The following is a 144,179-nucleotide window of genomic DNA, read 5'->3' as shown; positions in this document are numbered from 1 at the left end:
CACCCCCGGCACCAGCCCTTACCGTCCAGCCACCCCGGGACAGCATCCCCAGCCAGACCGCAGGAACTGGGGGCTGCCTGCAGCGAACCGTCCTCTCTGCTCAAGAGGGCAAAGCGGTTCCCCAACGCCGTCAGTCACGGGGAGTTTTCCACGGCTGCCGCAGCGCAGAAACTCTCTGGGAAGGGGCTGCGACCCAAGGGGGCTGCTCAGAGGGGGAGCGGGCATCCCCCCGGCACCGGCTACAGCGGGCAGCACAAACCCTGACCCTTCCCTCATCCACACCGGGGCCCCAATGGCTCCTGAGCCCCCTCACCCTGCTGTTTATTTCTGTCCCTTTCCTAGGAACTTGATTTCAGACGTTTGAGAACAGCCCTCTGAGCACTAGTTTCCCTTCTGGTCTTTCCTTGCAATGCCTTATTGTGTTTGATTTTCAAACCAGATCACCATTTCCTTTTCAGCCTTTGTTTTAATACCCAGGCCCTGGACTCCCAGACACGAGACTGGCTCTGTTCAACTGCCCTGCCTTATCCCAGGCCAAATTTCACAGCGTCCGTGGTACCACATGCCAGCGAGAGAGAGAGCAAGATCCTGACAGACACCTTCCCTTCCCTCACCTCCTCAGCAAGCGGCTGCCTCCTGGAAACACCCAGTTGTCAGTGGATCCCATTAGCCCTGATGACTCAGAGCTGTGTCATCTGCAGCTGCAGACGGGCACTGCCTTTTTCGCCTCCACCGCGTGCAACTCTTCAAATGGCGTCAAGGTATTAAGCATCTCTGGCCTGATTTCTTAGCAGCCAGCAACATGGAGTCTGAGCCTACAAGGCTGGGGACTCTCCTTCAAAACGAGACATGCTTGATACCTCAACACCTTCTGCACGAGCCATAGGATGCTTTGAACTCTGTGTTTCAGAGAGGAGACAGGCTTTAAGGAGGCTTCCAGGTAGCCAGGCATTCCTCACGGTGCAATCAAGCCCCGCCACCGAAACTGGACCCTATGAAAGGACTCTCTTTTCAGCTACTCACTGAACATCCAACAAAAACTGAATTCCCTTATTCAGCCCCAGCTCTACACTCAGTAGGAGGTAAAACCTCATGAAAAAATTATATTTTATGGAACAGTTCCTGATCTTCCAACTTACCTACCACCTGAGGACTCCCACAAGGAGTCCCACAGGGACTGTATGAAGTTTGCAGATCCTACTGCATCAGCCAGTTTTGAAGGATCAGCCCTGAAAGAAAGCTGCTCTGAAGAACTAAGAAAAGATGCAGCTATTGCCATCAAAAATCTGTACTCTTCACAAACAGTTTGCAAACCACCACTTTCTTTTGCTATCCCCCTCGCCATGTTGCCTCACTGGAGGGCAGCTAATATTTGTGGAAGGTCTCCTTGCCTGCTATTCCCAAAGCATGGTGGAAGTGCATCGCGAATAAACCTAGGCCTGAACTGTGTGCTCCAAAAAAAGAAACTGTCCCCAGTCCATCTCTTGATCCACAGGCATTCAAATTTGCATGCAAATAAAAAACAAACAACAAAAAAAGTTGAGATTTTTTTTTTAACCATCTGACAGCTGTTCCTGGACTTGAATGCGAGGAGTCATTTGTCTCTGCGTAGCTCTTGATGGGTAGATCCACATGATCAAAACCACTTTCAAAAGTACAGTGTAGTCAGGCTGCTGGCAAGCTCAGAGGACAGAAGGGAAGAGAGACAGAAGGACTTTTCAGCTGCTTTTCCTGGTGGTCAGTTCAGCTGAGTGTCAAAGTACAGCGACAGTCTAAAGAAGAGATGCTGTCACTGGCGCATGCCAGCCTCGCCTGTAAATAAATAAAAGGCATCATTTTCCTCTGCTATGAATCTGGCACTTTTCACCAACACTAAATTGATTTAAAACCTTCCAAAGGAAAAGCCTCAACGTTTAATTTCTCTGGCTAGCCTTAGATTCTTGGCCCTACTTTTATTTTCCATAACATCCAGTTTCTTTTGACGCTTGTTATCCTTCAAAAATCCTATTGTAATTAGATCATGACACTCTACAACTATCTCCAAACTTAAATATTCCCTTTCATTTAAGACAGTTTATGTGTAAATTTCACAAGATTCTAACAATGTTATCTTGAAAGTACACAGTGTTCAGAGCCAGGTTGGAAGGAAAATAAACTCATAGAGAATAAAAAGCAATTTAAACTTCTGCCCCAAAACTCAAATTAAACTCTTTTCATCCTCCAGAAAAACTTACTTGATTTTATTTATTTTCCCATTCTTCTCTGCTTCCTCTGCAGAGGGAGGGAAATACTGAAATACCACGTGAAAAAAAATATTTTTTACTGTATTTTCAGCTCACTGAGGACTGGAAAATTAAAGAGCAAGCAGTGTGACCTGAAAGTAATCTCAGTTCATTCACCTCAGGAAAGTTGTCTGATTAAGGGCCATTATGTAACATATTATCTGAAATACGGATCTGTCCATTTCAAACTGGTGTGATGCCACGGACTCACCAAGGATCACTTGGTGCTATGGCCAGATTCATTGCTCCCCAAACTCCTTTGATTTCAGTCTCATATAGTTCACCATCAAATAGTTCTCCCTCCCCTATTTTTGCCAGAGTGGCTGTGGTCTAAAACCAGAAGTCTTTGCTTTCTTTTCACAATTCAATTCATCTGCTGAGGAAACCTCCCCAAAAGCAAGCAAACTAAATAGCAGCTGGCTTTTAAAGATGAAAGGTTAATGCTCAGCCTCTGTTCATGCCCAAGTACACGTGACTGCTTGGGAGTTTGTTGGCACCTCTCTAACTGCTGGCACCAGCCTTGAGGGTCCCTTTCCACACCAGCATCCATAACTTTCCCCCTGAGTTTCTGTATGGGCCAGAGACAGGTCCTGGCCTTAGCTTGGCAAAGCTGCATGACCAATCACATAAAAACACCTTCAAGGTGCTGAATATGAGAGCAAATTAATGCAGGGGGAGGAATCTCTGAGCTGCTCTCAAGCAAGGTCACAAGAAGAGCCAGAAAAAAAAACATGCAAGAAAAAATATCGGAACCAGCTCCAATAACGTTCCCACTGCCTTTGCATGCTAGTGGCACCAAATTTCTGCAAACCAGAGAATGATGTTATGGATAGGGTTATACAGAGGTCCCAAGGCAGCAAGAGAAGCGACCGAGTCCCAGAGGTGGTTCCTTTTACCACAGACATGTTATGGGGTCCAACCACCATCACCCACAGACTATCTGACCTACCCGACCCTGCTGCTACACAACAGCCCACTGTGCTGGACAGGACTCAGATTTTATGTTCATGTTCTGGGTATATAATCCCTACCTAACTTGCTCAAACTGCCACCCAAATCTGCCACAGGCTTGCCGTGTGGGCTTGATTTCCCTGAAGTTTCAGACTTTGCACTCAGGCTCCCAACTCTGCCATCCCCACATCTCAACAACCCCACCCCATAACAAGGCATCTAGAAGTCAGCATTGCTGGAGTCTAAAAGGAAACCAAGGACATTTCTTAACAGGCTAAGGAGAGATGAGACCTTTCTTTACCATTGGTGCACTCAGCTTTTAGGAGCCCAAACCAAGCTCCTGAGACTGTTAAAACTGCAGAAAGTTTAAGGCACTTGGCTTTAGAGCAATCACACAGAAAATTGTTGATTCGGTGATTTGTTTCATGTTGATTGGTAGGTTTCAAAGCAGACAAAGATAACTCTCCTTTTTGGCACATTTTGTAGGTGAAAAGCAGCTTTCTTGGGCCTGCCTGTGAAAATGTCCTTCCCCCTTCAAAGCAGACTGCCTTTAACAGCCAGTCACTGGGGTTCATTGCCCAAACCTTGAGCTGTGCCTCTGAAATCACTTCTTCTCCTTTGGTCTCTGTATTTTCCCAGTTCAACAGGCATGTTCTGGAGAGCAGCCCTGCAATGAAGAGGTAATGAAAGCCCAGGAGGACTCATGTGATCAGCTTGAACTCACCTCATCCCCACAGCCAAACACTTACAGAGTCCCTCTGCTCCACACAGTGATCTCCAGTGGTTCTCACACAACAGCATGAAGACCAACCAAGTCCATGCCTCGTTATCAGACACACTGCCTAGTGCTCATGTACTGCATTTCTTAAACCCATGGGAAATGTTGATTCAGCCTGTACCTAATGTAAAACTTCTTAGAGTAGGAAAAAAAAAAAAAAAAAAGGTTACCTAAACCTATGTTACCTCAAGTAAGTTACCTAAACATTAAGAAAAACAAGCAGTTCTGATTCAGGTTGCCCCAGGGCCAGTTGGCTTCAGAAAGGAAGGATCAGTTCAGGATCCTTAGGATAAAGCTGTCTCTGAAATCCACAGGCGTTTTACCTCAAGGGTCAAAGGGAGTGACCGTTACAAGGCTCTTCTGACGGTCTCCCCCTTTAAGCCCTCTTTGTCTTAGTCCAGTCTAGTCTCTGGGAGCAAACACATGGTAATAGCATTAATCCTGTTCTCTGTTGAACAGGTTTGTTTCCTTCCTCTGCTGATACCCAGTACAACTCCCAACATCAACACACCCCTAGCAAGAAAGGTTGTGAATGAGCAGTAGTGCCAGAGGCTCCATCTCTTCTCGCCTTTTAGGGCACTGGGGTACTCCTCAAAACATGGTGCCCCACCTCCCAGGTTGAGTACCCATCAGAGGGAATCCTAGCTCTTCTCTTACTTTTCCTTCTCTGGAAAAACCTGTTCATATGGGGAGGAAACTCATCCAGGCTTAACTCTCCAGTATAAATCTTCACAACACTTTTGGATGCTCTATGAGCAAGTCAGAGGGACTAACTAAATGGGTACCTTGTACTATTCAACTAAGTGCAATTCAAATTTTTAAAAAAAGCGTGAAAACAATAGAAGTGCAAAGTTCCCAGGAATGAAACTGGACTCTTCCTTCCACTGTTAGAGGAGTTAAAGGCGATGCTCTTTTCAATTAACTATGGTAATACACCCAGTATGTCCCAGGGCCAAAATGCTCCTTCAGTTCCCGCAAGTACAAGATGGAAAGAATTTCATGAGAATTATCAGAAAGAATTCACAGTGAGATAAACACTTACTTCTTCCATTTGTTTTCATTCAGACTTGACTTGTCACTAATAATTATGACAGAGGATGTGATAAATGTCCGCTCAACATTTGTAAGAACAATATGCTTTACCCAAACATGAGAACACACAGGAAAAAAAGGCTAATCATAAACTAATTATTTCTTTCACTAATCATTACTGTTCTGAGTCACTGTTTCTATGAATTGCCTCACTTTTTTTCCTTCAGGAGTGAAGCAAAGGAATACTTCAACTTTGGTTTGTTCCTTACCTTGCATCTTTTTCTTTTCATGTTCTTATGTATTTTATTTCTCCTTGTCAAGAGTATGTTGATGTTCCAACAACTAAGTTTGAATTTTCCAGCCTTTATAAATCTATTTAATGGCTAAGAGCAGTTAAAATACCAAAATGCTAAACCTGACTGTGTTTTCATTCACATAAAAAGTGGCTCCTAGGAAGTTACATTCTTTTTATGGAGTTGGATGGAGCTTGAATGACAATTTAGACCTGAGCTTTACTCCTCTTTCACCTGCCACCTTTCCAGGCAGTGGAAAAGCTCTTCGGCCACAGAGATAAGACTTGTTCTTATTTTGGGCCTCTGTTTTGCTTTCACCCTTCAGCGATGGGTGAAACATCTTGAGCAGACCACCTTCTTACCATTCCTGAATGAAAAATAAATATGATAGTTCCAAAATCTTGACACTCCCTCCTGCCAGGAAAAATGAAAGTCACACTAACAGCCCTGGAGAACAGGTACCACAGGTAGGAGAGAAAAGTGGTGAGGAAAATGACACAGGCTCTGTTGGAAGATTACAATTGTTGAACCAAATACATTTAGAAAAGTCAAGGTTTCACTGAGTCAAACATTTCCTTCATGAACTGTTGAGGTTCTTTCATCAACAGGACCATGTGAAACAGCAAAACTGAACAAACACTTCAGGGTGTTGTAATTACCAAGAGAGTTTCACAGACACAGAATACCTGTGCTGCTTCTGGGTACGTTCCGTAGAGCTATGTGGACTCTCAAACCCACCTCCATGCTGTCCAGAAATGGGACTGTGTATCATGCTGGACACCTTCAGTTTTTTGTGCTGGCAAGTAGGGTTTCTGCATATCTTAGGATTTCATCTTAAAAGACAAATTATAGATCCTGCAACTAACTGTATAACTCCTATGGTACTGAGTACTCTCACCTTCTCTTGGCTTTCTAAAAAGTGCAGGATTCTCAGTGCTTTACAGTAGGATCTCAGCAACCTGCTGGATTTAGCCCTTGATAGAAATGTACTGTTTCTTAGGTAGGAAACTCGTGTCTGTCATTTACTTAACATTCAAGAGATGTGAGAACTTCTGGATATTGCACGATCTCTGGGGAAAAGAAAAAAAAAAAACCCCAGCAACCACCAGCAAATGAGCAGGGGCAAAATCAACAAATTGCTCTTCAGAAGCTGCACAATCTGACAGTTACATAGCAATTTGGAGTTATTGTCAACAACCCTATCTCCTTGGAGACTGGCTGACGCTGCAGAGAAATATTAGATGGGAAATTAAGGTTAACAAAGGGTTTCCTACTGTTGTTCCTAGTAATATAAGCACTTTACACATCAGTTCTAATTCTGTTGAACTGAGAAAAAGGAAATGGGAGAAGAAAAGTTAAACAAACAGGGACCCTCATTCTACAGCAGAATTAGCTAGCAGAAACCCCCATTAAAATTAGAGTTATCCCATCCTCCATAGACTCATAGTGCAGCCTTACCTTACCTTGGCTGGCTTGTTCAGAGGCAATCCTATAATTGCTTTAAAGTTCCATGATTTTGCTATTAACCCAAGTTCAATAGCTGTTTTTCAGCAAGGTCTTGTTTCCAGTCAAGTAGAAACCTGACATGGTAATGCCCTTGAAGACAGGACAAAGTGTTTATCCAAAAGCTGTCTCAGGCCTGATGCTGAGAGGCAATGGGCAAGCCCGACACGCGGTGCCACTGATGAAATGCTTGCTCAGTACTACTCACCACCATGTACATCAAATGTTGCAACTGAATATGAACTCAAGTCTCTCGATAACAGCTGTGTTGTGTTCTGCTTTCCAGCAAGGCTCTGACATGAACCAAGTAAAAGACAAAAATTCTCATTTCTCTTACATAGAGGTATCAGCAGTAATGAAAATATTTCAAGAGGTCTAGGAATTCATTTCCAGTCAGAGCCTGCCTTTTCTGCTGTTTTCCCAAAGTACTGCAATATTGCCATCTTGCACTGAGAAACCCTCAGGTGTTCAGAGATCATACTGCCAAATCCACATTAGCGTGAGTGGTTATGGTTCTCCATGTTCTCACATGCTTGGAAACAAAGGTGGCTATTTTGAAGTAGAAGCAGCATAGCATGCCTGCTTAATGGATCTTTCATCAGGACCCTGAGAAGGAGCTAATATTTCCCAGGTCAGGCTCCTGTCTGAAGAGAAAAGGCTCTCACCCTTCTCCTTGTTCATGTGGGGAAGAACACATCCAACCTTGGACACTGAACGTTTCTATCGCATCAGGCCACATGGACCTCAAACATCATGTTTTAAGTTCTGCTCTGACTCAAAGACTCATGGCTGTCCTGTGAGTGCTCTTTGCTGCTTCCAGCTCTGCCTCACAGGGATAAACAGGTTTGCAGAAACTTAAGAGGGAGGAAAAAAAAAAGATATTTGCTTGTCTCTCTATGCATAGAAAACAGATTTGGCCTATGCAGCCCCTGCCATCATCATGTGTGTAGCCACTGCTGCCATGTACTTTCCTGATCCTTTTTTTATTGCATTAGCCTTTCACTTCATCTTGCTTTTGGACTGAAAGAAATTTGGAGATGGACTCATTTGTCTGTACAGTATAGCATATGCTGGGTAGAGAATTACACACCATGAGCTTTCAGATAATATCATCATCATAGAATTCAAGATATCAGAAGTCTGAAATTTTGCAGAACTTTTCTTCCTTTTGAACCACCTAAGCCTGGTTTAAAAGAACTGTGACAGAATGGAAACAATACAGACTGGACAGCACAGAAATGATCTGCCAGTAGCAAGAGAGCTGATAAAATTTAGGAATTCTGGATCTGAAGGGCAAGTATGAATATATTGGCCAATATTTCCTACAAACCCTTCCAAAATGCCTCTGTCCCCACCTATCTTCCTTACCCCTGGCTCAAGCTATGTCATGCTCATCTACCCAGTTCATGCCTCTGTATCCCAGTGGTCCTAGTCTATATTCCAGACCATCTCCCTCCCTTCACTGTTTCCAGTTTTCCTTGTTCAGTCAGTCCCAGCCTCCCCTTTTCTTCAGCCACATATCTGACCCCAGTTGCCTTCCCATCCACCTCCCTCTCTGCTAGTTCCTTCGTCCACCTAAACCAAACTTCCCCCCACTCAACCTCCCAACACTGTTTCTCTCCCCTCTTGTCACCTTTACACGCTGACGTCCTTATTTTATCCACCCCCCCGCCCCATATCTGGATAAGACAGCTTTCTCCTCCATATGAGTGGGGCATGAGGAAAAGATCACGGACAGGAGAGCTGTTCCCCATCCCGTCCTCACCTCCAGCAGCTGCCCCCAGCTCAGCCCACGGCAGCTGAAGGCACAGCCACAGGAGATGCTGCTCTCCAGCCCGCCAGAGACTCAGATGCTCTGCAGGGATGGAGCATGCACATGAGGACATTGCCAGGGCTGGAAGATGGTCATTGAGGAAGATATCTTCAGGAGATTTGAACTCTCAAAAGACCCACAAGTTTCTACCTCCAATTTGTGCAGAATCCAGATTTCACATGGCTTAGCAAGCCTGGAGAGATATTCAGAGGGGTGGAAAAGAGCCATCTTTCTTTGATAGAAAAGCAACCATTTCCTACTGTATTTTGAAACTCTGCTACAAAGCAGAGGGAAGCATGGAAATTACAGCATTAAAAAAAAAAAAAAAGAAAAATCACTAAAGTGTTAATAATTTTTTTAAAATTTTGACTTTATCTTGAACTCTTCTTTGAGGGGAAAAAAAAGCCATTCTGGCCTCATTTGCCTATTACCACACACCACATTGAAAATTTCAGCCTACATAGTTGAGCCTCGAGAACACGAGTAATAATTAAAAACAGAATACTGAGCTGCCAGGTATCACATGACTTTAATGATAATCAAAGCTACCAGCCCCATCTATAATCACATCTTTAAAAGAATAGAAATGAACCAGCCTTTTCTAACCTCTTTATATTCACTATTGCTACACCTTTTTTTTTTTTTCTTCCCATCCGCCACTCTTCTCCAGCTCCTCCCATCCCAGCCTGAGTACATTGTGGAAAGACCAGTCGCAGCCTGGGGGTTATGATTTTTTTCTAGGACATGTACACAGAAGATTTCACTACAGCTGGCAGTTTAATGCTACTGCACGTTGTACAATAACATAGTAATATTTTCAAGCAACTGTGTAATGCTCTGTTCTTTCTGAATCAGTTAGGAGTTTCATTATCTAAATCCGTGTGAGAACACAGGAAGCTCTGTTTCCCCAACTCCTGAAATATCTGCCTCAGGAAGGAAGGTATATTGTCTTTTTGATGCCTCTGTTTTGCTTGTGAGGTGGTTCTGTGTGCCTGTTTTGCAACAGCACTAGAAAAGCAAACCAATTCAAATCTCCTATGGAAATGACATGTTTGTTAGACACAGTTTGCATCCTTTTAACTCAAGGGTGACTGGATCTTGAGCATATCTTTAGCATTATCAAAACCTCTATGATCTGGGGAGCTGCAAAGTGCGATCTGTTTGAGCTGCAGTGGGAAATGAACAATATGAAAATGATTCCCTGCATTTCAATCACTTCATGTTTTTGTTTTGAGAAAGGGAAATATGCTTCCTGAAAGTCTTTTGCTAAGTCCAGGACAAAAAAAGAAAACCCGCTCTAATCTTTCCTTTTAGTGTGTGAAAAATAATATCTGCAGCAAGGGATGATTTTTATGACCTCTGAAGGCATGAAAGCAGAGCTGAAATAATAACGATTACCCAGACTTCAATCTTCCTCGTTCTTTGCCTACACAAATCCTACTCCAGGCACCAGGAATTTGATCTGACTAATAAAACCTAAAGATATAGAGATTCAGCACAGTTAGGAAAGTAATACTAAGCAAGTGCAAGTCGCTGACATGATAAATCTCAACCTGCAAGTGTAAATCATCAAAATATCTCTGTGAAGTTTAACTTCTTGGACTTAAAAAGAAGCTAGTTTTATAATGCTTCAAAATAGTTTCTGAAAATAATGCTCTTTCTTCTACTCTCTTGTTCCTCCCCTACCAACAGAAGACACAGTTCAGAGAAGCATTTACACATGCATGTACAATGAGCACACCATCAAGTCCCACTGGCATCAGCTGGGAAGTGAATTTCGATTCGCACCAACCTATACTACCCTTTTGACTGCTTCTCTCCCAGAGTCCCATCCTTACTGACCTGCAGGAACCTCCCTCTGCTACATCCGTGCCCAGTCCCTGACCCATCATGCCTGTGCTTCAGTTTAGCTGCAGGAATAGACCCACTGGCTCACAGGCTGCAGTAGGCTTTAGGTTAGACCTGGGAAGATTGCTACTAGAGATTACCACAAATGCAGGCAGAGACAAGAAAGCTTTGAGAGAGTTGTCAGAAAAGGCTGGTAGTCCCCTTCTGGGCACTGCTTCGGTCACTAAGGGAAGAGCAAGAGGGACAGACAAGTGCCCAAGGAGCAGGGCAGAGCAGGTAACTGAGTCCACTGAGGAGACATTCCCCGTGACTCTTTTCCAAAGAGGGATGTGATCAGGAAAAAAGTCGATAGTCAGAAACAGTCTTTATAGAAGGAAAAGGAGCACTGGGGGTCCTGAGCCATGCTGCAGCCTGCCATGCAGACTGGCATTTATTCTTGTGGTGAGAACACAAGGCAGCTGTAAGCAACAGCTCAGCCTTGTGCTCACCAGTAATTCAGGAAATTTTAGCCTCATCACATCTACTGTTCTCATGTTTATTGGTCTGAGAGAGTTGGCATGTTCTAGCAAGGCTAGTGAGAAAGGATAATACTTGAAAAAGGTGACAAAGGGGGTTTTCTTCTTGAGCTCATAAATGAATGTTTTTAGAATGGCAAGATGTTCCTTAAGTTTACAGGATACCTTCTCCCCCTACTACTCATTAGACTGGATAAACATTTCACAGCAACAAAATAAAGCCTAGAAATAGCCCCAGTAGGCTCTGGTAGTCCATACCACTTGTTATCTTCTCTCTCTCAGCTTACAGACAACTTGAATTTTTTTTTTTAATTTCACATAGCCATCTTTATACACAGTCAACATTGGCCTACTGGTATAAAACAGAAAAAAATTCTGAAAGGTTTAACATAGTGCTTTCGGGCCATGTATATTATCAGCTCAGAAATCTTCGCCACAACTCCCTATGGTAAGAAACAAAGAACAAAAAAATGCTCTTAAAAGGCTGCTGAATAAGGTAGATAGAACACTTGTTCAGGACTCCTTAATGTGTTTTTTATATTCTCCCATGGATACAGTTGTACTTTGTAATTCACTTTGTCCACTGTCCAATTATCTACAGACAATTTAGTCTTGGGTGGATTATAATAGGTTCTGCTTCAGTTCAGCCAAGGCAGAATCATGGATGGTTGGTACAAGGCCAGCAGCGAAGGAGTGGCAGATTGCTGAAGTATTTCCAGGGTCACTTCTTATTCTGAGCTTCCTACACTGTGTCCAAGCATATTGTAACCTTAGCTTTTTATGTTCAGCACATATCCAGGTCTGAGGTAGAAGTTTTTACTTCCCTGCTTATTTCAAACATCTTTGAGATATGAACAATTACCAGCTCACCTATTGTGCAGGGTCCTGAAATAGCCTACCTTCCCACTCTTCGTCCTCCTAACATCGCTGTTTCTCTCATTTTTTCAAGACCAGCAGCTAAAGACAATGCTTTCTACTGACCAACTTATCTGACGTACAATCAAGCATAAGAGCTTGGTTTTGATTGTTTTATTTTAACCTTTTCACTTAGGAGGACCAGAACTCAGGGAAAAAATTCTCTTTACGTGCTTTTTAAATGACAAGTCCACACTCCACAGTTCAAGCAGTGCGATACTGTATGTGCCTGGGAATATACTGAAAGAGGGATAAATTGAATGTGTTGAGAGCTCAGTTATTACAGTGCATTAATACCACAGACCTTAACTTCTCTGTAATTCTCACATGTAGCTTCCTGTAATATTATAAAGTCCCTATTGTCTTGTACGGAACAGAGTCTGGTACTTTCCTCCTTTTTAAATTATACTTGACATTTATAATACCATCAAAAGCTTTGAGGTTTTCTGACAAAAGCTCTCAAAGCCTTGCTTCCTGTTCTGATCTACAGGCAGACATAAAATTCACAGCAGAGCAGCATGTGCACCAGCAAGCCCTCAGTTTCTAAAGGGTTTGTGTGTTTTAGGGTTTTTTTCCGTTTTGCCTCTCCCGAGGTGCATTATTAGCTGCTACTCTGTTTGAAAACCAGCATCAAGGTGGCCTTAAACCCCTCTTTGAGTGAAGGTAGGCTTTCAAAGTATTACCTGCCAGACACCAACACGCTCTTCAAAGCAGATTCTTGGAGGCCCTGAATGACCCTTTCCGTTGTCTGGTTTGCTTTTTCCATCATCCCTCCACCAGAGCTAAAATCTGCTGCTTTGGGCTGTTGATATGGCAATCAACACTGTACGTCGTGAGGCAGAAGAGACCCAGGTGGTGCGAGTCCTTATCCCAAACCAGGCAGATCTCCCTGCTAGACCTTGATCTTTCTGCTGAACCATGGGAATGGTCCATCGGATTCACGCACACAACACAGGTCCAACTCCAGTGGCTGCCCTCCAGACTTGGAGTCCCCAGCTGGCGAGAGCACCCTGATGCGTAGGTGTTCAGGGTGACATGAGCGTTGGATCCTGCCAGCAGAGACATGCCTGGAGCCTCCCACAGAGAGCACCGAAGCTGTTCACAAACAACTATCCTGGAGAGCAACTATTCCATTCCCTCCACAGGTTTCTCGACATTTCTGAATTTCCTATTGTTCCCAGAGAAATAACTCCTGGGTTGTAAACCTGCTTGGTGGAGTACCTCTCCCTAGAGCTAGGAATATGTTGATTCTGTGAATAATGGAAGGACCTTGGCAATAGCTTCCACCGGATAATATCCATTTCCTGCCACTAAACACTCAATTTCCATCATAAAATATCCTTAGAAGGATATTTTTCATTTAGATAGTTGTGCTGCCTCCAAGATCAACCAGTCAGACAGGTCTATAGGTTTACTCCTTTGTCTCCAAAATCTTTTTAGCCTGATATAAACCAAAGGCACAACTAAAAAGCCAATATCCACAACATCATTAAATCATTTGCAAAGGATTTAACTTCAAGACAATAAACTAATGTAGCCAGTGGGCTAACATAAGCTCGGTTGGTTTTCACTATCTAGCTTCTGGCAGCGACTCTGCCAACTTTATTTGGACTGTTTACATTGCAGATGGCCTCTTAATTATGTCTCAAAAAATCTAGCAGTATATCTTGGTCCACACCCTTTTTTAACAGCAAACAGCAATGCCTTTCAGTGCCTCTAAGTGACTGTTCTGTGATAATTAGGCCTGTTTTGCAGAAGTCTCTGGGCTGCAAACAGCTAAGGACACTCCAGTCATTCCTCTCAAGAGCTCATCCCCAGGTCCTAGGACAACCACCAAGCAGCTCTTTCACACTCTTAGTTCCCTGTGTGTTTTTTCCCATGGACCATTTCAGAGCCATGAAGAGTGTAGTAGCAGAGCCCATCATATCTGGTGGTCTGAGAGGTATGTCAGAAAAGAAAGTAGTGTGCTGTGATCCTTTGCATGATGGGAGATTGGGTCACGGGGTGAAGGGTCAGTGTTCAAAGGGGCTGAGGAAGGTGGGCTACTCGCAGCATGCACATCAGCATCATAGCATTTTCCCCTTATAAGACAAGATATCACATCGCAGCTGGCAAATCTGATGTGCCAGTGAAATACAAAGGGTACTTACCATGGCCTCAGAGATCATCAGGATCCACAAACTACAATTTAGGAACCATTAACTTAGGTTTTAATAATATAGACAGTCCATACATGGCTTAAACTTTTGTCAAAACTATTCGCCTTTATGGATCTGCAGACAAACAACAACTTTTCTTGAAATCACTGCTTCCGTTCTAAAGCCTAGTTTCCAAGCTTCCCACTAAACATTTTCACGTTACCAGAGGATGAAAACCTTTAACACTACAACTCTTAAGCAACAATGATGTTTGTGGAGTAAGATAATCAACAGTCCAAATGCTTATATTTCTGACTCCTTCATGCTATGACTTCTTTGTGACTACACTCAGAATATTAGTGCTGTACTAGGCAAGGTACTAGGCAAGCTGAAGACAGAGGTGCATCAGGACTTCAAAACCCCTCAACACTCAAAGGCGAAAGAAAATTGGAAAAAGAGGAAGAGCATGGACAAATTGTGATGTAATATTAGTATCCCAGGCTAAAGGGTAAATAAATAGGTCAACCCCATTCTATCAGTCTGATACTGACCCTAGTAAAATAACAATGTGATTGACAAAAGGATTGGGAATGATGTAGAATTATATATCATTAATGATAATCAACATGGATTTATGAAAAATAAATCCTATCAAATTAAGTTGATGTCCTAACATGACGCAGTTTTTCATAGCAGTAATAGGAGTGGTAGAACTGCTTAACTATACATAAAGTATTTCGATGGGTACTAACATTTGGACCAGGAAGACAGAAGATGCAGAAATCAATAAAATGCAAGTTTAATCAAAACCGGTATTGTCAAAATGTCAATGGCAATAAACATCAAGCAACTGTCTTAAGGGATGGTCCATATGCAGAGAATCCCCTCAGGCATCCATGACTCTGACAGATCATGGGTCGTGATTTGATAGCAAACTTGCAGTGCTGCACTTTGGCCAAAACACAAATTCAATCTTTGAATGTTTGAACAGACCTGTACTAAAAACATGGTAAGAATCATATGACTACCGCTGGTTCAGCGTACCCAGCTCTGAGGTCAAGCAGGACACTGGAAATCAGAGGGGAACTCGAAGAATGACTAAAGGGTTTTAAAGGTGTGCCTTATGAAGATTCCAGCCAATCACTCCAATTTGTTCCTCAAAGGTCATTAAGAGAGAAAATGACAGCACTTTACAAGGGAGTAGAAATTCATCCACTCTATCAGAAAATATGAGGACAAGATTCAAAGGCTGAAGGCAGAGGTTAGGCAACTGGTGCAGCATCTTCAGCAGGGTTGGTTATTTCAGACTCCCTTTATAGTCAACAGACAAAAATAGGGTCTTACAGGATGCAGCTCATCTACGCCCATTTTAGATGTCTAACTTTGAATGCGAGACATCATAACACAATAGTGCCTATATCTCTTCACTGACCAGAGACAGAATCCGGGGTGGAGGGAAACAAGTTTGAATCTAGATACCCCTTTTGTAGAGATCTGAAGTTGGGAGGGGGCAAACCCACCTAGCCTAACTGGGAGTCAGATTCACTTTTGACAGCACTAGGACAACGTACCAAGAGGCTGAGTAGATCTTCCTTCAGCAATGGCATCTAAATCAGAGTGAGAAGGTGCATTGCTGTCGTGACAAGTCCCATGGCCTGCATTGTGCAGGCGGTCAGGCAGCACTGTTGCAGGGCTTCCTTCTGGCCTTCTATCAATCTACGCTTGGCTAAACTTCTTGCAAGGCAGCTTGAATTCTTCACATGAGCAATTCCATTTATTTACATGATCAGCCTTTGTTCACTGCCTATTGTCATGTGACAATGGCTATGCTATGCAGGGTTAAATAAACATTGTATGTGTGCTTGTGTATATATGTGTATAACAGGTGTGTATGTATACAAACAGAGTTTTCACATTTATGCCTGGATCTTGATCAGCAATGAGCAACCTAGAGATACCCGTTCATTCCAGTGCACTTGGATCTAGGCTGTTGGCGCCTTTCCTTGCCAAGGAGCCCCTTACTTTAGAACAGTAGCAGTTTCCATCTAGACACTTGCAGTGGTGGAGAGTCATTGGTTTGCGACATACAGTGTAAGAAAAAAAGGCAAGGTTTGTTGATACTGGTTTTTGATCCCCTGTGAAGCAGCGACCATTTTCCTCAACCCAGAAACCTATCAAACAACCCAGAAACATATCAAAAAAGACCATTTAAACTGTTTTGCAAGCACTGTCAGTTTAGGCTCAGTAACTAGACATAAGGTCTTGCCAGCATTTCTTCTTGGTTTGTCCATGCTCCTGGTAAAATCTGAGATTTTTAAAGATAGCTACAAAGGCCAGCCCAGCCTCTCTAATGACAACATTCACACCAGTTACTTGTTTTTCTGCTCTTCAGGTTCTGCCTTGGTGCGAAGCAGAGGCTGAATGAAAAGCAGGAGTTAGCTAGGCCAGTTCACATCTTGTGTTGCAACTTTGTGGGAGGGAACACTTGCTCTCGCTATTGTAAATTAGGAGGAATAATTCCCTCATCTCTGGCTGGGGTGGAGCTGCCACAGAATTGCACACCTTTGCTTTCTGAAACCCAGCCAAAGGCTATTACAGTTCCATGCATGACCAAGAAGCAAACAATCAGCTTAACCTGTCTGTGCTAGCTTGGGTCTGGGACTCTCGCTGTCCTGGCAGCCCTAGGAACAAAGATAATAAGGCAATGGGAAAAGAAATAGAAAGCGACATGGCTATTTTCAAACTATCAAGTACAGCACATCGGTCAGACTTGTTGGGTCACTGTTATACCAAATCAGAACAGCTGCCTAGCAAAAATCCAATCCACTGACAAATGGTCCGGCCGCCACAGGGAGAGAGGATAGTGTTACTAAGAAAAGTTGCTCAGAACAGAGGACGTCTGGTCGCTTTCCGTAGTACCAGGTGACCAAAAAAAATAGTTTATTGCAAGCTGAGGAGTTTTTCAGGCACTTTTTCCCCCCCGTTTTTGCTCTGAGCCCCAAACTCCAAGTTAGCTCAAACACCTGCTGCATTTATCAGCTCAGTTCCCTGGAAATATCAGGGAGTGGCCAAAGGGCTCCTTCACTTCTCCCGTGCAAGGCTCTTGTACACACAGAGCTCTTCTCTACTGTATGCATGAAGGTGAGACTGAAGTTCTAGCCTAAGTAAGCAGCCTATGTAGGAACAACATGTAGTCATATATATTTTCATCTGAAGAACTCAAAATATTTAGAAACTGTCATTAACTAAGCTCCTAAAATCTCCTGTGAAATAGGTATGTAGCCCCATGGCTTTGGGGACATGGTGTAGAAGCTCTGGAGTCATTTGTTCTTTTTTTTTTTTTTTTTTTTTTTTTTAACTTTTACCAGCCTATTTCAGCTGAGAGTGAGATGGCTGGAAGCTAAACGAATGCTGAACCTGAGACCTTAAAACTGGAACACATTTGTGGATTTAGCAGCTTAAATTTTCCAACAAATGCAGTTTTATAGCATGAAGTCTCCAAAGCTGAACATCTCAGACCTAAAGACATAGGGCTTAACCTATGCTTAAAGGTCCCTCAGCACCTGATAGACTTCACAGCTGCTGAGTTTTATTGCTAGCACCAGACAGTTCAAACTGAGGACATCAGCCAGTTTAATAAAAGCACAGCAAAATATCTCAACAGTGACCTATTCCAAGTATCATATGTTATGGGCATGCTCATGCCTTATCACAAAGTCATGTTTGAACAGATCATTAGACTGGAAACAGCAGCTTGCTACACCTGGTTGTGGAGCGCTTGACCATTGCAAGAAGAAACTGAACTCTCTGAAAGTGAAATCCACTGCACGCCAACCACAGGGTCCAAAAAAGTTACAACACTGCACAGACTAAAGACAGGATGGAGGAGGAATAGGAGGAGGAAAAAGCCTCAGCCTTCTCCTCGAAACAGACTTTTTTCTCCAAAAGAATTACGAGGAACTGGGAGTAAATTTGAGCATTGGACTATGTACAGCTAGTTGTATTTTGCACAGATCCATCCATGTCTAAAAGTAAAGGGCCTCCTAGAAATCCTTCTATACTGCAAAGTATGCATATGTTGGTTTCTACTAGCTTCTCTAGGGGGTTAAACTGTGGACCAGAGCTCCCAGAGGGTGGGAGAGCAGGTGGAGAGGGCATGTCAGTTGTCATGAATTCTCTCAAACAAATGGGAATGTGGTGGCTAGCACCATAAATGGGGCTAGACTTCTCACACCAGCATTGGAAGAACAGGCACTGGGGAGTTTCCATGCCAAAAGTAAGTTTAGATCCTGAGTCAGGCAGGGCTGACTGCATTCATTAGAAAATTTAAGCTGCTAAATCCACAACTGTGCTCCAGTTTTAAGGTTTCAGCTTCAGCATTTTTTTAGCTTCCAGCCAGCTCACTCTCAACTGAAACAGGTTAGTAAAAGGATAAAAAGAAGAAATTACTCCAAAGCTTCTAGACCAGGAGCACTGTTTGGAGTTCTCTTAATCAAATGGATCTGGCTTTGCAGAGGAAAAAAGTGTAGCTGGTATGGGTGAAGCAATATTTAAAGCATGGTCCTTCACAAAAGTGAAAGCTTCCTTGTCTGGCCAGTGCTTTCTGTCACTTGTGTTCACAAGCACAGTCCCTGGTGTAGGACTCGGCACCTGCCTTTTAGGCTGGATAGTAATGCCTGGGTTTCCCTGTGCCTTGCTTTGGAGGAAGTGCTGACCCAGCATAGCTCCATCTCTTAGCCACAGCTGCTATTCTCCAACTCTGTAATTCCCAAGACCTCTTTTCTGGCAAGTTATTTTTTGGCTGAACCAGCTCCCTGAGCGGCTACCCTGCGTGGTCAGCAAAAGGGCCAGGACAAGTAGCCGGAGTCTCTTAGGCTCTGGAGTCACTAACGTGTGGAGCCACAGTCGGCGTTGGGTTTGGCTGGAGCAGAAAGGTGTGTCTCGGCTGTTTGGGGTTGCAGGTGAGTGCCAGTTTGCACAGACCGCTAATAGCCCCATCCTGAAACTCAGCACTTGGCTACATGAATCCCATTTCCAGTTCCCCTAAAGACGGGCAGAAAACCAGCCCCACACATAGCCTTGACAAGAGGCCTCTGAGGTGTCTGTGCACCCACCGTTTTCTTGAGACTGTCTACCTAGACACCACAAATTCCTCTGCTTCACCCTGATCCTGCGAGCAAGTAGGTGATAGATTAGAAGCTGATACAGCAAGCAAAGATGTATTTAGCAAAATCTAAGAACAGATTCGATGTCTTAGAAACAAAACCCAAGATAAATCCTTGCTTGCAGCCCTAGAGATTCAGGCAATATTTTGTCTTTCAAGGACTGCTTTCAGTTCTGAATAATCTCCATTTTGATTGCCATCTGCCTCATTTCGATTCCACGGGTACTATGCTTGCACTGAGAATGTCTCTACCTGGTGTCACACTCTTCCAGCGATTGGCAGTATGTTCACTTTTTTGGTTCACACCTGATTGGCCACACAAATACCATTAATGACTCTTCCAGGAGCTGGGAGTCCACGCTCCCCAGCAGCCTGGTGGCCAAACACCCTCCATGTGTAGTCTAGACTATTCATTTTATATAGGACTGTTAATGCAGTCCGTAATATTATACAGTTATCCATTCAGCTATGAATACCTCTGTTAAGCTCATTGTTTTGGGTACTTTATCAGCTTTGGCACAAAGAGCATACACTGCCACATGGGACGTACTGGCTGAGAAGCTGCTTTGCCTGGACGTGTGACTGGGATCATCCTAGCCCAGCAATTTTTGCTGGCTTTCTGCACCACAGATCAGGGACATCTTGCTCAGCCACTGGTTTGAACGCCTGGTAACTCTCCCCAGCTCTCTCTGTTCTGCACTGACCAGCAACTGAGTCTGCTGTTCCCCATTTCTTTCTCCATCTGGCTCTTACCTCTCCTCCCAATCCCATTTCACTTACCTCCATTCCTTTCAGCAACTCAGGTCCTTTTGGTTTTTCTTTCCCCTTAGCTTCTCTCTTGCTAAACACATCAAAATCAAAGATGAAAAACTTAGATCATAACACTAGTTGCCAGCATGCTACTCAATCCATTTCTTTGTTTTCCCTTTTCCCACCCTGGTTTCCTTTTCACAACAAAGACCATAAAGGCTGCGAATCAGCGATGATTTCCTGGAGTAGGTTTTTCCAACACCCAGGCCAGTGGGGCCCATTCTGCCATATACAATGTTGATAAGTAGCAGTATAAATCTCTTCAAAGAGGGGAAGACTGTAGGAACATGGATAAAACCAGGTACCCAGAAGCCTACCACCCGTTGATTTCCATCATCTGTCAAGGACTATGTTTATTTCTGCACTCCACATTATTGAAGGATTTCTTTCGGACTGTGTCATACTAACAGCAAATCGACTATTTCTCCGCACATACCTAATAACTAAGATGTGCCTTGTTCAAATTCATAGCTAAAATGTGTTTCAGTATTGTCTGTAATCCAAAAGAGCATAAAGGAATACAGATTGGTTTTTTAAAATTTAAATTCACTGATCAGAGACATGTTTTTGTCTTGTCTTGAGAGAAATAAGTCAAAAATCCCCCCCTCCTTCTCATAAAACCTGTTCCTACCAATATATCAGAATCCATTCTCATCTGAGCCAGAAGCAAATAATTTCCAAATATGGCAAATGCATCTTGACCTTAAAAAATCACACTTTTAAAGTTTTAAAACCGCAGTCCCCTAAAAAATGAGAGTCTCCTGGAGAAGTGGGTCATTTTTTCAACAGATAGAGAGCATCCCAAGTAAACACAAGTTAGAGGCTGCTCTCGCCACTGCTGAGCATGATGTATTATTGTATCTGCAACACCAGCAACTCTATGCACCTGAACACACGGAATCAGGGACTATCCTACCTGCTGCCTTTGATGAGTGCTTCCCAACTGGGTAAACTAAATCCTTAAAAAGGAAACAGAAAATCGATGCCATCATGTGCTCTGCAAGGAGCGCTCCCTTCCTGCAGCTATCAGCAGGGAGGGCTCAGGGCTCTTCGTGGGCAGCTCCTGCGTTGGAGGAATGACTACCCTGAGCAGAGCAGCCTTCCGGAGCCGGGGCGGCCAAGGCTCTGGCAGTGGGATAGGCAAGCCTTCGTTTGCCAGGGTTCATGCCCTCCCCTTGCGCCGTGGGTAGGAGTCACATTCCAGCAATTAGCACGGCAGCACTAGAAACACAGAGCGAGCAGGGCTGCCTGACAGAGACCCCGCGCCGGCAGATCTGCCAGCTGGATTTCATCCCCTTGGCTGCCAGAAACAGCTTTGTATCATCACTCAGTTAACTAATGCGCAAAAGGCAACTGTAATGTTGGTATGCAATTGCCTCTTAAATTAGGGAATTATGAGGCCTTCCTCAGACAAATTATGAGGATGCACAGAAACGCGGTGAGTAAGGGAGCTGTCACAGTCAGCTGGGTCATGGGTTCCCTTTACATGGCCAAAGGTGCAAGAAGTCCTAACTTCTGTTTGACAGAAGCTACCACTTCTCCAAAGAGCTGCAGTAACTGGCTGTGTAAATACCACCAGGCATTGCACATGAGAAAAAAAAGAAAAAAGTTGATACAAACCACCTACAAATTAAGTTTATTCAGAGGGAGTAGACTCACATGTTTCACTTTGCATTTGCAATAGCCTCAGAGTATCTCTACAGCTTCTGGAGTGGGTGGCAGAGAGCTTCCTGAAGCTCTCAGAATGACCTCAACGCATCTTAATGTTGCTAATGGCTAATGCAGTCAAAACAGGGTTCAGGACAAACTAGGAAACTTTGGGGAAAGACATAGCAGCCTTCAAAACGAGTCATGCAAAACCATTGCTTACTACAAATTATCAGTTGCAAGTTTTTTCAGAAACAGGAATATCTTCATCATGTTTGGAAAGTGCTTCACACCTTGTGAACACTACTAATAAAAGCAAGCAAAAGAGAAGCTGCTAAATAATAACAGATGCCAATATAAACAGGAAGGAGCTCTGGATGCCCAGTCTCTGACATTGCACCCATGATTTGGGTGTCACTAAGCCACTGCCAAACCTATCGCCAAGGAGAAGGTGGGTGGGAAAAAGACAGGGAAGAGGGAATGGACCTGCTTGATAATAAAACCTAACCAGCTAGTTCTTTATTATTCATTTTGAAATACATTAAAAAGTCCAGGTTTCAGTCAGTTGAGGTGCTAAACATTAAGTTAATTTAAACAACTTACAGGTTGCATTTATGGAGGTTTAGATATCTCCATTTCCTTTTAATGGTGGAAATTTAGAGAAAATAACCACTCACTCTTGAAGGGGAACATACAGAGGTGACAGATTTCTTAAAAATTCTTTTTGAATGTTTTGAGAAGAGTCAGTGGTGATCAGACTTCACATTTCAAAGCTTCACAGAGGAAGCAGCTTTGGACACAGATCTAAGGAAAGCAAGCTACGTTTGCAATGCATATGGTAGTCCATTAGCATTATATTTTCAACACTTGAGCGAAGTCTGTGATTTCCTGCATGTTGACTGGTGAGCTACAGCATAAATTCACTCTCACCCAGCATTTATAGCTGCTGGCATTCAAGACTCAGTTGTGATGTCTCCTCAGTGTCTCTTCACATGAAGTCCTATAATGGGCTGTCTCAGCTACAGGCAGGATAATAAGCCTTACCTTTCCTTCATCTTTAGTCCAGCATTTCTCAATCCATTACGATGAGTTAACAAGCCTGGTGTCATTCTGTTAACATACAAAGGAAAGAGCTCAAACCACGGATCCGGCAAGAAAATGCTGTTCTGTCCTGCACTAAAACTCCATTCTACATCATTAAAATATTTAGAAAGAGATAAAACTGCATATTTCACACACATTTCTCTTCTGGCTGACCTCAGCTGTCAGCACGGGAGAAGCTGCTACCACTGACACACCATTACTTCTAGACCGGTTCTGCTAGGCTCACAGTCCAGTATCACTGTTGACTATCTTCGAAAGGCTTTCACATGCCCAAAGGAATGACTGTAATCCCTTACCTGCCAACAAAAGCAAAAACAGTAGTGCTTTAGTCATGCGTGTGGAAGGGAGGCTGGGATTGGTAACACTATCTTATCCCTGCCCTGAGCACAGCCTCCATAGAGCTGCTAGGGAAGAGCTGCTTGCAAAGAACAGAGATTTTGTTCCTCCTTGCTCTGTCTTCCTTGTGCACTTTTTTCTGCCCTAAAAACTTACAGATCTAACCAGGTATTTTGCATTTGTTACAACACAGCTTATTATGGTGAGAACATAACCTCAGTTGAGGCTTCCCAGTGAAAGGTAGCAAGACTCCCAACAGAGAGACAGCCGGTCCACAACCACTGACAGAGAACTGGAAAAGGACACACGGATGTTTGAAACCTCCTCACAGGAGGGTATTGGGCAGCTGTTTCTGGCTGTACCTATTCCCAGCACAACTAAGTATCTGAAGACACCCTTGTAAGGTCAGATCAAAGGTCCACTTATACCAGTGTCCGGTCCCTGATAGTGGCCAGCAGCGGATGCGCAGGAGAAAAGAGCGTAAGGAACAGGCCACAGACTGAGTAGTCCCTTCCCTGGTACATGCTCCAAGCTTCCAGCAACTGGCCATTTAGAGACTTCCTGAGATAGAGGCCACATCCGGACCATTGTATTTAACAGCCACTGATGGACCTATCTTCTATTAATTTATATAATCCTCTTTTGAATCCATTTATACTTCTGGCCTCCACAACATCCCGTGGCAATGAGTTCCAAATTTTAATTATGTACTGTGTGAAAAAGTACTACCTCTTGTTTGTTTTAAACCTGCTGCCTGATCATTTCATTGGGTGCCCTCAATTGTGTCAAGAGAAATACTGATTAATCATTTCCTATTCAACTTCTCCACAGCATCCACAATTTTACAAACCTCTATCACCTCACTCATCTGTACCCACCCTCGCTCATCCCTTCTTCTATTTAGTCTCTGCTCCTGGCTCTTTGTAGCCCTGCAATACCCTCTTTGAAAACCAAACAGCATGCAATCTTTATGATATAGGTGCATTTTGCATGTAAGCAGTAGCACAATAGAGGTTTCCCATTCTTTTCTCCTACTCTTATTTCTACTGTGTCTTTTTCTCCATAGGTAATTGTGAGCTGAGACTTGCAAGAAATCCTTCCGACAACTCCAAGATCTTTCTCATGGTGGTAGCACCTCATCCAGGGTTCATTAATGAACTAGACTCACTTTTCCCTTCTCCCCTGTGCATTATTTCACATTTATCAACACTTAATCACATCTGCTGGTTAATCAGCCTCTCACAGAATATCCTGAAACCCTTCCGCAGCTCTTGGCACAGCCTGACATTTCACTATCCTGTATAATGATGCACTCAGAGATTTAGGTCATCAAACACTTCTGCTGATCGTTGTTCAAACTCATTGAACAGCACAGGTCCTTGAGGGAAGGCAGTGGCAGCTTCCCTAGTTTGGAAAAGCCAAGTACTAGTCGCGCTCAGATGGCCAACCCTTCAAGGCAGCGTAGGCACTGAGAGGAGCTCCATTACATCCCAGTTGTCTCAGGAACTTCAGTGAGGAAAATTTCTGAAGCCACTGAAAATCCAAACAGGTTACACTGATCACCCGTGTCCCCATGCTTGCTGACTTAGCCACAGTGGTGAAGCACAGCTTCCTCCAGCAGGGACACAGCCACTGCTCGCCCCCATCACTCCACCCTGTTACGAGTCTCCGTTACACATTCTGTGAAGTCACCCCGCATGGAAGTCAAACCCAGCTCCTCCGATCATGCTGGGACCCCTTGCAAAGACCAGCATCACCTTTTTTTTTGACTTCATTTATCTGGCACTCAGTCCTATTTAAGCAATGGGTCTCCCAGCAGTTATATCGGAATCCAGCATATTCAATATAATTATACTGAATATTATTATTTAATGTTATTTTTGAAGTAAATACTGGCCCCATCCGTCTGGCACGCTGCTCAGTCACCAGCAGGCTCTTGGCTTGCTATACCTACCACACCAGGACCACTGAGATGAAGACAGCCAGCTGCTCAAGCAGTCTGTAGGCAGGAGGGCTGCACTTCTTATTTTATGCCAAAAACAAACTTCCAGACGCAGGGGCTTACACCAGCAGATTTTGCCTGCAGCAGGATGAGACATCTGGGCTGTGGAAACCCTGCTAAGAAACCCCTCCTGCGAAAGCCTTGCCTGGCAGACCAACAAGGCTCAGTGCAAGGCTTAGAGGACACCGAGGCAGGGTGGGAGAGGGCCAGTGGTGGAGCAGCTGCATGGCCCCAAGACAAGCCCCTTCCCCAGGACTTCCCCTGCCACCTCCAGGCTATTTTCAGTTTAGAAGCCCCCCAGCAGGAGAGCCACAGGCAAACAAAACTTCCCACCTCAAAGGGCTCCTGGAGTCATCCCCGAAGTGAATCAGCTTTGGCTTTGGGGCTCATCTGGGCGTTAATTTGAGAGGTCTGTTGTATGGGCTGAGGGAGGAGGAGGAGGCAAAGAACTTCCCTCAGCACAGCTCAGCCATCGCCGTTGGGGCTGAAAGAAGGACCCAGGGCCTTGCCTAGCCCAACTCCTCTGAGCAGGGTGGAAAGATATAAAAAAAAAAAAGTCCCCAAACAGTAACACTCCTCTCAAGTGCCGTAAATTGATGGGGTGAAGGGGGAACAAAAGGAGGAGCAGGAAGCGGCAAGTTATTGGGACTCCTGAAATGAAACTCCAGTTCTCACAGGGTTTAACAGCTCGTCGCTTTTTTCACCTGGTCAAAAAGACCCAAGCAACAAATCAGGCTAGGACGCTGTGCCATCTGTGGCTGCTACTGGACACAACTTCAAAGTCCAGCAGAAAGGAAGCTCTTTTTTTGCTACATTGAGCCCCTACCCCAGAGAAATCCAGCCTCCTTTGCCCTTCGAAACAACCGCTTGCCCTGCTTCGTCATCCCAGAAACAGCTCATTATACCTGCAGAATTTCTCATCCCCTCTCCCTTTCCAATGCCCATACATGCACTTCTATAATGGGCTTTTCCATGAACTCCTCTGACTTCAGCAAAATTGAAGTCGATTGAATATTTCAGAAACGATTTAGACATTCCTGCCGAACTCCACAGTTCCCTGGAAACCCAGCAAAGCTCTTGTGCAACCTCTGGGCAGTTGCCTGCTCAGGTAGTGTCACTCCAAGGCCCCGAGAAGGAAATGCAACCACTTGGAAAGGCCCCTTCATTTAAGGATGGCATGAGCAACTCTAGATGAGCACACAGCAAGGACATAAAATGTTGAGGTTCCAAGTTATGAACAAGCTCCTTGTCAGACTCTTCACCCCACAGCCCTGTTATACCCATCAGGAGCTTCCCGCAGTGCTCCTCCAGCTGTACTGCACAAACCCCTCATCCCTTTTCCCATCATCTCAGTGATAAACACCCACGCAAGAAGTTTACTCACAAAAAATACATGCAAAATTTCTGAATGCCCCAGGGTCCAACAGCAAGTAGAAAAACATAAAATAAAATAAGATGGGGCGCTGCCCCTGCCTCCTCATTTTAGCTATCATTTTGGCACATGCCAGAACATTACCCCAGGGAAAACATCACCTGGTAACAAACAGGGATTTGCATGCAATTCCAGCAGTGGGCATGACCACAGGCACTGCTCAGTGCAAGTTTTTCCTTCTCAGGGTCTTCACAAAACCCATCTTTGCATACCAGCTGCACGATAAATGGCTGCAACATCTAATGCTATTTGTACTTTTAATTGGATTATCAATTGACATGACATAATAGCTGATGTTTCTGTACAAAAACATGTTTATTGCATTGATGCAGAACTGACTCAGAGCACAAGGATGCTTTGAGGTTTCTGTGCTCAATCAGCAGATTCAAATCCCTTGTTGCCAGACTGGCATAAATTGCTAGCCGGTCCCTTCCCAAGAGACAAGCTTTGACTATCTCTCCTGACAGCAGTAACTAGTCATGTACCAATTAGATGCACATCCTTTCCAACAACGGCTTCACGAACACCCGAAGAGAGTATCTTTGGATCTTACAACCCTCCCATTCCAGAAGTCAGGCTTTACAAAACGTCAGTGAAGATATCCTCAGCTTCCCCCAATGCGCAAAACCCCTTCCAAAACATATGCTGAAGAAAAAAGGGCAAAGCTAAAATAAAGATGGAACTGCAAAGTACAAGGGGAAATTATTTTTTAAGTATCTTTAAATATTTCTATTTTTATGTGCCATGCATTCTTTCATGCTCTTTAGGTCTACCTCTGCTCACTTTAAGATCCAACTGGCATTTTTGCCAGCAATTCATTTAAAGCCTGCTCTCTGCCACCCCTCTCTCTCCCCACCTGCAGGCAAGCAGGGATCTGGGCCTCACAAGACTACTGTGGCGTGGGTGTTATTGGCTGCCTGTTTTGGCAGCCTCTCCTCCTTTCTTCCAGCTCTGTTTTGAAACACAATCTAAATTTAAAAAAAAAAAAAAATTAGACATTCCTGCTCTCTCTACTCACATCAGCGCTCCTGCTGCCACAGCATAAAGCACGGCTGTGAAAGGAGCAGCACCATGCAGATTGGCCTATATAGCCCAAATATTCGGCAAAGAAAAAACTCTTACTCCAAGAAAAGGTACGTACTTCAGGAAGGCAGGAGGGGCAGAGGAAGGCAAGAGGCGAAAACGAGGGAAAAGGCGGCCAAGAGGACTTTGTGAGCGGTCTCGCTTTAACAGGGGGAGCAGGGGGAAGAGAAAAATGTCTCTCCAGAGCTGGCTCTCTCCCACATTTAATAGCATTAGGATCTAACATGTAATTTGGACTAACAGACTAATTCTTTCCTGCAGTTTGATGGATGTTAGCGTCCCATTTTTTTTTCTTCTTTAACAATGTATTACATAACATTCTGATACACTAATTAACATCTCATGTCATAGCAATTTTATTAAGAGCTTATACTTACAAATACCCATTCTGAAAGGATTTCAGGACTTTTTTGTCATTTTCTCTGAACTAGGCTTGTTGAAGCACTGGCAACACGGTCTGATGCCGCCGAAATGCAGCTTCCAGTAACAAAGTGTCTCTACACGAAGATCTCCCGCAAGCCCTAAGAGTCAGGCATGGATTCTTCTTGCGTTTAGTCTCAAAGACTTGTAAACAAGTTACTTTTAGCACACTATGTCGTGATAAAACACTGGTAACACAGCCCTATTAGGTTCCTGTACCTGCTACAGCTCCAATTCCAGAAGCAATGCCAAGAGAGAGAAATTCCTTTATACCAAGTAATGGAAAATTTGTTAACTGTTCTGCAGTTAGTGTTTGCTCGTTAATATGGTATCATCTTGCCAGGCAAGACTTGGTACCATGAGGTATTTTTCCATATAAAATTGCTAATGCCATCAGGATTGTCCAAATGTGATCATCATCATTAAAAAGATTACGCGGTAAGGAAAGTGATTACGACAACGTCTGAGTAGAAGGATTGCTAATCACAAGTAGAATCCTGGTACAAATCTCATTCTCCGTATACAAGAAAGGACACAAAACCTTTTAAACATAATTTATATACATTTATGGCTTTATACAACAAACTGTCAGGGATTGTTCTCGTGTGTCTGTAGAAGTACATCAGGCACTTTTTCTGAAAATATCCACGTATGAATTTTAATTCTGCAATGTGACTAAGTCAGAGCAGTGAAGAGTTGAAGAGCTGTCACACCACTCGCAAGTAGAACTAGCAGTATGTACATGCCAATCTCTCACGATATTGCTGGTTTGTGGAACACCCTCAAAAGAGGCCAGTTTTAATGCCGAGTAATTTGCTTTTTGCTTGCATAAACCATGCTGCATTTTACATTATGACTACCAAAATAATAATAATAATAATAATAATAATAATAATAATAATAATGAGAATACCTTATTTAAGATCAGTCATAAATTAAGGATCCTAGCAATTTCATAATGAAAATAGGAATTTCAAATCAGTAAAAAAATAAAAAAGTACTAACATACATCCAGTGGTTTAACAAGTGCAAATTTTATACTGTTTTATAATTGGTCCAATTTTAACTTTTCTTAGGGATGCTCTGTTGACTTAAGCCAATAATAAGCAATATGACTTTTGCTTATAAGTGTAGGCAAATTGTCAGTTTATCAAAGCAGAGCTTTCCAATTAATGCATCTACTACCTAAACATATATCATATAGCTATATTATGGAAACAATACATCTTTATATTTAAAATATCTGAACAGCTCTATAATACAATAAACTTTTAATAACAGTACAAACCAGAGAAAAGTCAAAAACAAGGCTGCATAGGTAAGATCATCTGCACAATTCACAAACCAATCATTTACAACAATTCTGACAAACTAAGTTACTCCAGAAACTTGGTACTTTTACTGAAAAAGGATTTATTACTAGAGGTCACATAATGTTTGTTTTCAAGGCAGAAAACACACCCCTTCACCAGACTTCACAGTATTCCAGAATTAAAATTGCAAAATATTAGCATGGCACCACAAAAAAAAAAAAAAAAAAAAAATTTGACCACACAGCCCAAACCACTGATTATCTACAACTGCTTTCTCACAATAATTAAAAGGGGCTTCCTACAGACTGTTTTAATTAAGGAACGGCTACATTTATGTTATTCATAGTTATAAAAGGAAATGCAGAAAATATCTGTATACAGGAAGTTATACAGTAGCAGAAAATAATAAACAGGAGGTATATTGTTAAATGTAGCATGTTCAGCTGCAACCCCATGGAGTACAGCATTAAGTACTGCTTTCTTTGCATGCAGAGGTGTATTTTACAACTACTTTGGCCTATGCATATCAGTGCCCATTTGGGAGCAAACATTTTTGCACATGCAGCAGAAAGAAGGATCTTCAGAAACATGCATGTGAGCCCTTCGCTTGCTCCACTGCCAGGATTTACCATCACGCTTCAGAGACTACGAACCTGATGGTGAAGATGCTACTAGAGATATTTGCCTGTAAAAGCAGGCAGCTTCACTGAGGCTTCAGCACTAAGAACGTTTCATTTTGCTCAACAGAAGTTCAAAGACCAATTTCACGCTGGGAGAGATCCTGTATCACAGGACAGCTTATCATCGGCCTCTGGAACTGCTGACAACCATAATAGGATATCTAAAAAAGTAGGACCAGCTGTAATTAGTAGTGATTTAAGCCCAACAGGGAGCTAAATGCTAGCACATCAATAAATACATTGCAGAGCCTTAGGAAAGTCATAACAGGATCATTAAATGTATGGCTTGTTACTAAACTTCATTTTCTTGGAACATCCCATTTCTTTCTCTACCACATGCCATCACTACAGGGAAGATAAGTTTCAATTAGAACATTTTCCAGTTGTGGGCTACGTAGACAAAAGAAAAATCAGTGGAAAAATGTTTATTTCTCCCCTTCGCAACAGCCAGCCGTAGGACAAAAGCTGTTCATCCTGTCAGTGCATAAAAAAGCTCCAAGGATTTCTGTAACACAAATGATGTGTAGCAACCAGTGAAAAGACAGGTGAGGCCTGTTATCCACATATCCATGAAAACTGCATCATATGACAATGAAAAATCAGAAATCATTTATCCAAGACCCAATCCTGAAAATGCTCAGGTAGCTGTCAGTGTACGTACTCCAACATGAGCAAGCTTTTCCACAGGAACAAGGCCTCTGTCATTAATGCTCTCCCCTGCCCTAAACTTCATGTATTTGTATAACTTTGCCACTTACTTTATCTTTCTTAAAAAAAAGTAATGTTTTGTCCTGCAATAGGGCATCACACAAGTTTTTGCCTCCCACTCAAAAGTAGCACTTCTGCCTCTTCAAATGTACTGCATTACAACAGAAACACTGACAAACCCTAAAACTAGTGCTAATTAAGACAAACGACAATTTTGTCATTAATTTTACTAAAATAATTAATTTTCTCCAAAATGTCCTGCTCTTGAGTGCACAAACATTATGAGACCTCCATGAAATAAATATAAATGTGAAGCATTGTACAAGCATCTAACAATGAATAGTTAACACTTTGTGGTAGTCTGAGTTAAAATGATAGTAGAAGCAGATGACATTTCTAAAAATGCATATATAAAACTGATTAAATATTTCTTAAACATAAAAGTTGTCTATATTTATACATCACACAACAAAAAAAGGGACAGAAATGTTTTGTATTCAAGATCCTTATTAAGCTTTTCCTTTATTAGCACTCCCAAGTGCTAGGGAAATTTATAAAAACATGTACTTAATCCAGTTAAAATACTGTACAAAATGAAGAGGTTATGAATGCTGCCAGATCTCAGATTTATTATTTTTTTTTTAAGTTGCCTATGTAACAAAAGTACACTTTACTTATAAGAAAAATAGCTTGGAAAGTATTCCAAAAATTATCTTAAATCCCACAATAAAGTCATTAGTCTGACAATGAAATCCAGATATATTCTTGCATAAATTTACATGAATACAGGTAACTTATCAAATGGCATTTAACCTACTGTTTGCTTTGAATAATCAGTGAGTTTATTAGGATCATATTTAACAGGCTATTCTGTTCCCATATGAAATGTGTGGCAATTTTGAGTAAAATAATGCAGTTCATACTGCTGCAAGGGAAGTCCACAGTTATCTCAATTCATCAAAACACAGGTAACATCAACGAAGGTTAAACTTACTTAGGGCATGAGATCATCACAGTATTCTTACAAAAGTTTATAAACTTTTCTTGGACCAAAACAGATAGTCTTAAAAAACAATTCTTCTTCTACAGATCATTCTGTACAAAACTGAAAGCACAACATGATGTAAGTTAAGAGTCTTTGCTGTGATTATATGGTGTAGTGAATTTGGCACTTCAGAGTAATGAAATTTCCAATGGCACAGTTCTTATCTACAGCAGCACATAACCTGCAAACCTTGGGCAAACATCCTGTACAGGAAAATACTCTGTCTGCTGCCAACTCTGACGAAAGGAAGAAAAAAAAGAAAAAAAAAGACCCAAAAAAAAGCTAGTGCATGCACACAGCTTTGTCAAGAAAATTAAAAAGGAAGGTGAAGGACATCTTTGTACTGCTTTTCTCAGTTCCTGCTGTCAGACAAGTCTGGAGAATTTAACCGTAGCCTAGGAAGAAAAAAAAAAAACAACAAAAAGAACAAATTAACATTCACACCAAAAGATTAAATCTATTAAAATACGCTCAAACTAACTTTAAGATACCTTAAATAGAGGAAAAATATGTATTCATTAATTGCTAGTTACCAGCAAGTTTTTTGTTTAAAATATTAATGGCAAAACATCAGTGCTTCACATGAAGTAACAGACAGAAGTTAGTACACGGCAATCCTAATGCACCGGTGCAAACCTGATTTTCAAATAACAAAGGACTGGAAAGTGACTGACTGTAATAGAGGCACTTCACATGGCAACACAGAAGACCACCCAGTTTTTAAGCATTTTGACATCTCTTTTCCCTTTAGCTGTTTTTCAGATTTATTATAAAAAGCACAGCTTACCTCCTACTACATCCTAGCCTGACACCCAACTGTGTGTGGTTGTCTTTACGCTGTGCTGAAAACTTTGGTTAGGCAATACACTGTCAAAGTTAAAATCTAACGTTTCTCCATCCATAAGGTCATTACGGATAATCGACTCCATGTCACAGTCCAACCGTTCAATTAACATGTCATCTAAGTCACTGGGAAGCTTCTCCTGGTGGAGGGAAACAATTCCCACCCTTCCGTAGCCATTACAACTGTTAACAGGGGCATATGGGTTCATAGCATTCATCTGCATTGGGTGACTCATAGGCACTTGTAACGAAGTCTTCACTGTCGACAAGCGATTTAGACCTGATGTATGTGACATGGTGTTCACTGTGTGTGACAAGGCACGACCATTAACTGCAGGTGTTGGCTGATTATGTCCTTGGTGAGGGCGGGCGTTAGGGTTCATCATTTTGTTGTGGGGCGGTTGACTGCCATAAGTTGGCATCACCGAGTTAGCAACCATCAGCACACTTTGGCCCAGCGCCCTGCCACCAGCCTGGGAAACACCAGTGTCTACTGATGCCAGGATATCATTGTGCGGTGGAGAATCGGAAGTCAGTAACTCCTTCAGAAGTCCTGCGGGACAGTTATATTGGCTCATCGATCCATAGCTTGATTTACTGTCTTGAAGAGTCTGCATAGGAATCTGGGGCAAAGAGTTCATGCTAGCTTGAGCATACGTAAATTTCCTGTAGTCTGGATTTGGTGAACCTATACTTGTGGTCGAGGATGCGAATGAGTAACCTGGTGTTTGCTGCATCAGGGTAGCAGATGAAGACTGGGTTGACACAGTCATTGACGTATTAGGCGACAAGAGATTAAGGTTATCCAAAAGATTTTCCATGTTCTCAGAATTACTCATCTCTGAAAGGCTGGGTAGAGTAGAGGTCATTTTGGTGGCTGATGATGGGTATACCATGGAGTGCACATCCCCATCTCCAAGATCATCTTGCTCTGGCAAAATAGGAGAAAGTCTTCCACTAATCGTACTAGCGTTAGAGCTAGTTCTAGGTCGAAATGTACTCCAGTTATCAAAGTCATCGTTACTGTGAGAGCTGGGGCTTGCAGGCCACTTTGAGAACTGCGATCCGGGGCTGTCACCATTTCCCTCTTGACCAGACTGAAGGGATGCTTTTTTCTTGGCAGCTCTGCCTCTGCTTTTGGCAAACTTGCTGTTGTTATCCATGGATGCCGCTCGCCTCCTAGGAGATTTGCCACTCTTTCCTCCTTCAGGATTGAGCATCCACCAGGAACTCTTCCCTGTTCCTTCATTCTGCACTCTGATGAACTTGCTGTGCAGAGACAAGTTGTGACGGATTGAATTCTGAAAAACAAAATAAGGTGTAAGAAATGGAGAAAACATGCATCTTCTATGGCGTACTAATATTTGTCTTTGCAAACATGCTCTCATTTTGTTAGAAAATATAGGGGTAATCATGAAATGGGAAAACACGCCAGTCTGGAAACATCTTTTATCAGCTCACCACTCAGGAGTGGCCGCAACGAGCTTGCCAAGAGTTGCCACGTTAATTTGTCTGTCATGTTGCCTGATCACATCTGACGTTATAAAAAGTTAAATAAAGTACTGAAGGAGCTGTTTTGAAATACAAATACCTCATAAAGGAGACAAACTGTACTAGAAGACCAAGATGACGACTGAAGATCTCATTACCAGCTTCACTCTAGTACGTTGAACCTGACTGCATTTAGGGTGTTGGGGTTTTTTTTTTAATTAATTTACCCATAGTTCAGGAATGCTAGATCCTGTTCTAGGGTCCTTATAATGGGTTCTCATCCTGCACATCCCTAAACCCTGCAAACATGCCAGTCTGTGAGTATTGCCACTGAGCATTAGTGAGATTTATATTACTTGTGTTATGTGAGAAAACACATATAGAAAACCAGTTGAGGATTAAGTTCTAATTTTTATAAATAAACATCACAAATTGCCTAAGAAATCATTAGGGGAAAAGGAATGCAAACAGCATAGACAAAATTGCATTTAAAACCTCAGTCTTAAAACCATCTTGCTCTTTCAAAATCAACATTTTAATATGCGAAATTGACTCTTCTAATACTTGAGGGCATAAGTTATCTTGTGCCAAGACTGACCAGAGGTACTGAAGCTTTTCATTATCTCTTCGGCCATGAGTAAAGTTTCATGTTTTGCTCTTAAATACAAAAAAAAAAAAAATTAAAAAAAAAAAAATTCCCCAAATCCAAAATCCAAGCCCACAGGTTGACCTGTTAACAAGAGACTACCCTTTGCATCACCAAGCTGTAGATAAGCATTTTTTTTTCCTCATGTAATTTTCTGCTGAGCACATGTAAAGAACATTATATCAACAGAAAAGCTGTCCTATATTTTGACATAATTGCTAACAAAAGGCCACAAGTTCTAAGAGTGCTGAAGCAGGCAGCCACGGGAGTTGGCAGGAGGGTGGGACAGTAGCACAGTCTACATGGGGACCCAGGGTCTGCGCTAGGACTGCAGTTCGTGTAGAACAAGTAAGAGGGAACCACAAAACAACACATGAAATGGGTAAACTAGAAATTAGAGCTCAATGGCAGAGAAGTCAGTGATGCAGTAGCTGCCTTCCATTCATAGTCATTTTTAGCAAGTTGTCTAAAGAAAAATTTGGGGGAGCAAAAATGGAAAGACCGTTTCTAGAAAGCAGTAGTCAGGCTGATCTTGACCAGCAGGCCAGTAGTATCTCAAAACACTAAATGGTTACCAGACCTACAAAAACCTTGTTCTGTCTTTCCTGCTTTCCGACCTTTTTCCTCCCATCTATCTTAAGTTTTTAACATGACCCCCAAGACCCACTACAAGAGCAAACCATGAGGATGATACAGCTCAGGGAGCTTTGCGTGCCTCGTGAGGCACACCAGAGGAGGAGGGACACAGCCACCACTCTGCTCTCTGGCTGCTTTTGCTCTATTTCCCAACCCAGAGTGCTGCCTGTGACAGCAGCATCTCCAGAAATGTCCTCCCTCACCTTCTCTACTCTACCTGTCCTCCTGCGTACGCCCGCTTTCTCGAAGCTGCACCTCTTTCCCCGCTGCCCATACACCCAGCTGCCAGAAGAAAAGGAGCAAAGACCGCGAGGAGGCACGCCAGGTGAAAACGGCCACCTCGTAGGGCCTGGCTCAAATCAGAGACGAGAGGCTCAAACTCCCTGCGAGGGCCACGACACGCTGCGCACCACGAGAAGCCAGCCAGCCGAAGCGGGCCTGGCCGCCTGCAGAGCTCGCCAGGACTGGTCACACTCTGGGGTCCAAGAGGAGACCTTCAGCAAGACGAGGGCAGCAAGGAGGTGTGACAGTCCTCTAGCACCTGACAGGCAGCCATGTGCCGAGACCACTCCCCAGGAGGGCAGCCTCACCCCAAAGAGGGGCACGAGGCGCTCTTGGGCGGCAGAAGATGGCGGAACGTGGCCCCACGGCAGCTCACTCTTCAACCAGCACAGCAGGGCGTCAAACCGTGCGCCTCACCTCAGAAGCCTGTCCAACTTCTCCTTCCCTCCAAAGAACCACCTTTAACAAATTATCCCAGTTAAACAAACGCCAGCAACAATTTGAGCGTTCCCTTATGCAGTTTTGAAAGGAAGTCGTTCTCCTATTAACTAATTAACGCAGGGCTGTCTCTCTTCACTGCAGGTAACCCTGCAATCAAAGTCTCATCCTCGATCTAGCTACGGGGCATTAGGGACGGCCTTGGAATTTTATTTTCACCAGATGCAGCTGACACGTCGGGAGGGGAAGCCCGAGAACCCACCTCCGGGCTTGCCCGCGGCCCCAGGGGCTGACCGAGAAGCCTCGCGAGGCCGGCCTGGCGCAGCCCGTTGTTTTCACTCACGGGCCGCGGCCGAATCCCCGGCTGACACAAGTCCAGCTCTAGAAATGTCGCAAGAAAGTTGCTCTGCACGTCTGTTGATTAAAAAACCTCCTGCGCCAGTTCATTTTTTTACTGTATTTTGTAAACATACCCAGCTGGCTCAGGCTTACTGTTTACTATCAAAACAGGCATATCAAACACACAAAACATCAGGCAGAGAAAATACCGTGCTAAGGCTCAGCTCCCTCTTCTCTGCGACAAAAGCGTTAAATATTTAAGAAATTGCTGCTATTCCTTAGTCATCAAAAATGTTATAATCTGGTATTATTGTACTGAGGACATCTGAGGTCGCTCTTTGAGTAACAGAGCTGTCTCCTAACTCTGCCAGCAATGAAGAAAAAAATTTTTCCTAACAGGAAAAGGTTTGCGGCCCAGAGCTTGTTACATAAATTCCTGTTTTTCACGCAGCCAGCAGGACATTAAAGAAGCTATGATTTACTAACTTGGAAAAAGTGTTGAAGAGGTAAATCTTGTGAAAATATGCACTGCTGTTAATGATGTTGTGTCTACAAATCTTTGCCAGACACAAACATGACCTGATAAAAAAGTATAGTTTCAGCAGTGGATCTTGGCAGCCGGAGGAGCGGCGCGGCTGTCAGCGGCCGGCGTGCTCCGCAGCACCGCCGGCCCTGGCACGCCGTAAGACGCCTTCAGACCCAGCTTTCAGCGGGACTTGGAAGAAAAACCTCCCCAAACCTGGCCCGAATGACGCGAAAAGCACGCGGCCGCGTTTCGAGGCGGGTTTCCGCACAGGGGCGACGCACACCAGATCGCTCTGACAGCATCCGCGCTGGAATTTTATCAAAACCTCGTCAGGACAGCAGCAGGGCTGCTGCCACCTGTGGGGTGTTTCCTGGGATTGATTTTCCACCTTTGAGATAAAGCGCAGAGAGCCTCCACTCCCATTTGGTCTGTGAACCGACTTCATGCCGTACTTCAGCACGCGGACCAGGAACTGTGGATATGCTTATCGCTACTCGCTGATTTAAGAGCCAAAATATGCAAAACCAGTATCTGCTAAATGCAATGTGATGAGCACATACCAGCTAATAAAACTCGTGAAGCCAAGAAAACTATTCCTTTGAATCTACACATTTATATCATTCAGCTGCATTTCCAACATTTCCTACAGCCGAACCGCACTGCTGCGAGAATGCCCTGCTTGCCACTCTTCTAAACAACAAAAAACCTCAAACTCCTTTACGTTTTAAAACAATTAAAGAAATAAATGTCTCAGCCATTTAATCCCTGGGTGCAAGTAGCTCTGCTGATACCTAATACTGCATTTAAACCCAAGATATTCATACTAAAACTTAAGTTTAACCCGACTAATTGCTGAAAAAAACCACACCCCTGTTACAATTAAAGTTGAGGTATTTGATTATTTTTTCAGTAAGTTGTTTTGGTGTTTTACTGAAGAGAAACACCTGAAAACACAGTTGCTTTGTTAAACTTGACAACGTTGTAGGCCTGTACTTACTGCAGTGAGACCATACAGTCACGCTGGCCGTCTTTCCTCCACCCCAGCCCTTGGAGCATGCAAGGGAGAGGGAAGCAGAGCAGAGCTCGTGCTGCAGAGCTCCTGTTTAACACCACCACAAAGCTCTCCAAGCAGGATCTAACTGTGGATCTGTGAGTATGCGGGGAGCTGCAAGACCCAGACTTTGTAAAAGCATCTACGAGTGCCCATGGTCTCTCCCACGCTCACACCCTCACGCATGGGCACAGGCAGCACCCATTCAGGCACAGTGCTGCCAAAAGGGAGAGCAAGAAATGGATGCAACAGTCGATACACTTCATAAAAATGAGTGGATTTGCCACCAGAGTGGATATGCTGATGGTATTGCAATAAAGCACGCCATGGCATCTCAGAAAAGAGATTCACCAGTAACTAGTAACAAAGGCAGAAGGAGTTGGCCTCTAGAGGCAGAGGCCGCCATAACAAAGCCAGAGGCTGTAAGAGCAAGACTGCTTCCATAATACACAGGTCAAGCACTTCTATTAAAATTAAGTCTAATGACTGCCCATTCATTCAGAAGGCATCTCAGCAGTCCACTGCTTCCTACACCTCATCCAAAGGGACAGTCTACGTATGTTGCTGGTCAGCTTGCACTACCATCAGCTCAAATGGCTGCAAACACAGATTGGGGCACAGTATCTGACTGTACTTCTCAGATCTCTCCAAATAATATCTGAAACAGATTTGGAAGCTAGAGAGAAACTTTCAGGGAATACGACACTCAAGACTGCTTCTGCCATGACCCTCTAAGATAATCACAATTCAAAAAAAGAAAAAAAAATGGGGATTTTATTTATTTATTTTATTTTATTTTAACTGATAGTTGGAGAATATTGCAATAGGAATATGCTTGGCAAAAAAGTCAGGGTTGAGGACTGGTAGGAGAGAAGTTCAGAGACCCATCAGCTAACATCATCACTGTTGAGAGGTGACTGCTACAAGCAGTGGTGGCTGGCACATGAGCCAGCTGTGTTAGCGTGTCCTGTTACTGACAGCTTATAGCAGGATTCAGAACGGGCAGAATCTCTCTGTGGAGACAACACCAAAGCAAAAGCTCTGGAGCAGAGAAGGGAAGACCCCAGCATTTCCATATGCTGTTACAGAGGACATCAGTCCTGCCTCTCAAGGTCTGTGTATGGTGACTCTACAGCAGGTCCAGAAGTTCAAATCACCCTCCTCTTGGAGCCTCAGCGGCAAGCACCACTCTAAAAAGAAGTCATAAAAAAAACCTCCGAGGAAAGCATGCAAAGGACAGGAAGGTCACCAGCACACTCGCTTAGGGTTCCTTCAGCATTAACAGCTGGACAGCAGCAGCAGGGCCTAACCGTGACAAGTGGCACCACGCAGCATCTATCCAAGGCTAAGCTAGACCACGCCTCGTGAAACAGACAGGTCTCCTTGGAATGGTTACACTGCCGGCACCCTCTTTGCTGTGGTTTCCAACCATCCTGCTAAGTTTGCAGGGGCAGGGTGAGGAGGCTAAGGAGGAAAGAGAACATGGATAACTCCAGATGTACCAGAATTTCCTTTGGTACAACAGTCTGGTGTAAGGCAATCCCGTTTGTCTTATCTAATGACTATGAGATACAAGAAGTTCAGATGCAGATGCTGCACGTGGAGCTTTGGTTTGCCTCGGAGCTAGTGTTGGACACTCAAAAGCGTTTGGTCAACAGATAGCACGCTTGGCCATAAACAGCCTTGGCCCCATTTCTCTCATAAAAGGGTTCCTGGTACTACAGTGTTCACCAACACAACCGCACATCTGGGTGCAGTGTCAGAGGCTTCAAATGCTAACGAAATAGTTATCTTTGCCACCCAATTGTAGCATTCTTTGATTACAGCTCAGAAACCTTCTCCACTGTCAGGTAAGAGCATGGACAGAAAGCATGTCACTTAGCCTCAGGTCAAAGAGTCACATTTAGAAGATGCTGGCAATGTGCCACCTGCAGCTGCATGAAGGTGGAAGGACAGGATTTCCTCCCAAACAGGTCATGCTTTTTTGGGTCCTTTGTTCTTGGGGGGGGTGCTTTTGTTTGACTTCAGTTTTGTCCTGCACTGTTAATACAGTTAAGAAGTGTCAGCTGGAAAAAGCGCAGAAACACTTCAGTCTTACTAGAGGGACTTTGCACTGTTTCTCTGTGCTTCTGATTACAGATGGTGGCATAGCGAGAGCATTTCCCAGACCACGACCCATGAAACACCATCTCCAAACATGGAGATACTTTCATAGACTGTTTCTTTTTATAAGATTTCAGCAATGCATCCCTTGTTCCATGCATGAATGTACAAGAATGGGACAGACTGTATGTTATCACTATATGGTCTCTACAGGTCTCTCCTGCTGGGAGGGCGGTCTCCCATGACCACATATCAGTGGCTTTAATCTAAGTCCTGCACATTCTGCAGTTAAGTCTGCAGATTTATACTCTCCTAGGCTTCCTTCTCACAGCTGTAGAAGACTAAAAAACTTTGGACACCAAAGGGGCTTGGCCATCCTCCAGGCTGCATCCTGCTGCCACACGTGGCACCAAGGACTGGACGGGATTTCACAACCACCGGAGCTTTCTCCTCTGGAACATGGTATGTAGTAGCAGAAAATACATGCACAGCTCCAGACATTGATGTTTAAGGGACTTGGCTATGCATACTTACGTGTCAGAACTGGCAACTCTACTGACATGTATTTAAGCAATTCCAAATTGCTATCCCCAGATACCCTCCTCTTCATTCTAGGCAGACTCCTTTGAAGCACTTTTCCATAATGGCAGTTTGGACATTTCTAATGAGATGATAACACCTGCCTACTTTCCCTACACGGGCATTTAGAAAGAATGAGCGTAGAAACCATGAACAAGGTAAAGCATAGTATGAGCAGTATACGCACAGGGCAAGCGCACACCTGGATACTGTTCCACACCCCAACCAAAACTTCCATCCAAGAGAGAGACAGAGCCACAACTAGGTTAACTATCGCCTACATCAGTGCCAATACTCCATTTTATAACTACATTTATTCCTACAACCACAATACAGGCGTGATATAATATCAACACAGCATACACCAAATATATAAACATTTGCTAGCATTTCAAAGCCAAGGAAACTAAGTGACACTGATTAGGAAAAACAACAGACGAAGATGCATATGAAAATTGTGAGATTTTTAAAAGGGATTTGTCAAATGGAACTTCCTCCCTCTCTGGTAAAATTATCTGGGAAGCCAAGACAGCCAACAGGTTTGTCTAAAACCTACCTGTTTTCAGGGGTGAAAAAAAGGCAACAATAAGAAGGCAGCACAGTGTTATTTAAAAAAAAAAAAAAAAAAAAAAAAAAAAAAAAAAAGGCAAAATAGCCATCAGGATAAAACAAAAGTTGTCAAGTGTAGAAAATAAGGGAAGAAATAAATATCATATGAAAAAAATTCAAAGCTAGCAGGCATAACTACGTATTTGGTGATCCAGACAAATCCTAATACTGCCTTCACAAAACTGATGCTGTAAGCTTTCTATTCCAACAGATGTAAAACAAGTGTTTGACAAATATAAGGGTTCCATATTTGTAAATAAACATTCCTGTTTTCCAGAAATATGCAACACACATATATATACATATATATGCCTATGTACATATATAGCTTATGATGAAGAAGCATTTCCCAAGTTCACTAGTGATACAGGCCAACACTGAGGCCTCACTGAAGAAGAACATCTCAAAGTCAGGATGCCTTTATAACTGGAGCCTCTTCTCCTCCCTCTTTAAGCACCCTCAGACCTCTGGCCTTTGCAAGCAGCCTGTGCTGCAATTAACATCAGTAATGCAAAGCAGGAGGACACATGCATAACCTGGGTGCCCTGACATCAGTCCCAGGTGCTATCATAGAAAAGCTGGTAAAGGAATCAATTAATAAACCATCAGAGGTCAGGGATACAATTAATGTCTTTCAAAAGAGTCCCACAGAATATAGGCCACCACATGCACAAGAAAAATATATCTTTTGTTCAAGAAAGGTAAGCGAGAGAACACCTGCAGATATGCCAATGCCATACCAAATGACAGTGCAGTCAAGATTAACACCATGCACCACTGCTAATGTGTGCTCATCAAAGGGATTACAACCATTAAAATTATCTGTAGTGCAATAAGCCGTGAGGAAGGCTGCTGCGATTCATGACGGGCAGGTAGCCCTCTTACAATTACTCAGTGCAGGCTCTAACGCGCCAACCAGGAATGCAACTGTACAGAGGACACAGGCACCACAGCAGCGGTAACGCTTTGATGCAAGGCTGTCCTTGAATGCAGAGCACAAGCAGGTTATTGCAGGGAAAATGTGAATCACAATTGTAAGCAAAGTCTTTTTTAAATAAATAAATAAAAATTTGGAGTCATAAAGTAGCAGTTCATCCATACAATGCCAGAATGACTAATAGCTTTAAATTTTATTCTGCGACTATAGTAAAGAGAGACTAAGGGGTGTTTATTTTTTTTCAGCCAGTTGGAATAATTATGATCAGTAGGACAAAAAATGTTAATCACTCGTTTCCTGTTTAACAGACAGCCTGTTTCACCTCTGCCACTCTCCACGGTTACACCCAATTCATCACAAAGACTACAGCACTGTTTATAGAAAGCTTCCCCCTTTTTTTTCTTTCTAAAACTAAGCTGCCTTTTATTGACATTCATTAGCTCTAGTGAAGAGGTACAAATGTGTATGCATGCTAAATATATCAATACTAATTAGACCAGCAGATCATCTTAAAAGGAGCACTAGAAACATGTTCTCACCAATAAGAATCAATAAGGTGAGAAATAGGCCAAAGTCTCAGTGTAAACCAGAGAGGCAAGAAATATCATAGGCCGAAAATAGGGTTAATTTTTTTGCATTGGCCTTCATGGACATGCAGAGAACTCCCAAAAATTAAAAAAAAAAAAAAAAAAAAAAAAGAGAGAGAAAACCACATATGATTACTCCAAAAACATTAATAGGATAAGTGAAACAATTGGAAAGATCTCTGCCTGAGAAGTCACATAAGCTTTATATGCTAAAAGCCCTGCATAATGACCAAAGCAGTCATTGGCCACTTGCCTAGGTAAAGGCACAAGCAGACTTAACCCTAAATGTTTGGCTTCAGTTGGATGCTTTAGTAGGGAGCCACACAACTCCTCTTCATCTTCATGGATCAAGATTATTTGCTTTCACAAAATCACTGACAATCTAAGGGGTTGGAATGATTGTCATGACCTGATGAATTTACAAGCAATGGGCTACCAGCAACAGTGGAAAATAAGTTTAAAACCAAGGCTGGTAAAGCCTGGTAAAGCTGGTAAAGCAAAGCAGGATGCACTGGAGACATGGGCTAAGCCCATGACACTTGCCCCATTCGCTGTGCTGCCCATAGGCTAGCCGGGGCTGGAAAGGCTTGAGGATTTACTTCACTGCAACAACGCCCACTGCCTGACCGCAGACCTCTCCTTAGGGACATAGAGAAGGAGCAGCTGCAAGTTTGCAGCCGTGGATCCACAGACGGAGCCAAGCACACCTGCAGCACTGCGCCCACAACTCCTACAACATCTGACATGGGCAGCAGAGATGTCTGCTTGTTTGCAGGAAAGGCACCAAGCCTGTGTGTATTTCTTACCTTGGGAAGCAACATACCAAGGGGGATGTACAGATGCAATAATATAAAAAGTTGGGTTGACTGAGTCTTTGTGTAGATTGGGGAAAAAAAATACGAACGAAATACATCTCCTTATTACACTTGTACTAGCATAGCAGAGGGAGCCTTTTCCTTTAGCAAGCAAAGGACCCAAATTCTCCGGACACGGGTGTCACTGAATACTAGTTTTTCAGAAACAAACAGTCAATGAAAGCAGCAAGCTTCCTTTGCAGCAGGGTTAGCTGTGCCCCACAGGAAATCCCTGGCTGAAGGAAACTGCAAGTCTTGTAAAAAGAAGGGCAAAGCCTTCCATTTACAGGTTGAACAATATCTTACGCTACATCTCACTATGCATTTGATCTTTATTTTGACTACAGCAAGTGCAAGAATAGGCTAGCAAAACTTTAGTATAGTCCCCAAAACTACAAAAACAAAAAGCCAGAGTTGAGTGGGATTTTTTGTTTAGTTTAGTGCATCCTTAGAGACTCTTTACTGCATCTAGTGGTAAAGATGCTGAAGGTTCCACATTTGTAAGGGACAGTGTCAGCTTAAAAATAACAACCACCCTCTGGATTTCACCTAATGTTGTAAATATCTGATGTTGCTGTCGTCTTTCCTCGGTTTCTCTTGGTTACAACAGGGACATTTCTCTTTCCTCTAGTTTCTTTTGTACGTCCAGTGTATAAAGCCACCGCTTTTACTATTCTACCTCTAGCCAATTCTCCCTTTATCTGTCTCACACATAAAAAGAAAATACCTTGTTAACAAAATATTAGCAGAATATTTTATTAAAATAGCTTAAACAGGATCAGATTTAAGTTCTCTTTAAACTGCTGCATCATCTGCAAATATGTAGATAAAGGATATTGCCTTATGCAGCCAATATTTGTTCATTTGTCTTTCTGTTCTGTTTTTCATACTTGTTCTTTACTCCAAAGTTACAAGAAGCAAGTACCGATTTCCAGTTACTCTTTTTTGTACATTCTAAAGAGGCAGCACGTATACTAGGTATTGTGTTTCTACTCAGCTTCTTTAAACACAGTTTGCCTTCGTACTTTTTTCCCCCAACACAGAAGCATGCCAGACCACCAGCACACTCTCTTTGGGAGAGCTTTTCCAATTCAAGCTTGCTCCCACAGCCTAGTAGATTTTATATAACATGATTTACTACTACAATGCCCACAAAAAACCCTCATCCAAATTTCCTTAAAGCCTTAAGCTATATTCCAGTACGCATTACCCCTCTTCACTCTCTGGCCAGTTGCAGCCACCCTCTTTCACATAAGGTGTGGTTTATACTTAAAGGGTTTTTAGTTTATTTTCTCACAAGAGGGTCTCAGGACTCGGAGGACTTGTGACGGGTGGTTGCACTGTTCATGCCAGCGTCTTCCTCTCGAACGCTGCTTTCTGTGACGTTCTCCAGGCTGCAGTTTGAAGAAACGCTGGCACTCATCATTGGTTTTTATGACATCTGTTCAGCATTATAAAGCCACAGTCGCCCAATCTTGCAAAATGTGTAGCACCAACTCTGAACCAAGTTGCCCCCAGACATGCTCAGAACTTTCAGTAGGCTACAGGAGGCAGAGTACTATTTCTCAGAGCAAGCTGGGCACACAGAGGAGGGAAATCTAAAGGGTAATTTCTTCCCTCACACCCATTTTGGAAGCATTCCTATTCCCTCACTACTGTAGGCTGTGCTCTGTACTTAACAGACCCTTATTAAATCAAAGTACTATTTACAATCTGCATACTGGCAAGTCCACATTCCCATAGAATGTCATCTGGCAACAGTGACTTAAACCATCAGCTCTGTATTTACTTGCTTTCCTCCTTCCCAAACAAGAAAAGTAAAAAGGACAAGAAAAAGCCATGTTTTTAATGACAAGAATGGAACTAACAGGGTAAAGCCCAAGAGCTCTGGTGCATCAGCATTCATCACAATACCCAAACATCCATTTTTTTTAAAACAGTAAAATATTACAATGAGGACAATAAAAAGGCAAATAAGCTATAGCATTGTGGCTTGGGACCTTTTACATACACACCTGCTGCTAGAAACGTGCAGGACCATGCTGGACACAAACTAAGATAGCTCCCAGAGTGGGATGCTGTTACACAAAAACGAGCTTTGTTAGGCTTTTTGGGTGCTATTTTTCTCCTGCTAACTAGGACTAATTAAGCTCCCCTCATTACTATTTCTCTCCATTTGATATACACAAGGATACTGGCCTCACCACGGCTGCTCAGAGCAGACCTCACCCATTCTCCCATTGCCCTGGACAGAGCCTGACACAAGGAGGCTCCGGGCACACTGGGCACTGCCAGGTGCAACAGGAGGTGACCCAGGAAGGACACTGCCATCACCCTCATCAGTTCAGAGAAGAAAACACTGTTTTTGAACAGCCTCCCACCCCCCTTCACTAACACCACAAACTCACAAAAGCTCTTATCAACTTTCAGATTAGGCTCCCTCCTCCTGGAGGTCACAGTCTTCACTTGGTGCAAACTTCACCATCATCGCTCCCATCCACCCTCAGTGAAAAGCCCATGGGTAACTGGGAAGCCTGAGCCTGCCTGGCTAGTTATTCAGATTTAAGGACTGCAACATCCAGCTTTGCAATCCCAAAGGCTGCCATGGGCCTCCCATCCCTCCCGTGCCTTTGCCCAAAGATGAGGAAGGTTTGGGAGCTTTCCTCCAGCTTTCTCCGGACGTGCACTGAAGCACTATGGCAAAAGCACTGCCGAGATGGGGAGCTAAAATGCCCTCATCAATTCAAAGGGCTGCAACAAGGAACTCTTAAGACACACCACAGGGACTTGCTCACTATTTGTCTCCTTCTGACAGCTTTTGCTTCTTTCAAGTACCACAGCTTAGTTTCCCTCTTGCAGATGTTCAGAGAAAGAAGCAACACAGCCCCCTGTGCAGCTCCAAAGATGTGCAAGCTCTTTCTTGACCTAATGGGCTTGCTAGGTCACAATGGGGCACTTGTTGCAAAAAATAAATTAAAAAAAAAAATTACAGGACACAAACTTACATCAGATTAAAAATAGCAGGAATGTCAGCAGTAGGAGCTGTCATTTGCAATAGCTATCAAGACACAGGAAGTTAAGTTATTCTGTGGATCACATAAGGGCCTCTTTAAAAACAAGGATGAAGCAGAAAAAAAAGTGTTTACTGAGGCATGTTTTCCAATATTATTTATCTAGCCAAGTTTGTTTATAAAGTTTTATAATAATTTGTCATTGATACGCCGATGGGTTTACGTCCACAGATTCGTTAAACTGCTGCCAAACTCCAGCAGACACTGCAGCCCTTGCTGCTCTTGTTTAATTTTTGGATTATTTTCAGTTTTGAAGATATTACAGGGAATGTTTCCACATTTTCATTTTGTTTTAAAAGAAATTAAAGTTTTCCCCCGGAAAGTCAGGTGTTTTCAAGTATTTTGTTTGTTGATTATTCATGTAGTCATAAATTACGCAGAGTATTTGGCAGGCCATGCCTTTCTCTGTTAAAACGTTTGTTTTTACTTTTTCAGTTATTGTTTAGATCCTGGTCATAACATGCTTCAGGTTGTTTTGAACAGCAAAGAGGAAATAAGCAATATTTTAACTTATATCACACTGTAACAACATTAAGTGCCTACGCAGCAATATGCTGCCTATTCAGTATTTTCAACTTTCTTCCTGTCCACCGCTGACTTACAACAGCAAGAAGATAATTCATAATTTCACACAGCTTTGCAACCTGTAAACACAGCTAGGATTTGGCTCACAAGCATGCTCAGAACAAAACACAAACAAAAAGCAGCAAGAAACTGGACGTAAAAAAAAGAGCAGAACATAAAGTAACCGTATTTGCTGAAGGTTGGTTTTGAAATCATAGGAAAACCAACAAAGCTCTTTTGGAGTCAGCTCACACGCACCCAGGCATTGCAGGTAACACCGCTGGAAGAGGCAGAGCCCCAGCAAGGCACTGTTTGCCTACATTCACCCTGACACTAAGGCAGAGAGCTAGAAAAGAGACTTTGAACTACATGCCATCCCCGCTGCTCATCAGGATCACAGTCTGCTGTGGACATGAATACTAACCCTTTGTGACTCCTAAGAATATGCCCTCTGGATTAGAAAAAAGAGAGACACCATTCCAAAAGTCACAGAATTCATACAAAACAGCCTATGCACCAAAGCAGAAATTACAGAACTGCATTTCAGGAATTTCTCAAGGGTTTTTTCTATAGGGTTAAGTTGGACATTATCTTTCAAGCATTCAATTCTCATGCAGCAAGATTTCTGCCTCTCCTCCACTAGAGAAGTCTTAGGAATCCCAATAAATAAGAGGGAAGAAACATGACTGTTTCACTACGTGTTTTCCTTTGGCCATCTTTGTGAAAAATATTTCTTCAAAATTTAAGAGTTTGAGTTTTGACATAACATCATATTCATGCCTCAAGTCCTCCAAGCACACAGGCTCAAGAAACCAACACTTTCTGTTCTCGAAAGGCAGCATGAATGACCCCACCTAAAACCACCTTATTTTGGATCCCCCTAACATGAACTTTGAAAGATCTCATTTTCTAGGAAAATACAGACTACTGACTCAAAAATAAAGGTGCTTTGCAAGCTAACTCCCTCTCCCCACAGACACCTGCAGTCTACCCAAGTAAACCTCTGTGCGCTACAGCCATCCAAAAATATCCTTCTTTTGAAGGTGGAACACATTTACCAACTTACCTGCAGAACAATTCTGGCAAACCAGCAACAACAGAAGAACTCCTTCTCCCATCCCCGAATTTCAAGTGTGTAACTAAAGTACAAGGAGACATGCAAGAAAGAGCAGATCTGCTTGTCTGTAAATCAGAAGAGCTCATGGACCTTTTTGAGCTGTAAACTTCCAAAGCTGCTGTCAGCCCCTGAAACATAGCAACTGGGGATTGAGCTGAGCCAAATTATAGCCAACTAGGCAATAATAGTTGGGGCAAAGATAGTTTTCCTAAAGATAAGACTACGTGCATCAATTAATTTTTCTTCTCTTTCTCTCCCATCACTAGATGTAGGTATGCCAGGCTTGACACCAGGCATCACCATTCTCTACTTTTCTTTTAAATTAAATTGAAGTATGCCAGCTTGATAAAGTTACAAAGGAGCCTCTCCAACAGAGCAATATTGTACTGGCACCTCTCTCTGACAAAGTTGGTATCCGAAGCTTCAAAAAAGCAGTGGTAGAAGTTGAGAATAAACGTAAATAATTGCGGTTTATCTGCTTTTACACTTGAGCAATATCGAATGTATCTACTTCACAGTGCTTGGCCTTAAATAATAATAGGAAAGCTTACTTACCCTACCCCTTTCTCTGTCCTTTCCTCTTCCCTTACTCCCTACTTCCCCTCTGGAGTAAAAGTAATAAAATCAAAGATAACAACAGCATAATTATCTGCTCACAGGGCAGAGTCTTGACCTCAACATTTACAACCTAGTTGTTTGCCGCAAGATCAAGTTTGTATCTCTTAAAAGGACTACAACTAACAACTGCTCTGATTTAACTACATGTTCCCTATTTACCCAGGAAGGGGAGGGAGCTGAAGGAAAGAAGAATATTTCTTCAAAGACTGGCTTTGTAAAAAAGGTACTTTCAAAACTCAGCTTTGGAGCAATGACTGAAGGATCTGGACCTAGTACCTAGGCACCAATTACTATTTTAACAAAGTCTAGTACCCCCTTAGACACTCCTTTTAATGAAATGCTCAAGGCATCAGCTGAGTTCAGGACCTACCACTCAAAAACACATTGCACACGTCAAGCTCAAATAATGGAAACTGGCAAAATGGCCATAGCCTCAATCCTCCTTTCCTCCTCCATCAATTATTCAAGGACCCCTCCCTCATTCACTCCTCCACTGCTGCCTACTTCCTTCAATGCCAGGCATCTCTGGGGCATCTGATAAGGAAGCTCAGAGTTATCTTGCTCAAAGTTTGTCTAACAGCAGCAGCCATCTCACACACACATACACATTCAATACATTTGACTGATTTTCCAAGGAGAGTAGCAGCTGAGTAATTTTGACAACAAAAATACAAATCTCTGGGCTCTACAGCTCTTTAAAAAAAATTAAGTGATATTTTAAACAGAAAAGATGGAATTTTTAGCAATTCTCACCTATTTCCGTCTATTTTCATGTTAAGTATTTAAATGTGAAAACATTCAAGATCAAGCGTGATCAAGCAAAGCATTAAGATACACATTCACCCGTAAGGAGAATTGTAGAGAACTCTGTGATTCGTACAAATCCCCCAGCTCCAGCGACTTCTATGCAGTATGGCTAGCTAATAAAAGCCACAGCAACACGTTTCAAGCAGGCTTAAAGGCCTTTTACCCTAAGAAAGAACTTGCCAGAGAGCAGCAGTGACAAGGCGCTTGCTTCCTGGCACAGCTAAGGGCACACTGCAACTTTTGCATCTGCTTGCATGACTCCTCCTCATTGCCACAGAGACTGCCCACTTCTCAAATAGCCTTAACTATACAGATTTTTAATTTTTTTCATCAAGTCTGTTGGCAAATTCACATCCTTTCTACTGTAGCTGTTCTCAGCTTGAAGCCCACAGACTCTTAGGGCCTCCAAAATACTTTTAAAATCCTTCAGAAGGCAGCTCGAGGAGATAGTGGCAGTCAAATGTCCTCTCTCTGATTGCACTGGCTTTCCTGTAATCCTGGCTTAAATACACCTTCACCACGGGAAGAAAATAGACAATTTTAAGTTGCTGACTCTAGAAAAAGAGCAAGAACTACCTAAGATTAAACCCAGCCCCCAGACTTTGTCAGAAGGCTGATTTAAAGGATAAGGCCAAAGGAGATTAACACAAGTACAATGTCAAAGTACACTGAAACGGCAACAGCTTCTTGACAAACACTGAGGGGTCGTAAAAACCAGAACATTTAAGAAACCAATACTGCAGAGGAGAATTCATAACCCTGCAGCCTGTGCACAAAGGAAAGCTCTCCCGGACCAGGTTCTGGCACCTGGTAAACTCCAGCAAATGGTTTTGGTTGTACTGATGCAGCACAACAACTCACTGAGCCTGTAACCAGAAATGAAGACAACCCAGATGACTTCAGAGTAAGAACCCCCCCCCCCCGAGAGACATATTGTCCAATGGAGAAGGCGACATTGCCATTCTTCCATGCACTTTGGGACCTGGTGGTTCTCATTCCAGCTGCTAGGAGCCAGGGAGAGATGCAGTAGCAGACAAGTGCACAGTTTAGAAGGGGACATCCACAAACCCATGAGCAATGTTAGCAAGGGGCAGAAAAAGAGGTGGTCTCATCAGCTGCCTCCTCTCATTCCTGCTATGAGGGGCAAGGGGCTTTGGGGATCATTCCTACGGAAAGGCCTGTCAGCCCCTCACATGCAGGGAACAAACAAGAGCAGGTTCCAGGCTAGGAAGCTCTGCCAGTTTGTGGTCGTCTTCCCACAAGAGTGAAAAGACATGGGGGGAATAACCCCCACTAACAGCATTAACAGAGAAGGATTTAAAGACAGTGACTCATATTGTACAGCAGTTTCATCATAGCTGCTCAACGAGCCATAGCAGATACCAGTCGCTTGGCGATGCCGAGGGAAGGAGTGTTGGCCGCTGAACCAGGAAACGCTTCCCTGAACACTTTGGGTTGTCCGGCTCCTCCGAAGCAGTGGTGGGCTTCTGGGGTCGTAGCACCAAAACCACTCAAATTAAGCTGTTTCTGCTTCTGATGAAATCAGGAACCTGCAGCCTCAGCAGCAGCTTCAAAATAGAAAGGCTGCTGCTTCAATTAGACACCCAGAGAGAGCATCTCTACGAGAGCTTCAGCCGAACGCAATCCTGATTCCCAAGCACTGCTCGCTAAGAAATGGGGCCAATGCAGCAAGAGTTTCCCCATACAGAAGATACTCCTCCACACCTCAGCTGCCATCCCCTGAACCTGCATGTTAGCAGACTCAGTCCCGTCGCTTACCAAAATTTTCCTCCTCCTCTTTCTCCTCCTGCCTACACCAAGTTTATTTCTACCAGAATGATGACATCTCCAACACCAGGACTGAACACTGGCACTTTCCCCAATGAAGAAACCAATTCCCACACACCAATTCCCAGCAGCAAAAGCTGCCAGTAACAGGTTCCAACAATTCAATATATGGACAAAACTGAAGTCAACAGAAACTTACCATCCACTTCTCTACATCCAACACCCATTTTCTATTGAGGGCATTAAAATACTACAGTTAGTGTTGCTAGTTGTACCATATGAAGATCTGCTCTGCTATGGTGCTATTTTTCCTTTGCCTACATGTCAATACAATATGCTTGAATATTTTTGTTTCCTTTTTTCTTGGAAGATGAGTTCATTATCCATCCTAGGTGCCCCAAGATAAGAGAAAAGGCAGTATAGGCAGTATAAAGAGTACTTGTGAACATTAAAGACTATAATGACGATCACAGGTCACACACAGAGGAGGCTGACACCCTCGCTGGTATTTTGGTTGTTGACTGCCTTAACCACTTTGCAAAAGTCTAACTGAGCAGCAACAAATGGCTGTGAAGAGTAACTTTCTCTCCCAGATGCTCTCCCCGATGATTCGAGACACAAAAACCTGCAACATGCAGTAAGCTGCCCTCCCTTATCTACAGCACCACTGCTAACAGGCACTCCTGCCAGCCTGGCACCTACTCCCCTGTGGAAAGGCTGAGGGAGACGAAAAGGTGCCTGGCACCCTTGTCAGATGTTCGGAAAACACCATTTTCTCTAGTGCAGAGAAGGAAGCAAACAGCAAGCACTGCAAGCACCATCCCTCAGCCGTGGCAGCACGCACGCACATGTACACGCATTTCCTCCAGCTTCACGAAAACAATGAAGTGTGGGGAGGCCGTCTCTTATACGAAGTACATACCAGCTATATATAAAATTAGGAAAGCAGCTGCTTCAAAAGCTCAGTCACCCTTTTATCATCAACAGGGCTTTAATTAGTACCCATCTGCTTCCTGTTTTATACTACAAAACTAACTTTCACCTGTTTCAGCAAAACACCCCTTCCCCCAAATGCAAGTGTCTGCATACACACGAACACACGCAAAAAGTTAACAAACACCGTTACGCTTAAGTAATTAACATCGGAGCTCCTTGTTCCGAGTATCTGGGCTATTTATTTGTTATTTAAAAACCTAAGCTTTGCCAGAGTTACCAAATTTCACAGCCTACACCTTTAAATCATGCACATTATATGCTTCGTCGTTAAGATTAATTCCTTGGCACTCGGGCACCCCAAAGGAGGACTGGAGCCCTGTTGTACTGGCACTGTACTACAGAGAGCCTGCCCAGAGGACTCACAATGGAAGTGTGGGTTTTTCCTGAGGTCCGTCACACACATGAAAGGATTTAAGAATAAACAATGGCAAGGCTGATAGTTAAGAATGGATTCAAACTCACCCCATTGTTTGAAGAGAAGAAACAACATGCAGAAGAAAAATATTACTGAGGGAGGAAATAGCTTCACCTTTGAATTTCCTGACATTTTTCCTCCCACGCTTTTCCCCTTCACGCGTCAATTATTTATTTATTTTGCAGGGAGAAGACAAGTGAAAGTTAGGTACACCAGCAAAGCTACGTGCTGTCAGACCTGCCCACCTCTCCTGCACGGAGGAGCTACCAGAGCTTGAAAGCCTGCCAGGCACGTGGTATCCAGAGAGCAAAACAAGGGCGAGCGAAGCACCAGGAGGAAGAATTGCTTGGCAATGGCCAAGCAAGGAGCACTGCTTGCCTGCTCCTAGGCCCAGCTATAGGAATGGGGAGAGGGGCAAGTGCCAAAAGGAACAGTATTCGTAAGGACTCTACGTGAATTTTGGGGGTATGCGAAGCTTTCTCAAACTTAAAGCCACTCATTGCGGAAAGGAGCTTTTCTTAGCACACCTTTAGCATCAGCCACCACCTCCAACGCTTCTTCTGCCAAAATAAACCTGGCAACCACTCGACTCATGCTCCAGTTTTGGAGCGGGAGGAGATCCTTCTCTCTTTACAGTTAGAAACCTCATCTGCAACAGCTTTCCCAAACACACAAAGCTGACCTAACCCCTAATTAGAGTTTTCTTCCATAGCATCTCGGAGATGCTTCCCGAAGTCTTGGACCTGCCCATCTGCAGGTTCCATGAGATTCACCTCCAGAAGGCTATTTTGGAAGACTGAGACTTTTTTCCCATTCATTTCAAACCTTAAACCATTTGCTAGTTTGGGGATTTAACTTTTCAGAGACTGCCAATTAAATAGGAGAGCCATGAGAACAGGTAAACACATACACCCTCCAGTATCAACCATTGCAAGTGCATTTATTCCCCTTTCTTTCCCACTCGGTGACAAAAAACAGTTCTCCTGACATCCTCCTTATTAGGGGACTTTTCCATTTCATTCTCTGGGGTTGGAAGAAAAAGAGAAGGATAATACAAACATCTGAAGACTGAAAAGTAAAAAAAAAATTTAAAAAAAACCAATCATCCCAGTAAACAGAATTTCAGCAGTTACCCCTTGATGTAGCTACCCATGGTGTTACCATGAGCAACCAGCCTACAATATCTTCCTGTGCCCCCTACATGATCACCCAAGGGGAGATCACATTGTTGGCAACACCAGAAGGGTCAATGCTAACAACCCAACATTGTTGGCTGTAAGACTCAGAGTATTCAGACTAGGTTCCCAAACAGATTTATTTGCAGCATACTGCCATTTGTTATTGAAACAACACGCCAAAGTACCATCTATCTCTGTACACATATATACTGGGGGGAAATGGAGAAATTTGTCCAGCATCACACGAGTCTGATAAAGAATAAGCATTGTCATTCAAAAGTAAAGATTGAGCCTTGTTTTTAAACCTCCAACTTCTAAAAGTTCTCACCAACTCTTCTGCTGTATCGCTGTCTAGCAAAGGCAGGATTTTGTACATACACTAAGGGAGGCACTAGTGAAGGGAATAAGCTCTGTCTCTAGAGGAAAAGATCAAATTAAAACAAATAGGCTTCCAGGCACAATGAATGCTCTGAGCATGTGAAATCAGTGAGAAAGGATGGAGCAAAATGAGCACCAAATGTGAGAACTCCAAATATTCCTTGGAAAAGAAAAGGTGGCTCACTTCTAACTCTACTGCTGCAATCAAATATGGAAAGAATAGGTGCACTAGAGTCTTGGGGTTTTTTTACAAAAAAGATTCTATAGGTTTTGTTCATTGATAAAACCAAATAATCAATTTTCTACTAAAAAAATTTATAACCTTGTGTTTTCACCTAGAAGATTACACCACCACTTAGATATTTTTCCATGATATCTCAAGCAACATATTACAAAACTTCATCCAGGACTGAAACAACAGATTGTCTCAAGAGCAAATGACAAAATATTTGTACCAGAAATCCTGGCAACGTTGCGTGCAGATGGGTTTCTGAAAAATGGGGTTCCAAGAATAAGTCACCCATGGTTCCAAAAATAAGAGTTAAATTCAAACAAAAACTGGATGTTCACTTAGCAGGGCACTGCAGTCCCTCCCCAGGGTCCCACCCTCGCCACACACACGAGACACTTGCTAACCACAAGCCTCTGAAGTCTGAGCTTCAGCTAAATACACAAGACTGGGGGAATGCAACCAAGCCCAACATCCTGGCCGCGTAACCCAGAAAACGGCACGCTACGGGGTGGCCAGCCATTTTACTGCCCATGGACTCGAACCTGAGCATCGGGGCAGCCCCAAAATTGCATGGCCACCATCTACAGGGGCTCTGAGCTGCAGCAGGAGAGGGACCACCCCACCAAACACGGTCAGGAACATCTCTGCCTGCGGCTGGAGATGCGGGGACGCTGGTTGGGTCTCTCAGCCTGGCGAGGCACAGCTGGGACCACCTCCAAAACACTCACCCTCCCCAAAGCCAAAGCACCGGGGCAGGCGCCGTGTGAACTGAGGCACAGAGACGTGCCACGCTTTGGTGGGGCGAGCACCGGTGCATGACTGCACCACAACTGAAACAGATGTCTGCTGAGACTACTCTTATAAACAGGGATGGAGGAATTTAAGACCTGCAGGTTATTTCTCCTCCTCCTCTTTTTTAAGGGGAATCAGAAGCAAAGTTCATTGGACGGTACTGACCTTTTTTTGAATGATTCCTGGGGTTTGGGACACACTGCTTTCAAGGCTCTGTTTGGTTTCGGGAATGTTACTTAGCCAGACAACCATGGTTACTGTATTTTTTTTGTTGTTACTGTCAATAGCTACTGAACTGACAGGGAATTCCAGGATATATTGAAACAAGAGTAAAAAAAAAAAAAAATGGATCCTTGTTTTAAAAGGCATATTCAGTCAATATATTTCAGATCCCTAGAATCTAGAGCCTTCAACAAATTTTTCACCGTTAGCTTGTCTTCCTTGGCAATGGCCAACTTCAAATATATATAAATACTGTTCATAAAGGCTATGCAAAGCTAGTAATGTTTGGTAGGAGACAGGCACACATTAACAGTTCTAGCCTGAGATGAAAAAGCTAATACAATTTTTTTTGAAATTCAGCACTCAACCGAGACCAAACTTTTCCGTTAAGATGATTAAATAACTGGCTTGACGTATTTTGCATAAAAGTCTTAAAAATGCAATAGGGATATGGGGGAAGGAGAAGTGAAACAAGAATGGGATAATGGCATTTCATGATAACAGAGCATTACAATCTGGTGCACATAAGCAAACAGTGCCCTCCCTTTCCTTTCTTCCCCTCCACGTTTCCCTCTGTATATGAAGTTAATGAAACTTTTGGGTTTTTTTTTTTTTAAGCTTAAGAGATGACATAAAAATCAGGGCTTAAACTAAAAGCTTGGTCATACTCAACAGAGCCCAAAGGAATGTGATAAGAGGAACAGAAAACAAACTCAGCACCTTATAACATCAGCAGATACAGTACACACCTATACTTTTGGTTGTAATAATTACAAAGCCACACACTGAAGTTTATTCATTCTCTGACATAGTGCAAGCTTCCAACTTATAAACCTAAATTTTCAAGGAAAAGCAAAGCTGTTGGTGTTACCACAACAGTTGTCTAAAGTATATGCTATTCTCAACATATAATTAGTTCAAATGACAATTGGACCAAACCTTAGTTTCTGCCCCCCAAAACATCAACAATAATGCGTCAAGCTGATGACTTTAGAAACTCAACCGCTTTCCAGCATTTTACTGGCTCTCCATCATATTCTTTACTTTGACCAACATTTATTCGCATTGGATAGTTACATGCAATTTTTGTTGCTTCAACACATTTAAGGCTTATTTAAGCGGCACTGCAATTTTATCTTAAAAAAGACACACACACAAGAAGGCTTGAATTAATGCTCATCCAATATAACTTTGTTTTGAGCAGGTCAAATCACTGGACAGAATCTGCAGATGACAGTACAGATTACTGCTGCCAAGAGATATGCCTGAATTCAGAGGCAAGGCTCTCTGCCATACTTACTGTATCTAAATAAGTGTTCATTGGATCTATTAAACAACCTGCTTACTCAGGACAAGCAGTATTACATGCCAAATTTTCTACCAGAGTTAAAAAAAAATTTCTTTAAAGATCTTCTCTTTTCTTTCTTGAAAAATTAGGCTAAATAAGAAAAACAAAACATGCAGCTTTGCACAGTTCAAATAAGGAATAAGGAAACTACCTACATGAGCACAAGAAAACCTGCAGGGACTCAAAGGCCAGTGATAAATAGCCTGATCCCACCTCATATTTTTTTTCTTTAGAAGAGAAGCTTGGGAAGGGTCATTCAGTGACAAACGAAAATCAAATTACAAGTCTGCAGTCCTGCTGGACCCCACGGACACGCAAACTTTGCTTCAGAAGCTCTGGATTTCAAGGGAAGTGGGAAGAAGGTTCCCTGCTAAAGAGGAGAGATGGCAACATGATCAAGTAAGACCTTATTGCATACTGCTCCCTTCCTATCTCACTGGGGGCCAAAGTTCAGCAAAACTGGATGAGGTTAAAAACCAGTAAACTGAAGATGACTTCCTTTGGTACAGGGGAAGGCAGAAGACAGACCCCTGAAGCATGCACGTGCATGCAAATACCAGCTGTAGGAGGACACGGGCAGCTTCACACTCATCCTGAGACCTCCTGTCCACAGAGCAGCTGAAGACAAGCAAGTGAGCTCCTATATGCTTAACTTCTAACAGCAAAAGAATCACCTTCTACCACCTTTCTTAATTTTGCATCTGGGCATTGCAGTAAGAACAAAAAATAGCAAGAAATATATTTCTTAGAAATTCCAACCTTTTAGAAATACTAAGTACATTAAAACTAGCATTTTAGAGCCATCGGTGTAAAAGTAATCTTAATGATAAATCACTACTAACCCTCAGTTCAGTCAGAAGTTATTTCATAATGGAGAGCAACCCTTAAAAAAGAGCTCAGATACTCAAAGCCAACATTTAACTGTTGCTGTGTCTGTATGACTACTAACATATCCCGAAGTTTGATTTACTACTAGTAAAACTCATAAGCACAGTTGTGATGAGACATCTTTCTGCATCCAACTATAAAGGTGACTTTACTTTTAAATTGATTCATTTAACTTCAGTGTCATTTACTTCTGTAGTACCTCAATCATGGCAAGAACATACTTCTGCTTTAGGCCACAGATAGATGATACATTGTAAGAAGGTAGAAAGAAAAATTCATTTTCTGTATTAACGCAACAAGATGACTCACTTTCTCTATATAGCGATGTTACCTATATTACACCTCTCAAAAGAGGGAAAAAAACATCTTCTAGAAAAATTTATTACAGCAGTAACTGTACTCACAGCCACCTAATCTTGCCAACTTGTGGGTACTTTGCACTACAAACACAACCACAGACAAGACAGGGTAACACCAATGGTCCCCAAATTCAGCTGGTCATGACACCACAGCCAACAGGACCACATCAACCCCTCAGCAACTTCATTACTTTTCCCTGCCTCCAGCCCAACCACAGGCAGCTTCTTGCCACCACAAGCACAAGGATGATTTGGACAGCGTATTGCCCAAAAGCCAGGGATGGAGTACACTGGAGTACACATGGAGTTATGCCAAAATTCCCAGCAACCAACCTTGCTCTGTTTTGTTTTCTGTGGGCTTCATCTGGCTGATCTTCCTCGATAATCCTGCCCAAACTGTTGCAGAGCATCTTTGCAGAGATCAAATCACCCCACAACTGTTCCCTTCCCACCCAAACCAAGGCCAGGCTGTAGCATTTTTAAGAGTTCAGACATCTTCACCTAACAGAGGTCACCTTCCAAGACTACTTAAGATTTTTCTGTTGTCCCCTTTTATATGTTTTCACTTCTAACCCTTAAACCTGGCTCTGTACCCTTTGGACCACAGGGCTCTCCACACAAGGGAGCTGTTCGTCCAAGTTCACCTAGGTAACAAATCAGGTCTCTACATCATAGATCTACCATCATTTTCTTGTGTTATGGATTATCCCGTCAACGTAGGGATTGCGTCCTATTGTACTGGGCCTTCTGCAGAGGGAGAGAAACAGTGGCCTCTCAGGCCAGGGGTTTCAACCTGAGACAGGAGAGTACAGCAACAGACAAGCCATGGTATGGGAGCAGCGTAACGTTGAACAATGAGGGAACGTGCATCTGCAAGGGAGTAGTAGGAGCACACCAGAAACCCAGCCTGTTACCAAGGTCTTTAAAACACTACAAAGACTTGAAATAGGCTTTTGAATGAGGATAATGAAGCAGTTTTGTGGAAGGTTTCTCTCCAACAAGAGACCACCAAAACAGGTTTTGTACAGATGCCTCAAGTAGGCAATGGAGACAGATACTGCAGGCAAACTAGAGGCTGGCATGAACATCACAGGAGTGAGTAAAAGTGGAAGGGAAAATAACAGTGGGTTAAATGAGGCCCTGAAAGTGAAGACGAGACACTCAGATCTGACGAGACAGACGGAGGAGCGGGGAGGAGGTGGTTAGGCAGGATGAGGCATGGCCCAGTAAGGGATATGGGGTGCCATCTGTGCAACCACACTGTGAATGGACACAAGCATGGTGCTTTTCTCATGGTTAGGGACACAGTGCAAACACAGAGCAGCTTCTGGCTTCTCAACAGTGATCTCGTATTTGTTTGAAATGTGCTTCAGACCCTTTAGCAAAATTGAAAGTGGTCATTTGCTTTCATCAGGTCCCTGGCACTATCTCCCCATTTCCCTAGGGGATCACCATTTCCCTGTTTTAAGAAAAAACACCTTTATTGTGACAGTGGTCAAACAGTGGCAAAAGTTGCCCAGAGAGGCTGCAGAGTCTTTACCCTTGGAGACATTCAAAACCCAACTGGACCTGGTCCTGAGCACAGCCCCAGCAGATCCAGCTGTGAGCTGGACTGTGGGGGCTGGACTAGACAATCTCCCAGAGGTACCCTCCTGTCTCAACTACCCTGTGATTCTGTGATCTCTCCCTTAGCTTATCTCCACTGACGGTCATCTTATATACCCTGGAGACTCTTAGCACTGCCACGGGAGGGATGGCCACATACCCTGTCTTAAACAGCAGTTTGATCCACGGTGCCTCTGTCCTCTTTTGACAACTTGGCCCACAGCAATTCCAAAGGAATTGCACTCTCTGTGTTTTATGAAAAGCATGAAAGACTTTCAAATACTTAAATGGAAAATTACATGGGGCCTCATGTTCCCAAACCATCTTGGACACTGAGTCATCACTGTCCGAGCCTTCCAAAACCATGTCACTGCAGCTCAAACGTACTCGATCCACCCCTTGAAACAGAGCTGGCCCAGCACAGCTTTGGTTTACGCTGCTCTAGAGCAGGTTGCGGTGAGACGATGGACTTTCCCTGCAGACTGTAGTCATCAAATGATGACTTCTTCACAGAGCACAGGACGGATTGAAGAGCAGATGGGTTGAGATGTTACTGTCTCTCTACTTAGGAAAACAGCATTCAGACGCAGTCACTGCAAGCTGTACTTGAGATACTCTATGGGTAAAGTTTACATCACCCTCAATAGGCCCAGACAGCTATGAGCATGCATCTGAGGAGCTCTGAACACCAGCAAGCCTCTCCTCGCTCCCTCTACATCCCCAGGGACGTCCATCAGCCACAAGGCTCCTCCGAGAGGCTCCGGGCTGCGCTGTCCATGGGGGTGTCCAGCTCTTCCAGCTTCAGCCTGCGAGGAAGGTGTTAGGAGGCACCGGCGGGCTGGGTGAGACATTGCTCCTGGTACTCTGGAGCTGCAGGGCAGCTTTATGGTCACAGGCCCTGAAGTAATACACAGGTCGAAAAGATAATGAAGACGTTGGCATGCAATTAGTGCTTCGAGTAAGGGAAGTTCACCTAAAACAGCGTCAAAGATTGCAAGTATTTACGTTCTTGATGGTTATAAACTTTTTTTTTGCATGTGATCTCTCTCCCGAAGAAATCAGAGGCAGAAAAAGCAGAATTATTACAAAGTAATATCCATCAATAAAGACAGATCAACAATGTCCTTCAAATTAATTTACATTAAGCATTCTGAAAGCTTTTCTTTTTCTCAAGAAAACATTCAGTATAAATTCTAATTCATTTTCAGCTCATTACCTCCCGATGCATTCAAATGCCATCAACAAATAAAGACAAGAAAGAAAAATCATCATCTCCCTCTTCTCTCATTTTATCATTATGGAAGTTTGATACAAAGTCTATCCTTAAAAAAGAAAAAGAAAAAAAGGAAGGGGAATCAAATCCCACGAGCTGTAGCAGGCACCCAGAACAGAATACAGTTCTTAATGAAAGGAATGCAAATAGCTGTCATAGCAGATAGCTTTCACAATGGACTAATTTATTAATTTATTTTTAAAGCAAGACCATAGGGGAGAAAAAAAAAAATCTTCAACACTGAAATGAATCAAAATATCATTTTGATTAACCACAGCTAAGACCATGCAGTATTACTACAGATTTCTGAAAGAAAATTCCAAGCATGTTCACAAAAATCAGACTATTTTGATTTTTTGCCAGACAGGCTACCTTCCAAGAATAAAAGTGTGGGAAAAAATGCTAGTACAGTGACAGAACAACATCCCCACTTCTCACTCCTAAAAGAGACAAACTGAAGATAAAATGAAAGAGTTGACAATTACTTGGTGGATCTTAAAGCTCATGTATTCCAAGAACCAAGGTGCGATAATAAGTGATGTCATCTGGAGAAAGCGGATGAAAAGATGAACAGAGTGTCTAAAAAAGCACCAGGATTTTCCTGAGCATTTATCAATGGCAAGTACGAGAAGAAATTAAATTTATGGAGGAAGGCATTTTTCTATTAATTACTCTGAAAGAAAAAATACTAATAAACTTTAAACCATACTTTCATTGCCAAGGGTGGTTTTTTTTGTGGGGAGGGTCTGATAAATTTGCTTCTCCTGTTTCTTCTTCATGGGCAATGCAGAGACATCTTTAACAGGCAAACTATGTAGGTTCCACCAATCTACACTTAATGTTTTAAGTGTAATCAAATTAACATTGTCTCAAGCGTATCGAGTCCATAAATTTTTAAGCTGCTATAAAGCAAGAGTCACTTAATGCCGGTTTTTGTTTGTAAGGAACCAGGCAGTACTCGATGGTGTAAACACGGCCACCTGTCTCTCTCCGCGTCTTCACGTATTGCGCGAGAGCCAGCGTGAACATTTGTTCACCTAAAATGCTCGGCATATGGTTGGACTGACAATTTAATAATATCTCGATAAGGATGTTGCCAGATTTTTGGCGGGAGATAAGCATGTTTTATCATTAAATATTTGTACTACAGTAGCACCCAGAGACCTTGAGCAGAAAGGGGCCTCGCTGTGCCAGGTACAGTAGCTTACCAAGTCAGCGACCCAAAGAGCTGACAGCCCAGGACAACTAGGCCATGAAAAGAGACCGAGGAGGGTATGTACCACATGTCCTACACTGGAAACAAGTCTTCCTCCCAAATACACCTACACACCTACCCATTAAGGCTTCTTCTGCAAGTCATAATTGACCTGGAGACAGAAATTGGAAGGATCTACTCTGCACTGACCTCCCACCATGCTGAGAAACCACAGTGACTTTCATGGGGGAGAGGACTGGTTTACCTTCAAGATGTTTTCTTCTTTATGCATCAGAAAACCACACTTCAAAGGCAAAATCAAAGTGGGCATTCGACATAACAGCTAGTGGCTTCATTAATAGCACCACACACTGAAGCTTTGTTTCCTACAAAGTTTCCTTTAAAACGCTGCACGTGAACATTGCTCTGGCACTGCAGATCGTTCTACCTGCAAAATTTATAGCGTATTCCTATTTATGGCCCATGATCCAGTGAAAATCCCCCCTCCTCCCTCCAATTCCATGAATATGATTTCTTTGTTTCTAGAACATCTTCTATCCTTAACAACCAAAAAGTGAAAAGCGAATAGAGGAAATTGATTAAGCACAAAATTGGGTCTTGGGATACCTTTGTTCCATTCACACTGCTAAAGCCCAGTTGGTTACGTAGACATTACTGAAAGTAGTTCTCCTAGGCTGTGCATTAAATCTAGTGGCAACCCCATAAGCACAGAAAACAACCCCCTGTACAGCACAGCTGTCTAAGTCTTGCCCTTCAAACAGTGTTTCCTACTCAGTGACTTCCTATGAAAATGGGCTTTGTTAAACCATGGACCAGGAGATTGATAATAACTATGACCCATGGTACAGAGAAAAGATGAGAGCAACAAAAGTTTCTATTCAAAAAGAAACTGTATGTGTGGAAACTTAGCAGTAAGACTACAAAAATGAAAGACCTCATCACCAGTAGAAATGTCTCAAGTCTGATTCACCTCAATCTTTAGACAATGACCCAACGCATTGGCTCCACTGTTATATCCACAACATGAAAATAACCGCTGCAGAAACAGGATTTTAGCATATAGATGTTACATGTCTCCTAAAGGCCGCATGCAATTAAAGCATCTGCCTTTCCAGCACCACCATTATTTGTGTATTGGCCATTCTACATGGTTTTGATTTGGTTTTTTTAAATGTAAATACATCATACACAAATTAGCAATGAGACACTAATATTTTATATATATTATATAGAGATATATAATATTTTTATATATATATCTATCTTCATATATGTGTGTGTGTACGTATTTTTAGATGCTTAGATGAGGCATCCTCCAGGCCTACATTGCACAACAGCTGGTAACACCTCCTTTTCCCCTTCTCCACTCCCAAAGGAATAAGCAGGGGCAGGCTCAAATAACTTACTTTCATCTAAGGTTCATACCAACACACAAATTCTAGAATATTTTTGCCTGCCATGTGTTTTCAATTGCTTTTTGTGTATCACATTTGTTCCGACTTCATATTTAACCGAAGGTTTAACTTAAGTAACCCGTAGTATTTTAATTTGCCTTTACAAGCCCTGTTCACAGCTGACGAGTGAACTCTGTCCTTATTGCTATTTGCAGACATGTCTGCACATGCAAGTCAGCCTTATTCTGCCTTCTCGCTTCTGGGACTTGAGGAAGTATACACAAGACATCATTTCTAAGAAAGTTGTAATGGTTTAGTGAAAGTTATTCTAAAAGACCAGAGACCCTTACTGCATTTTTTTTTAAGATAGCCAATGGGATTCACTTTTTTTATTTAGTATTTTTGTGATTTCTTCCTCTTAACAAGAAATATGACTGAACGCTTCAACAGCAGCAAGTACCTTCCTGATGAAGATTCTCAGCTTGTAAGATTTAGCAAGCATTTTATGCACACCAATGACAGTAATACAACATTGTATTTTAGGAGCCCAATGTCACACCATTAGCATTATTTGCTATTCATTTAATCTAACATGACAAATTAAGAAAATGAAAATATAATATTTATGAAGATACATGTGTAACTTGAAAATTCAGTGTGTTCCAGCTATCCAGCTACTTTAAGTTATAATTACATGCTTTCCACAAAATAAATTCAAAGACCTTTCTTGAAGTGAAGGTTTTTCACTGGACAGATGCATGCCTGGATCTTGAACTCTAAATGTAATAGGTCCCAGGCAGAGAAAAGACTGGAGTAGAACGATCTTTGGCCTAATCCAATAAAGGCCATTCTTGTATTCTGAAATTCACTTTTAAAACATCCTTTGGCTGCGGTCAGGTAGCGAATGGAGCCTGCAGGCAGACACTGATAAGTGCACTCGGATGAATTGGTTTCAATCCTGACATTAAGCCCGATGGGTCGAACATCTCCCGTTCTCCCAGCTCCGTCTCACGGACCCCCTGCCAGGGGGTCCTGCCTGCCTCCCCCGGCGGGTGAGGAAGCCAGGCACAGCTTCTTCCCCCCGGACAGACAGCAATACCAGGGGGGGAAATCCTTTTACGACTGGAGCTCCTCCCCGCTTCTTCCTCCCTGCGTTCGCTATCATTGTGCTGTAAAACAAACTGGAGGGGAGATGTCGGGATAACAATCACAGGAAGAGAGCTTGTGACAGCCTGGCCGCAGAGTTATGGTGCCCCGAGACGGGAGGGCAGAGGTTCACGCGGGAAATGATGCCGAGACCAGGACCCTGCCCTGGCTGGCAACCGGCCTCTCAGGGCTACGAGTTTCGGGGGGCGGAGGGAAGAGGAGGAGGAGGAGGAAACGTATTTTGCTCTTTACCTTTTCAAAGGAATCAAAGTACACAGTGGTGTAGAGCCACTGTACAGCACAGGCTGCAGGATGTTTGCACTGACAGAAGACCTGAAGGATTCACACTTAGAAAAGTCCGCTTCGCTCGGCGCCGTGCTGCTGCAAAGCCAATAGCAGGCTCTGCTCCGCAGCCGTTTAGCACCATGCGAGGAATTCAAGCGTCTCTCTCGCTTGAGTTGGGAAAAAGTTCAGCACCATCTCCCATAGAGGAAGGACTTCTCTGGCTCCCTAGATGACTTCCAAGAGTGGCAACAAGTGAGTCCTTTAAAGAAAACCATCTGCCAAACCAAAACACAGACTTGCGTCTTCCAAGGGACTAGGGTGCATTTGAGAGCTGCTGCAGTCTCCAACACCATTAAACATTGACTACAACAGAAATCGTGCAATAAGGAATGAACTAAAAAGGATCTTTGAAAAATAAATACATTTATTTTAGATGATTCAGAGTACTGTGTGCTCTAAATTAAAAAAAATTCTTGTGAGATGATTTCAGATTATGCTAAAGCAAGTTATGCTCACTCCTTTCTGGTGACTGTGCTCTCTCTCCCCTCACCTTCTGCTGGAGGAGAAACAACAACATCACATGCTGCGCTGCAGGTCTGGGACGGGACAGATGTTCATAAACACTTGGTCATGTGTCTATCCTGTTTTCCACATTTCTAACTTCATGCCAGTTATTGATACGTTTTGAAATTCCAATACAAACATGAGTTTAAAATCCTCTAAAAGCTGCCCCTTCTTGCAATAGCAGAGTTTCTGATTTGTTTACCTGTATATACTCCAATACAAATACAACTTTCACTTGTGTTTCTCTACCCCATTTCAGTCGAAACTCCCATTTGCCCAGGCCATTCACAGCAGAAACACTGGGCTTTGGAAGTGCATGTTCTCATCTTCTGGTAACAGCTTCCTTTAAATTTTACAGCCTCTCTAGCATGTTACTGCAGCCAGCGACTCCAAGGGTGGTTTTGAACTTGGTCTCCCCACAAACGCCTCTTTGAGAAGCTCTAGCCTGGCACCACTTTCATGCTGCTGCATGTGATAGAGGCCAAAGTCTCAAAGCTATAAAACCCAGCAAGTTCAATCACCCGCAGGAGTGGGAGGCACAGTGCTCTGCCCACACATTGCTGTAGAAAAAAGCCTACCCAGACTTCCTGATCCGATTAGCAATTCTGGCATCAAACCCTCACCCAGACAAAGTACGTGTGACTGATACTTGCCTAGGACCAGCTCAAGGTTTCTCAAGAGCGTAGGCAAAATTGAATCTGGTGGCATTACCAGGTTGGTAAGTGGGAAGCTGAGAACAGCCCCAAAAAGGTGTTTTCCATTCCCTGCAGCACGACATCCTCCATCCATCTATCTCATACACATTCCCACTACAGCATGCCCATCCTCTGTCTTCTCAAACCCAGACTCAACTAACCACATTTGTCCAAGCCTCATTCTTTCTACAAAAGCTATTCATCCTCCACCTTGCCCTGCTGCAACCCTTAATCATGGTAAGGCAACTTTCAGGCTGCTGCGGCAGGGAAGGAAGCACCAGGCTGAGATCTTTGCCTTGGGGAAAAGAGGCAGTGGGACGGGGCAAAAGCACCAGGACTGGGAGTCGGGCTTTCTTCTTTTACCGCAGTCTTACAAAGCTGGAGTGATGACTGATGCTGCTGAAGAGGGCTTTCCTCCCACAAAAACGCAGGCTGGTCCTCCCAGTGTGGCAGAGGGCTGTGTGGAGGAGAAGTAAAATAAGCCATCTGGGCACCAGGCCGGTCCTCGCAGCCTCTGGTTCAAACAACGCTGGCAGCTGTCAACCTGCCAGCTTCACCCAGGCCATAGCATGCCCCGACATCCCCACAGGACTTGCACAAGGGCTGGTGTAGGACGCAGGGAGCTGTTTTCGCCCCAGCTCTATAGAAACCATCATTAGAAGGTCCATTTCCCAACAGGTGTAAAAAAAAAAAAAAGTTGCTAGCTGCAATGCAGAACCTCTTTCTGGGCGCAGCTTTTTCAAGGTGTGCATTTTATAACAGATGGAAGGTAACAGGAATGCTGTAGCAAGGCAGAACAAGCCATTTTTAATTTTTTTTTTTTAAAAAGGGATGGGGCACAGTTGCATAAAGCAATGGAGTTCTCCATCCCAAGAAAAGCACTGTATGCAGGCAATACTTTAAAAAAAAAAAAAGGATTATTTCCAGATCCCAGAAAGAAAGAAGACTCAAAACCACACCTAAATACTTCCTACAATGTGACTGCTTAAGAATTCTTTGCTGCCTTCTCTAATTTTCCATGGATATCACCTTGGGGGGCAGAGGCTTGTCAGCTAGATATTTAGTGGTGGGCTCACAGAGCAAGCAATGGCTCAAAGAAATGAGGTGAGTGGAGACCCAGGGGCAGTAAGGATCACACCACGCTTTCTGACATGCTACAGTTTGGGTTTTCTCTGCACTCTGAGCTCAGTGCTCTCACTGTAGTCTTTTTCATGAAATAATATGCTTCCTAGGAACACCCTTCCTATTAAATATTTGGGATAACTACCACAAATAGGCTCTAGCAAAATACTGCTCACAGAGTTTTTTTGGTCTCTATATAGGACAAATCCAGAAGTGGACCAATTATAAATACTTGTTCTTAGAGGAAAAATTCAAATTTTTATTAAGGAATACTCCCAAGTTTTCCCCAGAAATATAGGGTAAAATATGCATACATATTCAGCTACAGTTTCTCAACAAGAATTCTTATTGTAAAGCAAATGGCTTGAGAGAGGCCCACATACTTGAGCTTAATACAAATCTAGATTGATAAATTGATGGGAATGTGGGGTTGGTAGGATTTAATTCATTCTTAGCCTCAAACCAGTCTTTCATAGTAAGTCTGAAGCTAATAATATCAAATAACTGTAGTAGAAAGATGCTTGGCACGTGTAAAGTAGAGTTAATCATCAGTACATTCCTGCTTTATGATTGTAAAGCTGCTCATTATCCAGCACCATGCATCTAAGAGAAGATGTAACTAGCCTGGATTTAAGTACCTAGAATTTAGTCCTGCAACTCTCATTTTTATCTCAACACTTCTTCCAAAACACATGCAATAACGTCTTTGCTATTTCATAAATAATTATTTGCATGGGTCTTTTGAAGTTTAAAGAAAAGTGTGGAGCAGAAAACTCTCCTGGCTGGGTAAGTGGCTTGCCTAGGGAAGGACTTGTAACAAACATGCAATGCAGTGCTACAGCCAGACTAAGTAACAGCAGCAGAGAAAACACGAAGTATTTTGACAACACAACAACCTTAGTAAAAAAACACCTTGTAACTCACAAGGAACACCTACTCACACATTCTTTGTTGATACACATACAAGGGTAATTTCTTACTCTAAATTTAAACCAGACAGCTCTTCCTACTTACAGATCCCCATGACCCCACGGAAAGCACCTACCGACTACAGCTCTATCTCCAAACCTGCTACCTGTCTCTCACACAGGAGCTCCAGTGCCATTCGCTTGTTAATCCTGTTCTGGGAGAAGCTCTCTGGTTCTCCAAAGAACACAGTCAAAGCCTGTTCAAGACCTGTGCCTTCTAGTTTTCCCTTCAACACAAGTTCAGGCCAAAAAAAAAAAAAAAAAAAAAAATCATTCATTAAAGTAAATGACAGATTACCAACGTGCTTCATATGATAAATAAAGGGTTCATAACATAAATGCTCCCTTGGGCCCACACTGCCTTTCAACTTGCGTATTTTGTATAACCTCTTCCCATACTGTGATTTTTCAGATTAGATATGCCAGTATTGTAGCCTAGAATCCAGTATTTCCTCTTCATCTTGGAAGATCTGTGCAGACCCATGGCACTGGGAGCTGACAAGCCGACAGAAAACCACGTAAGATTCTGGATCCTTGGACAGTTTAAGGAGAACTGCACTGCTTGCATACTTTAGTTTCTTCTGTGTGCAAATATGCACAGATTATGCATTTATGAAGAAGCAGCTTAAAAGACAGACTTCATACAAAGGGCTGCTCTGCCTCCAAAAAAAAAGAAAAGAAGGAAAGCAAGGAGACAAGTAACTTTGCTTGCCTCTTTTATCACACGATAAGTTATGAAGCCTGGCATTAATATTTACTTATTAAGAAAACTGCATGTTCACCATCAGATTTTTTTCTCAGCAAGTCTATGCCTTCAGCTGTCGTACATTCTTACACACACTAGAGCTTCAACACAGCTAGTGAAAGTTCCTGGGCTACTATGATCAACTGCTTGTACCTCCAATCTTGCCATTTCCAAGGAGCCTCAAGCTATCAGACTCTCTCTGCTAAGTTTTAATCCATATGCTTTCTTGCATCCTGATTTTGACAACACGATAAGTACCACATACTCCCTAAAGATGAATTAAAAATGAACCACCAAGCAGAATTTGCTGTGGAAACCTACCAAGCAGTCTTTTTGATGCCTTGCTCAAATTACCCTGCACAGCTAAGTGGGCAACCTGCATTGGTTAAGCAACCAATTATTTTGACTCCCGTCAAACATCCTATATTGCATATATCCAATACTGAGAGATAGAAATGCTGCAACACTAGCGTACTTTCTGAGCACCCAGGGAGGGAAGAGACAAAAGAGTAAAATATGTGTTGAATAGAGGATTTGATGGTTAACTACAGAATACTGCTAAGTAGCAGGCTTCAAGAAGACATGGGTAGTCTCCTTATCAAGAAGAGACGGGATGAAGCAATTAAAGGGCAGTTTAAGAGTGGATCATGCAAAGCCTAACTTCTTCAGGATAATAAGTGGCAAAAAGGTAGCTCCTATATGCATAGGAAGTCTCACTGAACCTTGATTTAGTATTTGTACTCAAACATGTGCTCAGTATCTGGCAAGCAAAAGATTATACAGTCTCTGCCAGACGAACTCAACAGCAAATCTCAGCATAAGCTTAACTCTGAGGTTAATCTCTCCATCTTCCTCATAAGAAAGAAATTCAAGCTCTTGCGCCCATGAGCCCACACACAAAATCAAGGGGCCAAGATCTTCAGCTATGTCAACCAGTTCTTCTACCTGCAGTTTGGCTCTTGCAAGTAACTCTTGCATGTGTTAAATGTGTAAGGGCACATCTGAATCACACTCCGTTTGTCACTCACTGACAAAAACCAAGTCGACATGAGAGTCTTTCAGCTATGCAGCTCAGGGAACACATTAGCCAGATACCAGATTAAACCAACTGACCAGCGAAAACTAGTCTACTGAATCAGCGGCCACCTCTTCTCTCAGAAGCGCCAGACCTCAAGTCTCTGCTGTTAGAGGAGAGTAATGAAACACTGGCAGAGTCCCCATATGTGGAAGGGGGTACAGTACCCACCTGCATGCAGGACTAGTCAGTCCCTCCCATGGAGCAAGCCAGCTTTCCTCCCAGCATGGTGGGATGCGGTTGTCTGAACACCAAGGCCCAGAGCAGAGCACTGGCTACACTCTTACTTTTGAAGACACTCCCAAAGTAGACATGACTTTCTGACCTGCCTTCCTACTCCTCTGATTCACTATATACGTGGAGCTGTGGGTTTGAGTAGACTAGAGATATCCTGTCACAGTTTGCCCACTGTGATGCTTATCAAAGAGCAAGAGACCACCTGCTGTGCTTAAATAGCTACGTGGAAGAGTCTTAGCTCATCCACTGATGAGGATCTCAATATTCCTTTCCCAGTCACCTTTCAAAATTTGGCTATCAAAAGGCCATGAACTTCACAGATGCCCTCATTCATCAGTAAATGCAATAGTATTCACAGGCTGTTTCTGAAAAAGTAGAGTACAAGATGATGTGACACATTTCATAGTAAAAGGAGCATTTTAGGAGTTGGCTTGGCCAGTCAGACACTCAAGTTCTGGTTATTTTTATTCCCAGGCCATATATCTTGAAGTTATTTATACAAGCACCAAACATGACGGGACAGATGCTTTCACGAATGCAAAGAATGAAAGCCAGGACTTATCACCCAAAAATGTACCAGAGCATTTCTCGGGCTATACACAAGTGCGAGGATAAAGTCACTCACCCGACGTCAAAATACAGTTACCTCCAAGGTGTGATGAAGCAGCCACTCCGCTTGAACGCTACGTGACTGTATATAAGAAGGGCAACAAAGCTCAACCTCTCCAGCTGAAGCTGCAGAGGAATTCGAGGCAGGCAGCAAGTAATTATTCAGCTGGAGTTTGGCCAGGACACTGGAGTTAGCGCTGCTGTTCTTGCAGACTGTGTCGGGGGACTATGCAATGACCACCAGCGCTGTCTACTGAGTCATCAGCACCGCTTCCCGCAGAACCCGGGTTCTCCTTGGAAATCTCCCATTTCTGGATGGAGTAAACCCAGCCCCGGTCAGTTTGGGAACAACGTAGGACAAGGAGGAAGGGCGAGAAGTATAACTATTAGTGTCACTTTCAAGAGCAGTAAAATTTACATGGATTAAAGGGATGAAATCTTTATATATAGTAAAAGGGATAATTATAATGAAGGCATCTGTCTAGCTGGCACCACCTACAGCAAGACCTGCAAGCAGTAATTGTACAATAACAACGTGGTGTTTAGTGTGAGGTTTAGGACATTCTGCCAGAAAACCTAAAGCATCCAGGTTGTAAAACACTGTAATAAGTAGGTAATCCCCAGCCTGGCGTCCAAGTTACTGCCCTAACCTGTTCCTTATGATTATAAAATGTCTCAGTGTCAGCAGGTTCACTGTGAGTCAGAGCTGAAATAATAAATGGCTTATTTTCCATCCTGATGGAGGAAATACATCACGGCTCATTGTGGCTCACTTACTGAGGCTTTTTTTTTTTTTTTTTAAACAGGAAAATGTAAAAATAACCAAGTCATTCTGCCTTATTGCACTTATTTTTGATTAACAAAGCCCTTATTACAATCAAATTAGAAAAGAAAAAGAAGCATGTTTTCAATATGGTCTGCAAAAACAATACCTTAGGAAAAAATACAGAAGAAAAAATACTGCACAAACAGCCAAAGAATATGAAATTTGTGACAAATAGCCTCTTTGCCAAAGTGATTCCACCACTACGCTCCTGTAAACAATGGGTTGCTTCAGCTGAGGTAAAGGTCTAAGCTCTAACCTCGCCTGTACTTTTGCTCCCAGGAAGCTGTCTTTAATCAAGTCCCAGTGCTCACAACATGCTCACAACTGCTCTGTTGTGTGTTTGCACACTCAGAACCTCTGGCTGTAAGCTCCAGAAGAAAGGTGCTATCTCTTGCTTGGTGCATTGCTAGCAAGCAATAGTACCCTACTTCTGGCAGGTCTGCCCAAACACTACATACAAACCACACAAATTGTCCAACTGCAAAGTGTTAAGAGACAGATGAAACACCAGCATCCCCAAAACACTCATCCTTTATCTAACACAGAAATATGTAACAGCAGGAGTATTGCCAGCAAGGTGCAATCAGTACTTATACCATTAGCAAACTAAAAGAACTGTAACAAGTAAGAGAAAATAAGCATCATTATTTTATGGACTTAAGACAAAAAGCACAGACATATTAAGATGGCTATTTCAAGCTCAAATTTGGAGCACATATATTTTTACACACACATGCACAAACACAGAGTGGCCTACATACACAGAACGCGTAAAACCACAGAATAATGTAGAAAAAATAGAATAGAACAATATAGAAAAATCTATAAGCAAATGATATATAAAAGTCTTAAGTGGCATCCATTTTTAAAAAAGAAAGAAAAATACCTAAAATAGTAGAAAACACAAACAGACCACTATTTGCAGAAACTGTAAAAGGAAAAAATCTGGGGTGGATATCACAAAGACAGCCCTGATTGTTTCCAGGCAAAATACCTGTCTCAAAGAATTGCAAGCTCTGTGACTCTGCATATTTGAAATACACAGTAATTGATATTAGACATACAAAGAATGCAAAATTCTTTGAATTAAAACAACATGGACTGAGAATATAAAATTTCTCCAATATTTCATTGTAGGGAAAAAAAACTGACATTTTTCTGCATTATATGTAGAATAACAAACTGTAAACCAATGCTTTAGACTGGAGTATGAAAAGCAAATGATAATTCCTGGGGCGCTACTGCTAGTAAACTGGCAATCAATAACTACTAAGGTATTTGTCACCAAAAGTCTAATACTGTACCAAAATTGCAGATAAAAGTACAAAGTTGCTTTTAAAGTGCTGTCTCCTGACTGGGAGTTTTTTAAAAGTACAGTTTAAATGCACAATTTAGATGAACAATTTTCATTTCTTGCATATCCTTCCTGCAGCTTCTTATGCATGCTTCAGTAACTCAAATTTTTCATGACCTTTAAAACCTCAAGACCCTTCGGCTCACAGCAGTCAGGACTCCGAGCTAGACTTGCAGCAGGCCAGACTCTTTCTTCCCATGCACGTTTTACTGTGCCAGAGTTTGCCCGAGAGACACACTGCAGCGTTGGTTTCCACCCCATGCTGCTTTCTAGCTGAAAACCCCGAATAATTCGAGTTCTGTTCTGGCACTATCCACCAGCCCTAATTCTTGGCAGCCCTTAAGGCAGCTACTTAAAAGGACTAATGGTCTTGCAATGGAGTCATGGGACTTTGACTCACGGTCCCAGATTCAGCTCCAGGTCCCACCACCAGCCTCAGGCAGCCCCAGCCCTCTCCTCTGCCCCGTGCTCCTCCCCAGCTGCCCGCCGCCAGCAGCGAGGACGCCGAAACCCCTCTCCTCCTGAGCCTCCCTAGGCTTTAGACTATTTCCTGGAGGTTTCTGATACATTCAGGGTTGCCTTGGCTTGCAGTTGCTCCTCTCAGCCATCCTCAGTACAAATACATGTCAAAATAAGTGAAAATACCGTCATGTGAAAGGTTGACATGCTAAAGCTACGCAAGCACAACAAGCCGTGCCATGGTTTCCTGCAGATTTACACCCCCCTCCCACTGCCGTGTCCCACACGGCTTCCCACGGGCATAACCTCAACCCCACGATCTGCACCCCCTTTCCAACTTAGCTACTGTCACTCCTTTACATCGGCAGCCCTCAAGTACTGCAAGCCCCCAGTACACGGCCCCCAAACTCCACAGCACCCTTCGGCCCCTCCTCAACGACGGCCCTTGGGGGTCCATCGGGGCCACGACAGAGCTTGGACTGGCCAGCAAGCTGCTAGCCACCAGGAGCAAAACAGGAGATCCCAAGCAAGGCTACTTAACTCTTGAACTGAACCTTCTTTTTTTTTTTTTTGGTGATGTTTTATGACAGTTAGCTGTAATGACGAATATTACAGTGATGAGCACAGAAGCTGGATTCACTACTGCCTTGTGAGTCATTAAAGGTTTTTTCTAAACTGAGTAAAGTTTCCATAATTTTTGGGCCACATTTCACATCAGAGCTACACTTCAAAAAGCGTTACAAATCAAAACAATTTCGATGACAACGCTACAGGGAAGCACAAGCACCCAGCATTTGGAATGGCAAGAAATTAGGATTTATAAACATCCCACAGATACCTTTAGAATTTTTTAATCCCTTTCGTACTTTGGATTTCAACCCTTAAAAATGCAGGAAGAATGGTTCGTTTTAAGCTTCTGGATTTTTTTTTTTTTTTTTTTTTTTTTCGTTTTGGCTTGTGATGTGAACAGATCCATTCAATGACATTACGCAGCACTGCTTCTGAAAGCAAAAGTCTGCTCTTTTCTATCCTACACCAGTAAGAGCAAAAAAATTCTCTTCCTTCCGACCCAAAGATCATGGAAAAGAATACATATGTCTAAAGACAAGACTTGCAGACAGACGTCATACCTTGTACTGGACAACAAAGTTGGAAAAAGGAGACAAGCTTTGAACTACACAAGCTCTTCCTTTGACTCTTTTTATTATTTTAATTTTCTGCATGGGAATAGCCATTTTCTTAAAAACAATTCATAGCAAGTTACCTTCCTTATTAATTGCAGCTTGTTTATAACATTCATTTAATGCTGCATCTTTTTCTTTTCTTCTCATCTGTGTTTACAATGTTATTGAAGAGGTCATGCTTCCAGGTAAAGATTGTTTTTTTGAACTAATGGGAAATCCTATAAGGCCTTACTGTTGCAGTTTTTCTCCATAACAAGCCCTTCCGTTACATAGCAGATGACATACCTTTAAGATACTCCTTTTCTTTGTGACACACATCGTCTTCTCTTTAGAAAGTAAAACTTTACTTACTAAGCCTCAGCAAGAGAAAGCAGGATTTTACAATGCAAAAAACGAGAAAAACACAACAACTCATGGCAGTCATGATTTAACTCACATTTCAAAGCCTTCTCATTTCCTCTCTTGCCTTTTCTTATAAACACCGCAACCAAAACACATTTGTTCGCTTTGATTTTCAAAACTCTACTACTCCCAAATATGAGGAAATTTCTTTGCAACCCACTGAGGTTACCGGCACATTATAGCCTTTGTCCCCATATCGAAACCATCCAGCCTTTGCAGACTTTCTAGGAAGCACACAACAACTTGCAGTTCAGATATTTCTGACGTCTGTCCTGGGAGTGGGCAAGCCTGCGACTGACGGACGTCCTGGCTGTCTCCGGCTCCGAGAGCCTATTTCATCACACGCAACCGGGACGGACAGCGTACTGCTCTGTATGCCTGGTCCTGCTTTCAAAACAGAAAAGGGGGAGAACCCTCTCGGACTGCACATGCATGGAAGTTACGCTCTTTCTCTGAAAAAACACATCTGTGCTCTGTGTGAATTGTGTGGTTGTGCTCAGTCGTTAAGGGACCAGAGCAAAGACCTCCCAGCGTGGGCAAGCAGGGAGTCAGGCGCTGGTTAAACCCCATGTAAGACTCTCACCTTTCCACCTCCTTGGAGGAGCAGACTGCTGCTACTGCATGTGACACCCGTGACTTCTCTACTGACTCAGAGATTCTTGCTTTGTTAATCCTTCTTAGAGAACCTTCTTCCCAGTCCTTTAGCGACCACTGTGGTATGGACAGGAAGATGCCCTTCCTCTTCAGGAAGAGCTTCATTTCCAAATCAGTTTGCCAAAATATAGCCAGTACAGAGAAAGCCAGAGGTTCCTAAACTCTCAACGTCTGCACAAACTGGGCCAGTCCCTCAAGGAGCCAAAATACCTCAAGGAGCCAAAATACAAAGTCCTCACATCAGCTGGAAACAACATGGTCCGAGGTGCTATCTTAGTCCCACACACTCAGGACTACTGGCTTGAATTTGATGAGGTTATTTCGTAAACACTTGAAACTGTCCCTTGGCCTTTTCCCTAAACTGATGGTGTCTCATTGTTTGAGCCCAAAAGGACCTCTGAGGATGTTCACAAGGGCTGCCTCCTTTCTGGGGAGTTACTCACCATGCCTGATGAAGTTTCTCCTTGTGAACAGTTAGAGCAGGAACCTATTCTCCTTCACCAACTACTGATCCCAAAGAGACCAGCCTCCTAAGCTAAAAGCAGCCTACGCAACCCTGTTCACATCTAGCTGTCTTCTTTCTCTTCTGCTGTTACCCAAGGGCTTTCCTTGCAACACCAAGAGGTACTTTGAATCACAAAAGCCAACAGATGCAAAGGAACCACTACGCTTAACTGAAGGCAACTACAAGGCTTTCTGACTTCAGGCAACCTCACGTGGAGTTCAGCAGAGGACTGGGGTCTACACATCAGCTAACTGGTCAGGGACAGGGAAGAAACCTCTGTTTCCTACTCGGAAGCTTCAATGCTGCAGAGGAACCTCAGAACCCCATCGGACTCTCATGCAACCAGTTCCCACCAGCAGTTACACACATGATCTTTAGGCTGCCAGTACAAGATGAAAGGTCAAATCTTAAATGGTAAGCGAGATCTACTTTTCCTACTGGCGCTACCTATGTGAACATTAATGCAAGACTTACATGGCAGAGGAAAAAAGGTGTTAACAGGGAGGGGGAATATTCAGGTCAGTACAGATACATTTTGCTACTCTATTTCTGTTCCTCATGTAATAAAATGCAGTGTATGTGGTACTTTAGCAAATCAGCAGCAGAAGCAATAAACCCGGTCAGAAGTTTCTGACAATAAAAGCATATTCTGCCCTCTGATTATTTTTTTTTTTTGCCTTAAATTTGGAAAGAAGTTTCACATTTCAGTATAATTCAGACCACGTTAAAGACATTTCTAGGAAAAGGCACGTTTCCTACAGCAAAGCTCATTTAACAGTCACTTAACAGCAACAAACTTAAAGCCTTGGTTGGCAATTTCAATTTCTCCTCTGCATGATTCATTTATCCCTGGGATAGGCTTGAGCAAGGGATTCTCCCAGCAAAAGACAGACCAATCAAATTATTTCAAGTCAGTCAGGTATTCACTTTATGCTATCCGGCCCCGATGGCAAAATCTCTTGTGATAGCAGATCTCCCAACGTTAAAAGAAAAAAATATTTGCGGGCTAAACACTGGCTCAATCAGAGCCAAGAGGCAAAGCTCCTACAGTCAGAAAGACATCAAGTGTTACCACGGTCTCATTCTCGTTCCTAATCTTTCACGCTGCGTTGGAAAGTGGCTTATATACATACAGATACACGCACCCCATTTCAGACACGCGCTTGACAGAGCACAAAATGACCCCCACGTGCAAGGCGCCATCGGTACGTTGCGTCCCAGCGGCTGGCAGGGAGAGGACAGATTTTTGCGAGTTGCTGAAAGATCCCGGCACGGCGGCCAGCACCGAGCAACAACCTGAGAAGGCTGGAGGCTCTCCACCCCCCTGTCTGAGCCGAAGGGCCTTCCGCGTCCGTCCCAACGCACACGGTCCGGGAGAGCAAAATTCTCCTTTCCCGCTTCCTTGGCCTCCAGCGAGGAAGGGAGATGGCACCCGAGTCAGTCAGGCCCAGGCTCCCAGCAGCCGGCGCAGCAACGGCCCCCGCCGGGCCCGCGTCCCCAGCCTCGCGCGCCGCCATCGGGCCGGGACGCCGGCCCGCCGCAGGGAGGCCGCCCCGAGAGCCGGCTCGCGAAAAGCCAACGCCGCCCCGGGCTGCGGCGGCCAACGCAGCCGGTGCCTTACTAAACCCTGGGGTTCAGCCCAACAGCTGGAGCCGTTCGGAGACTGGTACCTCGGGAGAAATCCCGGCAGCCACGGCGCTGCCCAGGGCCACGGACGGGCTAACGGAGAAGGCCTGAAGACCGTGGCCTGAGTCGTAGTTTATGCACGCGTCGTTTGCTGCCACTTTTACACGACGTGCCTAGCGAAAGACGCCTGACCTGGTAAGTGATTTTTGGCGTAAACATTTCTTACCTCTGTCTCAACCTGGACTGTAACTTGAAAAATTGGGGCGCCTGGTGCGCTCTCACTTTAGCCTGGTTTCCAAAGGACTGGCTGCAGCATCGGTTCGGCCGCCGGGTACCTGCGCTGCAGCTGGCTGGTGGTGAAAGAACACGGCAAATGCCAGCTCTTGCCCCGGGAGTAGATAGGAAGCATGGGGAAAAGATCAAGCAGTGATGCCGATAACTATGGTGGGTTATTCTCCTCCTCCCTTCCCACCGAGCTCTCCAACAGCTTCCAGCTCGCCCTCCTTTGGGAGAACCACGCAGCCGTCCAACTCCCCCGGTGCCCCTTCTCTACACCTGCCAACGACGCTCTTGCTCTGATCATCTTTGAAAACGAAAATATTTCTTCTCAGCTGTATAGTTTTCAAGTTGACAGCTTTTATTTCACAGGCGGAGAACCTCCTGCAGACCGGAGCGCCTGCCAGCCTTTCCCCCACAGCACCCTGGGCTCTAAGAAAAGGCACTGCCTCCCTTAAGAGCATCGTGACGCCGCCACCGCTATTTCCTACGTTCTCAAATCCAATGCAGAGGGCAGTCACATGCTCCTGTTTATACATCCCATAATACAAGGCCCCTATTTATCAATAAATGCTTTGAGGTGCAGAGCAAAGCCCAAGCTAATAAAAATCTGCTAGGATTATCTGCTGGTGTTTCACATCAGCAACAGCAGTGGCCAGGGGAAAGTGAAGGGAAATGAGGATGCAGCAGAGAGAGTCCAAAGAGTAAAGAGCAAAAGGAAGGGGCTGCTACAGGTATTTGAAGAGTTGGGGAATGAAGAGAGAGGACAAGGCAACAGAAGTAGGAGCCCAACTCTTTTTTTTTTTTCCTTTTTTTTTTTTTTTAAACTCTAATTCAAGGCATTAAAGAATGACTCAAAAAAATACACAGACAAACAGACAACTGCTATGTTTTGCTGAGTAAATAACTAACCATTGGAACCCAAGGCTGCAGGATAACTACTGGAAAATAACTTGCAGTGATTAAAAAGGGATTAAATGGGTTTTATAAACAACAGTATCTGTTGTTAAACATGCTAAAATAAAATTACAAGGGTTAATAACCCATTTGCTTCAGGGCATAAACTAATCCTCATCTAAGGGTAGCAGAGATCTGCCTGCATGTCAGCTCAATATCTGGTGCAACAACTCCTCTCTATAGGCAAGCAATCCTTGCTTTTAATTCCTGGCATTTAGAAATTGTCTTTCTTGCCTGAAAAAGAGAGCATGCTATTGTTCAGGCCTTCAACTGACCTCACATAATTAATTCTGGAGTTTACCAGATATATCATTCCCTTGAGGGGTGGGGGTGAAATGCATGAAAAGGGAGGAAAACAGTTTAATTGCTCTGCACTTCGATATTTTGCTCTCGATTTCTTCAAGTATGGTTTGTCGGGGCACTAAAACCAAGCACGGGAGATAAAATTCTCGTAAAAAGCTTAAAGACAGGAACAAAGCACAAAATCTATGAGTACTTTTCGGTGCAACAGTTCACCAGCCAAATCAGTTTATGAGAAAATTAGATCTTTAGGACAGGCAGCAAGGAAAGATTTTTAATATATTAGAACAGAAGAATTTACTCTGCCTGGTAATAATTAAAGCATTATCTAGTATCATAGCCTGTTCTCAGAGATGGGATAGGGTTGAAGTACAAACTCCTCGAGATTACGATTCCAGCCCTCTCCAAACCCAAATCCAAACCCAGGAGCCTTACTAACAGATTGGCTAGTGTCCCAAATAATTGCTTCTGGACAAAACACGAGATGGGACACGACATATCCAATGCTCCACTGTGGTTATGAAGTTTTGCTTTCAAACGCCAGCTTGCTCCTTCCCACAGGTAAGACGGCTGCGCGCTGGGGACGCTCCTCCCCTGGCTCAGGAGAGCTCCTGGAAGAACAAGTCTTGAACATCAGCCCTACAGAACTCAGTCCACAAGTGACCTTTCCCTCCATATTGCCAGGCTACTCGCTCCAGTTTCATTTGTCTACAATTTTTTTTTTTTTTTTTTTTTTTTTAGGGGGTTGCAGGTTACAGCTGGCTCAGTCTGGCTATCCCAAGGGTCAATATTTGAACTGTGTTTTCAGAAAAGGACTTTGCAATGGTCCACTTCAACTCACTAGCAGGCCAGATCAAGCGTGCCCTGTGCCTTACGAGTCTCTGCAAAGTTTGGCACTGACCACCCAACAGAGCAATATCAGTGCTGGAGCCACACATTAAACCGATAACCAAAGCAAAAAATATAAAATGCCTGCTAGGGAAAAAAAAAAAAAGCTCTGAAACTTAAATTAGTTTTACAGTGAATGCAAACACACTGTTTCAGACCACTGTACGTACACATTCCCTCTCCTCCCCTACTGCTGAAACAGCAAAGCATGCATGGCAGATGGCATGATTCATCTGAAAATTACTCTAGCAGCACTCTATTAGCCTCTAAGGAGTAAACTAGGATAAAAATATTCTGAATGTTAACTTAAACTAGGCAGTTGTCATGAGGAGTCGTCAGGTCAGTCTACTTGCTTAGTCTGCAGAATTTTTCTTTCAATCAGCAATAAGCATTACATACGAAGATACCATCATTTATTTGTTCTACCAACCAGGAATGAATACAGAAGCAAGAAGGGAAGCAACTGTGGGACAAAAAGGTTTATTTCTCCACACATACATAAAAAAGTACCAGCCAGAGTCAGGTCGAGAGCCACAGCACATCACATTAACAGCAGCACCAGCCATTTCTGGCACGATGGGATAGACACAGCTTCAGGAGACTGCACATCTTAGCTGGGAGAACAACTTCCCCCCCAGCAGCCGAGTATAAACCTGCTCAGCTGAAGACATGGAAGGGACCTCAATTACGTCCAGGACATTCGCAAGAAGCTGCTTGGTAATAACACCCACCCTGGGAGGACCCCCAGCCCCAGTCCCCAGCTCGCTCCCAGCCCCGCAGAGGACACGGGTGGCCGGCAGCCACCCCCGAGGGGGTGAGTGAACGCAGCGAGGGGCTGATCACGCCTCTGCTCGGCTGCGGTCCCGCTCCGGGCTCCGCGGGCAGCACTGCTCACCAGCCCGCATGACACGCTGGGTAACTCGCCAGAGAGGTGACAAAACCAAAGCCTGCATCACTCGCGTTCGGTGTCAAGGCAGTCTTACCCGTCAGCCTGCCCCAAAAACGCAGTTGGAGCACCCGGGGCATCGGTCCCTCTCCTTTACACAAAAGGCAGGGGTCAGCGGTGCTGCACATCTTCTTCCAGAGAAATTAAAAACCATAGGAAGTAAGGAGTTGGGTTCCCAGCTGCAAGGAACGCTGAGCACTCGCTCGCGGACATGTTGGACTGGCAGGCGATGCCTCCAACTGAAACTCCATCGCTCATTTGAAAACAAGAAACAAAACAGACACTCAGGTGGTTCAGAGTATGCTGACAGTACAAAAACTGACTACAGTGCAGGATACTGCCCCAGGACTGACTACGGTAACGTTAATTGCCCGGACTCTGGGCCGCAAGCTAAAAAACTCCTTCCCAAATAAACAGTCCACAAGAACCAATTTATTTTTTTGCTCCATCAACAATAACCCTCACTCAACAGAAGCTGAATATTCGGTGTGCTCTAACAGGCAGGTTAACCAACCAGGGGGTGAAGCCAGTAACGCAGTTGCCCTCATCTTTGGGGAGAAGGTGGTGAAACTGTGTTTAATGTCATCTCTTCAAAAAGGCGTTTTCTACACATGTATACGCTACCACGTCAGCCTCGTTGCATAACCGGGTTGTGCAATCATTGCAAATTCATTTACATCTTCATTTTTGCTCCAGAGCTCCAGAAGGGGGAAGGAGGGATCGCTCTCAAAGGGTAGGGTGGACTTTGCAGAACTGGCCTCCTCGGCCGCAGGAGGATGGTCTGAAGAGGGGTTGGAGGCAGCGGGAGGGCACCAGGACTCCCCCACTACTGCCACTACCACTCACCCACAGCAGACACTTCGAGCAAAGTCTTTGTTAGAAACCTCAAAGCAAAGGATGACTTCATAGCATCAGGGAATGACTAGCGCTGGCTTGGACTGCAAGCAGAGAAGATTATGGTTTCTCCTTTTAATACTTACTACTATGTCATTGCCACAGAACTGTAAAGAAGAAATAGGCAAGAGTGTGGTATCAGGTTTTCATAGACTGAACAAACTGGATTATTCAAGAGTGACTCAAGTTTCCTAACAAGCATGGAAAAGTCTGCATTAAGATAGCATCTCTTTATTTTCCCAAAATCGGTTGCAACAGAATGCGTTTTAAAATACTGCTTTAAACTCCCGTCCTCGTTTTTATTTCGAGAAGGCATTTACTAGATTTACTACATTTATGGATAAGGGTGCAACGCACCAACAGCACCAGGGACCAGACCCTAGGCCAGCATTAATACCCCACCGGCTAGAACATACACTCACACAATGTTAGGAGAGACGCTCAGCTCTTGCAGCGAAGGCAAACCCTCAGCCGTAAAGATCTGACACCATAGTTTTACTCGCAGGCTGTCTATATTCATCAAGGAAGAAGGCGAAATAAGGCAAAAAAAAAATTAATCCCCCAACTTGAGCTGGAAGAGAAAGGTCCTGGTTTAGCCCTCTCCGTCATTCTCCCAGGTTTCCGAGCACCGTGCCACCTGCGTTTCTAACGCAGAAGTGCCTTCCAGCTCTGCCTGATGCCATCCCAGGAATGGCAGGACCAAGATACCATAACAGCTACAAAAAAGTGAAGCTGCTCTGAGTTAAACATGCAGTCACACTCTGGGCTTTCACATCTAAAAAAAAAAACTACCCCTTTTTTTGGTATTGCTTCCTTCACTATAGATTTCTAGATATTAATCAAGATCTAAATACATCTAGCTAGATAAAAACCCATAGTGCATTTTTATTTCTGTTTGAATTACATAACACCATTCGATCAGCTCACACGTGAATTCACCCTGAATTTCAAATAGCTTCTGGTTTGAGCTGCAGATCCGTCAGCTAAGCAGAGCTCAGCCCAAAGAGGCAGGGCTGAAGTAGGACGAGCGTAGCAGTGGCAACAGGCAAACGGCAACTGCAAATACCTGAGCCAGATCTGGCTCTGGCAACTTAACCTTCCTTGACGTCACCACAAAGCTCATTTAAAAAAAAAAAAAAAAAATTAGTAGTAACACTAATGAATCTAATCAATAAACATTTATCTTGGAGCAGCACTTCCATCATGAATCTTTCACGTTAGTACAAGTGTTGCTTCCTCACCTGAACCTCCGGAGACACTGGAAGGTCTCACTGAGGAATAAAGGCAGCAGCCCGGTATCCTGCGGGGAGGCCAAGGGATGTACCTTAACCGCTTTAATTTGGAGGGAACCCATGGGGTGGATGACAGCAAACTTCTCCCCGCAACTGCTCAGAGGGGATGCGACTCCCTTCCCTGACCTCCTCGTCGCGCCTGAGCAGCGAGCGCAGGGGTACCCACAGCCAAGCCCAATGGACGGTGGCGTTTCGGCAGGACCCCCCCGCCACCGGGCTCGGCTCCGGTATGGAGCAGCCGCCGGGTCACAGCTCCGATGCCCAGAGGAACCCGGGCAGCAGCACCCTGCCAGCACCGGGGCAGAAGGCAGGCTTTCCCAAAAAGCCCCCTGCTCACACCTCCCCACCTCCTGATGCCGTCCCATGCTTCCATCCAGAGGATGCTGCCGGGGGCGGCCGGGAGCAGCCCCCCGCCCCAGCCACCCAGCGCTCCGATGCTGGAGCCTCGCAGGGCACTGCTGCGGGCGAAGGGGGCGAAAAGGAAAGAAGAGGGAGACTAACCAAACAGTTACAAATTACACCTGCTAATTATGCCTTTCCAGAGGGGAGACAACAGCAGGAATAATCCCTCTTCCCTCAGCACGCTGCCATGGTGCCTTCAGAGCCAGGTTTTCTGGGAGAAGGGGTTGTGGGGGTTGCAAATAATTACATTTAATTTGAAGGTTCACATTTGAAGAGAGTATTTTTGGAAAGAGAAATCAACACGTTAACAGCGAGCAGGAGCACAGAGCGCATAATCCTTTCACATCCTGACAGGGGAGAACTGCGGAGGCCTGCTATGAAGCATCTCTGAATAACAGCATCTTCATTTTTTGAATATCTAATTAGGAGTTTCTATATATTGCAAAGCATCGCTATAAGATATAATTTAGTTGGCAAACACTAAAGATCTCTCAGTCTGTAAGTATGCTTTTGGCAATCAAAATTTAAATCTGGATATGTATCCGAGATATGTACGGCACAGGTACTTTTTTTTTTTTTTTTTTTATTCTAACAATCACATCCAAATTAGCAGATTAACTCGAATCAGTTTTAAGCAAATGCAAGCTACAAGCAAATCAGCCTCCACCACCACCACCACAGTATATTTTTGGATTTTTAGTACCCTTATTCCCGTTAGCGGCTACAAATACATTTAACATATATTAAAGGGCAGCAGACAAAGTGAAACAAGTTTTGTCTAAACCTGAGAAGGCTACAGATGCCAGAGCTTAGCACCGACTCGGACTTGAAACTCACACATGCCAAAAAAACATTTGCAATTGAGCTAATTCCCACTGTGGGAACTAAAAGGCAGCTTCATATAACACAACGGGCAACACATCCATTCCTTTAATTTCAGTCGCCAAATTTTAATTAATTTCCATCCAGGCAAACATTAAGCGTTTCTGCTGATCTTGCGGGATGCAAGCTCATTTGCACAATAAATGCGGTCTAACAAGTCACCACATTTATAGCACGTTGCCTCAGTCTTATCTAACTGCGTAGTTTGAGAAGCCAGTGATGGGTAAGTGAAACTCCACCCACGTCGCAGTTTCTGGAGTTAAGCATAAGAAAACTGAAGAAGTTGCTACCTTCGCACTGCAAGCGAGACTGCCAACAGTATTTGGACGATTGGAGCCCATATTCTCAACTACACATACAGCCCTTGTTTAGGAAGGGGCGGGGGGGGGGAGGAAGCATGCAATTTTCACTTCAATTTTCTTCTACAAAATGAATGTCTGTATCCCAAAGCTCCAGAGCTCCCCTTCCCAAAAAAAAGCAAAGTCAAAGACCCTCTACTGCCCGCTCACGGTAACTGCCAAAATGACAAAAGGGGGGGGGGGGGGGGGGGGGAAGGAAAACAAATCAAACTCGAATCAAAGTGTATAAATTTAAATAGGTCAGCATATAAACAAACCAGTCACAAGTTCTGCCCATGCCAGGAGGCACAAACCACTGCAGCGTCAAAGCAGGGACCCTCGGCAAGAACAGGGATTCCCCAAAGGAGGATCTGCAGCAGAAAGGGCAGCGGGGCAGCCAGGGCATCAGCCCGCACACAGGTAGCGGCTCCAGCCCGGCGATTTAAGAGCAGCTCCAGGTGAAGAGCAGCGGCGCAGGGCCCTCCCAGATGCAGCACTTTTGCTCACTTGCTACCCTCCTCCTCTGCAACACCGACAGCGGAGCAGGAGAGCGGTGCCCGGCACCGAGCTGCGGGTCCGCCTCACCGGCAAGCGGCTGCCCTCGGCATCTCCTCTCTTTACGAACCTTCAACTCTTCCCAGAACTGCAGCTGCCGTGCGGCACACAGAGGCTGCTTACACGTACAATTCCTTCATGTGTGCACGCCGCTCACTTTGTAAAAAAAGTTATTAATTTCCCAATTTCTGCGCATGATGAAGATTTCATTCCGGTGCTGACTAAATGGAAAGGGGAGAGGGTGTCTCCAACGCTTCTAGAGGGAGACGCCAACACCCAAGAAGCAGAGAGCAGCCCACTTCACCCTTCACATCCTGACACAGGAGAAGCATGGAGGCCTGGCACGAAGCGGCCTCTGAACAGTAAGATATTCCAAAAAAATGAAGATGCTAAGTAAATAAGAGCTCTTACGTATTACAAAGCATAGCTAGGAGATATAATTTAGCCGGCAAACACTATGGGTTAAGGGCACCTCTGCTTGCAAGCACTTTGTTGGCAATCAATCCAAATTTAAGTCTGAATACGTACTATTTTAGAGAGCGTGTCCCACACATACACAGCACGTTCTCTCAAGTACGCACATGCCAGGCCCCAGAACTTACACACCCCTTAGACCCAGGCAACAAAACCAGCCTTGACAAAACGCAAACGGAGCCCCACGTGCTCCCACCAACGTGAGCCTGGGCCGCAGCTAACACACCAGCAAAGCACTGGGGGAAACACGGGCTGCTTAGAAATGCAGTCGCAGCCATCCCTGGCACGCTGGCTTGAAGCAGCAACGGGACTGAACGCACTTCCAGCTGCATGGATTCCTAGCATTCCCAAAAATTAGGTTTCTAAGGCTAGAACAAGAGAAGACTTGTACCTTTAAGTTTAATTAACTCTAGAATAAGACGTATTTTCAAACAGAACTATAACATCATTGATACTGTGCAGTGGTGCAAGATGCCTTTAACAACAGTAAGCTGTCTGAGCAAATCGAGTGTGCTCTCCGCTCCTCCAGCAAATTTCTAATCTCCTGTCTCACGCGGCAGCCATCAAGAGTCCCAGGAGGTTTTCAGTGACTACATTTTTAAACCTAGCCACTTCTGGTCCCATCCACGTACCACAAAGCAAAGCATTGCTAAACCTTCACCATTTACTGCAGAAGTGCTTCAAAACTAAATACGTTTGCCTCCTTGGGTATTATTTTAAGTCATCTGGTAAAGATCGGTATCCACTATCAAAATCTAGCACAAGCATGAGGCCTAATGAAGTTCTTAGCAGATAATCATCAATCCAGTAAAAGCAGCTGACTTTGTTCATTTTATTCCTCCACCTCATCCGTTCGGAATGGAGACCTACCAAGAAACTGTGAAACAGCTGCTGCGCTGCTAACGTAAGATGTCTGCATATCACAAACTACAGTACAGGAATGAAGCACCTTTGCTTGACGAACGCACATGAATAACATTTACTATGTATATTTAGAAATAATACCTAAATGTGAATAGCGCTTGTCCTCAGAGATCAATTTAATTCATGCTGAACCTCTCTGTGGAGCAGCAGAGATGCTGTTCTTCAAAATGTGACTCCTCCTTGGGCGCGCTTTACTTCTGAAGTGCAGCCTATCATCGCGAAGAACAGTGTTTCCCCAGTATTTAAAACCCATTTTGGCAACCAGACTTACAAACAAAACACTACAAAATTCATTAAAATATTAGTATGCACTGCCATATGCTTAACTATGACTAGCTGCAGCCAGCATCAGTGAATTTGAAATTTCTTCTTCATACGAGTTGACAATAAAGTAAATATATCCATCTTTTACATACTTCTGGAAGAGGAAAACAATAAACTATTTACCAGGTATCTTCACTGTGTCTTACTTCAGCATTCATTACTCAAGTTTGTAAACTCATTTCCATTAGAAAACCTTGTTTCATATACAAACTTTCTCCCAAAACAGAAGGGGCTGAAGGATGAATCTCTGTAGCCACAGCCCTACATATTTCACAAATCTGTGGCTGCAAAATGTATCAGCATTTTTGTTCCAAAAGCCAAGCACTCATTTTACAAAATATTCACCAGTTGTGTAAACAGAGGAGCACATATTTAGGAAGTATTATGCTTTGGAAACTGAAAAAAGTCTGAACAGACATCTCAAGACTACGTCATTTCTGGAGTCTTATAAAAAACCTAAAGCGCCAAAAAAATTGCCTATTTTATTGTTGATCAGTGTATTTTAAAAAAAAAAAAAAAAAGCCTCACATAGCCTACCTAAACATCATTATCCCCTTGTACCACACTGCTTCCCCTTTCCATCCCAGGCAGCAAAAGCCCCAGTTCCCTGAACCACCAACTTCACCGACAACTTGTGAAATCATCTAAGTGATACAAAAATAATCATACTAAGGAAGCAGCTGAGTGTGTCGTAAGGAGTACGGTGGCAAAGGGAGCAGTTACCTCATTTTTGTATTGAAGTTCTTTAAAGTCAGGCAATTCAGGAAAATTTAGTTAATTACATCAGTACACAAAGCCACTCGGGCATTCCGTTTTGGTGTTTCATCTTACCTATAATCATACAAGTAACTGAACAGACATCACAGCAGATAGAAAACGGGCAAAGAAAACGAAGAGTATTTCCAACGCGTCATTCCAGGCCCTGACGGGAAGCCCAAAACCACCGATGAAGGCTGGGACGCATCGCACCGGCCCCGCCGGCAGCGGGCGCATCTCCAGCATCCCAGCTGCTGCGAGGCGGCTCGGTCCCTCCCGGAGGCGACCTGCCTGCGGGACCGGGCCAGGGAAGCCCGCACGCCGCCCCAAAAACAGGGCTGCCACATACAGGTTTGAGGTCAGAATGGGCTTTGTCCTTCAAGCAAGGGCTGAGGTCCAAAGGGCAAACGCAAAAGGAGAAACAGTTACGTTTAAAAGCAACAGACAGTTAAGGGCCGGCACTGCCACTCAGCTTCGCCATGAGTTATTTGTGCGCGGGCGAGGAGAGCACCTTGCACCTCCAAAGATTAAGCTGAGCTTTCATACCTGAAGCGAAGTGACACGCAAGCTGGTGACTCGCAGACAATGACAGCTGCCTCGGAGGACCTTTTTTTAGGGGCAGCGAGCAGCTATGCCAGCCACTAAAGAGTAAAACTCCCAACGGGGTGGGCAGAGGCTGGAACTGGTCTGGCCGTTGCTCCGAGCTGCCCCAGCTGAGATCAGGCATCAGGGCAGAGCAGATGCAACTCCAGCTTCCAGCTGTTGAGGTTACTACTGGTGCCACGTGTGAAAAAGTGTGACTGTCATAGTGTTCAGCCTGGCAGAACCCAGAAAGAGAAAACCAACCATACACACTGGTATATGCATGCGTGTGTGCTGTACGTACGTATAATACAACGCATGATGCTAGGGGGTCCCCAAATCACCCAGGGAAGCATCTAAAGGCACAGAGGTAAATGCCCACAAGGTATGCAACCAGGACTGAGGGAATACACAGCAATTCTTCAAGGCAATCTTCAATTGTGATATTTCCATGCAGAAAAAAAAAAAAAGTGTGATAAAAACCTCACAAAGATATACTCATTTCACTTTTAATAAATTGTACAAATTTCCGCGATTTAAATTGTTCACTCATCTAGAATCAAAAGCTTTGGACAACTTCTGTGAAGATTATTCTTGATTTCTCAAAGTCCTTCAAACACTTCACGCTACGTGTGGCTTTCGAATCAAATACACCACTACTCAGAATTTACTGTGCACGGAGACCGATTCACTACAGAACAGAGTCATGACCACCGAGCACTCCTACAGTAGGGCCACCCAAAGCACCCATCCCATACCTGTTTTGTCCTTGGGCTTTCAGGCTTACACCCATTCATCCTTCTGCAGCTAGGTATCAGCTACTCTCATTCCTTTGGCAATGGCAACAAATAAATTTAGGCGATCAAGTTTCCTTGGGACTAGAAGTGGAGGAGGTGTAAATGCCCACGTGATCTTAACACCTGCCACTGCGAAAAAATTAACAACACATCCACCTCCAGGTGAGTGCCACCAAAACTCTGTGTTTTCTGTTGAAGAAAAATTACAGCTTTTGATTTGAACCCATTTTCAAACGCAGGCTAAAAGGACGAGACCGTTCAAGGAAGCTTAACTGCGATAGCTCCTTTACGATAAATCTCAACCATCTTGCCATAAAGCAAAGACATCAAGAAATACGCTCATCCCAGAGACGTTTTATATTTTACGTATGATGATTAGCCCAAAGACTATCAGATTGGAGTAAAGGAAGAGTTACCTACAGCTGCAGTGAAGTTCTTAGAGGACTCTAGACTGTCTTAAGCCCGGTGCCTCCCGCTAGCACAGGTAAGAGAAAAGGTTGCTTTCACTTGACTACGACTAGGAGAGAAGTTTTGTTCTTCCATACAACTTTCACAACAATTTCTTTTGTTATCTCTGAAACAGATCTCGTTCTTGCTTCAGCCTTCTCTGAGCAACGCCGGTCGCTATCAGCACTCGTTCACAACCAACAATACAGCGGGTCTGGCAGAGCACATCTCAAGTGCTTCCTTCTGACAAGGTAGCCACTGTGCAGGGGTCCTGCGGACTTTGCTCCCCGAGAGTTCAACGGGGGGTTTGTTCATAAAGCAGAGTTTCTGCTAGGAAAGTCTGGAATAAACTGCTTTGTACATATAACTGAGAACAACTTTAACTACCCTAATAAGCTGCTACTGATAATTTCATGTTACTACCTATGGCTTCTCCCCTTATTTAAAAAGCTGTTTTTATTCAGAAGAACTTGGATGCTATTTTGAGCTCCTAACAGATAATGTTGACACCGTTCAGCTTCTTTATTCAGTGAAAAATGAAAAAGCAGCTTAGCATCAGATATTAAATCAGGGCAGTACATGTTCACAAGCATTGGAGCAGTTAGCCCTCATCTTCTGGGCGAGAAACACAGCCTTAGTACTATGCAGAAAGTGCACATTCTTTTTAAGTTCCTGTGTGTTTCATAGGTTTTGTGTATAATTTGAAAGGTGCCTTGTTGCGCTTACAAACATGCAAACTCCTACAAGATGAAGTGCCTCTAAGCTTTATTTAAGGGCGGTGGAGAAAAAAAAACCAAAAAAACAAAAAACAACCCACCCTCTCTTTCTCAGACTGCGAAACACCGGCACAGAACGCACTCCCGGCCCCAACGCGAACCCGCGCTCCCAGTCAGCAGAGAAGTCGGCCACTACCGATCCGTGCTCCTCGCCGAGCGATGCTCCTCCTCTGCCAGGGCCCTCGGCTGAGTCCGGCTTCGCTCCCAGCCCCGCGCCAGCACCAACGGCGGGTCCCCGGCCCCCAGAGCACCGGCACACCGGCAGCTCCCAACCGGAAAAATAAAAATAATCCTCACTCAAGCTGAGCCGGAGATAAACGGTGAGAAACAAGGCAAACGGGCTGCACGCCTCGACCAGAGCAGTTACGGCATTGACACCCAGTGGCTGCCAGCAACTAAACTTGAAAATGCGTTTAAGAAATGTTGCACTTATCTGGCCGAAGTGGTAAAAGCTGCAGGCGTGTAGCTTTCTGAGCAGCCTGGCAGTGACGCGGCCAAAGGAAGGGATTAGGGCAACGTGTGTCCAGTGCAGAACAGGGTAACCACCCAATTACGGCAGGAGAGCGCACGTGTATTTACCCGCTAGCCGTGGCAGGGCAGCTACTGCACCCTACCAGAGGGTACCACAGCCAAAAAACATACCGGCAACAGCTCTCCCTCTCTCGGAGGGGCACGGGGGCAGAGGAAGAGCTCCGTCAGAGGGAGGGGTGCATGACTTCTTACTCGCTGAAGCACCACAGGAAGAGCAGCAGTAAAATAGGAAGCACCTAACAAGTTACACAGCTAGCAGAGTTTCTTACTTGCTCGCTTGAATTTGGGAGTTCTTTGCTTTGATTTTGTTTTGGTTTGTTTGGTTTTCAGTTCTCTTCTACTTATTCTAAAATTGATGCATCTTGCTTTTTTCAAAGGAGACTGAAATACCACTGGAAAAAAACCCCAGCATTTTCAAGTGACAAGTTACCTTATTTAAAAGTTGTCAGCTATCAATCATTTCACTCCTGTTAAGGGTTTTCAGGAAAGATGTCTTTAGACAATTATCCTTTAAATTTTTCAGTCAAACACATCGACAGAAACTAACAAATTACTATTAAAAGCCTTAAAAGTCTTCAGCTAAAAATGAGTTTTAAGATTAACCTGCGTTTCCTTAGCAGGGTGTTGCTTACCTCCAAAAAAAAAAATTTTTTTTACAAAAATCTGATGCAACAAACGTTCCTAGCTGTGCAATTAAAAATACATAAACACACTTTCTTTTTTAAAAAAGGCACATAATACCGATACTAGGAAGCAAAGCAAAGAGTTTGGCTGGCCCCAGCTGGACCGAAGCGATGAACGCACCGGGACGCGCTGACGCCGCGCCAGGTGCGTGCACCTCACACGTTTATTGCCATCACTTAATCCCTGGCGGGGCGGCGGAGGCTCTGCCTTGATGCACACAGCGGAGGCTTCCTCGGACCACGCTCCCACGCAACAGGGCCACGACACGAGGCGCTCGGCCGCCGCCGCGAGCGGGGACACGGGTGGGTGACACTTTCTCGAGGGAGGAGGCCTCGGAGGACGGAAGGATTCGTTCGCAGCCTTCGCCACCCGCGGGGGATGGATGCGGAGCCGGACGGGACCACGGGCCCGGCGCGGCCACCGCGGCCGCAGAGCCCCACGCGATACTCGATGCCCAGCCCAGGGCCACCTCGCCTGGGGTGACCGCGGGCCCCGGGGGCCAGCAGCCCCTCCGGCAGCTGGCCGTACGGCCTGGCTCCGAGCAGCACCGGCCGCCGACCGTCCCACTGCCTAAGAGGAGAAAGACGCTCCCGCGACCCAAGTTTAACGAAGCCATCAGGACAAATACAGCGGCTTACTCATTAAACACACGGTATTTTTGCAACCCTTGTCCTGCCTCCGCTCTTTCCCCATCCGTGTTTGCTTCTGTGCCCCCCCCCCCCCCCCGGTGCCCGACGGCAATCCCGGGACCGGGCAGCCCCAGGGGACGTGGCGGAGCCTCCGCAGGGCCCCACGGCCGCCCCCCCACCCCCCGACACGGGTGTTGAACGCCGGTACCGGCAGCATCCCCGTCCCCCCCGGGGGAGCGGGAGGCGGCAGCGTTCCCGCCGGGTTTGCCCGGGGACGGCGCCGTGACACGGCGTGAACTTTTGCTTTCGGCGGGGCGGGGGGGGGGGGAGGCGGAGAGCGGAGGAGCAGGGGGGCGGCCCCGGCCCCTCCTGCGCCTCAGCGGGGGGAGGGCAAACCCGCTTTTTTTCCCCCTCAGGACTAAGGGTGAAGAAAAAGTAAAATTTTAAGAAAATAAAACAGTAGGAATAATAATCCAAAAAAAAAACAACAAAAAAAAAAAAGGCGTGGAGCCGGAGCGGTGCGAACGGCGCGGCGGGCGGCGCGGGGGAGGGCAGCGGGCCCAGCCGCTGGCAGCGCCGCGGTTCCCTGCCCGGGCGGCAGCGTGTGCAGCGCCGAGCACGGACCCCAACTCCGACGGGGCGGGGGGGGTGTCCCGTCCCGTCCCGTCCCCGTCCCCCCCACCTCCGCCCCTCACCTTCCAGCCGGCCGAGCTGTTGCTGTCGCCCTTATCCTTGAAGTAGGGGACGCTCTTGACCATCCACTCGTAGATCTGGGAGAGGGTGAGCCGCTTCTCGGGGGAGCTCTCGATGGCCTTAGTGATGAGGTCCGCGTAGGACAGGTTGCCCCAGGCGTTGCGGCGCGACGAGCTGCTCTTGCGGGGCTGCCCGGCCACGGGGCCCGGCGAGAGACCGGCCACGGGCGGCGGCACCGGCGGCACCGGCGGCGGTCCCGGCGGGTGGAGGCGGCAGCCGGCCTCGGGCGCCGGGAAGTCCCCGCAGCGGCAGGCGGCTGCCTCCGGGGGGGCGGCGGCGGGGGGCAGCGGCGCGAAGTCCTCGCTCTCCTCCAGCAGGCTGAGGTTGCTGATGAAGTCGGCGCTGAGCGCTCCCGAGGCGGCGGCCCCGGCCCCGGTCCCGGCCGCGGCCCCGGCCGCCCCCTCGGGCTGCCCGCCGCACGACGGCGCCGGGCTGGAGGTGGCCGAGCTGGGGGGGTTGAACTCCGGCCGCGGCAGGGGCCAGGTGCAGGAGCGGGGCCGCGGCAGCGGCTCGAAGTCGGGGTCGATGTCCACCAGCTGCGGTGCCTCGGCCATGGCGGGGCCGGGGCGGGAGCGCGGCGGCGGCGGCAGGAGCGGGGCGGCCGGGCTCAGCGCCGCCGCCCCATGCAGGCTCCGGGCGCGGACCGGCGCGGCCCCGACGGCGCGGCCGCCAACTCCCCTCACGGCTCCGGCCCCGCCGCCCTGCCCCTGCCCGGCTCCGGGCTCCCTGCCCTCCCTCCCTCCGTCCGCGGCGGCAGCAACAGCAGCGACCCGGCCGCCCGGCGCGCACCGACTGGAGCGACCGCCCCGCACGGGCCCGCCTCCAGCCTTCCTCCTCCTCCTCCTCCTCCTCCTCCCGGCGGGGAGGGACGGCCCGCTCCGCGCCAATGGCAGCGCCGCGCCGCCCGCCCGCCTCCCGCCGCGGGGCCGGTTTGGCAGGAGGGTGCCGGTGCCCCCCGTGCCGTTTCTGGGTGGGTTTTGTTTTCCGGCAGGGGGGGTGAGAAGCGCCGTGCCCCCCGCCGTGTCCCCCGCAGCCCCGGGCTCGGGTGCCGGGGCTCCCCCGCCCCGCCGGGCCCTCGGCGCCCTTCGGACGACGCGTCCCCCGGCTGCAGCGGGGGGGTTGGGGGGGGGGGGTCCGGGCGGCTGTGGGGTCCGACCCGCCGCGGCTGCCGCCCGTCCCGCGGGGGCCCTGGCAGCCCCCGCGCCGGGGGGGGGACACGGGACCGGGGGGGACACGGGGCTGCGGCAGCTGCCCACCCCCTACCCGCCCCCCCCCCGGGTCGGTCCCCGGCAGAAAGCGTCCGCGCCTCCCGGAGCCGTACACCTCCCCCGGGGCGGAGGGGGTCTTCGTACCGGGAGCTGGTGCCCGACGCCGTGGGCAGGCTCGGCAGCGCGGGGCGATTTCCGTCTTCGGTCAACTCTGAAACGGGCTTGGTGCGCTTCCCGGCAAACCCCGAGGGCCCCCAGCTGAGAGAGGCTTGTGCCCCCCCCCCTCCCCGCAGAGGCAGCGGGTAGAGGAGCCACCACCTCTGCCCGCCGAGCCCCGGAGGTGCGTGCTCAAGGCAACACAGAAGTGCTGTTCTGACTAAAACTAGATGGAAGACGTTTGCTCAAGCTAGGGAAGCGATCCCAGGGACGAGGCACGACTCAACGCCTCGTTCAAACTGGCAAACCCTACTTTTTAGAAAATCTGCTTCGCGTTCGGTGGCAGGAGCGCTTTCAAAAGACGTTCCTCAGGCGCGGCTTAGGAAGTCACAAAATTCGCAACCAGCCGTGGCGTCTGACGGTGCCTGCCAGAGAACCAGCGCAGGGGGGGAACTGTCACCGCTGGGCCGGCAAACCTGTTACTCTTCCCTCCGCTCTGCATGAAGGCAGAGAGCGTTAGTGTCATCTAAATGCGGTTCATTGTTCCCATAAAAATATTTTCTGAAAATGAGTAACAATAATGAAGGAGAGAGAGTCTAAGACTGGATCTAGGCCCACAGCGTTTAATTTGGTGACGGATCATGCATCTACATACACATGCTGCCTATTATGAAAACACTTTCTAAGACACACAATGACACCTAACTACATAGTTAGCACGACATATGCATAAGTGCATAGTAACTGGTCGAATTTTAAGGCAGTGTTTTTGTCACGTTTCTTTTCCCAAATGCCAAAGGTGATTATACCTTATTTTAGGTTGGCTGCTCGTCAAATTTCAGAGTTGCTTTGCCTTTAAGTCATTTCTGTGTTTTACAAACCCTTTAAGGGATTCAACCCACAAATTTATACTGTTTAGCCCACGGAATTTAGACACCCCCCCCCCTTTTTTTTTCAGTTAAAAAAAAAAAAAAGGCAACATAGTCCCAGTTCAAGCTAATAACTTGCATGCCACGTTTCAGCTTGGAACAGCTTTATCCGGCAGCGTTACAAAACTCGGCCACAGTAGTTGCCCTGCAATAAGGGAGAGCACCCTGCCTTGGAGAAGCAGAGATTATATAATGGTGAGAAGCAGCCAGGGACGCGCGGCGACTGGACGTGCTTAAATGGGAGCCAAAACAAAAGAAGTGCCTGAGAACACTGAAACTTTTTCTTTTTCTTTCCTTGGTGTCTGAGAAAAAAAAAAAAAAACCTGAGAGCCAGACTGGCACCCATCCTGCTAGAGGAAATGGATTTATTACCCAGGCTTTCTTCTAAGGATTTTTTTAAAAATCTTGCACTCCTTCCTTTTTCACTTTGTCAAAAGTAGGGATGTTATTCCCTGGCCTCTATTGGTATACGCAGATGTTGAAAAAAAAAATAGCTTTCCTCTGTCAGGTGCCAGCTGTGAAAACTGGGAAGAAAGCTACTGCTGGGGGATTTTCGGAAGCCCTGGTGTGTTTGCGGTTCAGCCCAGCTCGCTCTGCAGGGGAGGGGTTGTGTGGCCCTTTCTTAGCCCTGCATGGCGTTGCCGTCGCCCGCCTCACCGTCTTGGCAGGGCTCTGCCACCACATTTGTGCCCCACGTCGCTGCTGGTCTTGCAGCTCAGAACTGGGCAGTGGATACAGACAGCAGTTTGTGGCGAAGGGTGAGGGACGTGGAGGTAGAGAGCGATAGAACTAGAGCCTTCAAAATGCTGCGTTTGCCCGGCAAGCGGGGCCCCATGACTCACAGCGCAACAGGCAGGGCTTAGCCCTGCTGCGGGGATTTTGCCTATTGCATGCGATCGGCTGGGCCCAGGTCTGCTGGGGGCTGGAGGAGGGATGAAGGCCGACGAGACGATGCTGCTCGCTTTCCTGGGATGAGTAATCCAGGCAGTCTGCCCTGACTTCGGCGGAACCGCCTGGGTGAGTGAGTCCTTCCGAAAGGAAGGAATCCTTCCACGTCAACCAAATTTAGAGTCGAAGCAACGAAGTGACACGCACGCCACGCACAACACGAGGGTCACGCCAGCTGCGTGCCCTAACCCCGCCGGCACCGCTCGCCCGCGGCACCCCAACGCCTTTGACCACCCTCAGGACACGTTGCCGTGAACAAAACAGCCCGTTCGGCAGCTGAAGGGGGCCTTCCTCCTCCTAAAACAGCTCAGCACAGCGACGGCTCGGTACAAGAAATGTTACCGCATCTACAAATGACAGCGTTAAGTTTATCTTATCTCCCACAATGCCGAAATGCTGATGGATGCACCACAATTCATTTTCTACTCCCACGGCCCTCCTCCTACACTCCACCTTTTCATTTCTCTACTCCTACTCCTGCTCCTGTTTTCCACTCCTCTACAGTACAATATCTCCTATCATCCTTAGCATCGACTGGTATTTTTTTCAAATTAAAGACCTGAAGATTGCCTTTTATCATCACTGGAATAAAGCGGAGCCTTCTATTCATATTCTGGGTTCGAGGCAGCCAAAATAAAGGATCTGTACTGTCTTTTTACTGCTGCCTGTATAATTCACTTTCTGAGGTTTTGATCAAATTCAGCAGGAGACTACATGAAGTTGAAAGCACTCGTACTCTGCGTACAGCTCTTTTTTCTACATATATGTGCGCGGCGAGAGAGTACAAACCTTCTAACAGAACAAAAAGCAACCATGAAACACCAGTTTGCGCCTGGTACCGTAAGAGCTGGGAGAAAGGTTATTTTCTGAGGGAGGCTGGGGGAGTCCAGCACCTCCAGTTTACTCCCACGTCTCTCAGAAGGGATCGACTTCAGTTCGCAGTCCGCGTTTCCGAGGAGCCAGGCTATGGGAAGGGTGGCGTGGCACCTCGATCACCTCCCTGCCGGGCCCAGGGTGAGTGAGGGCCCCCCCACAGCCGGATTTGGAGACGTCCCAGGTGGACGGGTCATTCGCACTGCCCAGCTAAGGGAGTCGAAGGTGTCTGAAGCTCTCCCAGCAGGGCTGGAGCTCCTTACACAGCCACCGGAGAGAGGCAGTCCCTCCGCAGCGCGTTTCGGAGCAGGCGCTTAACGTCACCGCTGCAAGTTACCTCCCGGGACTGCGCGTCTCTCCCACTCGAACCACAGAGGGAGTTTAAGGATTTGCTAATCCCTTGCCACAATTTGGCGGTGCTAATGCCCCCACTCCCTTTCCATCCTGCCCGTCGCCTCCCGCTTCGCGCAGCAGCACCCGCTGCCGGTCGGAGTCCGGCTGGCCCGGGGAGAGGCGGGTGTCACATTCAGGGTCACTCCGTGGCCGATGGAGGGAAACACGTCCCCCCCCCCGCGGGTGATTCACCACCCCAGGTGGCAGAGCTGACCGGCCGCGGGGATGCCAGGCTCTCGCTCCGAGCAGTTCGCGCTCGCTTCCAGCCAGCTGCCTTCAGGCCAGCAAATCCCACCCATCCCGTTTTATAGCACGTGGGAAACACCTCATCTCCTATTCCCTTGCCATCGCATCCCCGGGATTTTCAGGGCTCCAGAAGTGTCCGGTGGCCCAGTGCAAGCCAGAACTGATGGGCAGGACGATGCTGATCTTAAGGGACCGCTTGTTTGAGCAAAACAAGCGGCACGCAGCCTTGCCTGGCACAAACTTTGACTTTTTTTTCTCATTATCCAATGTACACTAGCACCTAGACCCCCCAGGAGGGCTGCAGCCCTCCTGAGCTCCACAGTAAGAAAAAGGCCGTGCTGCACAGCGTTGGGCTAACAGGCTAACCAGGCACTGCGGAGAGACGGCAAAATGATCAGTCCTACTTTGCGGGGGGGGAACCAGGCCACCGTGAACTCACATGATGTGCAGAGGTCCTCACAGAGGACGCATGGGCAGAGACAGACTTTGAAGCCAGGTCTACCAAGACCCAGTCCTTAGGCTTAAAAAAATTCATATCACCAAGGAGTTGTCAGGGTACTTGCTGGTGAGGGGCTTGACGTTACCTTGTCTCAGGTCCATCTCCAGCTACACACAGAGGAAAATCCTGAATGCTCCCCACAGAGCCAGCAAGGTCCTCCTGGACTGACATCTGTACGGCTGAAATTATGGCCACGCGCCGGCTGCCCGCCTCACTGGACATATTTCGGAGTCGAGAACGGCCAGGTCCTCGCAGTGTGGTGCAGCTCCAGCCTCCAGAAAGCCTCCAGGCAGCCCACCCCTTGTTCTCAGAGGAGGTGGGGAGCCGTGGCTGATGATGGGAGAGCTGCCCAAAGAGCCGAACGCCTTCTCCTTCACCTCCTCACCACCTGCCGCAGGGAGCGGGGCTGCTGCGACCGGGGCTCTTGCAGCAGCTGCTGCATCCTCCTCCTCTTCTTCCTCCTCCTCCTCCTCTTCTTCACTGCCAGCAATCAACAGCGAGTCTCCAAACCGGACAGCGACAACCCCCAGCAAACCCCCTCCCCCTTCCCCAATTTCTCTACAGCAGCTTCGGCGGCGGGGAGCGGCCGCAGGGCTCGGGGGGCACTGCTGCCGGGAGGAAGGGCGAAAGGGAGCCGTCAAGAGGGGTGAAGGTGGGGTTCTGCTCCCCAGACTGGGAGATGGAGCTGCTGGGGGGGGGTGGGCTCCCAAAACCTTGGTGCAGCCCTAGTGGCTCCTGCGGTTGGACCACCCTGGCTTAAAAGAAATGCCGCAATAAGTATTTAGTTAAATAAATTTAAAAATTATTTAGTAAAAAAAAAGATTTTTTTAATTAAAAATAGCTAATAAAAATATTTACTATGTATTTTTGGACAATTTCCTTTGATGTTGTTCATACCTCATTTGTCCTCGGCATCTGCAAAAATGTAAACAATTAAGATTTGAGGGTGAGGTTTCATGGAAAACATTTCTAAGTTGCACTATTTGAAGGAGTCGGAATTTAATTTTAAATTTCCTTGTGCAAGAGCTCATGTCAGAAACGCTCGTATGTTTTTCCAGTCAAAGAAAAGAAACAATAATATGACTTTACTGGTTGGTACAATTAATGCAGCTCAAATTCCTAGTAAGTGTGGCTATTACTTAGCATTTGGACAAAACCATATTCACTGAATGAGCTCAAACGAGGCACACATTGCTGAGAACCACAGTCTGCTCCCACGTTTCCTAAACAGAAGAAGGTAAACTAAAGAACACATTTGACACAAACCCATCTCTCGACTCTCACAATCCAGGCTCGAGACCTCCCATTTGAACATACATCCTCTCTCACCCACGAATACACATCCGTAAGTGAAAGACTGAAGCACAAATACGCCCAAGAAATGATCCTTACCAGGATTGATGTGATAAACACCAAAGGTAGTGTCTATGTAGCGATAATCTGTTTTTAATGTGTCACGTGCAATCACTGGCTGTGATGTAAAAACAGAAGGCAAGAGTTTATTAGGTTTCAGATTCAGCTGAATCACCCGGCCCACCCCTATGCGAAGGCCAATGCGCCTGGAAGTAAACACAGTTCAAGTGGTGTGTATGTTTTCCAGGGTGTTGAGTTTCTGTTTTGTCGTAAATATGATCTATTACAAATATTCTCCCACATCCTACGGTCAATGTTTCAACATTTTCAGGTGCGTTTCTCATGTCTTGTTTTCCTTGATATATTGCTGGAGGAAAAACTGACTGGCTTCGCATGATAGCTTTTGTATATTAAATAATTTTATTGTGTTTGAGCAACAAACTAAAAACAGGACGCTTGACAGTTACGGTATAATTCAGTGGTTTCTCTTCAGCCTGTAGGAAGGAAAATTCATGGCATGGTACAATGCAATGCTTGACAACTATTTCATCTTCTTTTCCTTTGTTTCACTGGAAAACTGATAGCTACCTGTCATCAAGGAGAAAAATAATTTTTAGCCAGAATCAGCATGGAGGCTGTGGCATAATAAAGGCTTACTTTTAAAAACAAATGTTTTTTTTCCATTGTTGAATTCATGCTTGAAAAGCGTATTTATATATGTATACAACAGTATTTGCATACAAATGAGTGCATTATGTATACGCTACACAAATGCATATGCATGGTATCATTATATACATTTTATGCTAGATTTATATAGATGCAAACATGGCTAGACAATAATAGTAAGACGGTATTTTGACATATATGCATATATTCCTACGCTGCTGGTGACTAACACATTACAGAAGGCAGTGTTTGGGCAGGATGCTCAATAGGTAAAGTTTGTAGCGTACAAATACTGTCCACGGCGTAAATGTCCGCAGCAGAAGGATGACAACGCCAGGCAGCTACACTCCTTTTCTTCTCGTGAAACACAGTAACTGTGCTTTTTTTTTTTTTTACCCTCCCTGTAAAATGGGTATAAAAAATGTCTGCCCATTGCAACCCGGTTAGTTAACAGTTTAACTGCTTTCAGATCTGGTGCTGCAAACGCAAACCTTGCTTACGCCTGGCCTGCGAGGAGCACGTACCAATGAAACTGAAACCAGCAAGGTCCCAGCAGCAGGTTGTGCCTAAAGGCAGAGGCGCACCACGTACCGGCCCGGAAAGAGATAAGAAGAGCAACCAGTAGTTTCGATTTTACATTTGCATCTTCCAAGCCCCGAAGAGTGAACCTCGACCAGGATCAGACGAGCTCGTGCCATGTGGTCAGTAATAGGAAGGCACATGGCGGGTGGCAGCTTGGTGGCTTCTCTTTTTATCCGAGAAGGAGAAGGGCATCTCCGATCAGGTTTAGGAGGGGGCTCGAGGCGGAGAAAAGCATCGGGTGCAAAGGGCTAAACGGTGGGGCTGCTCAGATGCGTCCTCCCACACGTTACAGAAATGCTGCTGCAGCTGCAAAGAAATCAGCAGTGGCTCCCCGAAAGCCACCCACTTTCACTCTGCTCCAGCTGTGGGTACCAACTTCGCTGGCTGATGAAGCAGCTCGCAACAAAAACTCCAAAACCCCCAAAGCAAACGAAAAACGAAGTAGAGTCTCAGACAGCAGCTGGACTCTCCGGTATCCCCTCTTTGCTGGGGTGGGGATCGGTTCGCTGAGGCACAGACTCACGGGGATGCCTCGTCCTCTCCAATGGGTGCCAGAGCCGCCAGAGAATGGGAAATGCAGTGAAGGGGCAGAAGGGAAAGGGCGAGCGGAGACAAAAAAGAGAAGAAGGAAAGGGTGGCGGGAGATAAGGAAGTCACAACAAGGGAAAAACCAGCAAGGAAGGAAAGGAAAAAAATAGAAAGGAGGAAAACGAGCACGAAACAAGGAGAGAAATGAGACTTGGGCAGCGTATGAAGAAAGAGGATGTGTATCAAAGCGCTCCAAATTGGAGCTTTTGCAAAACAAAGCACCCACAAGAATACTTAACAGGCACGGAAGGACTGCCATCCCAGAGCTGTGCCTCCAAGGGGCAACCTCCGCAGGTGCCCAGGGCAGGGCTGCGTGCCTGTCTCCCAGGGAGCTCGCCCCGGACACACGCACGTCCCCACCACAGCGTGCCTTGCGGAGGCTTCAAGGGCGAACGGATCCAGAGCTCCTGCCCCTGGTGCAGTCGGACATAATTTTGCATCTCCAAGGTCTACGCCGCAGTGAGGTTCACCCGGGCGAGCGCGCACTGCAAAGCTGGCCCTGCGACTCGCTTTCTGCTGCCGTGCGCCAGCCAGTCAGGATTTCCTTTCCCTTTAATCCTGGGCCACGGCTGACGTTGCCCTGCAGCACCCACGGGTCCAGAAGAAGCACCCCCGGGCTGCGCTTCCCCGCGATGTTTCCAGCAAAGCCTGGCGGTGCTGCAAAAAGACGCAAGGTTTGGAGTTGGCCGAGGAGCCCTCGCCCGGCAGTGCTCCGTCCCGACCGGCCAGGCACAGCGCATCGACTGACGGGCTCAGGGGTGCCAGGGACTACAGCTCCTGATGAAGTGGTACATCAGAGCAGCCAGCTGCTCTCTCCTTGACCCACCTGAATAAATGCCACGGCACCCTCAGCATTTCTTGCTAGCGTTCCGCCAAGGAGGACCCAGCAGTGATGGCCACTGTTTGGATACACACTTAAAGAAGGACTCGGGAGTCAAAATAAAATGGACAAGAGACAAAAATTAATTTTAAAAAATTCCTTAATGTATGTTGGTTTGTTAAAAACTTGAGCCTTGTATAGTTTTGTTGCAAAACTGCATTTTTACATTACAGGAAATTCAGTTACTTTTCCAGATCTGCCAGATGTGTCTTCCCTTCAGCTGGTATCTTCCTACAACTTTTTTTAGTGAAACCTTTTCTTACAGCTGTTTTTCTTCTCTTCTACATATACACCTAATCACACTCTTTGTAAAATCGCCGTGGTGTGGTTGAAAAGTTGCTTTGCAAACAAGCAAGGAGCACACTTTTCTCACAAGACTCAAAAAGCATTACCCTCTCCGCACATGAAACTTCACAAAATAAGACTTCTGCCATGAGAGACAAGAAATGCAATTCTAGATGCTGGAAGTGTTGTGTTAAGGCTTTGACACCACCAGGCAGAGCTGCCTTCTCCGTCGTTCCTGAACAAGGCTTTCCAGCCACTCGTGATGTCAGGAGGCACCATTCAGACAAATAACAGCAACCCACATCTCTGTGGATTCTCCTCAGCCTCCATAAATAGGCACTTTCTTTGCTGCTCCATCATGTGAACCTAATGAGGGGCTTTTTTAGTATTGGAACTGAATCAGGAGTGCAAACACAGGCACCGCTCTGACGCTGTCTAGACCCTTCCTGCCCCCCCGTCAGCAGAGGGGCACTTTGGGTGTGAAGCAGATGTACAGCCTTCTCCAGAGCAACACTCGAAATCCAGTGCAGCAGCGTGTAACCCGTCCAAAGTCGGTCCCCCAAACCAGGCGGGCTCCATGCCTCAGCCTGCCAAAAAGCACAGAGGCGAGGAAAGGACTTGCCCTCCCCAGAGCCCCAAGGCTGTGGAGATGGCTTGGTTTGTCACCAAGAGTCTCCAGCTTTGTCACCCTGGAGACTGACCAACGGACAATAACTGCATTGTACACTTCTTATTTTACAGTGTTGGCACCTACATCATTCAGACCCCTCCCGGGCACCAACTTGAACCAGGGCTGAACAACCAGCAGCCTGAAGAGAGGGAGAAAGAGTGAAGGCGGCAATGTTCAGTCATCCTCTGTGAAGGGTGCGAAGGTAGCTCAAGAATGGGCCTAACTGCTGAGATAAGAAAAGGAGAAGACAAGAGAGAGAGAGGACAAGGGTGAAGGAGCCCAAAAAGATGTCACCATGTTCCTACAAAGCTATCAGTATCTGGTAGCTGAGAGGGGAGATGAGCGTAAAACTCACCGTTGAGTACGTTGAATTTCTCAGTAGCTGACTGGTTAGCAAAGGTTGTAGTTTGCAGACAATGATGGCCAAATATTTCTGACTCACCAGAACAGCTCTCATTTTTGTTTGCTTTTCTGACAGATCTTCAGGAATAGGTCTTTGCCCTACTGCAGTTTTGCAGCGTTATGGGTTTGCATTATAATCTTTCTCCTTGATTCCTCTTTTTCCAGGGTCAAGCCTAACTCAGCCCAGAGGAAAGTCCCTGCAGAAGCAGTTGCCCAGAGCACCTTCGTCCACTCCTTGGTTTTCAGCTTGATCCAGCCGCAGGTGAGAAAGGAGACTCCGTGGTTGCTGGTGCTGTGAAAACAGCAGCCAGAGTAGCTCAGCGGCCAGATGGATGGTTTGCAAAACATCAGCTGTGGAGCACTGGCACACCGATTACACAACTCTTCATCCCAAGCACTGCTGTTACAGCATGGGTAGCGACTCCTCCTCCATCATCAAACCCAGGATTTTCTTATGGTGATCAGAAGAACCATCTATTTGAGTAACGTCTGTGAAGTCGTGCAAACGGGTCTTCAAAAACACCTACGTCAATGGATTCTTTCTTTGATATTTTAATCAAATTCATGTGCCAATGTCAGATGAAATCAGCACATCCCTTCCTCAGTGGGGTTACTGACTAGCTGACAGATTGCTGCATGTGCAGCAATGTCTGAGCCAGCCAACGAGATCTGCAGCTCAGCAAGGAAGTGGGTAAATGCCATGGAGGTAAACACAAGGTCAAGAAAATGGCTATAGCGAGTGCAAAGGTAAATGCTAAGCAGAGCAGTGACAGGCATCCAGAAGGGATTTTTCACAAGCATGCTGGCATGCTGTGTTGCACAGCTTGCTCTGCTCCTGTAGATTTCGAGCAAAAGCAGTCTGTGACAAATATTTTGAGAGTGCTTTGCAGGAATAGAAGCTGTGAGATGTTCAATCTGCACCGGCAGAGCCAAGCACAAAAAGTGGCGAGTGAACTTTTTCCTATACTGACTGCACCACAGAGTAAGTTTCCTGATTTGCAGAGGCTTTTTACACTTCTTGTCACAGGCAACCCTGCTATGAAAAAGTATCTGGAAATCTCTTTTGCAAAACGTTGGTGGCATAACTTGTTTGAATCAACGGGGGGAAAAAAAGGCCAAAAATTTTGGTAGTCATACGAATGACCCACGAAAGCTGTTGGATGCTCATGTTGGGCATCGTCTTGCAGCAGGCAAGGAGAGCAGCCTGGCAGCTGCTGCGCTCACCACGGTAGCAGTGCCGTGTTGTTCCCTCATGGATGATTCACAAGGGCTTGGTGAGGGAAGCAGGCAATTCGCGATGGGGATTTCTTCTAATGCAGCGAGTTTAGTTAGAAACCAAAAGAGCAACCCAAGCTGTTGGAAACAATTCAGAAGTATGATTTTCCTTTTGAGAAGACAACAGCTTTTGTTAGCCATATCACTGCGGGCACAGCAAGAACGTGGGAGAAAAGCCCTGTTTCTCAATATTGTGCATGTGGCTTGCATAAAACCTTTGCTCAGCTTAGTTGGGGGAAAATGGAGTTAATTAACTTGTTATGGCAGTAAAACGGGCCTCTGCCTTCTAACAATATCTCCAGGCAAAGGGGAAAGTATCTGCAATCTTCCCAGTCATAAGGTGGAAGAGCGGCTTTCAAGTCGTCTTTGCGCTGGCCAAGGCTGCTGGGGAGACAGGCGTTTAAGAGCCTGCGTGCAGCTTCTTTTAGCAGTTCAACATGTGGGTAAGATTCACCTGCCATGACTCTAAAACTTAACGCTTAGGTCCTTGCCAACCACCTTCAGCACCATTTGTAGTTGAGGAAGAAAAACAGGCAGAGAAAGTTCACTTACCCAAAGCCTGGCCTGAAAGCCAGGAGAGCTGAGCAGCCCTCTGTCTTGACTTGATGGGACCCACGTGGAGGAGCCAGCGCTGACCTGGGCACCAGCTACCTTCACACCTCTGCAGCTGGGTGCAAAGCCCACCCTTCCTGCAGGCTGCTAGAGATACGTGCAGCTGCTTCACTAGCCCGTGCTCATTCTCCAAGGGTAATCCCAACCCTCACAAAATCAAACATCAGAGCACGTCAACGAGCAAAAGGGTTGGTAAGCTTTGGCTCTGGCTCAAACTTTACAGTCACACCACTGACAGGACATTGACCAAGAAAACCCTCCCTCAAAGCAGTATTAGAAAAGTATTCTGCCTTCACAGCTGTCAATCAACTGCCTTTTTTTTTTAAGGTCTGTCAAACGCTTGATCCAATCCACATCAAATATCAACTGATACTTTTGAGGCAATTTCTGTGTTTGAAGACAATGTGTTGGCTAGCGCCGTCACTTCAAGTCTGGATGGAAAACCTTCACATACTGCTAAGTTTTCAGGTGACTTACAGGTGCCCAATGGCAGTGAAGACTGAGGGAGTGCATATTTTCTTTATACAAAGGTGAATCACATCATTCCAGGCAAGAAATTGAAGGCAGCAGCCATGCTATATACAACACCATTTCTTAATCAGAAAGATCTTCAGCTGGAACTGCAAACCATCTTCTTTTCTGTAAAATAAATCCACAGCTAAATGTAAAATTGTATGTTTGATAGTACCGTGTAATAATAGTATTGATGGTATTAAAAAAAGACTATTATTTAAAAGCATCTTTGTACTTTGCTTTGATAAAAGCTACATAAATTAGTAATCTGTGAGCACCGTTCAACCCCTGCTACTGAATTTACTTCAAAATGCCATGCCAGTGTTGTAGACTCAATAGCAACTTAAAAATGAATATGTTGACCTGAAAATGGGCTGGTGTCAGTGGAAAGGGAGAGAAGATTGACAAGGACTTTAAAATCTGGTCCCCCTGCACGGATTATACTCAGAATTACCAGTGGCCTTTAGGAGACCAGAATATTCTTGTTTGGAAGAGCTGTAGATGGAGTCAGCTGGTACTGGTACTACAGGGTAAGGTAGATTTCCCCCTCTCAGATTGTTCCCTTTACCTGTTAACCTGTTATTATAACAAAGACTCGTCTTCGTTAGCCACTCTGCCGCAGGGCTCACCTTATCTACCAGCAGAGAACGCTGATTTCATATCAGAAGTGGAGGGGGGGGCAAAGAGCGATGGGGCAGCAGGGCGACCAGCGGAGCGGGAACGTCGCAGCAGCAACCAGGGATTCCAGGGTGTTGAAATATCTTGGGAATGCACCGACCATGGTGAGAGGATTTCTTTGTCTTTTCGTGAAGGTAGGAAGAAATACTTTAAAGCAGTGTGTGCGGAAAGGGGATGCAAACTAAGGGTCCAGGGAGACACCGGCAAGAAGCACCGAGAATGAGCTCACGGAAAATGGCATGGAAGACTGTCTAAAGCATGGAAAGAAACATACACTAGCAGCGTCTGGCTCTCTAAAGATCTCTTTCACTTAAAAGAAGCAAAACCTTTTTGCAAGAGTCTTCAGACAAGGGCTTCTAGTAGCTCCTGAGAAGCAGAGCATGCACAACCCGCACAGTCAAAAAGGGAAAGGTTAAAGAGGAGCAGGAGAGACTTTTCAGAAGACAGCTATGTTCAGTGCCAGAAACATCATCTTGACTATGAATGGGACTCTTCACCGTTAGAAGTGAGACACTGATTCACAAAGTGATGCTGCACCAAGAGGCAGCAGGAAAGGTTTTGAAGAGCGAACCTGCTTTTGCTGCACACAGCATCTCATGGTCGGCTCAGAGTTAGAGGATCATTTCAGCGCTGAGTATTTGTGAACTAGATAGATAGAAAAGCAGAACACAGCCTCGGACATGCAAACCATAAAACTGTTCACAGGAATGGAGGAGCAAAGCTAGGGTCACAGGCCAGGTTTCTCTGAGAGAAGCTACACCATGGGACAAGGGGTCATGAAGGTAAGAACAAACATGAAGGCTCTCAGGCAGCCGTCCAGGTAACCTGGGGTGAATGCCACGGATGAACATCCTCTGCAAGTGCATGCCTTTAACTCAGTAAGTAAGAGCTGAGGGTAAAAATAGGGAATTCTTACAAAGACTATGAAAATAATGAAGCAGAAAATGCTCTGTGATAACCCATGAGCTGAAACTCTGGCACATGCAGAACAGTGCGCACATTTGTAGGGATGAGCTGCAGGCTCACAGAAGCATTAGGTGCTTGTGGAGGCACTCCTGATTCCTTTCAGGTGAGTATTAAATCAAAGGAGACCTACTGGAGAGACAGCCCTTCGACTTCTACAACAGGAGGAGGACGATCGGCCTCCAAGGTCAGCTGGCCCTTTTGCCCTTTCAAAACATTCTGGCTCGAAACAAGCCCAGCTCGCATCGGCCTGTTAGCCAAGCACTAGTGTCCTGATACCGTGAGAAATACAGGTTCTTTTTTCTCCCCTCACTAGTTTCTTCCTCCTCAAGTGTTTGCTTATCTCTTGTTCGGCAGAAGACACGATTATCAGTCCAGCTCATCGCCTCCTTCACCAACACCGGCACCACCGGCAAGGAGAGATTTCAGGCGACTTTTGCCCAGAGCCAGAGGGGTGATCCCGCAGCGCCTGGGGCCAGTGGCTGTGCGGAGGAGTGGGCTGAACCCACCCACAGCGCTGAACCACAGCGGGGCCATCCTCCCACGCGGGGACTCACAGCGAAGCTAAAGCCGCTCTTTATTAAAGCACACCTACCTCATTCCTGTCACTGAGAGGCAATTGCGTCAAGAAGCACCGCTTTGCAGCAACACCCTGGGGGAGATACGATGCACTGGATCTGGGTCATCCCTCCCAGCCTTTGAGGGACATCCACGCTGCGCTGGGATATGGGAGCCTCCTAAAGCAGGCGTCGACATCTCTTCCCAGCACCGCCTCTTCCAGCGGCTGCGAAACCCCGCCGATCCGAAGGTGCTCCCAGTGCTGCAGATGCAGCGTGGGCATGGTTTATGGCTGCGCAGCGGCTGAAGGAGGTGGCCTCAAAAGGGCACTCGGCAGCAGAGCAGCCCGGAGGACAGGTCCTGTGGTGCACGGGTTTCCTTACGCCGGGCATCCTCGCCATTCCCTCTGCCACAGCGGAGGAGAGCTGCACAAAGCCATCATTTCCCTACAGGGGTGTTGATGGGCCGAGATAATCTCCCCTCTAAACAGGAAAGAGGCACATGGAGTGGGTGTACCTGGGGAAGGATCCCAGAACACGATAAACTGGTATTCACCACTCAGCAGTTACGCCGCTGCACTCCCAGGCGCGAGCACCGATGTCTGCAGGCGGGCGGCAGGCGTTCTCCTCTGTCTGCCGGGGGGCATGGGCAGGCGGGCACTGGGTCATGTGTGGCTTCTTTTTTTATTTTGGCTGGTTTGGATGAGGTTAAAACACAGGGGCATTATAGAAGGCTTCTGTCGTGCACGCCAGCGCAGTGGGCACGGAGGAACTGTTGTCCTGTTCTGTCTACGAAGGGCTCAAATTCACGCACGTCCCACCAACTACATCAGCCTTTCTGGGCTCCCGAGGAGATGAATTAAGGATTACGCTTTATGGGACCTTCCTCAGATGCTGTCAGCCATGAAGATACCCGGGGGCATCCATCACCCTCTGCTCCCGGCCAGCGCTGGCGACGGCGGGCTTCTGGCACGGCTGCATCTCATCGCCCCGCTCCACAGCCCCAGGAGAGCAGGCTCCGTCCTCCGTCTGGGCAGCATCCTCTGGGGTGCGATTCCTTGTCTTCTCCCAGCAAAGAGAGCAAGCGTCCTCTGGAAATGATGCATTTCGGTGCCATGGTTTTATGGCCCTTATAATCAGCATGAAGCAAACACTGAGTTGGAGGAATAAATAAATCATCGCGGACCAGAAAGAAGAATAATTCTTTGTAAAGCATTTTCACAGGAGGTTATTGAAACACTGAACAAACATAGCCCGAGAGACTTCTTAAGCTTCGAAATATTTCTGTGAAGTATGCAAAAAAAGATAAATATATGCTGGAGCTCTCTGTTCGTGTCTGGGGTGGGAAAGCATAGCTTCTTGGCCATGTATAGCAACCATAGCACCAGCAGTTAGGCACAGGAAGTTGAGAAGAATACCACAGACATCTTACATGCGAAGAGATAAGTTAGCTAGTCTGAACATATTTTACCTGAGTAAGGGTGTGACTAGTCTATAGGGGTTATCATCTTTTTAGGGTGTAACAAGCTACAGCATTCCTTCTTTCTCTGGGATAAATGTCCCCAGTCCTCCCATGGAAATTTCACCCAGGATGGAAAAGCCATTTATCGGGACATCGGCCCAAGGGAAAACCTTGCAACGCGCTGGGTGAGAGGGGGGATGACAGGCATGACATCTGGCTGGGACCAAGAACTGCAGTGCCATTTGCATGCAATTTCTCATTCATTAATGCAACTCCAGGAGAGATGTCAGAGCTTTAATCACTCCGATTGATTGTGATTAGTAATGATTTGTTGCAGTGGTTTGCAGTGTATTTCCTTGTAATCCAGTTCAAGTATAAATCTGCCTTGGCAGTTTCTGGATAATTCAGATAGCCTGTAAGAATTGTTCCTGTGGGAGCAAAAACCTGGATATTGTATCACCAATTTCCATCATAAGATGCTTTTTAAATACATCAAAACAATTGTTTTCACTCAGGTCTTCGAACTGAAGTGGGAAATGTCTCTTGCCCAGCTGCTGCAAAACTCTCGCCCCATTTTTTTGAAAGCCTATTGTGACAACAAAATTGCTACATAAGCTTTAAAGGAATGAGTGTCAACCAGCTTGTCATACCACAACATTCATAACACCTTCAGGGAGCAGAACAAACGGTTAAAAGGAAAGTTAGCTGACTCATTTCATGAGTAGCTGGTGTTAGTCGTAGCAGCTTGGAAGTTAACAGATAAAAATGTTATCACAGCCAGCAGCAATATAGCCCTAACGACGACAGACAGACTTATGTATAAAATAAGTCCAATTAACTGTCTTAAACATGGGCAATTTGGGTTTGTTATTAATATTCCAGTAGTATACTGGAGACCGATTGACTGCTGCAGTATGCTTTAGAGGAAAAGTCTTGCATTTCCGCATCTTCCACTGAAGAATAATTTTATTTAAAGACATACAGAGACTTCAAAGTGCTGCTCCTTTCGGGTAACTAGGCCAAATTTTGTATTCAGTCACACTGGTATAACTTGAGTTTACAGTAACTCCATTGACTTCATCAGCATAATTAACCACTGCAACAACTTACCCAGCGATGCTGTGGACTCTCTGTTGCTGGAAATTATTCTGTCCCAAATGTTCAGTTGTTTGCTTGTTTCTTCTGAAAAAAAGATGCTCTAGTTGAACTTAATAAGCCACCTGGCTTGTGCTGCACGTGGTATCAGATTAGGGGGTTATGTTGCCTCACTTGGCCTTCATGATCCACAAACGATAGGTCCTGTTCACATGGGGGATTCGGGAGCTCTGGGGTGGCGTGGACAGCCGTACCCACACACACAGAAAGAGCACCCTGGCACAGCATCGCTACCTCCACGTAGGACCATTTTAATGGGGAGTGAAGCACATTCCTCCCTGAGACAAACCCTCGTCGGGGACCTTTGAACTGACTTAGCCCTAGATGTCCTGGACTCAAATCTTTATCTCCATTCCTGCAAAAAGCCAAAGCATGCAACCTGATACTCACAGTTCATTTGTCACCATCAAAAAAACCCAGCATTCGAGTGTCTTCCTGTAAGTTTCTAGGCAATTATTCACCTACGTCACCTGGATTATCAGATACCACGAGTTATTTGTTGATTTGTTATGTTTGGCTTCTGTGCAGTAAAATCATGTGTCATCGTTTGTGGGGATGAGCAGGTCTAGCAAACGGTTCAGAAAAGGGTAATATCTTTCCATAGCCCAATTAAAATCAGGGACTGCTGCTGCAAAGGCTGTCTGAGGGGAGCCGCAGAAACTATTCAAATTAGTAGCTGCTCTATCTGGCCTAATTATGAGAATTGGAGTGAGGAGAGGTGTGTTAACAGCAACATTTAATTTTTATTGTAGTTACTTGACAGCCGCTGCAGTCATTTACTCCTGGGCAGGGTCACGCTGCGGGGGCAGAGGAGGCACTGCTCATCCCACACGACTCTGTTACACCAGACCGCAGCCAAGTACGGAGTTTATGCTCAAAATAGGGTAGGTTTGGAGCCGACAGCCCAAGGTAAATGCTTGTGGAAGGCCCCAGGCCCCTCAGCTTCTCTGTTTTAAGTATAGGGAGAGCAAAAACAGTAGGGGAAGCTTCCCACGGGATTTTAATTTCTTCCCATGTTTCACATTTTACGCTTGATTCTGCCTCCTCTCGCGGCAGTAACAACTCCTCCTGACTCGGGTACGTGTCGGCAGCCTCAGTCCACACACGTGTCGGACGCGTGGGCTGCCGCTTCCAGTGCCCGTGACCGTTCCCGCAGACGGCCGAGGCAAAGCCACGGCCACGACCCTGGGGCTGCTTCCAGACCCGCTGCCACCAGTGACCTTCCCCAGGACCAGCGTGCCCAGCCTGGTGCCCAGACCCATCCCGTCCGGGTGGAAGGGCTGATTTTTCTTCTCCAAGAGGCTCTCCCCCCCCACTCCAGGCGTCACACAGACATGGGCACCTCGGCCAGCTTCCCCCTCGCCCGGCTGCCTGCCCCCTCCCGCAGCCCCAGCGCCCACCACCCTGGCACATGCCCCCAGTGCTTGTCGCCAAGAAATTGTTTTAATTTTTTTATTTTTATTTGGCAAGCATTAACCCAGACTCACCTCCATACCTCTGTACCGCTGTGCCCTTCCCCATCTTTTTAACTGCCACTCTCCGCTCTCGTTCAGGTGAGGTGTGTAGGAAATCTCAGCGCCCACCAAAGTGAGAATGGCAAAATTACGAAAAGAAAAAAACCCCAAACACCACAGGAGTTTCACTCTTTTTTACCAGCTTAACGCCATTTTCTTTCCTGAGCAATGGCTTCAGTGACCTTCTCTGGCTGGGAAGAACTGGGACAAGTAAAAATAATAGTAATTAAATGTTATAAATAACATCCAGCAACACCCCTGACACAACCACGGATGGGACAGATTTTTCTCTGGGTCACCTTCCCCGTTTGCCCTGCACTGTTACCGTACAACTCAGTAAATGTTTTCTCTACAAGTGGGGATGCCACACCGCAGACTGCTCAACTTGTGTTCCCATTTCAGGTTTCGGCGGACCCCAGTATGGTCATCGATAGGGATCCCCCTGCCCCGAGCCTCCCCTTTCTCCCTTTCCACATCCTCTTTTCTCCTCCTCCCAGCTACAAGACAGTGGAAAGTAAATACAGCTTCTCTTTCCCATCCTGGCCAGGAGAGGAGGGAGCAGGTTTTTCTTTCCCCATTTCCCTGTGGTGGGAGGAGGGAGAAGATCTGATGAACAGGTCTCAGCGCTTTTCCCAGGGCTGCGCCAGAGGGAAAAACTGCAGCACTCACCCCTCGGCTCTGGCTGACGGCCCGAGGTGATGCTGCTGGGTCTCAAGGCACTGGAGATCCTGGAGAGGAGCAGGGGCATCCCCCGTAGCCCCCTGACCGGGCACTAGCTCCAGCGCTGGCCTCCTCAGCCATGCCCAAGCCTGCTCCTGCTTCCGACGCAGCGCTTTGGCAGCTGAAGGAGACCTGGGGACGGCTCAGGGAGGGATGCAGGATCGCCCCCGCACCGCAGAATGGTTGATGGAAGCGGTAAGATGGGTGAAAGCTGTCTATTTCCTACACTGGCACCTGATTAAATGCCCATTTGGGGGATGTGCTGCAGAAGAAGACACACAGAGTAAGTTCTTGCCAATGGCCGTGGAGAACTGGGAACAAGCCCCGTGCAGCCCCTTCCAACCTCCAAATAATACCACTGCCAAGACAGAAACCCAGATTTCTTTTCAAATTTTGTGAAATCCAGGGCTCGAGGAGCCGCGGGAGCTACAGCCCTGCGCTGGTGGGCTTGCAGCCGGGTACGCCGTGGCTTGGGGACCGGGGGGCTGCGGGTCAGGCATCAGCCCACCCGAGCCCACCTCACTCGCTGCCCCGTGCCGAACTGAAACACGTCCCTTCGAAAGCGCAAGGCCCGCTCCCCTCCCCTCTTTGCTATCGTTTTTCCATGGGGAAAATGAACCACCACGCAACCCACCGCAGATGAGGCTTTGGAAAGGTGGCCATTCCCAGCCCCATGGTTCATAGCGGCAAAATGTCGGGGTTGGGTGTTTTAGCTACAGTTTTGGTCAGTCCCGTTATCATCACGCAGCAGAAGAACCGCCTCGGGTGGCTGGTACGCTCAAACCAAACCTACATGTTATACGGTACGCACGTACCGGAGGAGCTGATGCAGCCTGGAAGAAGGCGCATCCCCTCCGACATCTCTCCTTGGCAGACACACAGGCACGAAGTCTCCTCCAGCAGGAACCCGACGGCGGGGGGCCCCAGCCTCACACCCCAAACGAGGGTACCGGTCTCATCTCGCATGGGGATCGATGCTGGGAGCAATAACGTTAATGGCAAAGGTCCCGTGGATGTCAATGCACAGGGTCAGGCCTCCACGGCTTCTCTAAGTGAGTGACAACCAGCAGCATTGGGCTCGGGGGAAGCAGGAGGGGCACGGCAGGCACTTGGAAAGACCACCGAGCCTGATACACCAAATCTTTAAAAATTAGGAGATAGGGAAAGGAGCCTTAGCGTCATTTTTCACACTTGCAAACGCCCCTCAGGTTAGGGTCTTTTCTCTGTGGAGGAGGAGGATAGAAGCTGAGCAGCCCCTGCAGCAAGGAAGCTTGCCAGTCGCTTTTAAAACATCTGCAGAAGGCGCTGACAAAGGAGCAGGAGATGGTTCAGGTCTGGGAGAGGAGGAAGTGGAAAATTAACAGCAGGTGGGATGGCTGGCGTCTGCGGAGCGCCGGGAAGCTCCTCTCCTCCCCGCCGCATCCCGGCGGGACCCACGGCAGCCCCACCAGCCATGAGGGTGCCTTCAGTGGCTTTAGGCAGCCTTCATCCCTCTCCGCCGCTCTGGTTAGTAAAACAGGCGGCTTGCAATGACAGAGGAACCAATTTGACTGCAGCCCTGCATTGAGGCAAGCAACCTTTCATGCACCTGGCAGCTGCTTCTGATCTTGGAGCAATTGGAAAGTCAAATTTACACCCCCACGATACCAGCACAATCCGGGTCTGGATATTGCCACTCAGCATCGCTGCCAGTCTGGTATAGCACTGCCACACTCAGGCCTGTGTACCTTGTGACTGTCCTAAAACAAACCTTTCCAAAAAATTGCAATATTAAGTTGCTTTCAGGAGAGACAGGGGAAAAAGTAACTTCCAATAATTTTATTAGAGCAATGTTTCCCAGGGTTTTAAACTCAATGATCACAGGGCCTTTTTGAGTAAAACACAGCTGCTGATCACATTGAGAGCAACACTGCTGAAAACGTTCATTTTCAGCTTAGAAGTGGGCTAAACTCGAAGTGTTCCTTATATTTTATTTTCCCCCTTTTCCTTTTATTTTCCCCCTTTTTGTCTTATAGCTTGTGGGTTTATAAATACAGCTTTATAAAATCCAGTTTTATAAAACAATTTTGCATTTGCTGCTATGTTACAGCTATCATATCTTTTTTATATATGTATATAATGGAATAAACCCTGGTCTGAGGGACTGGAAGGTTTTTAGGAGCAGCTGTTGGTATGTGCCTCCAGTTCCATTTTCCCCTCAGTAAGCACTAAGCAAACATCCCCTCACCAGGGAGGCTTAGGGTGAGTTCACAGTAAAGCCTTCTTATATCCAAAATGGCAATTTGCTTGAGCAATCCCATTGATTTCAGGGGGTAATCGCTAACCTGAGGAACAAGCTCACAGCATTGCCCTTAAATCCAGGCGGCTGTTTTGTTTGCACCTTCTCCCTTATCCAATGTGGTTGTAGTGTGCTGAGCATCAGGATTCATTCTATTTAAAAATCAGCTCTAAAGATAAGATTATCCCTTATCTTTGAAAACTGCCCAGCTTTACAGAGCATCCCCTGTCCCGGGCAGCCCAGGAGCACATCCCAGCCGCTGGCCCGCACCAGTGGCAAGCATGCGGGCAGAGTCCGGCCCTTGAACAGGCAAAACCCCTTTGCCAGCAGAAAAATAAGAGTAACCCACCAGTGTGGCTGCCGGTCAAGTGGAGCCCAGCGGCTGCCGTGGGGCGGAGGGCAGGAAAACACGAGTGCCTCCCTGGGAACCCCTTGACGCTGGAAAGCCATCTCAGCTGTCCCCAGGGTGAGCTGGTACATAACGCACCGAGGGGAGAAAGAGTTTGCATCCCTGGCTCGAGCCGATCTGCACAATCGCCTCCACAATGCAAACGCTGGGGAGCGGCTGGGATCCTCTCAGGCAAATTTAGGTGGGCAAATGCTTGCCCATAAGGAAAACGGGGTGCTGTTTTTCCTTCCCGGCAGCGAGGCAGGCCTGGGAACGGGGCTGAGCACAGCATCGGTCTTGATCTCCCTCCCTGCCTCCCCACTTCCCCAGTGAAATCTGAAACGTGGCTATTTCTGCCACCGCTGACAAATACCGTCACCTTTCGCTCCATCCCCTCCCTCGCGGGTGACAGGGTGCAGCGTCAAGGACCATAAATGAATCATCGCTCGGCGGCTCCTGCGGCTTTCGAGCACAGCGGTGGGAGCGGGGCCACCCACGCCAGGCCAGCGCTGCGGGGGGACCGCAGCCCCAGCTGCAAGGAGAGGCAGTGGGGGGGGTCTGCATTGCATTTGGCTTTTATTGGGAAAACAGGAATAAACACCAGGGGCTGCGAGGGAGAAGAGAGGGAAGCTGGCTCTGAAACATCTCTAGAGCAGCTGGCCATGCTGCCTCTTTTCCTTGCCGCAGCAGCCGGGATCTGGTAGCCCAGGGGAACCTCCGCTGGCCCGGCGATGCCCAGGGCAGGGTAGTCCCAGGAGAGGCTGGGCAGCGCAGGGGCACGGAGAAGCCCAGCCTGGCTGGGAAAGCTTCGTCCCGCACAGGGCCAGACCCAAGCTTGGGTCAGCATCTCCTCCACCACTGCCCACTGCCAGCACTTCAGAGAATCTTCTTCCATGGAAAAACGCCTCTTCCCGACATCCATCTGAACTCACCTCCACAGGCATTAAGAAGTTTCTCTGACAGGCAGGGACTGCTATGCAAAAGAGCTAAAAGGTGAAGGGGAACTCCCCTGGGTTGGACGCTATGTCCTGGTTTCTTTGCAGGGTCAGAGCTCGTTGCTCAACGTTGCAAGACCGCTTTTTGTACGTAAAGAAACAAAGCAAGCTTTGGATACCACATGCCAGCAGTTAAGCTTCTCCAGGACATTACTTGACCCAGTCGCCCTCAGATCCTTCCTGCCACCCAGGCTGGCCCTTCTAGTTTTTCTTCAGGCTTCCAGCTTTTCTTTGAGTAAAAAATAGAGCGCTTTATTGCACAAGTGCAATATCGCATATTACACATACGCAACTCGTCCCCAAGGGGGTAAAGGCACCTTGATATGAGCAGAGCATTGCCCTTTTTTGCCAGGAGCTCTGCTCCCGTTTCAGGGTGTCACTCGCACCCCTCCCTGGACGCCAGTGCTCGCCATGTCACTCCTCCAGGGCGACACATTCCAGAGCACAATCAAACCTATTGTGCAGCTCTGAAACAGTTTTTGCTTTAATCAGCTGGGGGAACAGCACAAGGATTTTATATCTGATCCAATAAATCTACACTGACATCTTGTGGAGATCATGAGACCAGAATGCCGCAACCACTCGGCAGGGTGGGATTTACACCCTCCCCGTGTCCTGCTCGACACCCTCGCAGCAGCAGCCGGACTTCCCAAAGCACCCGCAGGTGTGTCCGCGGTGAAAACCAGGCCCTGCAATCCCAGAAGTCATCATTCTCTGTCCACAAACATCGTTTTGCTAAGCGATCCTCACAAACCCAACTAAAATGAGACTATTTAGTTTTAAATCCTCACTGAAAGTAATACCCTGCCCTCTCCTGCATAAATGCTGCGATGCTTCAGGATTCCCATCAAAGCACAAGCTTCTGATGAGGAGCTATTTTCATGCTGGAATTTTATTATCTCTGTAAGCGCTGGAAGAAAATGGACCCGCGTACCACTCCAGCACTCCTTTAATGCTCCTCTCCATCTAAAAATACATGGCTTAAGCAAAAACTGACTGCAGTTTGGGAACATGCACAAGATTTTCCTCCCCATTCACACTATTCATTTCAGCTCCTCTGCTGGGTCCAAAGGATTAAATTAAGCCACTGCCATCTTTCTTCCAGCACTTGGGTAAGTGTTCAAGGAGTACAACCCCCATTAGGCACAGGCCACATCAATGCCGCGGCATAATTGCTCGGTAGGGGTTAACACCAAGAGCTGAAATCCCAGCGCAGATAATCTTGCAACCAAACCATACAATCATTCCTCCAGCTGCTTCCTAACACCACGCTGAGGAGCAAACACTCATGCTTGCTCCATAGCGGGGGGAAAAAGTGCTTCATCAAGTCTGATTGCTAGCAAACCATTCATATCAAATGGGTTTGAGAAGACCGAGGGTGCCATCAGATGTCAGAGACAAAGTTTGGGCCAGTGTACAACCCAAGGGGCTGGCATTATTCACGCCTCACTGAGACCCCCTGCATTAACACAATAAATTATTCAACCCCTCATAAAGTATTCACCCTACTCACTCCTAGCCTTCCCTTTGGGCAAGGGACCATCCCCGAGATGTTTGGTTTTTTTCAGCTCAATTTCTGACCTGTCCGTTTGGGGGGAGACACGGAGCTGGGTTCAAACCAGGTTGTACGCAAGTGCTTTGGATTTAACTTAACTTGATAATCAGTTCAACCACTGGCGGGGCAGGGCAAGAAGGGCCCTTGGGAAGCAGAAATAAAGAAGTTAAAGGGACAGAGACAGGCAGGTTAATAAGTGTTATGCCTTGCACTTCTCCATTACACCTTTACAAACTGTATGGGCCCCTTCATTCCCCACTTTCTTTCCTCACTCTGCCAACCCGGAGTTGCTGCCCTCTGCCAGGTCTTCTGCCCACACCAGTGCCTCCGTCTCCTCCGAGATGGCCAGAGACTCTCTGGTAGCACCAGATGGGTGTAAAATGGAGACTATTCGAGTGTGATGGAAAGGGGGGGAAAGGAGCTTGGACTTCTTCACGGTGTAGCAGCCAACCTGGGGAAGCCATGACCATCATTCACAGTGCTATCAACAGCTGCCACCATTGCCAACAGCGAGTCCCTACACCTTTGCATGCGACTTTGCAGTAGCTCAGCCATCTCCACTCAACAAGACATTCTCCTTCTGCTACACACCCCTTGTAGCCCCCCCAGAGGAAAAACCATCATCTAAAAATTGCACAGGGACAACATTCCCCACAATTACGGCTCCAGGTCAGTCTGCTCCATCTTCTCTCTCTCCTCAGGGCAGCATCAAGTGTCCCAGCCCCCCCAAAGCCAGACAACTTTCCAAGGCGGGTGCCATGGAGGTGTAGCATTAGCAGCACATTAACAAGACCTCAGCCTCATGCATAAATAAGGAAATGTAAGACCGCAGAACTTAAACACTATTTTGCCTTGGACAGATCCTAATGCTGAGTCCATTAAGTTACACATAATACCACCTAACCAGTTACAAAAGGGGGAAAACTAACCATCGTAAGAAAAGCCCAAACAACTCCAGCGTAGGAATCGCTAGCTGCAGCACTGGCTCCACTCCGAACAACAGCAGACGGCTTTTATCCTTTGGGCTGCAAAAGAGAAGGGGTGATTTTTATGTTTCTAAGTGACTAATCTGTAAGCAATGCTTTAAATTCCTGCAAGCCTACTCCTTTGGGACTACCAAGAAGTGTACACCCCAAAAAACCCACACGCATAAAAGCGCAGTTACTTGGGCTCTCTTAATGTGCCTTGAGCAGTCCCAGTAAGCGTCTGCATGTATGTGCAGCTAGGTCTGATTATTCAAATCCTGTTGCCTAGTATTAACTCTCAAATCTATATTTAAGCACCTAAGTAGGAATTACTACAGCTTTCCAAAGATCCTAAGCACCAAGAGCTCTTGTTAAGAGCTTGTTGAAGTACTGACCTCCTAATGAATCTGTTTAAATGATAACATTCACCTCGCTCCCAGTGCTGTGAAATTCAGTACTTTCATACACAGCTAATGCTTCCGAACCTCTTCCAGTTAAGACCCGATCTTGTCAGTGTCCTGTCTTTCATATCAAAATACAGGTTAGATGCAAATACACGGAGGAGCTATTTCTAAAAGCCCACAGTGAATTCAAAGTCACTGTACCTTGTTTTAGAAAAGGCTTGAAATACAGCAGAACGCAGGCTGTGCGTCACAGTTTGGCAGAAATTTGGGAAGAATGGTATTTTTGAAGTAAAACATATCTGGGCATTGAACAGAAAAATCAAAACTATCCTAGTACTAAATGGAGATACGTTGATGTAATTCTCTCTCTCTCTCTCTCCATTCCAAAGCCAAGAAGCCTCTGAAAATTTCTGCAGAATTTGAACCTTGCTGTTCTTACAGCTAGAAAGTCAAAAAGCTGCTTTTCCATTCCACAGCCTGAGTCTGGCCCTTTGCCAGACAGGCAAACTCAGGTCCTGTACATGATCAGAACACAGCAACAATATTTCAACTCACAGAAAAAGGCCAACTCTTTATTTTTAATTTGCTTTCTTGTAATTCTGATTTAAAAGTCAGTTTGCATATGAAGCCAGTGTTTTACCTTCATTCCATAACTTCCTCCTTCCTGCCTGAGTTAGAAGGAAATGTGAGAAAGACAGGAGCATATTTATAGGGCCAATAGCTGCTAAGTGGTTGGAGAGAACAAGGAAGAACACAATATGTGAGGCTGGAAATGCTCTGGAAAGTTAAGCAACGAGGCGTTAATGCAGGATTCTGAATGACCGAATGAGTAATTCTGGATGAAAATTTAACAAAAGATAACTGAAGTAAAATATACTACAGCTGCTTAATAGATATGAAGGACCACACACATTTAATTAGAACAAAGGATGATCTAGAAAATATGAAGTTACTTCACCAACATAGAGGACCAGACAGAAAACAGCAGTGGCATCATGCAACAGCAATCTGTAGGCAAGAATTCTCCTTGAGGCAATGTCAAGTCCTCTTTCTAGCTCTGCAGATGCAGGAGATAAGGCCTCAGCTCCAAACATGGTAGTAATGGTAAAACTGCTTGCTCTAATGAAACAGAACTTTATGGATTATTTGACAACCAGACCCATTTTTAAAAAAACAAATACAGATGGGAAGTTGGTCAAAAGCTTCAGGATGGACGTATGGATGGTAGGAGAGACTTCCCATATTATTTTATACAACTGACCAGTATTATGCTGTGCATACATCTCAGGAATACAATGGCCTTTCATTGAGCAGATGAACTAACAAGCATTCAATTCAAATGACTTGGTCACTACCAAAAATTTTTAAATCAACCACTAAAGATAATTAGTGAAAGGAAGATAGAAAGGATTAATACCATGCAAATACCAGTGTATTTAATGAAATAGCAAAATGAACTGTTGCTATCTCAGTAACAGCTTTTCAAAATTAGAGCTGTATCAGGAATTTTTAAAAATGAAAGCATTGCAAGTTTTCCAGAACAGGAAAGACAATCAAACCTGTCAAGATACACACCAAGTGTGACGGGTCTAGGAAGTGGAATTAGACCTAATATTTTGTATGGTCAAAAGATTAGTTTCAAATTTAAAAGACAACAATTTTGATAAACTAAATTTTAAATGCATATTCTACAAAAGCTGTACTTTGCAGTTCCTTCTTTTGTTGTCAAAAAATATCTTACATATACATGGACATACACACCTGAGGTACAGCCTTTCAGTTTATTATTTAAAATACAACTTTCAGGTCACATGATTACTATGCACTGACAGTATTTCCATTATAAGAAATCATCAATTTTGACTTAACGATTCTTCATTTCAAGGTTAAGCACTTTCCCAAGTCTCAAATCTCTTGAAGAAATTCCTTCTTTTCCTCAAAATACTTCTGAAACCACTCAATATGTTCAATCTTCTGTTTAACACTGAGGTATGGGTTTTTCGAAAGCCCGCAGATGACTAGTTCCATGAAGTGGCGAATAGGTCCTTGCTTGGGAAAGTCTTCGAGGTGTTTCTCCAGAAAGATATGTTCATGAAATTCAGCATCATCCTCCATCCCTAACAGATAGGACAAAAAAATGACAAAGTTATCATAGCATAACAGCAAATGTAACAAAGTAAAAAGATATAGTTTGCAAATAATCTTAAATTAGTAAAATTAATGGTTCTGCGCCTTTTAATTCTTTTGCACAGTTAAGCCAACCACACAGAAGTGAAAGAAACTGCAGACATTAATTTCTCCCTCCACACAAAAAATGTCAGCATATATCATCATACCATATTACTTCCATTTTGTGCTCTCATTTATAAGAATATCTAATATTCAAATCAACTTTCTGGCTGGTAATCTCACTGAAAGCTGATGCCAGGCTGGGAGTGGTGGGAATAATTTAAAAAAAAAAAAATCAATCTTCTTGCTAAAAAACTGTTTGTTCAACACATGAAAATTTTGATTCATCATGGGTACCACCTTTTAGACTGGGGACACTTTCTTAATAAATTCTGTAAGAAAACACTGATTGCCTAAATTCTGCAGAGGATTAAAGAATACCAGCTAGTCTTGAACAAATTATGCACCCTCATAAAGTACCTAATACTGAACAGCTAACACACACTTGCATGTTCATTCCAAGTCATGGTTTTAACACCCTATTGCTATCAAACGGACACAGATTTCTAACACTTTCTGGATCTGTGAGTGTATGCCAATGTAAAAATTTTGTGTATCTCACCAGCTGCTACTTCTAAGTCATAACCAGTGCAAAAGATGGTGCATTCAGAAGCATCCAGAGGAACACAGGACAAGGGATTATTGTAGATCTCTAATCAAGCACAGCTCAGATCCGATGGTAAATTTTTGTTCTCTGTCCTGTGGATTTCCTTTGCTGTTGTTCATACTATGATGCTAGCATACACAAGGCAAAGACTTAGAACACAAATTCCTACATAACAGAAAAAAGGCTGCTTTCACGGTTCCCAATTCTGAGATTAAAAACTGGGATTTGCAACTGAAAGATTTTTCTTCAGTTAGGGATACATGAAAATTTTTATTTGATCCCAATTTGCTATAGATTTGTAAATGGCATTTGCACCTTTAAGTAAAAATCTGTTATTAGAAAAAAATATTGCATATGAACATTTCCAGATGACAAAAATGGGAAGTTTACACCATAGACGTTACGTGTACATGTTTTTCTATATTACCTAGGATATGATATATTATTTGACAACATTAAATCAGGAGTATTAAAATTGAGGTAATTAAGTCATGTCAGTCCTAGGCTTCCTCCTGTGTTCTACAGTTTCAGAAGAAATGATTCACATCTCTGGGATGGAGAAGTCTCTCAGCTTGTATTTGTTAAGTTTGCATTCTTTCTTTCCTGTTTTAAACTTTAGGTACTGCAATATCTGAAGGAGCTGGGAAATACCTCTGTTTTCCCACAGATTTTTCCCAGAAATATGCGAGTGTATCAATACCAGCTACATGCCGCATTTATCTCCCTTGTCCTTGAAAAGGAAAGCATGTTTCCTTCTTCAGAAGCTCTCTTCTTTTTCCTTTATGTTAAAAGGGGAAAAAAAAAAAAAAAAAAAAGAGGTATGTCAGCTTCAAAAGGTGTATTTCTGCTGTGCTTGGAAATCTATGTCCACTTACAGAAGCACAGAGATGACCCTTTTACCATGCCACCCACACTGACTTTCCCCCACCAAGGGAAGGTGGAATCTCACTGCACCTGGATGCTGCTGGTTGCTTTCACAAGCTAACATTCTTTCCAGAGTTCCATGCTTTCGCTGGTCACAAAAATCCAAGAGAACTAAACCAACAAACCCATTACTGAAAGAGTCTGAGTAACACTGACAGTAAAAATTGGCCTTCTGGATGCTCTTCTTTTGGGGACAGACCCAGGGTATCGGGAGAGATTATGTCTAATTAATAGTTTCACCAATTTTCATCTCTTACCCAAAAGAAATTAAACCATTTATAGTCTCACAAAAATGCAGGTCAGAAGGAAATATTACATCATGTACTTTGATATCCCATTTGTCAAAGACATGATACATGGTTTGGGGATGAAGTGGCAAGTCCAAACATTTCGGTTAGACCACATATTTCAGTCCTCAAAAAAGTAAGGTGTGCATCACAAAAAGAGACCACAATTGCCCAAAGCATCAGAGGCTGAGACCTCTGGTGGGAACTGATTAGATGAGATATGTTTGCATGACTCCCTCCACCCCCAGCAAGCCATAACTCCTGCTGCATGGGAAGAACAAGCCTGTCCCTCAGCCTCTCTTGCACAGTCCTCAGAAACCTAATTTGGAAGAACATGCACTGAGGGAGTCTAAAGCAGGGGATTTTCTTTAACAACCTCAAAGCAAGAAGTCACCCACTCTCAATATCCTATTTCCAATTCCCTACGTACTACAAAACAGAAAGTCTGGGGAGTCTTCAGCTAAAACACTAACCCTTCCAAGACAGGACCAACCTTGCCTTAAAGATGACATCTCAAATGCAGATGTCCATCCTTATAGGGAGTGTTGCTGACATGCTATGAAGATGACCAAGTATCCTGATCTAGTGAAAGATGTCCCTGCCCATGGCAGGGGCTTTGGACTAGATGATCTTTAAAGGTCCCTTCCAACACAAACAATTCTATGATTCTAGGATTTTTAGAATGAGATAAATCATGCTCTGACAGTAGATCACTAGAATAGACCCAGAATTAGTAAAGCATGCCCCCCTAAAATGCTTGTGTAACATCTGCCACCTCTCTTGGCAAACTGATCCAATGCTTCTCTGCTGGAACAGCATCTCAGCAAACCAGCCAGAACAGGACTTGGTGAACTTTTGCCTACAGAAGCCATCAGGGGCAACTGAGGCATTAATTTCCCAAGACTTCCATTAAGCCTAACACTTCTGCTGTAACAATCTCTGGCCCACCAGAAGCATTTGCTCCTCAGAATGAGGTGCTAAAGCAAAGTAGCACCAATAATCTGCACTGTCCTTTTTAACGAATGTACTCAGGATCTGAGTCATCAAGGCACAAATGCACAGAAATAATTTTAAAAAGGGGCAGAAATCAACATTTTTCCCAACTTTTTGCCATAACAAGTCACAGAGCAGAACTAAAGCTACTAGAAGCAGAAGAGGCAAGCAGAAAGGAGGAGGAGTGAGAACAATGTTACGCAAGCTATACTAATGGTTTGCTAATCTGGTAAAAATTAATCAGAGGTCAGAGAGATGGAGAGAAAAAAAGGTAGTTTTCTGCCTAACAGTGACTTCAACCACACCAGATAAGGGAAAGGACATGCAGGCAGGAGCAGACAACAGGGCAGCAGCAGGGCGGGGAAAGACTGCTACTGGTCACTGCAGCAAGCCAGTACGCCTAGCCACATCTTCAGGTGTTCGCACCAAGGCCAGAGAAGTTTTTAAAATCATGACCTTGCCCTGATGCCTCAAAGCACAGCACAGTGCCTTGGTAAAGCACCCTAACGAGAACACCAGAGATGCTCTGGAGCCAAGAAAAACAGTTATAAGCTGTCGTCTTTCTTTTTTACATTTCATTTAAAGATTTAAAGGCTTTCATAATGCTAAAAGTTGAGTATATGTGCTTCCTTGATAGAAAATTTAATTACACTTATGTTTTTAAAGCCACGTGCTTGTGGCATAAAAGAAAAATCACACATTTCTTGATACAGAACAAGCTGAGGTAATGTCCTCCTATTGAGGGAGATGACTGTTACAAAACTGCAAAATTAACAGCAGGAAGGGGCATCTTTCTTTTGCAGAGCCACTGAAATTACAGTATGTTGATATAATTGGAGTGAGGTTCTCAAGCTTTTAACTGTGCTTTGACATACCTGATCTGATTAACAGCCTGTGGCTGGCAGTTTGATAGGATGGAATTTACTGACTTGATTATTTCAACCTGAGAGGTGATAGATTTTGCAACGCTCCACTGGAATTTTCCACATGACTAGTCTTTGTGGACAAATCAATAAAGATTCTTGTTCAAGTATATGTAAAGACTCTTTGTCCGTTCACCACCCCATCCCAGACAGCACGGTTCCGGCCACGTTGCTGCAACAGAAAAACCATTGGCCGCTAAAGACGCCTGGTCCACTTACGGCCCCAGACAGCAGGGTTCCAGCCACATTACAACAACAGAAAAACCATTGGCCACAGTGGTTTTAAGCTTGCAAAAACATGACTAGAGTATACTCGGATTTCTACATGATGGAACAGATCAATTCTGGGAGCAGTGATTAAATTCTGTGAAGAAACTGCCAAAATAGGATGAGAATAAACATTAAGAAACAATGAACCACATTATGCAATTTGCAACACAGTATAGGACAGATTTTCAAAGACTACCAGCTTCAGATACTAACCTGTTTTGCTTTCAGTGACTGAATCATTCTAAAGTAGTTCTGTTTGATGTCTTTAAAGTTTTTCAAAAAAAACCAAACCAAAAACAACAAAAAAAACCCAACAACAACAACAAAAAAACCAACCCACAGCCAACCTCTCCCTGAAGTTATGAAGTCCCCTTTCCTAAAGCATACACTTGCTTTGTGTAGTTGTTCTTCCCTTCCTTAACATTCACGCTCTCTCTGCTGGCTTAACTTCACACAGAGGTTTTCTTTTTTTTTTTTTTTTTTTTAAATGGTAATAAAAGTAAATACCATGCACAAAGATGTCTAGTTAAGATAGATGCCCAGAGTGAGTGAATATTGTGACTGTTTATTCTTTTGAAACAGATAGAACAAAGGGAGCAAACAACTGTTTAACACTCGGCCCGTGCAGATATGGAACTGGCAGATAGCTGACTGGATCTGGCTAGCCACTTCGTCTGAGAGCCACAGCAAAGAACAGAATCAGTGTTATAACACACACACAGCAGTTTTAAGATTCCCCATCCTCTGCTAGAAGCTTCTTTAAAGAAGTTGCATAGTAGAAGGCATTATGTAATAGACTTGAATGGCCTTTTGGTGTTGAAAGCATCAGGGCTGAGAGAGAGAGGGAGGGAAGGAGGGAGTTCTCCCCTTTTTGGCAGCAGCCAGTCCTCAGATCAGCCAAACCACCTGCAGGACTTCAGGTGAAGAGTGCCAGAATGAGTTCATCTGAAGCATCTCTGATTTGGGACAGTTGGAAAGTTGTATTTGTTTACTATCAAATGCATGACTCATAGCTGAAACACTGTGTTAAAACAGTCAAAGGTCATAAAATGCTCTAATTCTCAAAAAAGATAAATATAGACAGATAATAAATGTTAACAGTGCACGTACCAGCTTCATTGTCAATTGGGAACTCCCACAGTATTCCTTCTTTTGTCCACTGGATCATCTCCTCAAAACCGTTTCGGGGAGGTTGTGCAGTTATTGCTGCGATCTCCTTCGCAAATTCCAGATCCCAAATTGTTGGTGAAGATACTAAAAAAGAAATTTTTTAAAGATCTGTCAGCATGCCAAAGACTTCTCACTAGCTAAACCAAAGTCCTTTAACATTAACCTTTACAGAGACTAATACTTTCAGCTGTGCAAATTTTTCTACCTTAAATGCCAGCATCACCTTTCTTAAATGAGAAATCTCTGTCAAAATGGAAGTCCATTAAATTCTCAAATGTCTGGTGAAAACATATTCTGAACTCCTAGGGGACAATTTATTTTTAAGCCTTTCACACAGAGCAGGTATTTCATTTTTCCACAATATTTTTTTCCTTTTTGTCTTTCACAAATTGTACATATGACAAACTCGAACTTCACTGATGCACTCTGCTAAAGGAATCTTGCCTACTACAGGAGTTTTCAGGTACTTCACAACTATACTCTCCTTCAGGGAGACAACTCAATCTACAAATGATGGCAGTTCCTTCCTCAACACTCATAAGTGTCCCAGTTTTTGTCTCTTGGGCTTGAAAAATCCTGATTTCCTATTCTTCTCCCAAAGTCAAACAGTGCCTTTAGGGATGCATCTTCCCTAATGCATGTAATTATTACTTTTATTTTTTTAATCAAAGTCTACTCACATGGCAGCAGAGTTACTCTTAAGGAGTTCCTGCCCCTCCACCCAGGAGAACTGGTCATGAGCCCAGACTGAACCGCATCGCTGAAGTGAAGGGAACAAGCTGTTACCACTGACAGGGAGGAACCGCTGGGAGTGCCTTGGGCTGCTGTCTCATGAGCTGGCCCGAGTCGTGCTCCCCTTTGTTTTCTTGTCTCCCTCTGTTATCAATTCACCCCAAGCTCCTTGGAACAGAGATCTTGATGGGAATTCAAACGATCCATTTGAAGTGGATTCTGGCCAATCAGCTATTATTTTACTACTCATAAGTGTAAGTATTTAAAACTAAGATGTAATTTCATCTTTGGCTCAGTGGCTTAAAATTCAACTGGATTTAAAAAAAAAAAATCTCCCCCCTCCCTTAAGAAAAAACAAGATGAGAGGGAAAACAGTATTTTTATGTACTGAAAAGTGTTTTCATTTTTTGTGTTAAATCAGAAAATACTTTTTCAAATTATTTCTTACTTAGCAGGGAAATTTCCAGAACTATTATTCCCTAGCTGCCTATTTGATTTGAGGGCTGGAGGCAGGAATAAAATACAGATAAAAGACAACATGAGAAACCATACTACAATTAAAATACTGTCCACCTCTTAAAGAATACCTTCTAATAATGCGCTACTAATAAATCTTCTAATAGAAGAGAGCAGAAACTCATTATTTCAAGCTTGCAGTAAAGGTGACAAACATTGTATTTTCACCTCTGTGAAACAGAAAATAATACTGGTATTTTATGTTAACAGCTACTGATACTTTATATTAACAGTTATGAATAATTTTTTCAGGATGCCAATTTACAGTTAACATTCAGGTTTTCAAAATAAATATTCAATACATAACAAAGAACTTGCTTTTCTGTCCTGTATAAACAATATTTTAACTCATAATCTCCACTAATATGAGCCAAGAAAGTGAAAGCAAATGAATCAAGGTATCAAGTATCACCACACTGGTATTTCCCGAGATTAACACAAAAAAAATTTTTGTCATCAGGCTTAGCGAGTAAGCCAAGTAATAAGCTTCCCGGCTTAGAATATATTGTAGATTTCCTCAAGGCTACCTGGAATCAAACAAGGAAACACCACATAAAAAGCTGAAAGAAGCTTACTTCTTAGTATCTACTTACAAATCCAATAAAATCCACTTGCTCTCTTACGCAGTTTGTGCACATTCCAATTTTGTGTTAAAAAAAAAAGCGTATCTCAACTTTTTATCTCAGGTGACTACCATGTGCCATTGCGTCTGTACTGTGTGCATGCAAAAAAGAAAGGTTAAATTCTCACCATTTTACATGAGTAAATTTGATTCAGTTCAAATGCCAGTTACCTGATCATATTGTCAAGATAACTAAAAACAAACGCTGCATCATTCATTATGTTTTTATATGTAAAATGGAGCAATTTTAAGGAAATTAGCAGTCTTGAAAAACAGCAAATTGAATTCCATTCTAATAAGCAACTTTCATAGTCCACCACAGAGGTGGCTGCATTCAGAAAGCTCACAGCTGCTTGCAAATATGCAAATACTACTGACATTTCACTAAAGACATTAAGTAAACAAATTAATTTCTCCCTGCAGTTTCAAGTGTTAAAAAAGGAGAAAACTACTCAGCTAGAATCTGGCAAAAACTAACAGTCCTACTCTCGAAACGGAAACAAATATGTATCATTTTCTAAGATATCAGAGAGGAATACTATTTCTTCTGCAGCTGCTGGCTTTATATATAGTTCTAAGTCACCACACTGGAATAAAATCTTTTTTCCAAAGGGCCTCAGAATAGCTTAGGGAAATCGGCGTATTAAAGATCAGTGCTAACAAGGCACAGTTTCATTGTTCAGAAAGAAAAGGGAGGGAGGGAGTTCTTTACACGACTTGTCCATATTCACACTCTTAGCCAAAACTCAGCCTGCAGTAAAGCTAAGTCTTCATGCGTGAAAGCTATCCCCCTCTTATGTGGCATTACGACTGTTCCTGCAGAGCTGTGCCATTCAGTGAATATGAAGGTGGGTCATACCTATTTTGCCATTGGTTTTTATCTTACATGAGTCTTGGCATGTATATTTGGTGAATAAGGAACTGGCTGGATGGTCACATCCAGAGAGTACCGTTCAACAGCTCAGTGTCTGGATGGAGATCAGTGATGAGTGGTGTCCCTCAGGGGTCCGTACTGGGACCAGTACTGTTTAGTATCTTCATCAATGACACAGACAGTGGGATCAAGTGCACCACCCTCAACAAATTTGCAGATGACACCAAGCTGAATGGTGCGGTTGACACGCCTGAGGGACAGGATGCCATTCAGAGGGACCCAGACAAGCTCAAGAAGTGGGTCCATGAGGTTCAACAAGGCCAAGTGCAGGGTCCTGTCGCTGGGTCGGGGCAACCCCCAGCATCAATACAGGCTGGGGGATGACGGGATTGAGAGCAGCCCTGCCAAGAAGGACTTGGGGGTACCGGGGGATGAAAAGCTGGGCGCGAGCCGGCAATGTGCACTCACAGCCCAGAAAGCCGACCGTGTCCTGGGCTGCATCTTATAGCAGCGTGGGCAGCAGGTCGAGGGAGGGGATTCTGCCCCTCTGCTCCCATCGGGTGAGAGCCCACCTGCGGTCCTGCGTCCAGCTCTGGGTCCCCAGTACAAGAAAGACATGTACCTGTTGGAGCGGGTCCAGAGGAGGGACACAAAAACAATCAGAGGGCTGGAACACCTCTCCTGTGAGGAAAGGCTGAGAGAATTGGGGTTGTTCAGCCTGGAGAAGAGAAGGCTCCAGGGAGACCTTACTGCAGCCTTTCAGTACTTAAAGGGGGCTTATAAGAAAGATGAGGACAGACTTTTTAGTAGGGCCTGTTGCAACAGGACAAAGGGTAACGGTTTTAAACTGAAAGAGGGTAGATTTAGATTAGATATTAAGAAGAAATTCTTCACAGTGAGGACGGTGAGGCACTGGCACAGGCTGCCCAGAGAGGCTGTGGATGCCCCATCCCTGGAAGCGTTCCAGCCCAGGTTGGATGGGGCTCTGAGCAACCTGGTCTAGTGGAAGGTGTCCCTGCCCATGGCAGGGGGGTTGGAACTAGATGATCTTTAAAGGTCCCTTCCAACCCCAACCATTCTGTGATTCTAAACATATATGAAGAGCTTTACAGTGGGTAAAGCAAGGCATTGTTTGTCAGCCACTTACAGGATCTTTCAAGCTACATATACAACACCAAACAAGAGAAGGCCACAAAGCAATCAAATGTGTGGTCTTGGTTTTTTCCTACCCTGCTTATGCTTAGCCACCTGCAGAGCATGCTGGTTTCCCTGGGATCACAGCCTTGTGTTCCTTTGCCATAAAATGAATGCAGCAAGTTTGCAGCTTGACCACATAAGCTACTGGAGCCCACATACCCGTTCCCCAGGCTGGTCTTACACTCACAGAAGAAAGACTGGCCTTAGTGACAAAAAGCCAGTTTTACCCTTCAAGTTCGGTAACAGAATGTCCTGATTAGTACAGAAAACATTAATCTCTTACACTGCATTGAAGTTTTGCTTACTAAAAATCAGACTTACATTAAAGTATTTTTTTTTTTTTTTTTTTTAGGTCTGAAAGCAGGAAGTTAACAGGTCATAAGTCTCCTTCAGAACAGTGAATCTCTTGATATTCTAAAAATTCAGAACTTGGCTTCACTGGGTTTTTCATTATTGAATTTCCACCAACCTGTTTTCAGTGCATTTTCTGTTTCTGGAGAAGCCTTAGTGAATATATTAAGCCTCCCTCCTACTTTGAGACTTCTATAAACAAAAAAGAAAAATGATATTTAGCATTTCACAACACTTCACAACCTTGCCAGATAACAAATTTAAAAGCACAAAATATTCTCATGAACTAACAGATCTCTGGAGAGAGGAAAAAAAAAAAAAAAAAAAAAAAAAAAAAGAGATAGTGACTCTTACTAAATCCTCAGGCTTTTAACCAGAGAAAGCGTTTATGACTTTTTTTATTCATCTGTAACAGCTTCCCAAAACATTTCTGTGTGAGAGAATGAGCATAAATCAAACATTATATTTGCAGTCATTTTTTACTGAAATATTTAGGAATCCGAACAAAGCTAAACAGTATCAAACCACAGTACTCAAGCAATTTTACAAAGTTGCAACTAAAAAGCGAATCTGGTGATCTGGGTTTTTTCCCCTGTAAAAAATATTGCACAATTCAGGAAGAGAAAAGGCAACAACTAAATCAAACAATTCCTGCTTTATGACATAAATAGCCTTTTTGGAAGATTACACAGCCACCTTTTCTGCCATATGGCAAACACTCAAAAGTATATCTGTATAATATATCTTAAATAGCATCACCCTGATGCTCTCTCTTCTGAATATAAAAATATTTCACTCTGACCATCTATTTTTAATCATATTTATCTTTAGCATAAGCCTATACTAAAAAAAATTTTAAAAATCCAAGGGTCCAACAAGTACTTAAAATAAATTTTCTTAAAAATGGAAACAAAGAAAAGCCAATGCCCTTACTGTAGAACACACTGAACTTTAGAACAAATGATTCTCTTAATCATACAATCTTCCAGGTTTCCACTGAAATTCTAATAGTTCCTACTTTATGTTACTCCATATTCACTGTTACCCTGGCAATACTTGCCCTTCCTGACCTTAAAATTTCACCTCTCTGCATTTACTGCAGATTTCTGATGGCCACAACTACTTCTGCAAACCTGCTCTTGTCATATTATATTTTACTGATGTAACTACCCTGCATCTATTTCAGCACAGAGCAATCTAATTACAAAGCCTTAAAAGAATGTTGATTTAGGATTATATTTTCCTATCTGAGTGCAACTCCCAATAATATTGGCCAAAGATACAAGCATGACTTGGAAGAACTTTTATTTTAAAATGACTAGTTCAAATTACTATAAGGCAACATCACTCATTTCATAGAAATCTACTAACTCAATTTAAACTTAGATATTCTTCCTAACCCATTCTTTTCATATTATCAGTAGATAAGTACACCTGTTAGGTTTTCAGGGATGCAGGAGAAAACTTAGGACTGAAACTGGAGACAATTTGCTAATTACAGGGATTTTAAAAACTATTTTAAGGTACTATTCCTGAAGTTATATACCAAGTACAGTTTCATCACACAAAGAGGGCAAGACCGCTTCTCAGATATCATAAATTTAATAAATGTTCTCAAACATAAGTGAAATTCACTTTACTTTGCAGTATGTTAATAAATGAAAAGTTTAGCAAAGATATAAAATAATATACACTGTATGAGAAGGTAATAGCTCAGGTTTTCAGTTTATATTTCTAGATCATATTATTTCTATTCTTTCAAACTTCAAAAAACTTTTAATCCAACACCTTAAAAAAAGTATGTCTCATGGTCAGTTAAGAATCATACTGTAATAACAAAATTACTTTCATGTGACTACCAACTCTGATATTTATCCCCAGATTAAAAACATCGATATTCAGCAGCTGATAATGAAGTCAGTTCCCTTGCTCCTCAAACCGGCAGCTTATAGCTGAATGAAAACCCCAGGACTGAAGCATCTAAGTCGGGAGGGCTTGGTCAAGAACGTTGTTCCAATTCTCCCCTTCAACTTCCATTACAAGAAGCCGCTCTTGCACTTTCTACAAGCTTTGCATCAGGAAAGAAAACACTGCCTGCTGGCCTTAAAACATTGAAGATGCCCAAGAGATACTTCCCTAACACACCATAACAGTTTGGTAGTTCAAGAACAAGGAAGTTACTCAGAAACGTTTCAGCAAGCAGGTTAAGTTCTTCTAATGACTGGCTATAAGCCACTTCTCTGAGGTTTTTGAGCCATGTAGATCATGCAATACATATATGTGTGTCCCAATTTGTTCCTTATGGGAAGACACAATTCTCTGTCTACGACATGCTGAAATAGATGTCTCGGCCAATAAGGGCAGAATATTGTACATCTACTCACCCATAAATTTATGCCTTTTTTTTTTCCTTAGTTATCCAAATTCTGCCTTCAGCATTATCTATCTAAACACAAATGACTCCCTCAACTTCCAGCCCCTAACCCCAAGAAAAAGGGATTAATTTGCAGAATAAATTAATGAATAGAGAAGTTAATCTTACTAAAACCAGAACTACTAGAGAAAGAATATACTGAGAAGGAATGCAATGATGAGCTGCCATGGGAAAATCGAAAGACTGCAGGCAAGCAAGCATAGCTTACAGGAGTAAAACAAAAATTTAAGAGCACTCCTTAACTCATTAAGAAATAGACTGGCCACATAAACCAGCAGCAGGATAAATTTAAGGAGTACCCTGAAATCATCATGTAAATTATAAAGTTCATTTCGTAAACAATTATAATGTCATAGATGATAGAGAAATCAATTACAGAATGACTTACCAGTTGCAACAAGGTGGTAAAAATAAAAAAACAACTTTAAAATCTCTTTAAGACCCCAACAGAATGGATGAAACTTTTCTAAACATAGAACATTTATCAAAGTTTTCCATTAGATGAAAGTAAGCCTTCAAAGCCTCCATTTCCCAAAAAGTTAAGAAAGTGATATAAAATTATATTATGCATAAACGAAAATAATTTAAACTAGTTAAACAAAATTACATTTCAGCACCAACTATTTTTAATTACCTAAAATTTAATATTAAAAAACTGCATGTTATTTGATTAGCTGGTTAACATTAACTAGTGTGTTCTCACAGAAGTTTATTTCCATGCTACCTGTACTTTTCTTGAAAAATACTTAAGTAATTTCTTTAAGCTCTGAAGTATCACGGTAACGCGAATATGTACAACTAAATCTAAAATATTATCCATTAGTAATTAATTGCACACTTCTTCTACTGGAAGGAAACACAACAAAAATACCTTCTGGAGTCAAAAGACCGAGGTGACAATCTTCCAGGCTTGAGTTTTTGACCATCCTCATCCAAATCCAAGAAAATGCGATTGGATATCCTCACACCTCTCTGAGCTGGGGACTGCCTTTTAACTGCCATTTCTGAAATGACGTTGCTGAAATTAAAAACGTGAATGTAAAAACTCAACAAATCAACAAAGCAAGGAAGTTTGTCATATGTATCAACCAGAAACTCTACTCTCAATTGGTTTCGTAAGCCTCCATGAGACAGAATTATACATTCCTCACAGAATACACCCATTTTTAAGTCATCAAACATTCAACTCTTACTTTTTAAACCACCTCAGTTGTTACATTCTATATAGATTAAAAGTGCTATTTTAGCCTACTAAACCTACAGCGAATGCTTTCTTTGAAATTATTTAGTTTCTAACTAAAAGAAAAACTTCATGTATCTGCACACCAATATTCACAGTGTGTGCTAGGCATGTTTTCCTTGAGTAAAAAAGGAACTTCTCTGGATACAAGGAATACGCTGAAAAAGGGACGTAAAAATCACCACGTTTTTGGACAGGAACCAACACTGCCCAGGGACAGAGCTGTGCTGCTGCAGACCAAAAGGAAGCTTGCCTTCACACATGAGCTGACATGGGTCAATCATGCCACCCTAATAAGTAGGTCACCTTTCCTGATCCACCGCAATCTGTTGCATTGCATAATCATATTACAGCATTAACAGACCACATCTTCCTTTGTAATTCTGTAGTCAAAATCATACATGAAGAGCAAACCCTCTGATCTCTTCCAGCGCCATACGCAGCTCATTCTGAACGCAATGGGCAAAACATACCATCTTTCTGCCTCCACCGATTAGACCCCTTAACCGGTAAGTCTGCTGGTTGGTAAAGACCGAGTTGGTAATTATTCCTCACAGCTACCCTCTCCACCCGAACGCTTCCAGTAACACGCAGTCATCCAAAATTGCAGTGCTCAATTTTTAAGACATAAATATGGTCTCAAAAAAATAAAAATAGGCCAAGCCAAAAATACTGCATGTCCATTTTATGGAAATCTGAATGAAATTCAAACTATGTTTTTGGCAGTTTAAGTCAAAAGAGATTTTACTGACAAGAAAGAAATACTTCTGGAAAATAGTAAAAGCTAATTGCCACAGCAACACAGTAGGATTTCTCTTCGGTCTTAGATGTGGTTTCAAATAGCAGAACAAGAATACCATAGCTCTTCAAGCACCTACTCTGAAAGGCAGGCATCTGAAAACAAGTTTGGAATGTTTTTTCCTTTAAGATTAAAATGAAATTAATCTCAGATTAGTTGCATATCTCACACTAGAAATTACTCTATGAAGTGCCTACTGGCATTAGTGAGCTGGTGTTGGGCCAGAGGCTTGCCACGCTTCTGGGGGTCCAGAGGACGTAATTCCTAAGGTCAGCCACGCACAGCCCAGCCCAACTGTTTGACTCAGCTGCAACCTAAAAGGCTGGAGTGTTCTTGTGCTTCGAGGGGATCAGGCTTGCTCAGGGAAGCTCTCCTCACAGCTGACCTTGATTTATTTGTGGTTTTGCACAGTAGGTCTGGATAGACTATGCTACCAAGCTATCAGAACATGCAGTCAATGGTATTGTATTTCTCACTGGGAAGTCCTAACGTCACCCCATCATTGGTATATGAACATTTCTGGCAGCAGCATTCATCACTCCATCATTAAAAGTGCCCCTGTATTAACTAAAAATAAAACTAGATGAAAGATGTTTTTAATGCCTTTTGTAACAAAAACCATCAGATTACCAAGTCATACTCCAACCCCAGTGTACCTACAGTGGTTAGATACTACACAGTATTACCTCATGCCCCAACTTGAGGTTAAAAACCTAAGTTCCTAGATACTCCTGCCTTCCAGAGAAGGGAAGAGGTAGAGCTTTTGTAACAACCACAGATTCTCTCTCCTTCCTGATTACCAACCAATAATTATAATACTAAAAATGGAGCCCCAAGGAGCTTTGGATATATGTTAGCCTAAGCTCTGAATTACTTTTCTTCTTCGCCCAAAACAGGAGCTGGAATTTCAACTTGCAGTGCTGCAGATTTTATTTTGGTATAGTGCTGTTGTAATTTCCACTGAGTGAAACTTCCTCGCACGCTGAGAAAAATAAATTCCTGTATCATTAATATTTTCCCCTCCTAGCGAACACACTGTCCTCACGCTGTCTACAAAACAAGGCGATGAGACAACTGCATCCAACAGTGACCTCTGGAGGCCATGCCACAATCCTGGGAAAAAAAATTAGTACGAACCAAAAGATCTGGACAACGTACTATTTATTTCATACCCTCATAAATCTCAGTAGCAGTATGCCAGGTTTCTGCAGCTGAGCATTATACAGCTCTACTGCTTGTGCAGGTATCTCATTTTTAAATAGTTTTAAATAACAGAGGACCATATATTGGATTTTAAAATGTGTCAGTATATGGAACGCAAAACCTTTATGGAAAAAAATGAAAAGTTAAATTGCCCGTATTCTCTTGCTGTCAAATAAAAATCAACACAAAATAATCATGTATGAATAAAAGTAATTGCTTTCTAATATATTAAAAGCATTTTAGTGCCTTTTGCTGGACTTTCTAAAAATCAACAGTTTTAACACTGATCAGGAAGCTGAAAGTACCAAATTCATCTCATGGTCTAACTGTGAAAGGTTACTATTAACCAAGTTTTCAGTCATGAAAATCAGCAGGAGTTGCTGATCTTTCTAGAAAACTCATCCATTGATAGAGTTTCAAACTCTTACCTAACTATTAAGGAAGAAAACGGAACTTTCCAGCATATAATTAAAAAACATATATTCCCAGGTGGAAGCAAGCTAGTTCACAGAGCTGCCTCAGGGTGGAGAACTTGCCAACTCAAAGCAGAGCAAGCCAGCCATGACATTCCTCACCAACCAAAAAGGCCGGTTTCAGTTGAGGAAAATGCATTTTTCTACCCATAATGATTCATCCACAAGCATGTTATAAAATATTGTAATAGCACATCTTAACCCATCAATCAACTATATAGAGGCACTATAAAAGCTGAAGTCCCTGCAGCTATAGATTTCTGAAAAATTTAAACTCTCTTTCAAGAGAAAAAAGCCTTTTTGCTTAGACTACAACTTCCTTAGACACCTTTTTTCTTCCACAGCAGCTACAGCTGGGTAAGTGCTTCAGGGAAAGTGCAATGGGTGGTGAGGACAGTGAGCCCTCAATGCCAGTAGGCAGACCAACCACTTTTAGAGAAGAGTACATATGCCTTAAGGAATAGATGCAGGTGCATATGAGGTTAGCCACTGCACGCATTAGCTCAGTCAGTATCAGTACGGTCCTCCAACATCTTATCAGGTACTGAAGTAGGTTCTAATTACGTTTAAGCTGGCCACCCACAGCCGATTCCATTACCAAGATGTTTGTGTACTCTGCTCTTCTGAAAAACCCAGTGACAGAGATGGAACAACCTCACTGGTAATTAATAGTTTAATGAACATATGCTTTATATAAAATAGTCCTTATTTATTCTCCTTACATTTGGAAGTGTCCCTTAATTTTTTGGTAATACTGCACACAAAAAAACAAACAAACTAAAAAGCAGAACCACATCAATTTTACAGAAAACAGCCAGACCTCTAACATCTAAAGCTACTCATCTTGGCTACAAGAGCCTGTGGAGAGATAAGCTTCTGTCAAGTTCTTGAGATCCCTTATATTCAGGCTGAAAGGACATTATGAAAACAAAGCACACACACAGGCTTTGGAGATGCTTGCATGTACTACCTAAAGCCATACTTCCTCCTGAAATAGCACAGACTTCACACGTTTAGACGGAATTTCATTCTGCTCTCCAAAACAACCATTAGCACTCTTGGTAGAGAATCACGAATACAGGCTAAAAGGGAAACTTGCACAGTCTCTCCCTTTTCCCTTCACAACCTTTGAAGAACACGTGTTTTGTTTAACAAAAGTTATTCATCAAGCATTGCATATCCCAGTCTCTTCACAACTGCCTAACATAACTTATTTGCAAGCATCTGTCATGTTCTTCCTTAGTTTTCACTCACTTAAAAGGCAGACATCAGCCGCAAACATCATTAGCTGTTAGCTTGTTGGCTGCTCTGTTTGCAGTACATTGATAAACATACAAAGCAGATCCTTTACTGATCCCTAGAGCAATGTACAAATAACAATACATGGGTCAAACTCAAATCCTGGTTTGGGACAAATTCATTTTCACAGAATAAATTAAAACTAAGATAAGCAGCTTGCAGTTCACATGGCAAACAGCCATAAATAAAGGTTTCACATTCCTGTTTTGCTGAAAATCAAATTTTCTGTTTAGTTCAGCATTTCACCTGGATTTAATGCCGTATTTTCTGAGTAGTTATCTGAATACCAGCTAAAAAAAAAAAAGAAAAATCTGTCTTTAGCCATCATCCAAAAGAGCAGTATGCACAACTGTTTCAGTTTCCAAACAAATGTTTCTCATCTGTTTGAAAGCCACACTGGAAACGGAGCTAAGCCAAGAGATGAGTTTCTTGCATTGACTGGAAAGTTTTGAAAGGAAGGGTGGGGCTATAAATAGAGTTGCTTTAGTTCAGTTCTGCAGAGCTGTCATGAAAATTCACCAGTCCAGACAGAACGTCTGAAACTTCTACAAATCCATCCATTGTATGAGAATTTCGGAAGCTTGAGAAAAAAAAAAAAAAAACAAAAAAAACACAACCCACAAACCTGTTATTTTGCTAGCCTGTCCAAGCAAGTAATGATCCTGGGCAGGAAAACAATTCCATTTCTGCAAAACCATTTTAGAATGAGGATGGCAAAATTTAGGGTGTTTGGTATAACTAGACCAATGATGTTCCCAATATTCATTAATTCCAAGGATAGTCTGTCCAATGTAACTTTTAGAGCCATCTTTCCAATACAGAACCCAGTCACCTTCAAGATGACATTGCAAAATCAGGATTTCAAACATTATTGAGAATAACATTCAATAAACAGACCGTATGTTAATAGTTCCCCCTTTTTTCTGTTTATCTGTGGTTTCTTCGTGTCTTCTTAGTTGTGCAAGTAGTTCTGATTCTGTCTGTTTCTTGTTGAGTGGTAGGGAAGACGCAACTGCAGAAGCAGCCTCAACCAGTTCTGGATTTAAAGGCCTGCCTCTGTAAGAAACACAACAGATATGGAAACACAAAAAAATAAAAGCCTTAATATATTTAAATTGTCATTTCTGTACTGTTATTTTACGTCTTAACTCAAAAGTTAGTTACGTGTTATCCCAAATGGGGGTGGCCCAGGGGACAGCCAGGTTTGCCCTATGTTGCACTAATCATCAACTGCCAAATGACACTGACAAGCTCTTGTTCTCAAAGCTGGGAAAATGGCAGCCCTACACCACTGCACAGCCCATCGGACGTGAAGCTTGAAGACCACAGGCAGCATAGGCCTGCGGGGTTATAAGCATGATATAACACATTGTGGAGGGGAGCCACTTGCAAGACTTGACAGCCATGATGCCATTCTTAAAACATGTTTTTCCTTCTTCCTCAGTTTTATTTTATTTTATCTGAACAGTATTTCCCCCCTCCCATTAAAATAACTTTCCACAGGCAGATGCTAGTGCTACCTTTCAAAAGTCTCAGTGCAGAAAAAGGTAGCATACTGTAGAAAGCATACACCTTTTGTCCAGATTCTCCCCTGTGATTTACTGCAATCTACATCTGTACAGCACATTCCCTTACAAGATTCTTTTCCATACTTGGAAATGGCATTTGATGCTTTATTTTATCCTAGATAATGAAAAAAACAATTTTAAAAAAGGAGAAAACAGGCTGAGAAAAGTTTGTTATACTTTACCTCTGGATCTCTTCTGTAGTTCCCTGAAGCACAGTACCTTCACCGTCTGGGCCTTCCAGCTTGTTTGTGGCTTGCTTTTTGGTCTCACGTGTTTTCAACTGTTGGAGTTTCTTCCTGTAGCTCACTTCTACTTTCATATTACCAATAATGTCTAACAACTTCTGCTTTGGTGTTTCTGGTGTACCCTCCTGCCTCTTTGATGCCATTTCAGTGGTGCTGTCTTTGGAAGCAGTAGATTCATCTTTCTCAGTAGAAAGCACGCTGCTTGTGCTGAAGAGTTTCTGTGTTTTGCTAGATGACACACACAGTTTAAAAAAATAAATAAAAACCAGAAGTTACAAAGAGGGTACAAGGCTGAATTTTGTAAGCCTACAAAAAAACCCCGTCAGTTACAATTGTCCAGACCTAACTGAGTGCAAACTGAGTATGTTAAGTACATGTCAAACATGTACCTTTTGACTTTTGAGAAGGGCTAGGGCACTATTTAAAACTCTTGATTATTTATGGTTTCTTCATCACAAAAATCAAGTAAACAACTTTATTTCCTCTACAAATAAACTGTGTTTAATCTATGAACTTAAAACTTTTGAAGTATCTCTGCATTAGGTAGCAGACTAAGAGTTTGAATCTACTGCTACCAGATACTTAAAGTCATTAGTACTATAGAAAACTCACTGAAACTCTTAAAATGAGGCAACCAAGAGATCACTCCTAGCCACCTGAAAAAAGATTGTACACACTCATTTAGCTTCACATTGTTTCACACTTGTAGCACTACTACCGATCCCATTCCCCTATCCTATGCCCTGCAATATAGCAGCCGAGCATTTCTGCAGCCATATGGGAAAACGGATCCTGCTCCAAGATAACCCAGTAACAAATAAAAAAAGTTATTTTGGTTATTTTTCCCTCTGGAACAGCTCCTCTACCTAGTTTACCACATCACTGCAAAGAAGCTAAAACTGGCACGGTGCAGGCAAGGATATGAAGCCAGGGACAGCAGGGAGCAGCTCAGGATATTGCTACAACACAGAAACAACTGCATTCTCTGGAAAAACCACCACAAAACTCAAAGAGCTGTTATCTTTAACATTCTAAAGTGAAATGTTTGAAACTTTAAATTCACAACTACTTTTCTTGTTTAAAAATCACCTTCAAGTTACTAAAATAAAGAAAAAACCTTACAATTGAGTATTTATTTTGATTCAAAATAAAACACTTCAATAGATCTTAAAACACTTCTACAAATCTGAAGGAATTTTGACACACCTCCCCCCCCCCACCCCCCCTTTGGCTAAAAAAGAAAAATCTGCTAGCATCAGCAGGCACCACATTATCATTTCAGTCACTCTGCACTTAGTAAAATGTCATCATTAAATTGTCAGCATTAAGCCCTAAATTTCAATGTTGAGAAGCAACAGGAAAATTTAAGGAACGCTTCAGAACCACAATATTGAGAAGACGGTAGGAGTCCTGCTGTTTTACACTGAGCTGCTCTCCACAGATCTTCTTCAAAGACACGTTTTTCATTAATTCAGGCCGAATGCTCCTTAGAACTATTTATCCATTCAGAGATCTTTGCTTGCAGCGCCAGAAAAACACAGCAGGGCTGCAAGCCTTAAACATTTAAAGCTAGCAGTACGCTGCAGTTTGCATTACAATATTTCACCCACCGTCAGGTTTGTCTTCTGCTCGGAAGCCTAGCCTTACAAAGCACATAGAGCTACAAAAAAAACCCAAGCTGCTTTGCACAAGGGGCTATCAGAGCATCGGAGCTTGTTCAACAATCCCGAGGAGGTTCGAAATAAAAAAAAAAAAAAAAAAAACCACCATAAACGCACAACTGACTTTTCATGAAAAGCAGTCAAAATCTCTAATAAACCCCCCCGAACTTCCCAGCGCCACGTTCCGCACGGGCTCTGGGCAGGTCCCGCTGCTGGCAAAGCTTCGCCCCGGCCTCACCGGCCCGTCCTCCGTCCCGCTCCACAGCGGGACAGACGGACTCGGGCACCGGGCCGGCCCGGGCCGGGCGCCCCCGACTAACGCCAAGGCCGCCGGCGGCAACCCGCTCCGCGGGCACAGGCCGCGGCGGGCCGGCCCGGCCTGCGGCGAGCAGCAGCAGCGGCAGCGGCCTTCCCCGGGGCGCTGGGCAAACCCCGTCCCCTCAGAGGGCCGCGGGCCGCCCTCCGCTCACCGCCCGGCAAAGGCCCCGCCGCCGCCGGCCACCCTCTACCCCACGGGAAGGACCTCGGGGAGGGGGGGACGACGGTACCTGCGAGTCCTCCCCTCCAGCCGCGCTACCCCCGCCGCTGCCTCCCAGCCGCTCGCCGGCCCGGCGAGGAGCCCCCCGGCGAGGCGACGGCAGCCCCCGGCCGTGCCGCCCCAGCCACGGACGCGGCTCCACATCGTGCCCGCGGCGCGGCGGTCCGTGTCCCGGCGCGGTCCGTGTCCCGGCGCGGTCCGTGTCCCGGCGCGGTCCGTGTCCCGGCGCGGTCCGTGTCCCGGCGCGGTCCGTGTCCCGGCGCGGTCCGTGTCCCGGCGCGGTCCGTGTCCCGGCGCGGTCCGTTCCTTCCCCGGCGCTGCCGGCTAGGAACAGGAGCCGCGCACCAGCGTTCCGCCCGGTCCTCCCCCAAAAACCGCCCCCAAAAACGCCCCCGAAACCGCCCCGATTCCAGCCAAGCCGTTTCCCGACAGGTTTTCACTCGGCGCCAGGG

The 144,179-nt window shown here is 44.8% G+C and overlaps 2 protein-coding genes and 1 long non-coding RNA gene across 4 annotated transcripts; all 3 read right to left on the bottom strand.

Annotated features, from left to right (window-relative positions):
- Positions 1 to 27,978: 27,978 nt before the first annotated feature.
- On the bottom strand, positions 27,979 to 94,635 carry FOXO1 (forkhead box O1). The gene is made up of 3 exons (XM_030036528.1): positions 93,800 to 94,635; positions 32,600 to 33,956; positions 27,979 to 32,207 (listed from the first exon to the last, which is right to left on the bottom strand). Exons 1-2 carry the CDS (start codon positions 94,409 to 94,411, stop codon positions 32,613 to 32,615), a joined length of 1,956 nt encoding a protein of 651 aa, XP_029892388.1. The 5' UTR covers positions 94,412 to 94,635; the 3' UTR covers positions 27,979 to 32,207; positions 32,600 to 32,612.
- A 12,934-nt stretch (positions 94,636 to 107,569) lies between these two features.
- Positions 107,570 to 116,079, bottom strand: LOC115350649. The gene is made up of 3 exons (XR_003926539.2): positions 113,241 to 116,079; positions 111,709 to 112,108; positions 107,570 to 111,026 (listed from the first exon to the last, which is right to left on the bottom strand). It is a non-coding gene; the product is annotated as an uncharacterized LOC115350649 (long non-coding RNA).
- A 6,260-nt stretch (positions 116,080 to 122,339) lies between these two features.
- MRPS31 (mitochondrial ribosomal protein S31) lies at positions 122,340 to 143,911 on the bottom strand. Of its 2 annotated transcripts, none has more exons than XM_030036480.2 (7): positions 143,738 to 143,911; positions 141,466 to 141,756; positions 140,613 to 140,771; positions 135,573 to 135,719; positions 132,386 to 132,459; positions 127,916 to 128,059; positions 122,340 to 122,689 (listed from the first exon to the last, which is right to left on the bottom strand). In XM_030036480.2, exons 1-7 carry the CDS (start codon positions 143,869 to 143,871, stop codon positions 122,478 to 122,480), a joined length of 1,161 nt encoding a protein of 386 aa, XP_029892340.1. In that variant the 5' UTR covers positions 143,872 to 143,911; the 3' UTR covers positions 122,340 to 122,477. The 2 variants fall into 2 exon arrangements, with proteins under 2 accessions (XP_029892340.1, XP_029892341.1); XM_030036481.2 differs by having other exon boundaries at positions 141,466 to 141,753.
- Between the last annotated feature and the right edge of the window lie 268 nt (positions 143,912 to 144,179).

Source organism: Aquila chrysaetos, chromosome 14 (genome assembly GCF_900496995.4).
Source record: "Aquila chrysaetos chrysaetos chromosome 14, bAquChr1.4, whole genome shotgun sequence".
NCBI lineage: Eukaryota > Metazoa > Chordata > Aves > Accipitriformes > Accipitridae > Aquila > Aquila chrysaetos.
Note: the sequence above shows the minus strand (reverse complement) of the source record. Positions and strands in the feature narration are given on the sequence as shown.

Bases quoted from the DNA above. Each gene is read 5' to 3' on its own strand.
- MRPS31 (XM_030036480.2), bottom strand. From the start codon at position 143,871: ATGTGGAGCCGCGTCCGTGGCTGGGGCGGCACGGCCGGGGGCTGCCGT. The intron at 140,772-141,465 runs GTAAAGTATAAC...TGTTTCTTACAG, and splicing joins ACTACAGAAGAGATCCAGAG to AGGCAGGCCTTTAAATCCAG. The intron at 135,720-140,612 runs GTCTGTTTATTG...TTTTAATTTCAG, and splicing joins GGGGGAACTATTAACATACG to CAACGTCATTTCAGAAATGG.
- FOXO1 (XM_030036528.1), bottom strand. From the start codon at position 94,411: ATGGCCGAGGCACCGCAGCTGGTGGACATCGACCCCGACTTCGAGCCG. The intron at 33,957-93,799 runs GTGAGGGGCGGA...TTTGTTTTTCAG, and splicing joins ACAGCTCGGCCGGCTGGAAG to AATTCAATCCGTCACAACTT.